The sequence below is a fragment of the Adiantum capillus-veneris genome, chromosome 16, assembly GCF_014529385.1.
Source record: "Adiantum capillus-veneris isolate H3 chromosome 16, ASM1452938v2, whole genome shotgun sequence".
NCBI lineage: Eukaryota > Viridiplantae > Streptophyta > Polypodiopsida > Polypodiales > Pteridaceae > Adiantum > Adiantum capillus-veneris.
Window position 1 is genome coordinate 144,664,634 of NC_140946.1, and position 144,179 is coordinate 144,808,812.

The 144,179-nt window shown below is 44.8% G+C and overlaps 1 protein-coding gene across 2 annotated transcripts; it reads left to right on the forward strand.

The window, feature by feature from the left end:
- Positions 1-9,020: 9,020 nt before the first annotated feature.
- On the forward strand, positions 9,021-111,884 carry PSAT1 (phospholipid sterol acyl transferase 1). Of its 2 annotated transcripts, XM_086485700.1 has the most exons (15): positions 9,027-9,442; positions 16,871-17,006; positions 17,111-17,255; positions 79,668-79,837; positions 79,920-79,996; positions 90,352-90,565; positions 90,693-90,864; positions 91,666-91,765; positions 92,088-92,185; positions 104,084-104,135; positions 110,763-110,834; positions 110,964-111,132; positions 111,260-111,364; positions 111,532-111,616; positions 111,687-111,884. In XM_086485700.1, the coding sequence occupies exons 1-15, from the start codon at positions 9,185-9,187 to the stop codon at positions 111,766-111,768; spliced, it is 1,935 nt and encodes a 644-aa protein (XP_086341826.1). In that variant the 5' UTR covers positions 9,027-9,184; the 3' UTR covers positions 111,769-111,884. The 2 variants fall into 2 exon arrangements, with proteins under 2 accessions (XP_086341827.1, XP_086341826.1); XM_086485701.1 differs by lacking the exons at positions 16,871-17,006; positions 17,111-17,255 and having other exon boundaries at positions 9,021-9,442.
- Positions 111,885-144,179: the final 32,295 nt, after the last annotated feature.

Below are 144,179 nucleotides of genomic sequence, written 5' to 3' on the forward strand. Positions count from 1 at the left end.
TTTCTTTGGTCCTTCCCCTGACAACTAAGGCTGTTCCTTTGCCTTTGTCCATTGTCTTTCTATTGGTTTCTTCAGTAAGCAGACTTCCTTCTACACCTGCTATGTTCAAACCATCTGGAGGTGCAGAATTACTCAAAGCTGTGCGAAAAGTGTCCCAACTTTCCAGCAATGTGATCAACAGGAACATAGCTCTAACAGGTTCATCAAACTTGACACCTTGAGCTGACAACTGACTATAGATTGTGTTGAATTCATTCAGATGATTGGACATAGGTGTCCCTTCTTTCATCTTCAATTCAACAAGCTTCTTAAGCCAGTATACCTGTGAAGCTGCACTCTGCTTCTCATAAAGATCACTCAGCTTTAACCATGCTTGATAAGCCGACATCTCGTCACCTACATTGAAGTAAACGCTTTCTCTCAAAGTCAGCATAATGGTAGAAAGTGCCAATTCATCCATTTCGCTCCATTCATCTTCGTCCATATCTTCTGGTTTTATCCCCTTGAGCTTTATAGGTTTTATCTGCTTCTTTTGTACCAACACGTGCCAAATCTGCTTCTTCCACAATGGGAAATTGGTTCCATCCAACTTCTTGATATTGTAAAGAGCAGTGTCCTGTGATCCAGCCATAGCTACGCTTCACAGTAGTTTACTTTCCTGGGAAAAATTCGGTAGAGTTTCCCCTGTAAACTGACCTCTGAACCAATATCAACCTGTCAAATGAACCAAGAAAGCTTCAGATTCTGCAGAAATTTTGGCAGAGTCTCCTTTGTAAAATGGCTCTGGTGTTCTAAAAACAGACCAAAAAACAGCTCAAAAAACCACTGTCTCTCTAACACTGTAAGCTGTGGGTAAACCTGTCTTGCACCTGTACTATCTCTGACTGTCCTGTCACTGTCCTATAAGCATAGACTGCGACAATGCCTCAACGGCAGTAAAGCAAAGATGCAATCCCAACTGTCTAACTCACAGTCAATACATCCTAGCTGCCTATCTAAGGGTGCTCGAGGGATCGCTCCAAGACCTGTATCACCGAAAGGATCTCAACATTCGAGAATCCTCCAGCTCAATAAAACCTCACTCGACCCTCAACAAAGGCTGCAGTAAATCTGCCAATACATAGACTTCCCACAAAGTCATACATCCACAAATTTCCCACTGTATGCTGTAACCGCTGTGGCGGTTGTTTGCTGCGTGACTCACAGCCAGCAAACCCTCAACAGACATACATCATCTCTGACAATACATCCAATGTGGAAGTACCTGCAATGTCAGGATGAAATCTGGAATATCAAGCAGCAAACACAAGCTACCTGATGAACTAGTGGATGTCGCCTACAGTCTGTGTGTAGATGCGCCCGTGTCGTATGTGACACGCCTCCAAGAACTGTGAGCCGTCCTTCGATGTGTAGACAGCCGCAAATCAACACTCTGGGAGTGTCGATATCCTCAGCACCTGCAATCGTAGGCCGAAAAACCCAAATTTGCAGAGTCGGATCTGCACCCGCTGAGATCACGTAGTCGAAAATGGCCTGCGCAGAACTTTGTCGAAGCCGAACGGTGACCGAGATGACCTCAGAATGAAATTTGGGGCCGTGTCTTTGCTTGTCGAATTTCACTCAATAAACTTCATCAAGGTAAGGTTTTGATTGCTACAAGATTAGTCTTAAGTAGTTCTCAATATGGTTTTATGCGTTTAAGGAGAATAAAAGGTTCACATTGAGGATAATGGCTTATTTTTTGAAAAAAATATGTCCTTTCATGATGTTTTTGGTGATTTTAAAGAAATTCAAAGGAATTTTTTAATGTAGGTAGATTACATAACACATAACTCCTCTTCCTTGAGTTTTGGGGCACCTAATACCCCATATAAGTTATAATACAATCGTGGTCAATTGTGTTGGTTCAACTTGAATCACACTCATTTTGATTTGGAAACTATAGCCTCCTTGGCATTGATAATTTGATAAGAAAACCATATTAACTTTGTGCCCTTATATAAATATCTAATTATATCTTCTAAATTTAACTTTATATTGGGGTTTTCTAAGAGATTGTAAAGGCCATGATGTGAAACCCAATTTTTTCATGTGTGCTATTTTAGTACTTTCTTATTGTGTCGAATATTCTCATAGGTGGAAGATTTTTTATGATTTTGACATGCTCAATGGCTACCTATGATGAATTTAAATATCCAAAGCAATCTAAGAAAATATACATTTAGTGGCAATAATGAGTGTGGCTATGTAAAGTTTGGTGATAGGTAAGTAGAATGGAAAGAATGCGACTTTTTTGTACCTTATTTTATTTCCAAAAAACAAAGTAGTGGGGTTAAGACAAACATGTAATGTGATAAAAAACCCGTTGAAGTTTTTGGGAAAAATTATCTGATGGTCTAGAAAACTTCCTAGTGTTTGTAGTATGCATTTGACCTCAAGAGATTGCTTATTTTAGCAAAATGCAAGGATTCATCAACTTTGGATGCTTCTCATGACCAAGTGGTGAGGGATTTTGATGATTAATCGTCTTTCCATATTGGTATCTTAACTAAACGCTCAAGAAAGGGTTTTTCAAAAGAATATGTTCTTTAGAAGAACTCCAATTTTTTTTAAAAACCGTGAAAGGACGATTTTATGTCCTGTCATGTTTCCAATGTAGTGTTAAGTTTTTGCTTTGTATTATTTCTTGCAATTCTCTCTCCCCTCTCCCTTCTCCCTTGCTATGTACAAGGCTCTTTCATGTGTAGCTTTTCTAATGCAAGAAAGTTTTTTTGTCTTTGGGTGTTGCCCCATACGAAAAAGAGGCTCCCTTTCTTTTATGTTTCCCTACAAAGTTCAACACCATTAGCTTCTATTAGTGTAAAATCTAATGATACTCTCCTTTATCCTTTTATCTTTCTATTTCTTGGATCTCTTTTATCATTTCATCCTTCTGTTGGATTTGGCTCAACTCATAGTTTTGTTGTTAGGCTCTAGCACTATAAGTGTCTAGTGTTTTACGACAAGTGCCACTTTGTCATACATGGTGCCATAATACAATCAAGTAATCTAGGCTAGGGAGCTGGCTACATTGTTGGCACCCCACTTAATTTGTTATTGTGAGCTTACTTCTCTCAATGTGGTAAGCTCTTGCAAAGCCCATGGGAATGGAGATGTAAAATTTACCTTCACACTCATCTTCTTTGTACTCCTACAATAAGCTTGAAGAGACAGTGTCCACATCTCATTTACAATAGACTCTCTGCGCTCGATACGATAATAAATAATTAGAAAAATTTAATAGTCCTTGTGGCTCAAACATGAGCTTGAGCCTCATATAGCACAAGAGGCTCAAACTTGATTTTGAGCCTCTTGTTCTATGTGAGACTCAAACTCAAGTTGTGTGAGCACACTTAGAACCACTAGGGCACTTTTTCCCTCACTAGGAGGTTTTCTCCCCCGTGCATTGTATATATGCCCATCCTCATTCTAGGGCATCTTATCTTTGTACTTGCACACTAAGTAATACTACTTTTTGTTTTGTGCTCTTGAGCTTCTTCTTCTCCAAACTTTCTGTGAACTTGTGCAACCCTAAATCCAACATTTGGTATTAGAGCAGGCTTCTTCACCTTAAGTAAAATGGTTTTGATAAGAAGATGTATATCAATTACAAATTATGAGGAACAAGAATATGCACTTGCAGGCCAAAAATTGTCAAAATGGATGGGACATGCGTGTCCCATCAAAAAGCATGAAAACTGGCAAGTAGCTACTTGATTGCATTCCCCATCACTTGTACATTCCAAAAATGCAATAACATCAAAGTTGCATATCATAAATGCTCTGCATTGGGATTCCATAGCTCCATTCACTTATGAACGCTATGGATTAGGTTTCTTGAAGCCAAAGAAGGACTTAGTTGGAATCTATAGTTGGCACCATCACTACACATTATTATGGGCCTATTTGCACGATCAAAAATCGTTGCCAGCCACAATCTCCAAACCTTCTATACTGGATTCTTCGATTATCAATCTCACATTTTCGGTCCACTGGTAAGTGATCCTGGAGCCAGGCTAATTGCATATCAAGCCATGGAATTACAAAATCCTCTGAGTGACATCATGATTGATACCATTATAGAGAGGGATTACCATAGATAGCGCCAAGGCCTTGAGCACACTAACAGATTGCAAGCATTTGATTGGGGACTGGAGGAGCACAGAAGACCTTCAAACGTCAATATTCCAATGATAGATATCAGCACATGTAAGGGTACAAGAAGACCCCTTACAACCTTAAGCTGGACTTATGGCAGCATCCGAGGATGGCCACTGAAATAAGAGGGGAGGAGTGTTTCAGTAGAGTCAAAATAACACAAAGAAGCAACCAAAGCCAAAGGAAGAAGATGCGGAAGAGAAGGATACACCAATTTTTTGATTACTTATTTCCCACAAATCACCTTGCAAAAGAAGCCATAATTTATCACCCATTGTAATTAATTGATTTAATCGGGGCCATGGGCTTCCATTTTTGTGATATCAAGAGCTTTGTCTACTCTATGAGAAAACCCCAGTGAAAAGTTAGGGTTTTTTAGGAATGTTGTTATTATCTCACTTAAGCTAGTTTTAGAGGAGCTCTTACAAAGAGAAGAAGGTGATGCTTGCGGTGCTTCCTATGCACGTTCTATGTAATCTTTCCGCATTCTAATGTAAGGCAAGGGTTTTATCCTCTCCATTGTCCATTCTATGAATGTTCTTTCATTGATTATGATTAAGAAGTGTGTGTGCGCTTTAGGTAAAGAGTGTGTCTGAAGTGGAATAATATTTAACTAAGGTTGTTTCTATTGAGTTTATGTGATTGAACGGTGTAGTAATAGCTTTCTTGATCAATAGGAAGTGCTAATTTCTACTTGAATTGAGAGGATTGAAGGCCCATAACCTCTTTTCCTGTGTGTGTGTGTGTGTAGTAAGCTTCTTGTTAATGCCATTAATCAATTGCATTGTGTCATTGGGTGGACTAACAACCCTTTACACTTCCCCTTTCTTCCTTTATATCCTTGCTCTTGATATTTTTATTAATCTTTGCCAAAGCCTTGTCTTGCATCTGCTCATAATGTTTCAAGGCACTCATTCTGTTCAACTGCACTTGTTGCAAATGCAAAAGTTTCTCTTTGAATGCATCACTGGAAGGCCCCAATAACGTTTCTAATAGCTTTACTGCTGGCATCTCAACTTCAACAGGCAATAGGGCCTCCTTTCCATACACCAAATGAAATGGAGTAAAGCATGTACTTGTCTTTATTGCTGCGCGATAAGCCCATAATGCACTAGGCAAGTCCAAATCCCAATTCTTTCCTTGGTGCTCTGTCACCTTTGAAAGAATTTGTACCAACTCACCACTGAATCTCTCATTCAAGCCATTACACTGTGGGTAATAAGGAGTGCTAAACTTACGTGTGATCTTCATCTTCTCGCATAAATAATTTAGCAATTCAACTCTAAATCCTGGCCCCTTATCAGAAAGTAACTCCAATGGCACCGCACCCCAAATTTGTAGCATATCTCCTCATATACAAACTTTGCCACATCCTTGGCAGTGATTTGCTTTACTAACTTAGCCTTTGTCCATCTAGAAAGATAATCTACTTCAGTCAAAACATACCTTTTGTCCTTGCTTGTAATGGGTAACGGGCCTACTGCATCAATGCCCCATTTCTCAAACACATTAAAGACCAAAATGGTTTTTTGCAACTCTGGCTTCAACACCCTCTTTCCAAATGATTGGCATCTCTAACAAGACTTGCACCAATGATAAACATCCTTCTACAAACTAGGCCACACATAGCCCTCTTGCAAGATCTTATGCACATTGATTTTTAAGGCAAAATGACCACCACATGCGCCTTCATGATTCTCTTCCAACACTTTGTAAAGCTCCTCCTTCCAAGGCAGACATCTCAATATCAAATCAACCCCCAACATGTATAAAACATCCCCAAGCAGCTTATACTTGTATGCTCTGCGCACAAATTCATAATTTTTAGGTTTCTCGATATCCTTAGGGATGATTCCTGTCAACAAAAACTCCTCCTCCTGTGCCAAAGTTTCTCTAAAGTGATAAAGTGGAAGATCAGCCTTAAGCACAAATATTTCAGCAATCATGTCTTGGGCTACTTCATGTGCTTCCTTATTGATAGCACTCTCAATGTGCTTAATGCTCCATGCCTCTAGCCTCTTTAAAAGACTCTTGATTCTGTCGCACATCTCTCTAGATGAGGAATTCTTGGTCTTCCACACTCCCAAAACCTACTTTACCACCAAGAGAGCATCTCCTCTTATACATAACCTTCTTACACCATACCTTAAGCATATATGTAACCTTGCCTCCACTGTAGCATATTCAGCCTCATTGCTGCTATGAACATCGAATTTGAACCCTTTCTTGAACCCTCCGGATCATGCTTTACCCCCTGAAGCTACACCATGACGTTTTCTGTACGAGCCATCAAAGTACAAGACTTGTGCATTGTTGAGTTACTTCAGATCCTTGGCCACCTTCTTTATCGTCTCTTCCTTGACTAAAAGAGGGATTTCCTTATATGTCAAGAGATCTGCTAATGTTGCTCTAGCGCTTTCTTCAACTAAGAATGAAAACTCAAAATCCTGCAACTCAATCACCCACTTCTTCACTACCTTGGACATGTTTACACCATTAATGAGCTGAGGTAGAAAATCATAACGTGTTAAGAAAACAAATGGTCGTGGCAAGAGGTAATGGTGGAATCGTCGACAAGAAAACACCACATTTACCATTACTAACTCCACTTCTGACAGCTTTCTTTCTGCCACTAACTTGACCCTACTTGCACATTATATGGGCCTCATGTATTGGATCCCTTTTCCTTTTTATAGAAGCGTGGCACCAATGGCATCCTCTCCAACTGATGGATTCACATAGAAACTTTGCTCCCAATCTGGAGCCTACATGGCTTCCAATCCTCCTAAAATCTCCTTCACATTTTGAAATACTGCTTCACAATCTTCGTTCCACACTAAAGGGTCATGTTTAGCCACTTGCTGTAAGGGGTATAAGACCTGTGAAACAAGCAGAATAAACTGGGCCATGTACTTTACTTTATGCACAAATTTGGCCACCTATTTGGCATCCTTAGGGGAAGGGAGCAAAACCATCGCTTTCACCTTATCGGATCTGCCTCAATGCCGTTTTCTAACAACATGTGACCCAACAACTTCACTTTTGGCTGTGCAAAAGAGATTTTTTAAAGGATTGAGATGACCACCACATTCATTATAGCGCTCTAATACCATTGCCAACTTCTCACAATGTTCAACCCGTGTGCTATAGACACAAAAATCGTTAATAAAATCCTTCACAAAACTTCCAATGAATGGTGAAAGCGCCCGATTTGCTCTCTTTTGATAACGAGTTGGACCATTTGACAACTCAAATGGCAACACAATGTACGAAAAACAACCCCATGGTGTGATGAAAGAGGTCTTATTCTGATCCTCAAGAGCAATCTTTATCTGAAAAAAGCCAGAGAATCTATCGTAGACACTGTAACGCTCATGCCCTACCACTGAATCTAAGATTTGATCAATAAAAGGAAGAGGGTATGGGTCCTTCTTTGTGGCTGCATTTAAAGGCTTGAAATCAACACAACTCCTCCACTTCCATTCCTTCTTTGGAGTGACCACTACTGGGCTTACCCATTTTGTTGTCTCCACTGGACATATAAACCCCCTTTCAACAGCTTTTCCACCTCTTCTCGCAAGGCTTCCATCTGCTCTCTACCTATTCTCCTCATTCTTTGCCACACTGGTTTTGCTCCATCCTTCAGCTCAATGCACAACCTTGAAGCCTCTAATCTCCTCATAAGAAGTGATGAAAAGATCCAAATACTTTGACAACATGTGTAAATACTTCTCTCTCTCCATGGTTGAGAGATCTGCACTAATCATGTTTGCCACCAGTTTGTGCTTCTTTGACAACTCAACCTTGGCTTGCATTAGCTCTTCAATCACCTTATATGGGCCCTCAAACTCATCTTCAATTCCCCTCATGAAGGCAATTAGGCTAGTCTGCTCCAGATCCAGCAATAAGAATGCCACATCTGCATCCTCATTGCTGCTAGTGGTGCTCTCACTGTCCAACTCTGATATTGTGGAAGATTCTTCATCACTTGAATCCTCCCCGTCTTCATAATCTTCATCTAGTGGCTTTCTATTATTCATGTCAAATAATCTTTTACCATGTTTCCAATCTTGAACATCATTCACTGCACATAACAATGGTCTTCCCAGGATGATTGGATAAGCCCCCAATCTACCTCGCATCACATGAAAATCTACCACTATTTTGACTGCGTAGGCTTCAATCTCCAAGATTCTCACTTACAAATTGTATACGGAACCCAGATACACCTCCATCTTCTCTACGCATGTTTTTGTGATCACACAGATTTGTGCACCGCCATCCACATACACCTTGCAATGAGGAGATGATCGATCGCAAAATAACAGCAATAATGTAGATGGCTTCAATATAGTCAAGTAATTTCACCTCAGAGACTAAATTTGATGTTGACGAGCTCCTGAAGGGCATGCTAGAGCCACAAAATTTGAGAATGTATGTTAGGACACATACCTTGCCATCAACATAGTGTGAGGCGAGCAAGCAACAAAAACTGATAGCAGGGCTCATGACAAGAGGAGCATCGCAAGCAAAATTACAATTATGGTGCGAATTATGGTAAGGGTCGGAGCATGAGCAAAAGGCGGGTCTAGGGATGCGGCTACAGACAACGGGAGGAAAGCAAGAAATGTCGCTTACTCGGGCTCATGGATGAACATAGCTACGTAAAGGCTCCAAGAAAGCAAAACACAAAACCGAGAAACTTTTGTAGCTGCCCGTCAATTCCACCAAGTGAGAAATCTGAGTGGACTCAACTCAGTGTGCCCTCTACAATCCTTGGCACCTCGTAAGAGTAGGTTACAAGTTGCAAGTGATGTAGCCTACACACAATACCTCTAAATTTCTCATTTGCGCAAAAAGTTTTTCTCGAGCACTGTGAATCTTGCGTCGGTGAAACGTCAAACATGTATTTTGACTTCTGGAGGCATGCACATTTCTCACGTGGGTGATGCGGGCTGGGGATGTTGGCGGTTGACGAATTGCGCTTATGAGCACAGTCGAAGACAAGGACGACGCGATGGGCTGGCTACTGCCACTGCTCTTCCTTTTGCAATTATGGGGCCATGCTCCTGTTGGAGGAGCAGGTGTGGACTCCAAGCAGTGGGGACCTCACAACTCCCGCCTCTCTGGTGTTATTATCCCAGGCTTTGCCAGCACACGGTTGCGTGCCTGGGCTCTTCTGGATTGCCCGTTCTCCCCCCTCGACTTCCGACCTCTCGATCCTGTCTGGCTCGACACAAGGAAGGTATGACCTTGACACGCCTTTCTTCTGTGGAAAAATAATGTCAAATTTGGCAACTAAAAACGTTATAGAGTTTGAAGATGCTACTTTCCATTGGTTTGGAGAGATGTTTTGGTCTGCTGGTTGATAATTTTTTTAAAATAATGGAAGCAGATTTTAGGTGTTACCGATTTTCTCTAGCAGTATGGTGTAGAGTTTTGATTCTAATTTTTTGTACCTTTGATCCTGGCAAAGGGGATGTACAAATCAATCTCTAATCTAGTAGATTGACCGTAGTGGTATTCCGAAGACACAAGCTGAGATGCTTGTGGACATGCAAATGAGGAATAAATTTCACTTAGTGGAAGCTAGTTTGGTAGCAACATATTTTACGTAAGGGGAAGAGAGAGCAATAGACTTTGGACGCTTCTGTTTTCATGAGATTTGGCTTTTAAAATAATTGGATGGTAAAAAATGGGGATGATCTCTAGCCCAAGTTGCGTTGGTATAGTCAGATAGTGATAAATAAGAATGGTTTTGAGTGAACCGACTAGCAAAGAGTGTGATTTTCAGTTTCTCGGGGGCTCAACAGGGTTATGTTAGTGCACGAGAGGATATGACGTGCATGTTGAAGTGTGCAGTGATACAAGGTATGGATAAAAAGGAAGAAACTAACTATACATAAATACTACCATAGCTATAAAAGATGGGTATCCAGAGCCTCAAGGGTGCATATACAAAAGGTGGGTGCGTATCTGAGAGAACAAATACAAGATGATGGATATGTGTGTATTAGAATCCAAAGATGGCTCGCATCGGTCGGTGCATGATCATGTCGATGTTCTTCATGGTGAGAGTTTGTACAGGGCGTCTCCCATGTCTTGCCAATATAGATCTAATCCTCTGCCACAACCTTGTCCAGCGATGGAAACATCCTCTGATCTTGGATCTCCTTGATCTCCCCAGCTCTACTGCTCGATCACTCTATACCTTCGGTAGGGGTATACCTTGTATCCCTCCTCTCTTGCTGCTCTTGTCTTTGCTCAATCTCTGGATGGAAGAACATTATGGTTTGTCTTTGGGTGCGTCTCCTAGTCTATGAGCCTCTCTCTTTCTCAGTAATTGTGCTCGTTGTCACTGAATCTCGAGTAGATAGAGTTCAAGACAGCTCTGATCTGATTGTTTCTATTATTTCTTGAAACCTTTTGAGCAAAGTTATTCCCGAGCGAAACATGGCAAAATCATTTAGTTATTGTGCACTCCAATGTGATAGTCCTTTCATCTTTGTACTTTGGATGAAAAAAGCTAGGTACCTCAGATGTGTATGCTTCTTCAGTGATTGCACCCTCCTCTTTTGTAATCTTATTATCTTTGTGTTTTGGATGAGAAGAGATAGGTGCCTTTTCAAGCAAAGTTATTTTTGAGTGAAGCATGAAAAAATTATTTAGTAATTGCATCCTCCATTCTGACAACCCTTTTATCTTTTGAATTTTGGTACAAGAGCTAGCTGTCTCAGCCACAATGTACAAAAAACCATCAACGATCTCAAGGATTGATTTATTTTCTTAAAGCATCTTTTCTCTATGTGATTGCAAATGAATTTCTTCTTTAATTAGCCACACATTATTGTTATCACCTACCCATAGATTGGACTTGCAAATCTTCCCATGATGTGAGTTTGTTAAATTACAAAACCCTCGTCTTTCCTTTCAGAATGACGAGCAGAAGGACTATATGACGATCTTTTTATCTTGGGAGGAGTTGGGGATCGTCGAGACCGCCGTCTTCTCGGAGTTACATTTTCCGAAGAATTTGGAGATTCACTTCTTTCTCTTTCATGGGATTCTTTCTCTTTTCTCACCGGAGAGTCTTCTTTTGAAAGCCCTTACAAGAGGCTTCCTAAGCTCTCTCTTTTCTTCGAGAGTGTGGAGAATCCCATGAGTGCGAAGTTGTGTGCAAGGCAGGGTTGCCCATAGCTAGTTGCAACCTAGTAACAAGATAGTTCACAAACATGGGGGCATCATTAGTAGCACCTTCATGTGTAAAGTCAAAGTTGTCAATATTCATTCTACTCTCTTTATTATTGTCAGCCATGATAACTAAACTTATATATACGCTACTTTGTTCTTTGGTAACTTCAAAACTTTAGTTGCTACTCATCTTAACTTTTGAAAATTAGCTCTCAAGGAACCATACCCATGGTTTAGAGACTGTTGATTGCAAAGTAGTTCCTGTTGAGCTTGCTAATAGCTCAATAATGGTTTAACCAAAGGCAAGCTCCGAAAGACTTCATTATTAAGTCTATAGTTCCCAACGGTGTACCTCGAACTTAGTTCATTCCAACGAGGATAATAATCCCCGTCTCACTTACCCTCGTGCAATGAATAGGTCAAACCTTTCATGGACAACTTAAGAACCTTCTTCTTAAGCAAGAAAAGAGAAACCAATAGCTCTAATATCAATGTAATAGGTTATGGCTAATAACATTTGTAGCGGAATTAAAGTAACAATAGTGAGCATTTCCTTAAGAGAATTCTTAAAGAGCATAAGGAGAGTATTTGATGAAAGGTAGAAAAATGAACATTATACGTAGTTAGCTTAGCATGAACAATACTTGTTAAAAAAGAAGAAGAAGAAGAAGAAGAGGAAGAGAGTTTAACGTTGTAGGAAACGATCCCAAGAGACCTCAAAGATCTATCCGACGAGAGTTGAACTCAAGAGAGAGAGAGAATTCGAGAAATTGACAACAGTCGAGGACCGGATTTACTTGGAGTCAGTTCCCGCTCCAAAAGGCTTTTGTATTATAGATTCTCCCATGAAGAGAGACTTAGTACAATATACTTTGTGTTCCTTGAGATCTTGTTGATGCCATGAAGATGGTAAACTTCATACACCAATATTATGCCCTTAACTAACTTGCAAAAGCATTAACTTGTCCCCGGCCTCAATCCCAAGACCTCAAACACCTTCAAAGGTGGAGAGTCCTTATTGCCTCTTCAGTCTTGGGCTTGCCTTGAGTGTGTGTGTGTGTTCTCTCTCATGCCCCTACCTTTAGGGATCGCCCCCTCCTTTGTAGGGATCCTTTTTGACTTGCACACCTCAAGCACCTTGGTCATTAAGCACGACAAGCACCTCAAGCACCTTAGTCAGCTCAAGCACGACAAGCACCTTAAGCAGAGACCTAGTTTACCTAAGGTCTAAAGTACCTAAAGATCCTAGGTCTAAGGGCTTTTAGCACTAACCTTTGGAGGTCTTTAATGAAGCTAACCCTAAGGTCTTTTAAGCTCCATTACCTGCTCATTGCTCTTTGGTAGACTCTCTCTCTTTTGGACCCTTAATGAGATGTAGCCTTCTCTCCTTTTGGTCCTGTGCTGAGATAGATCTAAAAGCACATATCTATATTTTAACTCTTGTTCCCATTCATTCTCCCACATTAAATGATCAATTCAATATAAGAAAATCATTTGGAATAGGTAGATATTAGATTTTATGACACATCTCTTTCAGTTCAGTTATTTGGAAGCGTGCAAAGTTTGTTATTTTCCGTTGGCACGTGGTGCCCGTCCTGTTATAGTGGTATCAAAGCTTCAGGAGTGTGCTTTTCTGACAGCATACCAGTCCTTCAAGAGCAGACAAAGCTTCAATTTTATTCATCAAAGAAAGAATCTTCGTGTCCCTGCCATGGACTTATTAGTCACTCCCACCCTTAGTCCATCGCGCATCGGACGCGCTCCGTTCTTCATCTCTTTGTCTTACAGGCATAAGCCATAACGAACCCAAGACCACATGGCGTTTATGGGTTCGCGAGAGTACCTGCAGTTTCTCCTCGACGAGCTTTGTGACATTCTTTCACGACACCCACAATAGAATCTCCCAATGCTGCAAGGGTTCTAACAGTTTCTGAATTACATGTTACCTCCTCTAATGCCTCAGGTGGTACCTCCTCCAGCATTAGAAAGTACGAGAGTTACCAACCGACAACCTTCCTAACCGTATGTTCCGATCGGGGGAGTCTTCAGGAATATGGTGCAGCCATCTGACCCTGATCCAATGCAACCGCCTTTGCCACCGCCGCTGCCCCCACCTCCCCCACCACCACTACCACCATGCTACAAATGGTTGGAGCCTGTATAGATACCCTTATTATCCGTACCCAGGATACACTCTCAACCAATCGAACGTTTTCAAGGATGGCGGCACGATAGTCAAATTTTTCACCTTTTCTGAGGTGAAAGATCGGAAGAAAGCATTGCAGTTCCTACAACAATTGGACACTATCTATGCTTTGGGGCACTATACAAAGGAATGCGAGATTTCTCGAGTAGCAGGATTTCTTAAAGATAATGCTATGCAATGGTGGAGTTTAATCGCGACACAACTGCATGTTCTAAGGACCTGACAAGCTTTCAAGGCAATTTTTGCATTATATGACTTCTCTCTTTGAAGTCGAGATCTTGTCAGAATGGGGCAACTTGAAAATGCTTGCCATAGAGACAATGGACGACTATAACCAAAGGTTTCTCGACGTCTACCTTCAGGTGTCTTCATCCCCTTGGAGGACCGGTGTGAATGATACACCATTGGACTACCGTCACCATTGCAGAATTATCGTCTGTCCAAGCAAGTCTCAACCATGCAAAAGCTTATGGACCATGCCGCGGTCGGCTACAAAGTGATGAAAGGAAAGCTCGATTTTACCATAGAAGCAATTCCGGTCACTAACCAGAACTCTTGGCAACGACGAGTAAATTCTCGGGAGTCACATGAAACCCAACCTCAAAGGCCTCGATTGACACAGCGTCAACAAGAAACCCTTTTACAAGAAGGTCGATGCTTTGAATGTTTTTAACCAGGCATATGTTCACTACATGTCCTCAACGAGCCTCGACGTCTTCCGAGCAACCTTTTGCTCCCACGACAAAAAGATCCCCAGGGCCACCCCCGGCTAAGTGAGCTTGACCTGCTATTGGACTAATACCTAACATTTATGGCATAAATTTGGTGAGTTCAAATGAATTGTGCAGAGCATATGGCAAAGTCAACGGCTTGAAAGCCCTGATCTTCTTTGATCCCGTAGCCACAGAGAACTACATCCATCCAGAATTCTTGAAGCAGATGCACTTTGATTATGATGCAGAGGGTGGAGAACGTAAAGACGAGCTAGCCACTAGGCAAATTTAGAAAATGGTACCGCTCATTGGTGCTCTTCCCAAGGCTTTCATGGAAAAGAGTTTTTACATTATGAAGCTGGGCAATTGCGACATTCTCTTGGGCATGCCTTGGCATGACCAGAATGATGCGACCCTCCAGATCCGGAACCGTACCATTACACTGATGCAGAAGGACAAGTCAGTTATCCTCAAAGTTTGGCTATCCGAGCAAAAACCTGAATGAATTGTCTAGTTGATTTAAATATTTGAACTCTGTTTGAGAAAGTACTGCTTGAAATTTGTTTGAAATGAATGGTATCTATTTTAAACCTGTCTTGGTGCCAATTTGAATTGTTTGACTCTTGTTTTATATTGGTTTCAATGCTTGGTGATTTACTCCCGGGTGGAGTGGTGAAAAATGCTGTTTTGGTATTGTCCGAACCCCGGAACGACACGAACGGAATGTCTAGGGAGCGTTTCGTTGTACGTTGGAAAATCTTCGAAAGACGTAGACGGGATGTTTGGGGAGCGCTTGGCTGTATACTTGAAACCTCCAAGCGACACAGGTTGAGGTTTGGGGAGCGTTTGGTTGTATTAGTCCTCTGAGCTCATGGAGGACAATCCCTCCCAAGCCAGCCTGCTTGCAGTGAAAGCACTACCAAGAGATCTCCGAGCTACTGAGGAGTGTCCTGTTCCCTAAGCCGGTGGTGGAGTGTGGGAAGGGTTAGGAGAGGAGGCTGCGGAGGCAGTGGGAGCGACGGGAGGAGGGGGTGTGGGAGGGGGGAGGTGAGGGCGGAGCTGGGAAGCCGGCAGGCGAGCGGGGTGGAGGGGTTGTCGGCGGCGAGGCTAAGGTGGAGGGTTGCTATTGAGTGTCAAAACGGTTCCGTGTAGGAACCTAATGCTGCGGGCCTGTCGTAGGTCGGCCACCAGGGGGGCGGTGTGGCAAGCTTGTCTGTGGCGGTGACGGCCATGTACTTGTGAGCCATCAGCTGATTGGCCACCCATCTCTAAAGAAGTGCCAGCCTGTACACCCTGGGTTTCTGTCTACTGTGTCTATCCAGTAGACAGAGATTGTGAGCCATGTACTTGTGAGCCATCAGCTGATTGGCCACCCATCTCTAAAGAAGTGCCAGCCTGTACACCCTGGGTCTCTGTCTACTGTGTCTATCTAGCCTTGGGAGGTTGGGCGTGTGGAGCGGATCTCTCCTCTAAGGACAGGCCTTCGCGAGATGGCCATCTGTCTGCATATGAAGCATTGATTTGGAAGACCTGAATACTCCACGCTTTGGCGGAGCCAGCCGCCACTCACCCTAGGCAGGACTACCTTCGGGAGAGTATGGGTGTCCCCAACCAAAACGCTTACAATAGGTATACCTGTTGCCTTGGCAGCGATTAAAGTTGTCGTGTGCGGGGTCTCCAAGACATTCCCAATCTCTGAATAAATCGTGGATATTAGCGGGAGGTACTCTCTCCTCAAGCCACGGAACCAAACCAAAATGGGCAAGTCTGCTTCCTTGACAAGAATATCTGAAGCCGGGTCGAAACCATGACGCCACTATCGAGAATGAGCTCTGACTGTTCAGATGGCCAGCGGGCTCATCGAAATGACCTTGGAAGCCATCTCGGGATTCTCGAACTCAATCTGATAGTAACCACGCCCGACGAGTTGTATGTCGATGATTGTTCCCACCTCTACTGGGTTGGGTGCCGCCGATAATCTTGCACATGACAGAGGTGGCTTGAAGGCGCTCCACCTTTGCTGCTAGGCTCACTTGCTCCATCAGTGATAGAGCAAGTTGGATGGTTGGCTTTGCGGGTTCGGGCGAAGGGGCTTTGTCAAAGTCCCTCTAGGGCGGACCAAGGGACTCTATCTGTGTTTGCTATGTGGGGGGGAGACGTGGTGCCGACGTGCCATTTGCTGCCCCCGCCCACCCCAGCCATCCCGCCCGTGGCCATCTCTACCCGTATTACCACCCCCCCCCCCCCCCCCCCCCCCCCCCCCCCCCCCACAAAAAAAAAAAAAGAAAAAAAACACCCACTGACCGTATCTGCCTTCCCTCTTGCCATTTGGATTTCCTTCAAAGTGAGGGTTCGCAGCAGCGAGTGGTCAGGCCGAGGTGGGCAGGGGCAGTGGGCGGGAGCGAGGGAGGACAGCACGAGGGGGGAAGGCAAGGCAGCACGAGCGAAGGGGGCTGAGCGGAGGGAGTGCGCAGGTTGGGGGGAGAGCAGAAGCAGCGAACAGCGAATCTTTTGAACAAATTATGACAATTCAATGTTTTATCTTTATTCCTCTTTTTTTCAGGTATTATCTGTGCCAAACTGCTGGCTAAAGTGCATGCTTTTAGATCCTTATAATCAAACAGATCACCCTGACTGCAAATCTCGGCCGGACTCTGGTCTTGCTGCTATTACTGAACTGGACCCTGGCTATATCACAGGTCATCATAAACTCGGCATCTGCTTTGCATTAAGAATAAAATAATCTGATGATCCTGATGGAACTTGAGAGATTTTCTTGACACTGATTTTTCTGTCATTCCAGGTCCTTTGTCGTCAGTGTGGAGGGAGTGGGTAGATTGGTGTGTAGAATTTGGAATTGAGGCTGATGCAATTATTGCTGCCCCATATGATTGGAGACTATCTGGGCCAATGCTTGAGGAAAGAGACCTATATTTTTACAGACTAAAGTAAGCATTGAGACAAATGCGACATCATTCTTTGATGGCTTTCATTCATAGGCTTTGAGTAGCATGTGCATGAATCGTTGCATGTGAACTTTGATCAGCTGTTGTTGCTGACTGTCATCGTCATAAAGGTTTCTTCATTTGACCGTATCTAACTAGATTTGCGTTTGTTTGGAGTGGTATTGTAATAGTTTAACTTCCCTTTACTTATCATGCCTTCTGGATCTTGAACCCAGTCTCTCCAAAGGTATAGGAGGGTGTTTCTTAATTAGAGATATTGCAAGTTAGGTTTTTCCTAGTCACTTCCTACCTCAGTGTCATCCTTCTTTTTTGTTTTTGAATCTCCCGTCGGGTGGACACCTCAACTCCGATCTGGCTTGACTCCTGTAGGATCCTCTCCCACATGAGAGCAATTGCATCACGTACAAGGCAATGGTGGAGAAGAGAGATCACAGAGGCAGTTAAAGAAAGGGCAGGTGTCAGATATATCTAGTCACACTTGCCATCTCTCTCTCTCTCTCTCAATGCTAGGACTGCCCATCATCAGACAATATTTTATGATACTTCAGAGGAGATGCTGAGAGAGCTGGATGTTGCAGAGACAGGCCTATCTAGACTATCACAGGATGGGGACCATACGGCGTATGGATGGCACTTGATAGACATGGGGACTGCACATGGATTGGCCATCTTGAATGGCTTACAGAGATTTCCTGATGCGGGAGGTTTCACATGCTTTCCACACGGACACGGAGCCAGCACAGTGGATTATGTCATGGCACAACCAAGCCTCATCTCTAGTATCCAGGATCTCATAGTTGGGTCCAGACCTGTTGGGGTGGCCATCTCTTTCCAGTTCAGTGTAGCACACAGTCCACGGGTAGCAGCCCCTACTTGCTACACCTTCACGCGGGAGACGGATTCTGTATACATAGACGGGATCTACAGGCGCGCGCATGCACTGAGGAGCCAGGGTGACCTCTGGAGGAGCTTACTACTATACTGACACAGACATTACATAATGCAGCAGCAGAGGCATACCAACACACCCAGCCTGAGCATAGACGCTGTTCTGGGAGCATGCCTCTAAACAGCTGGTATGATGAGGAATGCCGCTAGACTGGAGCTAGACTTCAGAGGAAGTGCTTTTGGGGGACATCACTCACAGATTGACTTCTGACGCCTGGTGCGGCGGAAGAAGAGGGCATTTTTGGCTCGACTAGAGTAGGATCTCTACCAGCTATCCTTGAGTCAGGACTTGCGCGAGGCATGGCGGCTCTTTCATGAGCTGTCTCCCCCCCTGCCATTACCTCTACAAAGACTTGGGGGTCATTACGCATCATCTTTGTACACAGTTTCTGGACAGCCGTCCCTTCCTGACCCCCCTGATCCATGCCCCCACACATGTGCTTTTTTCACCGCTGAGATGGTGAAGAAGGCCATTGAAGGATGAGGATTGGGAGAGCATCTGATCATGATGGCCTGGTGGCTGAGCATTTCATGCATGCCAGAGATCTACTAGCTGAGCTTCTAGCAGTCATGTTTAACCGTGCCATGTGTGAGGGCTTGCCTGATACTTGGAGCCTATCTACGATTGTACCTATCTTCAAATCAGGAGACCCTATGGAGCCTGGGAATTATCGCACTATCATGATTGGACACACACTGGCACGGTTGTACGCATCCATTCTTGAGCAACAACAGAGTACATGGGCAGAGAGAGAGGGAGTGCGTGCTATCATGAGGACGTGGCAATTGCTAACCTTAGTTGTTGGTTTCTTTTCAATAATTTTTGTTTTATTTTTGAGACCCTCTTTTTGAAATAGCAAACGGTCGGACATTGTATGGCCAATGTGAACGTTAGTTTCACCCGCAGACGGAAAGTTGGTCGGCACTGGAACTCGTAAAGTAAAAGGATGTCTAGGCTCAGTTCAAGATCATGTAGGTATCCCCGTCGCACTTAACAAGTTGGTGGATACTAGGAAGTGAACTCAATAAAGGCATAAAGTCAAGGTGGGACTACCAACAGAAAGTATCCGACAGTTGGGCCACATTGCACTTTTGGATGCGGTCCCAATGAGGATAGATGGTCAGATGAGCAGTGGGAGCCCAACGGAAGCATCTCCTAAAAATTAGGGAACTTCTATTTTGGGCCGTGAAATGTGTTTGCGTCATTACCTCCGGTATGACAAGGGGAACGTTTTATTACTCTGCTGCAAAGTCAACTGATGCAACAGTCGAGAGATTTTTAAGCAGGAAGCCCAATGCGGGGAAATTGCATGTATGAGTGCCAAGTGGCACTTTTTGGTCAATTTACCAAGTTTGGGAGAACAAAACTCGTAACCTGTGGAGCAGTTTTGGAGGCTGGTAACTGTGATTTTCAGCCATTTCTCTCCATTTTTGAGCTTCCCATGACTTTACTTGGGACCAAGGAGCTCATTTTCAGCATTGGAAGGCATCAGATGCGTGTTTACAGGGCTGTTTTTCTGCGTTTTCAGCGATACGCAGGTTTTGGCAGCCATGGAAATCTTCCCCTTTTTGCATCTATTTTGTTCACAGATGCATTACAGGTCAAGGGTAGCAGAGGGGGCGCTCGGTTTATGTTGGGGGGATGCTTCATGGAGAACCTGTCAACAGGTTAAGAGCTATGGAGTGCTTCCTTTCCCCCTTATGTACAGTGCGGTGCCAGGAGTGATGCCCTGCACGCTACGCACTACTCTCTCTCTCTCTCTCTCTCTCTCTCTCTCTCTCTCTCTCTCTCTCCCCTATGAGTAGTATGTTATGCCCCTCTAGTGGGCTTTTCATTTGACCAATGTACAGTTATGTGGGTTCATGCACGATTGCCGAGGCAAGAGCCTCTTGCACAGGTACTAGATTAGCTAGCAGCTAATCCCCCGCAGTTACAGGTGAATTCGGAGAGGTTTCACGTGAGAAATCTCGTCCGATTCAAAGGGCAAGTAGCCCTACAGGTGTGGGAGCTCAAGGTCTTGCTACAGATGCGACCGACACGCTAAACGGAGCCCAAAACAGGGAATTACAGACTGCTGTGTATTTTTGTAGGTTTAGGGTTTCGGCCCTAAACGGACCCTAATACCCCCAGGAGGTTCGGGGACGCGAGGGGACCGCTGTACAGGTGATCTTGCACATTTTCGGGGCAGAAAACAAAGATTCAGCGTGCTGCAGATTCTCGCCAGGTTTTGCAAAGTGTCCGTATGTGTCGGGAAAGTCATCTATTGCGTGGGGATACTGTCTGTGAAGCGTCCTAGTACAGTTATGCTGCCGAAATCAGGCCATAACAGGTGGTTCTCAGCCTAGATTGTGCGGGGCAGCTCATAGGAGATCACATGTTTTATTTCCTCTGTTAAAGAATAAAGAAATACCGAAAGGGGCGCCAATTTTGGGGCCTACAGGTTGTCTGCGTCTACTCGGAGCATTCTAGCTTCCGAGCCGTATGTGTACTTAAGTGTTAATCCCCGTCGCAGGTTTTGTTTGCAAAGTTCTGTGTGTGTGTGTGTGTGTCTAAAGTAAAGAATTTCGGGTGAAAGCCAACACCTACCGCCCCACGGGCCGGTTTCACGTGCAGCTGGGTAGACAGGGTTCAGGAGAGGTTTTTCTACTCTTGACCATATCGTGACACTTGGGGCCATCATCGAGGAGGGCAGATCCCATGGGAGACGGATCTATTGTAGTTGTAGACTTCCGCAAAGCATTTGACACAATACCTAGAGCTAGATTGATGTGCAGATTACAGGAGATGGAAGTACCCACATAGCTCATTTGGGGGATCATGGTATTGTACAGATCAGTAGTAGGGCATGTACGCACCGCAGAGGGTCTATCTACACCGGTTCACTCCACTATTGGGGTGAAACAAGGCTGCCCGCTCTCTCCTACTCTATTTGGTATGTGTGTGGATGAGGTTTCTGACTACATTGAAAGAGATGGGGATAGAGGTGCACGACGGGCAGGGACATGGATTCCGCTATTGTTATATGCTGATGATATTGTGTTGATCCTCCGACTCTCCGGAGGGGATGCAACGTCACTTGGATGCTTTGCATAGGTTTGCCCATGAAAGTGGTTTGTCTGAGGTCATGGTATTTAATACCACCCCACAGTGGATCAGGAGGTCAGCGCCTGCATTCACATAAGGCCAGGAGATGGTGGAGTATACAGATATCTGCTTACACTTACCTTGGAGTGGTTTTTAGTGGACCAACATTTTCATTGAGGAGAGCAGCAGAGACTAGATTGACCAGAGCCCATTCGGCATTGGGTAGATTGATGTGTTCACAGGTTCAGTTTCAGGAGCCTCGGACGAAGCTCTGGCTCTTTTGACACTTTGGTGGCTTCTGCATTGCTCTATGGAGGTGAGATCTGGGGGCCTTCATTGGATCATCACGGGAGGACAGTTGGCATTGATGGGTGGCGGGACATGGAGAAGCCCTTGGTCTCTATGATCTCGCGGCTCATTAGAGCCAAGGCTTCAGTACCACGTGCCATTATCCGAGCAGAGCTAGTTGCCCCCCTACTAGTGGTTGAGGCGCTCGCCAGATCTGTCTCCTTCATACACCGCATGTGGGAACTTCCCAGAGACAGATATGCCTGCCTTGCACTTGAGTCCTCTCGATAGTTAGACATGCAGGGAGATACAGCATGTTGGCATGGGGAGATGACATTATGGTTCCAGGCGCATGGGTTCAGTATAGACAGATTGCCCCCACTCCAATACTCACTGGATGCACCCTCCCTGACTCTTACACAATCCGAGATCAGCCGGCTCATCCGCCAGGACCTGACTCAGCTAGACACCAGGAGGACATGGATACAGCCAGCACAGGCGCTGGGCACGAAGATGGCTTTCTACAGAGAGCATCTTCTCTAGCTTACGGCGGCCGGTTTTGTGAAGAGGCTCAGATACATGGACACCCACTTGTCTCATGGGATACGGTGTGCTATTGGCCAGATACGCACATCTTCACACCAGCTGCGGATCGAGACTAGGAGATACAGAGGAGTGCCAGCAGAGGCCAGGACATGCCCCCTGTGTGACATGGAGCTTGACACAGAGTTACACTACACATGCCACTGCCCTGTCTACTACGAGATACCAGGCCGCTTCCACTGCTTGTTTAGAGAGGGCTTTGGACCACTCTCCACAGTCATGAGGTACGAGGATCAGAGATGCCTGGGTTTGTTTCTGCTCGAGCTGCGCAGACACAGAGCGAGCCTGATGAGAGGAGAGGCCAGCTAGTCTCAGAGACACATCACAGACTTCTTTAGAGCAGACACTGGACACCCAGAGGAGCTACTACCACAACAGATTTTGTCGCCTCACACCAGAGGCACACTGATCGACCGAGCGACTGAGTTGGGGAGATCCAGATGCCCACGACTGCGGAGGACTACACAGCATCGACGGAGGCTACATCAGAGGATTCGGATCGTTTTGGCCCGACATGCACGACGCCCGGTCATACTGCTGACCATGGAGGAGATTGATGAGATCCGCTAGCGACCAATGCTGGATCTCTTGTGACTTGTGATTTAGCTATCCTGGCTAGCTGCTTAGTTCACGCCTACTAGCTTAGGATTTCATAGTATTTCATTTTGTTACTCTGACTTTGTATCAGATTCACCACATTGTAACGCTCTGGTCTCATAGGTCATTTTGGCCTTTTGAAGACGTTAATATAACATTTCATTTCATTTCTCTCTCTCGCACAACTCACGCACACAAGTCCACCTCCCACCCCTTGCTCGCACCTGCTCTGCAGGTCGCGCAGGCCCACCTCCCGCCCCTGTTCACCCGGGTTCTGTAGGCCGCGTAGGTCCCTCCTCTACCCGCCACTGCTCGCACAAGTTCCCAGCCACTGCCCGGACAGACCAGACAGTAAGCAGAAATCAGAAAATTTGAAAACCCAGTTAGACAATAAACAAATTTCAGGAAATTTGGAAATTTGAAAAATCAGAAAATCAGAAGGTCAGAGGAATGTAGGCTTGATGTGGAGAATACAAATACACATCTATGCATGATGCGGGATATGTATGCATAATGTGGACATAGTGTGGTTCTTTCTTCACCGCAAGAACTCCTACGCCCCCTTTCGGCAATCAGGCACGAAGAATCAGAATGAGAAAACTGACCCTGTAGAGGATGCGATTCAAAAATGCAAAGAAGAAATGAGAGAGACCATTAATGTAACACACCGCCTACGCTACTGTCTGTGTCGGCGGGTGCCCACTTGCGGAAATTGAACTGAAATGAATGTGAGAGAATGTATATTTAGATAAGAAACTGAGAGAGAGAGAAAAAGAGAGAGAGAGAGAGATGGATTGCGGTAACGCAAGTGCGTTACCCAACTGCTGTATTGGAGATCCAATACATGAACTGCTGGAATGCTGAAAACGCAGGTGCGTTTCCTGACTATGATGCGGGTGCGCGGAGTGCGACTGCTGAGTGAGAGTCCTTCGCGAGGAGGAAAACGCACAAGGCTGAATGCTTGAATACTTGATGAATCACGATGAAAAGTGTAGGCTGAGGTTGCCTTATGTATGCCTGCATGGTTTTTGCCTGACCAACATTTGGCAAAAACGACATTTTAATTTTAGCCTAATTTATGAATGTTTATTTAATTATGCTCTAACTTGCTCGTCCGGACTCAGAATCGAGTTCCGAAACTTGCGGCTAACTGCTCCTTCGTAGCTCACTTGGAGACTCTCCAGAGTGGCATACGACAAGTGAAGGATAGTCCTAAAATGCATGTGCGTGCACATAATATGAATGTTTGAGCGTGTCATCGTGCATCGATAGGTGGTGCACGTGACATTCCCTCCTGCTTAAATTGGCGGTAGGCGCATGGCGTCCAAGTAGTCCGCCAACAACTGTGGGTATTCCAAGAAGAATTCTTGCTCTAACCAAACTGCTTCATGCGTTCCTCGATCACGGAATTTGGTGAAGAACTGTCTCTGCCTTCTTCCGGATCCATGCTTCCATTGATGAAGCAAAATTTGCTCCGGCTCGATGACCCCTGCTTCGTCTAAAACTTCTGGTTGCTGTTCCTCAGTCACATCTTCCAGGGGTGGACCAACATATGGCTTCGACCACGACACATGAAAGACATTATGCATTGTCCATGATGGGGGAAGCCGTAAGTGAAATGAAACTGCATTTATTTCTTTGATGATAGGAAAGGGTCCAAGCTGCGGTAAGATAATTTTGGGCATCTTCTGCCCACCTGCTTCAATCTCTGCTTCATGATCCGAAAATATACCCAATCCCCTACTTTGTAATGCACTTCCCTGCGAGATTTGTTGGCTTGCCGAGTGTAGGCCTCCTGTGCTTTTGCAATCCTGTCCTTGATTGACTCCACAATCTCTGAATAAGATTCAACCACACGGTTGGCCTCAATGGATGGAGAAATGATCCTGGTCAAAAGAGAAGAGAACCTTTTCCTGAGCGCTGCTTCATATGGAGTTCGTCCAATACTTGATGAATAAGTATCATTCAAGATTGCCTGTACCAATGGCAAATGATGTTCCCATCGATTCTGCTGATCATGACAGTAGGCCTTGAGTACATCAAAAGCTAACTGGCTGTAGATCTCTGTCTGTCCATCGGTCTGCGGGTGAAATGCACTTGAAAATTGCAACCGAGTACCAAAGTTGTCAAACAATGACTTCCAAAACTGTGAAGTAAACTTGGCGTCTCGATCAGATGTGATGGTCTTGGGCAATCTAGCAATAGGATACCAAAACCGAATGAAGAGACGAGCGATCTCTTCTACTGAAGATGTAGTATGCTTGCACGGGATCAGCATGACAAACTTGCTGAACCGATCCACAATGGTGAAGCACATAGTGTTCCTGCTAGGATGTGAGGCTGGAAGGGGTCCAACACAGTCCATCGAGATGTCCTGAAAAGGACCATTTGGAATAGGCAAGGGTTGAAGGAGTCATACTGGTTCTGATGCGAATCCTTCACCTTCTGACAAACCTGGCACTTTTGGACATAGTCGTATACATCCTTCCTCAACTTAGGCCAAAAGAATGACCTCTCAAGCTTCTCCAAGGTACTGTTGATACCACGATGACCACCAACAAGTGAGTCATGAGCATCATGAAGAAGTGCTGCTCTCTGTCGTGCTGTGATGCAAAGTCCACCCTTGTATAAGAGCCAACTGTCCTGAATGGTGTAATGACTAGGCTCACCTGCCATGGCCAAATTGTAGGGAGTGCTAAACTCAACAAAGTCGGGATACTCCCCCTTCATGCAATCCAAATCCAGGCCCTGAATCTCCAGTATTGTGGCTGGTTGAATGGCCTGTACTAAGGTGGACTTTCTGCTAAGAGCATCGGCAACTGGGTTGTGCTTTCCAGGCAAATACTCGATCATGCCACCGTACTGCTGGAAGATCTGGCTCCATCTGGCTTGGCGATCACTCCAATCGACGCTAGGCATGGTCTGAAGCCATTTAAGGGCTTGATGATCTGTTTTGATTGTGAACTCTCTACCATAGAGAAAGTGTTTCCAATGCTTGAGAGCTGAAATGATTGCAAATAGCTCTTTATCATAAACTGAATAGTTGCGTTGTGCACTATCCAATTTCTTGCTGTAGAAGGCTATGGGTCGTGAATCCTGCTGTAGTACTGCACCTATGGCTATGTTACTAGCATCGGTGATGACCTCAAAAGGTTCTTCCCACGAAGCAATCTTCAAAACTGGGGCTTCGGATGCCAGCTTTTGAAGCGCATAGAAAGCCTCGAGAGACTATCCCTCTACTGTCACTCTCTGGCGCTTTGTCTTGCATCTCTTGAGTAGATGTGTAAGTGGTGCTGCAATTTCTGAAAAATTTCTCATGTGCCTGCTGTAGGCCTGACAAAGACCCACGAAAGAGCGAATCTGCTGTGCTGTTTGGGGAATTTCCCAAGATAAAATGGTGGTGATCTTTTCGGGATCCAATCTGATGCCATCATTGCTGATGATGAAACCGAGGTAGGAAACCTCTTGTACCCCAAAGGTACTCTTCTTGGAGTTGACGTAGAATTGATTGTCCTCAAGAATGTGGAGAACTTTCTCTACATCCAACAAATGCTGCTCATATGTTGCTGAAAAGATCAAGATATCATCTAAGAAGATGAAGACACACTTCCCAATAAGTAGTGCAAATGCACGGGACATGTTTTTGTTGAATGATCCTGGAGCTCCTGTGAGGCCAAAGGGAATCACCACAAACTCGTAGTGACCACGCTCTGTTCTGAAAGCTGTTTTTGGAATGTCAGCTTCAAAAATCCGAATCTGGTGGTAGCCACTCTTCAAGTCGAATCGCTCCAAAATGTACTCGATGCGAGGCATTGGGAACTTGTTCTTGATCTGTAGTCAACACATAAACGAGCTGACTTATCCTTCTTCATGACAAAGAGGACGGGGGCTGCAAATGGTGAGGATGATGGGTGAATAAATCCAGCCCGTAAGAGGTCTGCAATCTGTGTCTCCAACTCCCCTTCTAATGATTTTGACAGTCGATAGGGAAATTGGCTGGGTGGTTCTGCGCCAGGAATGAGCTCAATCCGATGGTCCTCTGCTCGAGAGGGTGGAAGCTTTGGAGGGAGGCCATCTCTCAGTATGATATGCTGAAATCGGGAGATGAGTGCCTGCATCCTAGGTTCCAAGCTTGGTTGAGCTGGGGTGGTGTCTAATCCATGTATGGAGCTTACCTGGCTTGGGGCATGAGAAACGGAATGTGTTGGAGGGACCCGAACATACAATAATGCACATTCAGCGCCCTTCCGAATGGCTCGCTTTGCCTACAAATGCGAGATAATTGGGATGCCTGGTATACTCCTGTCACAAGTGATAGTGACTCGGGAAGGTACACCTTCAGTGATGAAGAATGTGCCTGACTTACTATCAATGAGTGGGACATGATTAGTCATCCAAGGATTCCTAATGAGCATGTCGCAACCTGTGAGAGGTGAGACAAGGAAGTCTCGCTCAAATGATGCTTGCTGAACTGAGAACTGTACTTTGGTTGCTATCTGAGTGATTCGTGTGCCGATGCCCGGTGTGAATGCATCAACATCCAAATCAAAAGGCTGCATGGTGCACTGCAACTTGGCAGCTAGCTGTGGAGAGATAAGATCCTTCTCACTACTTGTGTCAAAGAGAATGGTGAAACTGTGGCCCTTGGAGCCATATGCGCGCAATAACCCTAGGTGTGTGGGGACGCCCTCCTGTTTATCGTCGAGCACAACCTGGGGTTGTCGAAGACTAGGTACGAGATGTGCCACTGATGGCGTGCTCGAGGATGCTGGGGTTTTTGAAGTTGGGGATGTTGCAACTGCGGAAGTAGAGGCTTGCTGTCTTTCCTTCCATTTTGCACAGTCTTGCTTTTGATGCCCTTTGACATGGCACCCAAAGCATCTCTGCTCAGCAATATAGGCCTTCTGCTCCTCCGGTGAGAGGTAGCCACCGATAACACCGGCCTTTGCCTTTTCGTCCGGAGTCATCTTAGGCTTGTTGGGAGTGTTTGGCTTAGCGGTTTTGTTGGCTTGACTTTTCCCATTTGTTTGCTGCGAGGAAGTAGTGCTGGTTGGTTGTTTTGGCTTACCATTGTTAAGCTCCAACTCCTTGTTCTGTGCTAATGCCAATGCTTCCTCATAGGTCGCTGGCTTGAGGTTTCTGACACCGTACTTGATTGAGGCATCTAACCCTCGACTGAAGGCTCGTAGCTTTTCCTTTTCTGTGGATCCAATCTGCTGAGCCAAGGTGAGAAGCTTGTTGGAATAGCTCAAAACGAGCATGTCTTTCAGCTTGAGTTCGGCAAACTCGTCTTCCAATGCGGTAAGGTACTCTGGAGGGAGAAACCGTTGCTTGAAGTCGGAGACAAAGATGTCCCATTGTAACTTCCTTGTATGCATCAAGGGGTCTGTATGCTTGTCGGCCCAATGCTGCCACCATGTGACTGCCTCACCTGTAAGATGTGGGGCTGCCAGATGAACCTTATCCTGTGGGTCCTTAATTTTGGCCAAGGGAAAGTGGGTCAAAAACTGATGGATGAACTGATTGACTGCTCCATGGTTGATCTTACCATCGTACTTGGTAAAGTTGGGTGAGTTTCGAACCAATGGTTGTGCTGCGGTAATGCTATTGGGAATATGGGGAGCTTTAATGGTTGCCACCAATTCCGAGAGTTCCTGCTTTCGAAGGCGCCGCTCTTGGAGACGTGCCTTCTCAAACTGCTCCAGCAATTGCTGCAAAGGGTTCGTCTCGTCCATCGTACGATACGAACTCTTGTCATCTTCCTCTGCCTCGAAGAGGGTCTCATCCACGACCGCCTCTTCAAACCCCTCTACTATGGGAGACAACCTGGTATGGTGCGGGGGTGTCCGTGGTGCTTTGCTTCCCGAACCCTGTGCTGGAATGCTTTCTTGCAGGGCTGTAACTTGCTGCTGTGTCATGACCTGTGTGTTGGATAACAACTCCATTTGGGCAGCCAAGTCGGTGCTTTTCTCCTGGAGCATTCCCAAGTCTGTCTGCATGATACTCAATTGGTCTTGTATCCGAACCTAAATAGTACCAATCTGCTGCTGTAAGATGTCAAACTGGGATGACATGTGTGCTTCTGATGCTGCATTGGCCGCCTGGATGGCGGTCATGATCTCCTCAATGGTGGCCATTCCAAGAGGATGGTTGAAACTGCTACAGATTTTTTTTTTCTATGGTTCAATTTGCTCGGCTTGCTGAGTCTAAGAATGTAAAGCGGTGAAGACGGGAGCATGCCCGATGCGCGATGATTGAAAGGGTGGGAGTGGCTTGTAACTGTAGGAAACAGTTGTGAGTCCGCGGTAGAGTAGGCCGGGTAACCCACAAAAATCCAAAAGCGCAAATTTGAAATCCACCGAAATCCAAAAACGCAAGTTTGCAGACGCGGCCCATCAACCTGCGAAGCTCTGATACCAATGTAACACACCGCCTACGCTACTGTCTGTGTCGGCGGGTGCCCACTTGCGGAAACTGAACTGAAATGAATGTGAGAGAATGTATAGGTAGATAAGAAACTGAGAGAGAGAAAAAGAGAGAGAGAGATGGACTGCGGTAACGCAATTGCGTTACCCAATTGCTGTATTAGAGATCCAATACACAAACTGCTGGAATGCTGAAAACTCAGGTGCGTTTCTTGACTATGATGCGGGTGCGCGGAGCGCGACTGCTGAGTGAGAGTCGTTCGCGAGGAGGAAAACGCACAAGGCTGAATGCTTGAATGCTTGATGAATCATGATGAAAAGTGTAGGCTGAGGTTGCCTTATGTATGCCTGCATGGTTTTTGCCCGACCAACATTTGGCAAAAACGACATTTTAATTTTAGCCTAATTTATGAATGTTCATTTAATTATGCTCTAACTTGCTCGTTCGGACTCAGAATCGAGTTCCGAAACTTGCGGCTAACTGGTCCTTCTTCGTAGCTCACTTGGAGACTCTCCAGAGTGGCATACGACAAGTGAAGGATAGTCCTAAAATGCATGTGCGTTCACATAATATGAATGTTTGAGCGTGTCATCGTGCATCGATTGGTGGTGCACGTGACAATTAACAAGATCATCCTCCCACTAGCCCCCCTGCTTCACATCTCCTCCCCTCCTACTCCGCAACTAACCCAAGGGACAGGACCTTCCTCGGCTGCTAGGAGATCTCTTGGCAGCGCTTTTGCCACGAGTAGCTTGGCAAGAGAGGGATTGCCTTTCTTGCGAACCCCCCTTCTAGTGCAGACGTCTCTCTTTGCAGGAGTTCCTCGTGGATTGACGAGCTTTGACATTCGTCGTTGGTGGGACTTCTTTGCCTATCACTTCACACGTTTTCTCGGCGACCCTTCACCAGACTTTGAGGTAGCTTGTTTCAGAGTTCATGTACTGTTCCTTGTAGCTAGAGGGATAGAGGCCCTGGACTCAGCGATTGGCTTCTCTTGTCCCCTATGTGGTAGGGACGAGTCTGAGTGGACTCTGAACTCAATGATGGAGTGGTTGCAGACACAGGCCCTCGAGTTCTGTCACCACATGGGAGACTTGGGGGTTACAGACGCGGTACGGACTCTGTGGCCGTTGACCAAGTTCTCAGTGACAGCTCCAGACGCGGCAGGATGTAGACACATTGTGGTACACTTCTTTGCTGACACGCAGAGCCCGCCATGCTATGTACACATACGTGAGGACTCCTGGACAGAGGAGGTTGCCTTGCGCACTTCTCACTCTTCTTGGGCTTGGGCTAGATACTCTTTGTAGTCACGTCTATCTCGGGGACGCTGGGATGCGAATTATTTCCCATTCAAGCTAGCCTCGAAGATAGCACGGTTAGCTGCTGCTGCAGCATCAGTTCTCTCTTGTTCTCCATGAGGATCGGCTCATGGAACATGCATGGATTAGGTGGGCCCCAGTTTCAGCGCCAGAGGGGTCGATTACGTCAGGTGCTTCAACGTTGACTTGTGGGCGGAGAGATTAATCTTCTTATGCTACAGGAGCATAATCTGTGTGAGAGCCGCATTAGACGATGTGTTCAGCTTTTGCGCGGGTGATATGAGGCATTTTGGTCAGCTGCATTTGGACTTGGTGGTATCCAGGGAGGGGTATGTATGACTATTGCGGATTCTTGGTAGCAGGCCATTGTGGACAGAGGTATTATTGTGCCTAGCAGGGCTCAGTGGATTACTCTGCACGTTCAGGGTTGCCTCTTGGGCTTCCTGAACATCTATGCGCTTAATGTGGCAAGTGCATGTGCAGAGTTTTGGTCTCACATTGTAGAGTCTCTGATGCAAGCAGAGCAATGGTGCATTGGGGGTGACTTCAACATACTGGAGGATCCCTCTGACAGGATTGAAGGTAGCCATGCTACTGTACGCGGGGCTGAGCTGGCATCTTGGGAGAGGCCATGTATGACTTTGAGGGTTTTAGATGTTTGGTAGCACTCTGGCTTTGTGAGGCTCCCAGACAGCCTGGCCTTCTCTCGTTCGGATTGCAGAGTGGGAGGAGTGAATCTATCTCGGACAGATCGCTGCTACGCTAGTGACCACAACTGTGACTTGGGTGGGTCAGTTTGCATTTTGGCTGGGACATCTTTTCGGACCATGCACCAATGATCCTTACTGTGACAGATAGGCAGAGGAGGGGGAGCACGATGCTATGCATCCCCGAGAGGATCTTGCTGGACTCTGAGCTCAGAGAGTGAATGGCTCTTTGGACAGAGAGCTTGGACACGTAGGACTCTCCTGTTGACAGAGTGGCCTCTGGACTTGCTCAGCTTAGTCGGTTCTTTCTTCAGGAGTCTACAGCCCGCCTGGCTGCAGCGAGGGAGGAGGAGTAGCATCTCCGAGGGAGTGTTGCTTCCTTGCAGAGGATGCAAGAGCAGCACCCAGACAGTCCCTGGTTGAAGGAGCAGTTGCAGCAGGCTCGCCAGGAGCTTGCCAGCATAGAGGAGAGGCGTCATGAGTTTGTTTTCCATTGACAGGCATCTCAGTGGACCCAGGTGGGCGACAAAGTGACGGGGGCGTTCTTTGAGACAGTGGGACCTTGGCATGCGCACGCCAGTGTCAGCCAGTTGAGGAGGCTTGACGGGTCAATTGCTTCAGAGCCAAAGGACACGCTTGCAATTGCTATTGACTTTTACCGTGACCTGTTGTCAGCAGAGCCTCAGTCAGAGCATCAGGATGCATGCAGAGAGTAGGTTTGGGCACACATGCCTTGTCTTGTGATTGAGGAGATGCGCCAGAGGCTTGAGCTGCCTCTTTAGCTAGAGGAGCTCCATGCGCCCTTAGAGCACTTCCCCATGGTAGCTGTCCCGGTGAGGATGATTTGATTGCCAGTGTTTTCTTAGAGTACTGGGGCTTGCTTGGCTCAAACCTCTGCAGCGCTTTTCAGCACAGGAGAGATGCATGATAGCATGAGTGAGGGCTTGATCTACCTCATTCCCAAGGAGAGTGGCTCCTTGTATGAGATTCCCTGACAGGTTTTGTCAAGTAGCACAGTATCCTTGACAACATCTTCACTTTTTGGGAGGCATCTGCCCTCGCGCGCCTTCGTGTTGAGGATCGGGTGATACTTCTTCTTGATTTTGAGAAGGCATATGATAGAGTTGACTGGGACCTTTTGGAGGGCACTTTACGTAGGATGGGCTTCTCAGATGCTTGGATCAGAGGTGTATCAGCTCTCTACAGGCGTGCACACAGTCAGGTGCTTTTTTGGTAGGAGGTAGAGGAGACCGTTTTATGTTCACATGTTCGGTCAGACAACGCTGCCCTCTTGCCCCCTTCCTCTTTCTGTTCTATGCTGAGGCGATGAGCAGATTCTTGGTTTCACAGCAGGTTGGTCTACGTGGCTTAGCGCTCCCTATTCGGGGCGATGAGCTACTGGATGCTGAGTTTGCAGACGACTCAGCTTTGTACTTGGAGGGCCAAGAGGCCAACTTGCATAGGTGTGAGCAGGCTCTTGAGACGTTTTGTTGTGCATCAGGCGCACGGATCAACTGGAGGAAGACAATAGCTTTCTCGGTTGGTAGTGCTCCTACGCTTGATTGGCTGCCAAGTGAGGGTTTTAGATGGATCCCCCCAGGGACTGCAATTCGATACTTGGGCTGTTAGGTTGGCCTGGACTTGTCTCTTGAGCAACTGATTGCTCCCCTCCTCCTGTCCATTAGAGGAAGTTGTTACATTGGAGCTCGATACGACTTTCTTTGGCAGGCAGAGTTGTAGTGGCCCACCAGGTGTTTTTGGCTACTATGTGGTACATTACATCTTAGAGCTCGAGTACCTCAGGTAGGAGGCCCTTGGAGACCTTCCCTTAGATGGATCTTCACAGAGATGCGCAGAGTTGGTCTGAGCAAGAGGCTGGAGGATCGTTTTGTTGTGAGCTTGCTTCGCTCTTGGGAGCAGCTGCGGAGAGGCCTAGAGAAGCACTAACCCACCTGCACGGAGGAGCGCTTGAGATAGCCCCTTGTTTGGAACCCCTTGGTCAACACTCAGAGAGGCCACTTGGTTGGTAGTAGGCCTCATGTTTCTTGGGGTCCCATGGCAGAGGGTCCAACACGCACTCTAGGTGACTAGCTTCAGTGCTCAGGTTTGCTAGAGGAGTTACAGAGCATCCAATTGCAGGGCATGAAAGGGCTGCAGAGCATGTGTCAGGACATCACAGAGGCAATACCAGCTGAGTGGCTCACACCTCTAAAGTCAGCAACTCCCACATGGATGGGGACCTTCACGCGATTGGAGGTCTGCATTGCAGTTCGTGCTTGCTTAGAGACTGTTCCCTCCATGTTCTTCGAGATACAAGGCGAGGGTCGACTTCACAGAGTTTCAGTAGAGGCTCCACAGGTTGCAGAGTGCTGTTTTCACTGTTCAGAGGATCCAAGTAGTGGGCATCTGCGGGAGGACTTGTGTCATCGATCCTGACCCAACAGCTCTTGAGACAGGCCGTTGGACGCTGTGGGCTTGGGAGAGCTTCCCACTTGCACGAGTGCAGTGGGATCGTGGAGAGTGGTTTTGGAGAGACCCTTTTTCCTTAGCCGACCATCGAGGGGTCCCTTTCTTTCAGTACACAGCTCGACTGGACATCACATACTGGCAACATGGAGAGAGGCTCGTCTTGTTGCAGCACCTCATTGGCAAGAGGAGGGTCTCACAGCTGAGTTCTTGTCAGCCTTTTGGGCAAGGCTGTGGGACGCCAGACAGCCGCGGCGAGTCACTCTGTCCAGTGGCTAGTTGCACACAGAGCTACAACAATGGGGAGTTGGCTAGTACACGGTGGCCTTCCGGCAGCATGCGCAGCTCGTGACCGTCCTTTGGAGAGTCGGCGTCACTATCTGTGGGACTGTCCTATGGCACAACAGGTTTGGCTTCGGGTCCTTCGACTGATGCCAGCTCTTTCCACGGCACGACAATACACTTGGGGAGCACCTGCTTGGTCCACTCTCACGGGCCGTGCACTACAGTTTGAGCTATCCTCCTCTAGCAGGATGATAGTGATATAGGGGAGACGACCTACACTCCAGCCTGCTATGGAGCTTACCCCACAGGAGTGGTGCAGTGAGAGAGGTGTGTTGGGAGCTCGTTTGTGGTCTAAGGTTCTGGTTCATTTGGTGGGCCCGCTGCTTCCGCATCTTCGAGGCTCGCCTTGTGCCACCAGCGAAGACTGCTCGAGATTTTTGGCTGGAGTTGATCCATACTCTTAGGGGAAAGTTCGAGAGACTTCAGGGCATCTCCGACCGCATGCGGGAGCGTAGAGAGGAGTTCCTTAGACTCTGACGCCCAAGGCCTTTCTTCATCATGGTCCGGGGCGAGCCAAGATGGCTCTACCGCCCACTTGTGTGGCTTTTCCCTCCTCCCATCTCTTGATTTAGGCTTCATTGTACATATGCTGTTTTTTCATTGGGAGAGTCTCCCCCCATGGTCGATGTAGCCCTCTCTAGCAAAGGTGGTTGTAGCCCTATGGGCAGTTTTATTAACTAATAGAAGGATCTCTTTCTTGGAAAAATAACGAGCAAGTGCGGGCCATTAAAGAGGGGGAAGAGCAACACAAAGAAATGATGACTTCTTGGGTGGATGTTATTACAAAGACTCAACCAAAAGCGGACGAGGCCGAATAATGGATCGAGGTTGCCAAGAAAGGAAAAGGCAAGGAAACAACGTCCACACCCGCCATTATTAGCCTCACACTAGTAGAGGAGCAAAGAAGACGTGTGTGCGCCTTACATATGAGAATTTGTGGCCTTGAAGACAAGGATAATGTGGACGAAGAGGTAAAAGAACTCATGACTACAATGGGGGTCAATGAGCCGATGCACATGAGAGCTTGGAGAGTGGGCAATAAGAAATACGGAAGCAATGGGGAAGACTCGAAAGAAAGGGCGCTCACTCTTCGTTTTCGCTCCATGGAAGCGAAGGACTTTTTGAAGAAGAGACCAACTCTTAAGAAGACGGGTATTTTTCTCGGAGATGACCTTACCCTCTCGTAGATTGCTCATATGCAGGATGTATTGCCGGAGATTAGAGTAGCAAGGAAAAAAGGTAAGATTGCCTTTTACCGAGATGGAAGAGTGGTGATTTTGGAGCGACGCTCCACATGACAGTGCGAGACCTATGGGACCTTACTCAAAGCTGCTACTTGGAATTGCAATGGATCTCTGCGCCTTGATGTCGGTACTTTTGAGGATAGTTTTAGTGGCAGAGACATAATTTTCTACTGTGAGACACGTCAGGCCCTTGGGCAGTCTATGCCTCACGTCAGTGGATACAGATGGGAAACAGCCTGCAGACAAGAGACACAACTAGAGCACAGAGGACGGGGCTCAGAGGAGTGACAATTGATAGGACATGGGGACTGTACATGGGCTGGCCATCTTGAATGGATTACAGAGATTTCCCGTTGCGGGAGGTTTTACATGCTTTCCACACAGACATGGAGCTAGCATAGTGGATTTATGTCATGGCACAACCGAGCTTCATCTCTAGTATCCAGGATCTCATAGTTGGATCCTGACCTCTGTTGGTGTGACATTAGATCATGCCCTTCTGTTTCCAGTTTAGTGTAGCACACATGCCACGGGTAGTAGCCCCTACTCGCTACACCTTCACGCAGGAGAGGGACTCGGTTTACATAGACGGATCTACAGATGCCTATGCAATGAGGAGCTAGGGCGACCTCTGGAGGAGCTTACTACTATACTGACACAGACATATAGTAACAGAGGCATACCCACACACCCAACCTGGGTAGAGATGGCGCTCTTGGAGCATGCCCGAGAACAGCTGGTATGATGAGGAATGGCGAGACTAGAGCCAGACTTTAGAGGGAGGTGCTTTTGGGGGACATCTCTCATAGACAGTCATGGATTGACTTTTGACGCCTGGTGCGGTGGAAGAAGAAGGCAATTTTGGCTCGACTAGAGCAGGATCTATACGAGCTATTCTTGAGTCAGGACTTAGGTGAGGCATGGCGACTCTTTCGTGAGCACTTTGCCCCTTGCCATTACTTCTACAGAGGCTTGGGCCAGTTTGCATGTCACAAAGTGATGACGTGGCTACCGACAGCAGAAACCCTAATTTTCAGAAACCCTAATCGCTGAAAACCCTAACCCTAACTGCTGGCTGAAACCCTAAATTGGCTGGAAACCCTAATCTGGCGGCTGATATGCAACGTGGCAGCAGTGTACGGATTTGCGGAGGTGAAAAGCAGCAGCATGGGTGACGCAATTCCTTGCTTTTTTCCTCTACACCTTGGCGAGAGAGAGAGAGAGAGAGAGAGAGAGAGAGAGAGAGAGAGAGAGAGAGAGAGAGAGAGAGATGAAATGAAATGTTATATTAACGTCTTCAAAAGGCCATAATGACCTATGAGACCCGAAAGTTACAAAGTGGTGGATCTGATACAAAGTCAGAGTAACAAAATAACCTAACAACAATACAAAACAAAGATATATACTATGGGGTCCTAAGTTGATCGATGTGAACCAAGCATATGGGGTCCTAAGTTGATCGATGTGAACCAAGCAAAAAATGGGCGGCTTGTTGGGATAGCTGATTCACAAGAGATCTAGCATCGGTCGTTGGCGAATCTCATCAATTTCCTCCATGGTTAGTAGTTTGACCGGGTGTCGTGCATGCCTGGCCAGTGTGCTCCGAATTTTCTGTCGTAGCCTCCGTCGATGCTGTGTAGTTCTTCACAGTCGCGGGCGCCTGGATTTCCCCAGTTCAATCGCTCGGTCAATCAATGTGCCTCTGGTATGAGACGAGGGGTAGCTCTGCTGTGGGAGTGGCTTTTGCGGCTGTCCCATGTCTGCTCTGAAGAAGTCTGTGATCCGTCTTTGAGACTGGCTAGCCTCGCCATTCATCAGGCTATCTTTGTGTCTGCGCAGCTCGAGCAAGAACAAACCCAGACATCTCTGATCTTCGTATCCCATGACTCTTGAGAGTGGTCCAAAACCTTCTCTGAACAAGCAATGGAAGCGGCCTCGTATCTCGTAGTAGACGGGGCAGCGACATGTATAGTGTAGCTCTGTCTCAGGTTCCATGTTACACAAGGGGCATGTCCTGTCCTCTGCCGGTACTCCGCTGTATCTCCCCGTCTCAATCCGCAACTGGTGAGAAGATGTGCGTAACTGGCCAATAGCACATCGTATCCCATGAGACAAGTGGGTATCCATGTATCTGGGTCTCGCCACAAAACCATCTTCCGTAAGCTGGAGAAGGTGGTCTTTGTAAAAAGCCATCTTCGTGCCCAATTCCTGTGCTGGTTGTATCCATGTCCTTCTGGTGTCTAGCTGGGTTAGGTCTTGGCGTATGAGCTTGGTGATCTCTGACTGTGTAAGGGTGAGAGATGGTGCATCCAATGAGTAATGGAATGGTGGCAGCCGGTCTATGCTGAACCCATGTGCCTGAAACCATGATGTCATCTCCCCATACCAGCATGTTGTATCTCCTTGTATGGCTAACTGTCGAGAGGCTTCAAGTGCTATGCGAGCATATCTGTCTCTAGGAAGTGCCCATGTGCGGTCTATGAAGGAGACTGATCTGGTGAGCGCCTCCACCACAAGTGGGGGGGCCGCTAGCTCTGCTCGGATAGTGGCCCGTGGTACTGATGCCTTGGCTCTAATGAGCCGCGAGATCATAGAGACGAGAGGTTTCTCCATGTTCCCCCATCCGTCTGAGCGACCCGTCCTCCCGTGGTGATCCAGTGAAGGTCCCCATATCTCGGTTCCATAGAGCAATGCTGAAGCCACCAAGGTGTCAAAGAGCCAGAGCTTCGTCCGGGGCTCCTGAAACTGAACTTGCGAACACATCCTGTCCAATCTACCCAATGCTGCGTGGGCTCTAGTAAGTCTGGTTTCTACTGCTCTTCTGAGTGAGAATGTAGGTCCGCTGAAAACCACTCCAAGGTAAGTGTAAGCGTCTGTGTACTCCACAGTCTCCTGGCCGTATGTGAGTGTAGGTGCTGACCTCCTGATCCACTGTGGGGTGGTATTAAACACCATAACCTTGGTTTTACCCAGGTTGACAGACAAACCACTTTCGTGGGCAAACGTATGCAGAGCATCCAATTGACGTTGCATTCCCTCTGGGGATTCGGAGATCAACACTATGTCATCAGCATATAACAAAAGTGGAATCCATGTCCCTGCCAACTGAGCACCTTTATCCCCATCGCTGTCAATGTAGTCTGAAATCTCATCCACATACATACCGAAAAGAGTGGGAGAGAGCGGGCAGCCCTGCTTCACCCCAATAGTGGAGTGAACCGGTGTATAAAGTCCCTCCGGGGTGCGTACATGCCCTACTACTGATCTGTACAATGCCATGATCTCCCAAATGAGTTCTGTGGGTACTCCCATTTCCTGTAATCTGCGCATCAGTCTAGCTCTGGGTACCGTGTCGAAAGCTTTGCGGAAGTCCACAAAGCTACAATAGATCCGTCTCCCATGAGATCTGCCTTCCTCGATGATGGCCCTGAGTGTTAGGATATGGTCAAGAGTAGAGAAGCCTCTCCTGAATCCTGCCTGCCCAGTTGCACGTATTCCTTCCCTCTCTGCCCATCTACTCAGCGGTTGCTCAAGAATGGATGCATACAACCGTGCCAGTGTGTGCCCAATCATAACAGTGCGATAATTCCCAGGCTCCATGGGGTCTCCTGATTTGAAGATAGGTACGATTGCAGATAGGCTTCAAGTGTCCGGTAGGCCCTCACACATGGCACGGTTAAACATAACTGCTAGAAGCTCTGCTAGTAGGTCTTTGGCATGCATGAAATGCTCAGCTACTAGGCCCTCATGACCATATGCTCTCCCAGTCTTCATCCTGTCAATGGCTTTCTTCACCATCTCAGCAGTGAAAAAGACACATGTATGTGGGCATGGGTCGGGGGGGTTGGGGAGGGGCGGCTGTCCAGGTACTGTGTACAAAGATGATGCGTACTGACCCCAGTTCTCTGTGGAGGAAATAGCGGGGGGGGGGGGACTGCTCATGAAAAAGCCGCCACGCCTCACGCGAGTCTTGACTCAAGAATAGCTGATATAGATCTTGCTCGAGTCTAGCCAAAAAAGCCCTCTTCTTCCGCCGTACCAGGCGTCGGAAGTCCATCTGTGACTGTGTGAGTGATGTCCCCCAACAACACCTCCCTCTGAAGTCTGGCTCTAGTCTGGCGGCACTCCTCATCGTACCAGCTGTTCTGAGGCATGCTCCCAAATCGGCGGCTCTGCTCAGGCTGGGTGTGTGGGTATGCTTCAGCTGCTGCCTCATGTAATGTCTGTGTCAGTATAGTAGTTAGCTCCTCCAGAGGTCGCCCCGGGTCCTCAGTGCATAGGCGTCTGTAGATTCCGTCCATGTATACAGAGTCCGTCTCCCTTGTGAATGTGTAGCGAGTAGGGACTGCTACTCGTGGCCTGTGTGCTGCACTGAAATGGAAGGAGATGGTCATTGACACCAGAGCATGATCCATCGCCACCCCGACCGGTCTGGGCCCAACTGTGAGATCCTCGATACCAGAGATGAGATTCGGTTGTGCCATGACATAGTCCACCGTGCTGGCTCCATGTCTGTGTGGGAAGCATGTAAAGCCTCTCGCAGCAGGAAATCTCCGTAGGCTGTTCAAGATGGCCAATCCATGTGCAGTGCCCATGTCTACCAGGTGTCGCCCATACTCAGTATATTCCATATCGTGTGATAGTCTGGAAAGGTCCGTCTCTGCCACATCTATCTCTCTTAGCATCTCCTCTGAAGTATCATAAAACACTGCCCGGTGATGGGCAGTCCTAGCATTGAAGTCCCCGAGGATGATAATGTCACCGTCCCTAGAGAACTCCCATATGTCATCATCCAAAATAGAGAAAGGGGATTGCCCTTTGGGTGGTGCATACACTGATGTACTCGGGGGAAAGTAACAAATAGCTAGATAGAGGTATCTGCCTGTCTCTGCTTTCAGTCTCACCCACATGTACCTAGCCTGCTCGTCCCTGCGGGCTATATGTATCAGTGGCTGCAGGTCCTCTCTAAATAATAGTGCCACTCCTCTTGAGCCCCGCCCTCTGTGCTCTGAGCGTGTCTCCTGTTTGTAGGCTGTCTCCCACCTATATCCACTGATGTGAGGCATGGATTGCCTAGGGGCCTGGTGTGTCTCAGAGTAGAAGATGATGTCTCTTCCAGTAAAAGCTATCCTCAAAAGCACCCACATCAAGACGCATAGATCCATTGCAGTTCCAGGTAGCTACTTTGAGTGTGGTCCCATAAGTCTTGCACCGTCATGTGGAGCGTAGCTCAAGTATTACCACTTTTCCGTCTCGGTAAAAAGCGATCTTGCCTTTTCCCCTTGCCGCTCTAATCTCCGGCATTACTTCCTGCATATGAGCGATCTGCGAGAGGGTGAGATCGTCCCCAAGAAAGATGCCAGTCTCTTTAAGAGTTGGTCTTTTCTTCAAGAATGACTTCTTTGCTTCCATGGAGGGAAAACGGAGGATGAGTGCTCTTTCTTTTGAGGTTTCTCCACTGCCTCCATTTTTCTTTATGTTGCCCACTCTCCATGCCCTTGTGTGTGTCGGCTCATGAATCCCCATCAAGGCTGCGAGTTCTTTTATTTCTTCGTCCACATTGCCTTTGTCTTTAAGACCGCAAATTCTCACATGTAAAGCGCGCACCCTTCTCCTCTGCTCCTCCTCTAGTGTCTGGTTAATGATGTTGTTGGGTGTGGACGTGGGCGTTATCTCCTTGTCTTTTCCTTTCTTGGCCACCTTGATCCATTTCTTGGCTTCGTCTGCCTTCTGTTGGGTTTTGGTAAGAACATCCACCCAAGAAGAAGTCATTTCTTTGTGCTGTTCTTCTCCCTCTTTGATGGCCCGTACTTGTTCCTTGATCGTGTTGATTTCTTCAATTACTGAGGGTTGCAGTTCGCCCTCTTCCAGTGTGTTTCTTGATCGGGCTTCGGCGAGTTCTTTCTTGAGTGACGTGATCTCTTCCTCTTGGGTCGTCACTCGGTCTTCTAGCGTGCTTATCTTGCTCTCTTGGATTAGCACACGTCCTTCGAGAATGCTTATTGTGCCCCAGAGATTGCGGTTCATCTTGGAGATGGTCTCCGTCATTTCCTCTTTGCATTTTCGAATGGCATCCTCTAGGGGGTCGGCTTTTTCGTTCGTCTTCCTCATGTTTGATTGCCGTCCGCAAGGGGTTTAGATGCGCGTGTGCACCCACTCTAGCAGCGGGCGCGGCACTTGATGTACGTGTGCACCCACACTGGCGGCGATCGCAACGAGTGGCGGAGCGCGAGGCGGTGTGGCCCGGTGCCCTCAATATGTTCAGCTGTGTGTGTGTGTGTGTGTGCGCCTCGAAAACAAAAGTGAAGGAGAGAGGGGGGGGGGGAGGGGGGTAGAAATGAAATGAAATGTTATACTAAAGTCCTCAAAAGGCCATAATGACCTATGGGGCCCGAAAGTTAAAAAGTGGTGGAGGCGGGGTTTTAAAAAAAAAAAAAAAAAAAAAAAAAAAAAAGCATAGAGGATGGACGTCCTACGCGTGGAAGAAAAAAGCGGGGGAGGGGGGGGGGGGGGGGAAGACATGCTACGCGTAGAGGTTGGGGGGCTAGGGCAGCGCGCGAGTAGGGCAGGGCGGCGGGGGTAGAGGACGACGGGCGCGCGGGGCAGAGGCGGGGGTGCAGAGCGGCGGGCGCGAGGACAGAGGCGGGGGGCAGGGCGCAAGTCAGGCAGTAGCACAGCGCGGTAGCGAGCAGCGCGCGCGAGCAGGGAGCAGCACAGAGAGAGGCTCAGCAGCACGCGGGGCTGCAGGCGGGCACAGCGGCGCGCGGGCAGGGGCAGGTGCGGGGGGCAGCGAGTAGGGCGAGGGGGCAGCGCGCGGGCAGGGGGGAGAGAGAGAGAGAGAGAGAGAGAGAGAGAGAGAGAGAGAGAGAGAGAGAGAGAGAGAGAGAGAGATCTGCTTTATTTTTGAAAGCCCTATAGAGGGTTTGAGAGAGAGAGAATTTTTGCTTTTGTTCTGAAGCTTTTGGGGCTCTGCTTTTGGGCATCCCTTGTAACCTTTAAATTAGTGGTTTAGGGCTCACTTCTGAGAGCATCTGGATGCAGAGTCTGAGAGTGAAACCCTAACCGCTCTTTGTACTTTGACATTGATTAATACATAAAGAAATACCGAAAGGGGCGCCAGTCTTTGGGGCCAATATCTCTAGGCACGGAACTCCGCCGGGCCAGTGCAAATCTATTGTGATCTGTGAATTGTTTTGAAGTGGTTATTTGGTGCTGTCGTGATTGATTCTTGACTTGGAGTGTCCAAGTTTGTTACATTTTTATCAGAGCACGGCCAATTTCTCTTCTACGAGAAATCCGATCCCCAAATTTTTTCCGCGGCACCTATGGCTTCACGCAAGGATTAGTCGACTCCCTCTAGATCTGGAGATGCGGGCAGGGATCACAACGAAGATTCCGGCAGAGAGTATGGCCCGCCTCGGCCTACTCTGGCGGAGCAAAGAGAGATGAAGCGTCGTCAATTGATTGGCGATGCAAGAAAGATTATGCTCAGTTTTGCGAAGGATCCGAAATTGGCAAAATATATGAGCGAGACTTCTTTTCAGGAAGTGCATGCGCAGTGGCAGAAAACCACTACACCACCCCTAAAACCTGCTCTCAAGAAACCTTCTAATCACAAATAGTATACAGAGAAGAAACTAGAAGAGGTGGTTGATGCACGTATTGCTCAACTTTTTGACGCGCAAAAGAAAGCCAAAAAGCACAGCAAAAAGCAGAAGAAAAGCACCGACTTCCCGGGATATTTGGGTCGTCAGTCGACATTTGACAAGGCAAAGAAATAGAAGAAGCGTGTTCGATTTGAAGGAGTACCCAATTCTTCTTCTTCTTCTTCTTCTGATAGTTCTTCTAGCTCTTTAGATTCGAGCAAAGAAGACAAAAAAGGTAAAAAGCAAAGCAAGAAACAACGCTTCGGAAAGGGCAAGAAAAAGGCGAAGAAGGCTAAATCTCGCCCAGAGACTGACAGTTCTATTGAGGACTCGTCTACAGACAGCTCAGATTTCGATGATGGAAACTTTTATGCGGACAAGAAGAATTTTTATAAAGGCAACCGGTATGACTTTCTAGAAGATAAAAGCAAGAAAGTTCGAGAGTTTAAGGAAGGTGGACACTCGATCAAATTTGATACTTTTTCAGGATACTCAGATGCTTCGAAGGCTTTGTCTTTTATACAACAGTTTGACATTGCTTTCGCGGGAGGACGCTACTCAGAGTACTCCAAGATTTGGAGAGCTGCCTCTTACTCTAAGGGGAATCCTCTCACTGGGTGGTCTACGCTTTTGTTAGACAAGATTGCGCCAGTTAAATGGCTGAAATTTAAGAAGCTCTTTATTTCTTCTTGGTTGACGCAAGAGTATGAACGAGATATACGAGCTGCTTAGAACCATCTTCGGATGACCAAGAAAGATACAATCAATGCTTACTGTGAGAGATTCTGGAGCTCTTTTCTACCCGCCTCTTCATTCAAGAAGATCTCATTCAGAGGACAGATTGAGCGGTTTACCTTGGGTCTACCTACAGAGATCCGAGATCACTGCTTGGAATAGAAGTCAGCTTCTATTCAGGAGTTAATGAGTCATGCGAAGCGGGGCTTTGCCATTCACTCTGGCAGGCTGACCTACCCCACAGATGAGGCCATGACACAACGAGCCGAACAGACTTCTGGGAATGAAAGTAGAAAGAAAAAGAGCAACCCAGAGAAAAAGGATGCACGACCCAAGCTTACTCCTTAGGAGCGAGCTCGATTCATCAAGGAGGGGAAGTGCTTTGGATGTGGGGAACATGGACATATCTCTGCGAAGTGCCCTAAAAAGGCACAGAAAGAACAGAATGATAAGGACGACGACAGGCCTGAGAGTTCGAGAGCAGCTGAGGAATGTGGATGAAAAGGCAAGATGAAAAGAGGACTGGTTCCAGATTGTGTGGGTACTGATCTCCACACCATGGACGAAAGTACAGAACTTTGCCTTTGGAGGGTTGTGATGTTCTCTTAGGGATTCCCTGATACCACAAGAACAACGCCGTGGTCGATTATCGGGTGAGAAAAGCGACTTTGACTACACAAAAGGGCAGAACAATTGTACTTGATATTAAACTGAAGGGCGAGTCTGTCCCTATTGTCTTGGCTTCGGCCATTTCAAAAATAATGAAATTCAGTTTGTTTGTTTACTCGATCTTTATGAAAGAATTGAGCGAAAAGGATAGGACAAATATGTCTAAACTTGATAAAGAATGCCAAGATTTTCTCCACTCTCACGTCGATTGCTTCTTAAAGGGCCTACCAGGCGAGTTACCACCTGCTCGTCTTGAAGATCATACCATTGATCTGATACCTGGAAGCACACCACCGACCGGGCCACCTTACCGTGTCAACCAAGCACAGAATGAAGAGATTATGAACCAAGTGAAAGACCTCTTGGAAAAGGGTCTTGTCTAGCCTAGTACTTCACCGTATTGCTCTCCAGTGTTGTTGGTTTTGAAGAAAGACGGATCTTGAAGGGCGTGCATCGATTATAGAGCTCTCAACAAAATCACCATCAAGAACAGATTTCCGATTCCTAGGATCGACGATATACTCGACAGGTTACAGGGATCCTCGGGCTTTAGCAGGATTGACTTGAAGAGTGGATATCATCATATCCAAATCGCGCCGGGAGACGTCTACAAGACAGCCTTTTGGACTACTTTTGGGTTATTTGAGTTTTTGGTGATGCCTTTTGGCTTGACCAATGCTCCCGCGACATTTAACCGGATGATGGACAGGATTTTTCGAGAGTACAGGCTATTTGTTGGCACTTTCTTTGATGACATCATTGTTTTCTCCAAGAATGAGGCAGAACACAGAGATCATCTGCTTTAGGTCTTTCAAGCATTACGAGATCACAAGTTAGGGATCAATGCAAAGAAAAGTGAATTTTTCCTACCAGAGATACACTTTTTGGGACACATTGTCTCAGCAGTAGGAGTGCAAATGGATCCGGCCAAGATAGAGACCATACGTGATTGGCCCAATTTGAAGAATGTCCATGAAGTTAGAAGCTTCTTGGGATTGTGTTCGTACTATAGGTGGTTCATACGAAAGTTTGCAGAGGTTGCTTCCCCTTTGCATATCTTGACACAGAAAGGAGTCCCTTTCTCGTGGGGATCCACAAAGGTGACTGCCTTTCAGACATTGAAAGAGAAATTGACTACGGGACCAATTTTGACTTTGCCAGACTGGCAGAAGTCATTCGAAGTATATTGTGATGCTTGTGGCCGTAGTCTGGGTGCGGTCTTGATGCATGTCATTGCTTACGAGAGCCGATTGTTCTCTAGGCCGGAGATGACAACACAAATTTATGAGAAAGAGCTTTTGGTGGTTATCCATGCTCTTACTCAGTGGCGGCATTACCTACTCGGAGCGGATTTTACTGTCTTTACAGACCATCAGAGTTTGCGCTACTTCTTGTCACAGAAGCAGCTTTCGGAAAAGCAGATGCGGTGGGCGAACATCTTGTCATAGTTTCACTTCCAGATTGTCCATGTGCAGCGACAGAAGAATGTGGTGGCAAATGCTTTGTCTTGGAAGCCGTTTGTTCTGGCTATTTCCGCGATACATCATAGAAGCTTCGAGGATATGGTCGATCAGTATGCCACAGATACAGATTTTGCGGATATTTTCACACGGATACGGGATGGGGAGACAGTAGTAGGATACTCCATTCGTGAAGGCTACTTGATGAGAAAAAACATGTGCGTTACACAGCCGTTGAGGGAAAAGATTATGACTGAATGCCACTGTCCACCTACCTCCATGAAGGGGGTAGAGAGATACTTCTTTTGGCCGAGACTCAAAAAGGATGTGGAAGAGTTTGTGCGCAATTGCTTAGTATGCCAGAAGGTCAAGTTTGACAGGCATAAGGCACAGGGATTGTTACAGCCTTTTCCCATACCCACCCGCCCCTGGGAAAGTATTGCAATGGATTTCATTTTTGATCTCCCGAGAACACAGAGTGGTCAGGATGGTATCTGGACTGTTATTGACAGATTTAGCAAACAGGCTCATTTCATTCCAGTGAAGAAAACAGTCAAGCCGGATCACTTAGTGAGACTGTTTGTGGCCCACATCTTAAGATTACATGGCATGCCTGAGACGATTGTCTCCGACAGAGACCCCAGATTTACGAGTTTGTTTTGGAAGGCAATTTGGGAGAACATTGGCACGCGGTTGCAGTTCTCGTCATTGTTCCACCCGTAGACTGATGGGCAATTTGAGATTGCAAATTCAGTGGTTCTAGATTTATTGAAGTCTTATATCTTGGATCAGAAGACTCAATGGGAAAAGTACTTACCTTTGGTGGAATTTGCCTACAATAACACGATACACTCTTCGACGGGGAAGGCGCCATTTGAGATTGTTTAAGGTGCTGCGAAGGTTCCACCCTTCCTAAGCACGAAAGATAAGATCTTTGAAGCGAATGAATATACGCGAGATTTGGATACGGCTTTTGCCAAGGTTCGCGAGACTTTGCAGAAGTCTCAAGAAGATAGAAAAAGGCAGCGGATCGCCATCGTTGCGACTTGAAATTGAAGGAGGATGATTGGGCGCTCTTACGTTTTGAGAAGGCACGCCTAAGAAAGAAAAAGGGAAAGGAGAGGCTTTTTCCAAAGCTTAGTATGCGATACTACGGACCTTTCCAGATCACTGAAAAGGTAAATGATGTCTCCTTCCGATTGAAACTGCCAGATACTTGGAGGATTCACAATGCATTCCATGTGAGTCTCTTGAAATCTTTTAAGGGTGATGTGCCTGATGATGGGGAGCCTGATGAGCAACCCGAAGTGGAAGAAAACGAGGAGATCCTTGTTCCTGAACAGATTTTGGCACATAAGGATACGAAGACTAAAGGTAAAGTCCGAAGGCGGTTCTTGGTTAAGTTCAAGAACTATCCTGCATTGGATGCAAAGTGGATGGAGGAGGAGGACCTAGCAGATACTCCTCAGAATGTGAAACTTTACCTCGATGCTTTTGGTTTAGCATAGTCTACTTCAAACAGAACCCAGAATTCAGCTTGGCCGGAGATCTGGTGCAATGGGATGCACAAGAGGGGAGTTACTCCGCTCCTTTGTCAACAGATGCCTTGATTTAGATACTAGAGTCACTGATGTCTCTTTGAGCTTCAGGGATACTGAAAGCTGACAGTATTCTGCTGAATGACGTCAATGAAATGGAATTCCTGATTATGATACTAATTTGTTCTTGACTTCTTTTAAGTGGAGGAATTGATAGACGAAATGACTGCAGCATTTTGGTATGATTGATCTCGAAGAGACATGGTTGCAATAGGGGTTAGTCAATCGGACATCGATGAGGTCCCGATTGGACCTAGATGCGATTGCTAGCTACATTGCCGATAAATCATGGTCTAAGATCCGAATGAATGTTGAATGTCATGTGATGTCCTGTGATGTCTAGTGATGTCTTGTGATATCGTGTGATGTGACTGTCGATTTGGTACATGTGCTAGATGTGTGTTCCTAGTACGTAGGTACTAACAGTCAGTGTCTGCTAAGATGGTTTATGGCATTTGTCGGTTTTGCAGGCGTAATCGTGGTCGATTACAATGCTTTCAAGAGGGGGGTATGTCACAAAGTGATGATGTGGCTACCGACAGCAGAAACCCTTAATTCCTGCCAACCCTAATTTCTGCCAGAAACCCTAATTTTCAGAAACCCTAATTGCTGGAAACCCTAACCCTAACTTCTGGCTGAAACCCTAAATTGGCTGGAAACCCTAATCTGGCGGCTGATATGCCACGTGGCAACAATGTACGGATTTCCGGGATTTGCGGCGCAGTTTGCGGAGGTGAAAAGCAGCAGCATGGGCGACGCAATTCCTTGCTTTTTCCTCTATGCCTTGGCGAGAGAGAGAGAGAGAGAGAGAGAGAGAGAGAGAGAGAGAGAGAGAGAGAGAGAGAGAGAGAGAGAGATCAATTGCTTTATTTTTGAAAGCCCTATAGAGGGTTTGAGAGAGAGAGAATTTTTGCTTTTGTTCTCAAGCTTTTGGGGCTCTGCTTTTGGGCATCCCTTGTAACCTTTAAATTAGTGGTTTAGGGCTTACTTCTGGGATATGGACGCAGAGTCTGAGAGTGAAACCCTAACAGCTCTTTGTTCTTTGACATTGATTAAATACCGAAAGGGGCACTAGTCTTTGGGGCCAATATCTCTAGGCACGGAACTCCGCCGGGCCAATGCAAATCTATTGTGATCTGTGAATTGTTTTGAAGTGGTTATTTGGTGCTGTCGTGATTGATTCTTGACTTGGAGTGTCCAAGTCTGTTACAATGCATCATCTTTGTAGTATGTACACACTTCCTGGACAACCACCCCTTCCCGACCCCCCGGGGGCCCACAAACATGTGCTTTTTTCACATGTGCTGAGATGAAGAAGGCCATTTATAGGATGAGGATTGGGAGAGCATATGACATGATGGCCTAGTGGCTGAGCACTTTATACATGCCATGGATCTGCTCACAGAGCTTATAGCAGTGATGTTCAACCGTGCCATGTGTGAGGGCGTGCCCAATACTTGGAGCTTGTCTACTATTGTACCTATCTTCAAGTTAGGAGACCCTATGGAGCTTGGGATCTATCGCACTATCATGATTGGACACACATTGACCCGGTTGTACGCATCCATTCTTGAGCAGTAGCTGAGTAGATGGGCAGAAAAGGAGGGTATACGCGCAGCCGACGGGCAGGAGGGTTCAGGAGAGATTTTTCTACTCTTGACGAGATTCTGACACTCAAAGTTATTATTTGAGGAGGGCACATCACATGGGAGACGGATCTATTGTAGCTTTGTGGACTTCCGCAAAGCATTGACATAGTACGTAGAGCTAGATTGATGCGTAGACTATAGGAGATGGGAGTACCCACAAAGCTGATTTGGGGGATCATGGCATTATATAGGTTGATGGTGGGGCATGTATGCACTTCAGAAGGGCTATCTACATCAGTTCACTCCATTATTGGGGTGAAGCAGGGCTGCCCGCTCTCTCCTACTCTATTTGGTATGTACGTGGATGAGGTTTCCGACTATATTGAGAGAGATGGTGATAAGAGGGGCACAGTTGGCAGGGACATGGATTTCACTATTGTTATATGCTGATGATATTGTGTTGATCTCCGACTCTCCGGAGGGGAGGCAATGTCACTTGGATGCTTTGCATAGGTTTGCCCATGAAAGTGATTTGTCTATCAACCTTGGTAAAACCAAGGTTATGGTGTTTAATACCACCCCACAGTGGATCAGGAGATCAGCACCCGCATTTACATATGGCCATGAGATAGTGGAGTATACAGATGCTTACACTTACCTTGGGGTGGTGTTTAGCGGACCAACATTTTCACCGAGGAGAGCAGCAGAGACTAGATTGAGCCTATGCAACATTGGGTGGATTGGAGAGGATGTGCTTACAGGTTACAGTTTCAGGAGCCTCGGTCGAAGCTTTGGCTCTTCTGACACTTTGGTGGCTTCTGCGTTGCTCTATGGAGCTCTGATATGGAGGCCTTCATTGGATCATCATGGGAGGTCGGGTTACACTGATGGATGGGGAGACATGGAGAAGCCTCTGATCTCTATGATCTCGCGGCGTATTAGAGCCAAGGCTTCAGTACCACACGACATTATCCGAGCAGAGCTAGCTGCCTCCCCATTAGTGGCTGAGGTGCTCACCATATCAGTCTCCTTTATACACCGCGTGTGGGACCTTCCCAGAGACAGATATGCCCGCCTAGCACTTGAGTCCTATCGACAGTTAGTTATGCAGGGAGATACAGCGTGCTGGTATGGGGAGACGACATCATGGTTTCAGGCACATGGGCTGAACATGGACAGATTGCCCCCCTTCCATTACTCACTTGATGCACCCTCTCTGACTTTTACACAGTCCGAGATCACCAGGCTCATCTGCCAGGACCTGACTCAGCTAAACACTAGGAGGACTTGGATTCAGCCGGCACAATTTTTGGGCGCGAAGATGGCTTTCTACAGAGAGCATCTTCTCCAGCTTACGGAGGATGGCTTTGTGATGAGATCCAGATACATGGACACCCACTTGTCTCATGGGATACGATGTGCTATCAGCCAGATATACACATCTTTACACCAGCTTCGGGTCGAGATTGGAAGATACAGCTGAGTGCCAGAAAAGGCGAGGACATGCCCCGTATGCCACATGGAGCCTAAGACAGAGTTGCACTACACATGCCACTGCCTAGTCTACTATGAGATACGAGGCCGCTTCCACTGCCTATTCAGAGAGGGATTTGGACCACGCTCTAGAGTCATGGTGTACGAGGACCAGAGATGCCTGGGATTGTTTTTGCTCGAGTTGCGTAGACACAGAAAGAGCCTCATGAGAGGAGAGGCTAGCCAGTCCCAGAGATGGATCACAGACTTCTTCAGAGCATACACTGGACAGTCGGAGGAGCTACTACCACGGCAGAGCCCACATTCTCCTAACACCAGAGGCACGCTGACCGACCGAGCAAGCGAGCAAGGGAGATCTAGATGCCTGCGATTGCGGAGGATTACACTGCATCGACGGAGGCTATGTTTAGAGGATTCGGATCACTTTGGCCTGACATGCACGACGCCCTGTCAGACTACTGACCATGGAGGAGATTGATGAGATCCCCGCCAACGATCGATGCTGGATCTCCTGTGATTTAGCCCTATCTGAGGATACACCCACATTGTGTTGTCTTGATAGGATTCTATAGTATTAACCCCCCTCCTCCCCCATTTTTCCAGCACCCTTTTTATTTTTGTTACTGAGACCTTGTCACGTGACACATCCAACCCTATGTGTCCGTGGACAAGCTACAACATGACCAGGGTTCAGTTCAGTCCAGTCGGTCTAGAATAGGAAGTGATTTGGCACTTTTGTGAGTCTGTTCGCAGACCGTGCATGTCTAGTCACTTAGATTAGATGCATATCCTCCCGTTGCACACAACATGATCATCAGCATTACCATCAGAATCCAACCGAATCCATCAGGAGAATTTTCCAGTGCAGTAAACCTATTTTTCCTATTTTTGACATTTTTCACTTATTATTTTAAGTGACTTTTGTTGGGAACTGAGTAGGGCAATTGGATAAGATAATATATAAGCAAACCAAAGCTAGCACTACTTGGCAGAAGAAGAAGGAGAGCATCAGGCACTCAAGTGCAATAGGCCTCTGGAGACCCTTCTCAGTAAGACGATCCCCCACACCAACCTGGCGTTTTTGGAGCCCAGAAGGCCTTCAGCATTGCAATCAGCGTTTTCAGCCTTGGAGAACCTCAGCCCTTCTGCGTTTTCCCAGCCTTGCCTTGGCGTTTTTGCACAGCCATTTCAGCCAGCACCATGGTGATTACAGCAGCCAGCCATTAGCGTTTTTAAACCACAGCATTCAGCGTTTTTGAAGCAGCTATAACCAGCGTTTTTGGGCTGCCATATTCAGCGCTATGCATCAGCAGATTTCAGCACTCTTAGCGTTTTTGGACAGCAGAGGAAGCAGCATTTTCACCGAACACGTTAGCAAGCCAAATAGTAGTAGATCAGCCCGACAACTTTGACCCCTTGCAGATTCATCAAGCACTCAGTTTTCAGCCTTAGCATCGTCCTCATCGTCCACTCCATCGACATCGACCTAGCAAGCATTGTAGACTCATTGCATCAGCCATTGTACCAGATTGTGCAATCAAGAGTAGACCACTCTCGCCATCGAGAGTGGGGCCCTTGGAGGAGGGTTTTACAACGTCTCTGTTGTCGTATTCTCTTCTCTCTCTATCTCTCAGTCTCATGCACCTTCACGCATAGTGTCCATTCACTTTGTTTGTGTCCATTGCACTCTCTCATTAAAGAACGGAAGGCTCTCCCTTCCATAAGTAAAAGGAACCTTGAGCACAGTTCGGAGCACTCATCTTGAGCAAAGTTCATCATTCATTCCGCTGCACCTTACATTGGTATCAAAGCTTTGGCAGTGTTCTATATCACTCAAGGAAAGAACCACAAGAACCACATAAATTTTTTTGCCTGTTGAGGTCGCACGAACCCAAGTTCGCTTGGGCGTGTCGATTGCTAATCGTGTTTTTGAAGAGTGACAGGAATCCCAAGAAAGAAGGGCTTGTCCAGCCTCCCATTGTGCCTCTTTTCACTCATTGAGAGCGGACCGTGCACTTAGCGGCCGTCCAATCGACGTGAGGTGAGAAAAAGCAACCTTGGTGTGAGCGCAAGGCCGCCAAGGGGTGCGCCCACAGAAAAGAGCAGAACTCGGGTGAAGAGAAGATTCTTCTCAAACACAGATTGCAAGCGAAAGAACCTAAAGAACCTCAAGAACCTCAAGAACTTCAAGAACCCAAGACCCCCAAGAACCCAAGAACCCAAGACCCACAAGAACCCAAGTTCCTCGTGAACTTAAGAACCAAAGATCACAGTGTATGGTCATCACCCGCAGCGGAATGGATACTTCGCATGGAGGTGATGGGCATGAAAGTAGTGAAGAAGAATTTCATCACCATGGAGGTTTTCCTGACCCTTCCCCTACGCCATCTACGCCAGGGATTGTACCAAATCGTATGGAGGCTTTGGTCAAGTCGATAATGGACATGATGACACAACAACAAGAAGCGAATCGCGTTGCGCTGGCACAACAAGAAGCGACTCGCATTACTTTGGAACGCGAGCGCGATGTACGAAAAGAAAGAAAAGCACAAAGAAAGGAGGAAGCCGAAGCAAGACGAGCTGCCTTGGAGGCCGATCGTGAGGTTCAGAGGACCTCCGCACGCAAGAATTGGTTCGACAGGTTCTTGCCTCGAAGTCCGAGCCAACCAAAGATGTTGGTAGTTCATCAAGTGGCGCAAGCCGAGATTTGGACTCCAACAACCCAGTCACAGAGAAGATCCAATTCAGTAAGTATGATGGTAAGATGGATGCCACGGTTATTCATTCTTGGTTGCATCAATTTAATGCTTATTTTGCGACAACTAAGAAGACAGGAAATAGCAAAGTTTTGACGGCAACCATGTACCTTGCTGGTGATGCCATAAATTGTTACCACGCATGGCAAGAGGCACAGTTGGCCGCGCACCTAGAGGAAGCCGACGAATTCACGCCTCTTTCCTTCAATTGGGCCGATTTCCAAGACAAGCTCAAGGCGCGGTTTATGCCACCTCAGTACCTGTAGCGCGAATAATGTGTCGTGCTCTCTACAGTATGGGCGCCCCTCAGTGCTGTTGGGGCATAAAGCCCAATGTGGTTGCCCAGGTAAGTGTGCGGGCCGCCAGGTATGTACACATATTCTTTTGTAAAAACCTAATAAGAACTCACTATGCTCTACACATTACAACAGAGCGAGTTCACCATATCGTCGTGCTCTTCTTCTCGCACTCTCTCTCGCGTCGCACTTCCGCTCGTACTCCTTCAACTGGTATCGGAGCTCAGATCGAGGCTCGGGGCAGCACTGCAGGAGGCTAGAGTCACCAGCTCAGATTGGAGTGAAATTCGACCGGCAAAGACACGGCCCCAAATCCTGTGGGACAGCCCAAAGGTCTTGGTGTTCTCAGAATTTCATTCTGAGGTCATCTCAGCCACCGTTCGGCTTCGACAAAGTTTTGCGTAGGCCATTTTTGACTATGTGGTCTCAGCGGATGCAGATCCGACTCTGCAAATTTGGGGTTTTCGGCCTACGATTGTAGATGCTGAGGATATCGACACTCCCAGAGTGTTGATTTGTGGCTGTCTACACATTGAAGGACGGCTCACAGTTCTTCGAAGCGTCACATACGACACGGGCGCATCTACACACAGACTGTAGGCGACATCCACTAGTTCATCAGGTAGCTTGTGTTTGCTGCTTGATATTCCAGATTTCATCCTGACATTGCAGGTACTTCCACATGGGATGTATTGTCAGAAATGATGTATGTCTGTTCAGGGTTTGCTGGCTGTGAGTCACGCAACAAACAACCGCTGCAGCGGTTACAGCATATAGTGGGAAATTTGTGGATGTATGACTTTGTGGGAAGTCTATGTACTGTCAGATTTACTGCAGCCTTTGTTGAGAGTCGAGTGAGGTTTTATTGAGCTGGGGGATTCTTGAATGTTGAGATCCTTTCGGTGATACACGTCTTGGAGCGATCCCTCGAGCACCCTTAGATAGGCAGCTAGGATGTATTGACTGTGAGTTAGACAGTTGGGATTGCATCTTTGCTTTACTGCCGTTGAGGCATTGTCGAAGTCTATGCTTATAGGACAGTGACAGGACAGTGAGAGACAGTACAAGTTCAAGACAAGTTTACCCACAGCTTACAGTGTTAGAGAGATAGTGGTTTTTTGAGCTGTTTTTGGTCTGTTCTTGAGTACACCAAAGCCATTTTACAAAGGAGACTTTGCCAAAATTTCTGCAGAATCTGAAGCTTTCATGGTTCATTTGACCAGTTGCTATTGGTTCAGAGGTCAGTTTACAGGGGAAACTCTGCTGATTTTTTTCAGGAAAGTAAACTACTGTGAAGCGTAGCTATGGCTGGATCACAGGACACTGCTCTTTACAATATCAAGAAGCTGGATGGAACCAATTTCCCATTGTGGAAGAAGCAGATTTGGCACGTGTTGGTACAAAAGAAGCAGATAAAACCTATAAAGCTCAAGGGGATAAAACCAGAAGATATGGACGAAGATGAATGGAGCGAAATGGATGAATTGGCACTTTCTACCATTATGCTGACTTTGGCAGAAAGCGTTTACTTCAATGTAGCAGACGAGATGTCGGCTTATCAAGCATGGTTAAAGCTGAGTGATCTTTATGAGAAGCAGAGTGCAGCTTCACAGGTATACTGGCTTAAGAAGCTTGTTGACTTTAAGATGAAAGAAGAGACACCTATGTCCAATCATCTGAATGAATTCAACACAATCTATAGTCAGTTGTCAGCTCAAGGTGTCAAGTTTGATGAACCTGCTAGAGCTATGTTCCTGTTGATCACATTGCCGGAAAGTTGGGACACTTTTCGCACAGCTTTGAGTAATTCTGTACCTCCAGATGGTTTGAACATAGCAGGTGTAGAAGGAAGTCTGCTTACCGAAGAAACCAATAGAAAGACAATGGACAAAGGCAAAGGAACAGCCTTGGTTGTCAGGGGAAGGACCAAAGAAAAGTACAAAGGTGGAAAAAGGAATCAGTCTCCTAGCAAGTCCCGCAGTGCTAAAGGCAAGAGTGACATAGAATGCTACCATTGTGGCAAGAAGGGTCACATGAAAAGAGACTGCAGAGAATGGAAAGCAGAAAAAGGCAAAGACAAAGCTGAAGACCATGGTGATAAGAACAAGTCCTCAGTGAAGATTCAAGAAATAAATGTGACAAACACTGTTGCAAAGGATGACAGTCTAGTGTCAGGAGACATCTACTTTTTGAAGAATAGAATGGACTCAGCTCTTCTTACAGCATCTGATGGAAATGCACTGAGTGACTGGATTATAGACTCAGGGGCATCACTTCATGTGTCTCCAAACAAGGAGTGGTTTACCTCTTATGTGACCACTAAAGATCATGTTCGTCTAGGCAATGGGCAGACATGTGAGATCTTAGGTGTTGGAGATGTTCAATTGAAGTTTCAGAATGGCTCTTCTTTCACGCTGAAGAATGTGAGACATGTTCCCGCAATTACAAAGAGCTTGATCAACACAGGTTTACTTGATGATGCTGGCTACGTCACCACTTTTGGACAGAACATGTGGAAGATATCCAAGGGTTCTATGACAGTAGCACATGGAGTAAAGTCTGGAGGACTTTACATGATTTATGTATCAAATGTCTCTAAAAATGTAATCAATGTAACCGAGCAGCCGAACGTTTCTTTGTGGCATAGCCGGTTAGGACATATGTCCAAGAAGGGAATGGAAATCTTGTCTCGTTCTGGTTATTTGCCTGGCTTTTCATTTAATGATTTTGAATTCTGTGAACATTGTCTGTATAGTAAGCAAACACAGCAGCCACATAAGCATAGAAGCAGTAGAAGAGATACACAATTGGCACTTGTTCATAGTGATTTGTGTGGACCTATGCCTAACCTATCTCTAGGGGGAGCTTCTTACTTTATGCCATTTATAGATGATTACTCGAGGAAAGTATGGGTTTACTTTCTCAAGCACAAGGATGAAGCGTTTAGTGTTTTCAAAACGTTTGTGACACTGGTGGAGAATCAGAGTGGCAAGAAGCTTAAATGCTTACGCACTGACAATGGTGGAGAGTATGTTTCAAAGGCCTTTCAGGACTTTTGTGAGTCGGAATGTATAAAACGTGAACTTACTGCTCCTTACAATCCTCCTCAAAATGGTGTTGCTGAGAGGATGAATAGGACCATACAAGAGAAGGTCAGAAGTATGTTGTCTAATGCATAGCTGCCAAATGGGTTTTGGGCTGAAGCTGTATCAACAGCTGTTCATCTTATAAATAGATCTCCTAGCAAGGTTTTGCAGAAGGATTCAGTGCCAGAGATGGTATGGTCAGGCAAAATGCCCTCATACAAGCATCTCAGAGTCTTTGGCTGTGAGGCATATACTCACGTTCCAAAGGAATTTAGGAACAAACTTGAGCCAAAGAGTAGAAAGTGCATCTTTCTAGGCTATGGTAATTCTGGTGAGATGGGGTACAGAATTTGGGATCCCGAATCCAGAAAGGTTATCCGCAGCAATGATGTTCAGTTTAATGAATCCAAATATCATTCTAAACCAGAGAGGGTCGAGGAGATTAGAAGAGTTGTCCATCCAAGAAGATGGACCTGCACGTGCAAGACAAAATGTCAGGGCTCAAGAGGAGCAAGGACACGATAGAGTGGAACCACAGGTTGTGGCTGAGCCTGAGCCACCTATTGTGCGTAGATCTGGACGTATCACGCGACCTCTTGATAGGTTTGTTCCATCTATGAACTATGTCATGTTGACTGATTGCAATGAGCCTTCATGTTACAAGGAAGCAGTGCAAATGAAGGACTCCGGGAATTGGCAATTGGCCATGCAGTCAGAGATGACAGCTCTGCATAAAAACCAGACATGGAAGCGAGGTAAATTACCACAGGGGAAAAAGGCTCTACCTTGTAAATGGGTTTACAGGTATAAGATCACCGCTCATGATAGTCAGCCGAAGTACAAAGCAAGGCTTGTTGCCAAGGGCTTTAAGCAAGAACAAGGCATTGACTTTGATGAAGTCTTCTCTCCGGTGGTGAAGATGACTACATTGAGATGCTTTCTTGCATTGGTTGCCATATTAGATTTGGTGTTGCACCAAATGGATGTCAAGACAGCGTTCTTGCATGGTGATTTAGATGTGGAAATTTACATGCAACAGCCATAAGGGTTTGTTGAGAAAGGCAAGGAAGATTGGGTATGCCAGTTGTTAAAGAGTCTTTATGGCTTAAAACGATCACCGAGGGCATGGTACCATAAATTCCACAAGTTTATGCTTTCTCAAGGCTACAAACGTAGTGAGTTCGATCACTGTCTATATACAAAGAAGGCTAAGGATGGTAGTTGGCTGATCCTTATTTTGTATGTGGATGACATGTTGATTGCTGGCAAGCACTTGGAAGAAATTTCAGCTTTGAAGTCAAAGATGGAAAAATCGTTTGGCATGAAAGACATGGGTGAGGCAAGTCATATACTTGGTATGCGCATTGAAAGAGACAGATCAAAGAAGTTGATTTGGTTGTCTCAAACAGAGTATATTGACAAGGTTTTGCAACGTTTCAATATGGAGAAGGGAAAGGCATTGAGTGTTCCATTGCCACCATATGTGAAACTTAGAAAACAAGATTGTCCTGTGTCTGAGGAAGAACAGGCTGAAATGGATAAGATTCCATATGCGTCTGCAGTGGGTAGTTTGATGTATGCAATGATTGCTACTCGCCCAGACATTGCATTTGCAGTGGGAGTAGTAAGTCGGTACATGTCAAACCCAGGCAAGAAACATTGGGAGGCAGTGAAAGGAATATTGAGATACCTGAAAGCTACAAAGAGTATGCGTATATGCTATCGGAGTCGGGAGCTAAGTGTAAAGGGTTTTACAGACTCGGATTATGCAGGTGACTTAGGCAACCGAAGGTCTACGTGAGGGTATGTCTTTACATTGGCTGGTGGAGCAGTATCATGGCGTTCTAGATTACAAGATTGTGTTACTTAGTCTACTACAGAGGCTGAATATGTTGCAGCATCAAAGGCATGCAAAGAATCAATTTGGCTTAATCGACTAGTAACAGATTTGGGAATCAAAGAAGAGATGCCTGTGTTATATTGTGATAGTCAAAGTGCTATACAATTGGCTTGCAATCCAGTTTATCACTCAAAGACAAAGCATGTAGATGTGAAGTATCATTTCATTAGGGAAATGCTCGAGGATAAGCAACTTCAGCTTGTCAAAGTTCACACCACAGAAAATCCTGCTGATCTACTTACAAAAGGACTTCCCTCAGAGAACTTTGCGCATTTTCGCAAGCAGTTAGGTGTAGGATGGTACATCACTTCTCTACATCTCTTGTATATTAGCTTGTATAGTAGCTTCTCTCACACTTAAAGTACCACATTGGACTTTAAGTGGGAGGTTGTTGGGGCATAAAGCCCAATGTGGTTGCACAGGTAAGTGGGCGGGCCGCCAGGTATGTACACATATTCTTTTGTAAAAACCTAATAAGAACTCACTATGCTCTACACATTACAACAGAGCGAGTTCACCATATCGTCGTGCTCTTCTTCTCGCACTCTCTCTCGCGTCGCACTTCCGCTCGTACTCCTTCAAGTGCAATGTGTGTGACAATCTCACTCAACAGATGGAAACTCACTCAAACAGAATGAAACACAGAAACAATGGATAACAACAGAACAACAGAGACACAACAGTGGACCAGAACATGTGGACTCGACTATCTCAAAGAACCATGTACAGACTCTAGCGTGGCAGCATTGTCAGCTCCAGCCCAGGACTCACAGTTACAAATGGGGGTGTCGAGGCTCAGATGTGCAGGGATGGTGAAGCAGTGCTCTGTGCAAGAGTCGCTGCTCTCGACGACGATGCTGGACCAAAGGTGAAGCCCATGATGATAATGACCCAACGGCTCATAAATGTCAGCCACCTAAGCCAATCTCCAAAGTGAGTGGTGGTGGTGACCTGGCCACGATGTCCACTAGACCACCGTCCGTATCCTGCCACGTGTCACTGCCCAGCCCAACCCAGCCCACAGAGTCCGTCCAGAGTCCGACTAGTGTGAACCAGGCCAAACCAACCGTACTCACTGAGTGTCCTGTGAAAGTGACACTGCAGCTTGCTACAGGTTGCCCACCACAAGACCGCTCACCGTCTCGGTGAGAGGAAATATTGAAAAACTAGGAGATACTGAAAAAATGTGAAATAAAACCAATCGGTACTGCATGTACATCTTTCTTGAAGTAGGTGCTTGGCCCACCCATGCAATAAATGATTGCAACTGGCAAGAGAATTCAACTTTGGAGGAGGAGGTTTCTTTGCTCGATGACAACACAGGATTGCGGATTCTTATGCAGAGATGATGACAAAGAATTTAAAGAAGTTCCTAGTAGAGTGTGAAGAGCTGCAGCAAACTCTTGGCACTTCTCAAGCTGAAAACCAATGAAGTGTAGTCGCTCTAAAAGAAGCATGTGAGAGGCTCTTGAAGAAGTTGCAGAGGCCAGTCTTAGTTGTTGAGGAAGAGCATGAAGGGTTCACGAAGCAGATTGAAATGCAGACTTCTTGACACGAAGCAGAATGAAACGCAGACTCCTTGACGAGAATTTTTGGGTTGCAAAGGGAGCTTGAGGCTACTGAAGATGATCCGGTTTCTTGTTTCTGATACCTACTCTGTGGGTTTTGAAGATGGAAGAATTAAGTTCAGCGCCTCAGGAGATTCAATTAAATGCAAAACTTCTGGCTGATCCATCTCCAGTAACATGTCGGTAACTTTTCCTGCGTGATTCTGTTCTAAATGATCTACAAGTGGATACAGCTTCTCGCCCAACATCAATCTCTGTTGTTGAGGAGGAGCTGATGCTAAGGCTGATGCCAAAGCTGCAATCGGCATAAAGCTTGTATCAGATGTGCTCGAAGGCATTCCAGCCATTTCGTAGCTATTGGCTCCTTGAAGAGATACTTCCTAGCCATTCCTAGACGTTTGAGAGTAGCGTAGTGGCCGGTTCCGCCACGAGAAATCATCTGCTGAGGTAGAAGCGGTTGCTGCTGAGGCTGGGTTTATTAGATAGGGCAGGGGTGGGCAGGGGCGAGGGGGAAGGGGCGAGGGGCTAGGGACTAGGGACTAGGGACTAGAGGCTAGGGGCGAGGGGCTAGGGGCTAGGGGCTAGGGACTAGGGGCTAGGGGCTAGGGGCTAGGGACTAGGGACGGGGGGCTAGGGACTAGGGACGAGGGACTAGAGGCTAGGGGCGAGGGACTAGGGACTAGGGACTAGGGGCTAGGGACTAGGGGCGAGGGGCTAGGGACTAGGGGCTAGGGGCGAGGGGGAAGGGGAGGGTTAGGGCGAGGCGCGAGGGGAGGGGAAAGGGGGAAGGTTAGGGTGAGGGCGAGGGTAGGGACGAGGGGGAGGGGGAGAGGGGGAGGGTAGGGCGAGGGGAGGGGGAGGGATTAGCTCGAGGGTGAGGGTAGGGGCGAGGGTGAGGGGGAGATGGGAAGGGTAGGGTGCAAATAAGGAGCACGCAGCTATCATGAGCAAGAGAGATATCATGATCTTGGAATTTGTCTTGCAGGACGGGTTCGGTGAAGGGAGTTTGCTAGACACAGAGGAGAGCTTTGTTCTGGTATGAGAAGCAGACACCAAAGGGGTTGATGTTTGAAGGGGGGTGAACTGCTGTAGAAGAGATTTCTTACTGCTTTTATGCTTCTTCATAGGCTCAGGTGGCACATTAGATTGAGTTGCTGTGCAATCATTTGAAGAGGGTGTTCCTTCAGGCAAAGAGTGAATAGAGACTCCATAACAAGGCATAGATTTGGTATCCTCCAACCACTCCAGCAGATCTTCGTCTGAGCCTTCAGGTGTAGTAGGCTGTTCTTGTTCAGGGTTGGTTTCCATTGACAAAGAAACTTGCTGCACAGCTGGATCCATACCTCCTTCCAACAGGATGGGTTGCATCGGGGAGCCAGAAGTTTGTATCCACATTGCGTCGTTTCCCCAATCATGAAGTGCTTTAGTGTGTCGCAGCCATGGTCTTCCAATGAGCAAAGGAAATCCGCCCTCAACCTGGGGAAGACGAACCACCACAAAATCCAAGTTAAAGTAAAGTTTTGTACCTGCAGAAGCACATTGTCCACGATGCCCATTGGGTATACCGCTCGTTGATCGGCCAATGTAACTGTGAAGGGGGCTGGGCGAGTAGGTTGTAGACCTAGAGCTAACATAGTGAACTCGGGCATCAGGTTGATTCCAGATCCACCATCAACGATGACGCCAGATAGTTGGTGCCCAAGAATAGATACAGTGAGACGAGGACTTTTATAATCGGTGAGGGGAGCAGTTGGATAGGAAATCAAATAAGACTCTGAGGACTGTACAGGGAGGTGCCCGCCACTAGGCCCAGCCCCTGGGTACAGAGAGTGAATGACTGACAGGGTGTCACTTCTAAGTGTTACGTCCAGCCTTAGCATGTCGCATAGTGACACTTGCTGAAAAGTATTTTTCAAGATGGCTTCTGTTGTGGGCTTGTCGCCTTCGAACTGGGCTCCCTTTGGGACCTTAATCTGTTCCAAGTTAGCCACTGCTTCCAAGAAGGCTCCATCAATGTCAGATAACAGGGAAGTTGGTTTGCTTTGAACAATTTTGAAGGACTCGTCCTTTGGGTCAGGTAGACCAGATTGAGGAACTGAGAACGAGCGAGGTGGACCTGTGGGCAGACTGAGACCAAGAGCTGCTCTTTGTGCCCGAGTAAGGACACCAGCAGCCTCCTCCACTTGCAGTGGCTTAACCACATGAGTAGCAGGTGATGGTTGAAGCACGGTGTTCACAGTAATCAAGTTTATCTTTGGGAAGGTGAAATCTTGCTGGTTCTGAGTCGAGCCTGTAGACGTGGACGCCCTTTGCGTGGGACAATCCTTACTGTAGTGATCCTTCGAATCAGGGCAATGACGACAAGGAGGGGACCCCTCAGGTAAAGGACATTTGCTCTGATAATGCCCATATTCTCCGCATCTGTAGCAGAGTATGGGCCGATTGGAAGGACGAAACGCGGGACGAGGTGGTTGCTGCATGGAGTTGGAGGCTGAAGTGTAGAAGCTATGAGGGGTTGAGGTGGCATTAGCATTATAAAAACTTTGAGTCGGGAAAGTACTTGACATACCTTGGACAGCAGGGGTATTGAGCAAAGGTGGCATGTAGTTGGGATGGCCGTAGTGGGAAACCATGTTGGATGCTGGTGCTAATCCCTGTTGGAGTGTAGGACCAAGACTTTGCTGTTTTTTGTGCAATCCCTTTATATAGTAGCAATCCTTATCTTCATGACCCGATTTTTCGCAGAAGTGGCAATAAGAGCGAAGGGGACAGTCCTGTGGAGGGTGTCCTGAAGAGCGGCATGAACTACACCATACCATAGCCTTAGTCTCTTGCTGAGACCTGAGCTCTTCTAACTCTCTTTTAAGTTGATCATAAGCCTCTTGATGTGGAGGCTTCTCCTGTCTGAGAGAGAAGGATCTCTCTTCTTGCAGGGCCCGCTGTAACTTTAGGGCTTCCAGTTCCCTTCTTAAAGAAGTCAAGGGGTCTGATGGACTGTCCATGAGTACAGGGGCAGTATCTAACTGAAGAGAGTCAGTGAATTGCATTCTTGCTCCCTCTATTCTAGTAGCAGTAGCAACAAAGTCTTCCAAACTGGCTTCAGGACGGAGGCTTTCTCTGAGCTTTTGTTGAGATGTCTTAGGCAGAGCCTTCTCCACCCACTTCTTCACCATGAATTTCCCTGGTTGCTGAGGCAGCTTGGCGACCAGGGACTTTGTTCTGGTCATGAGCTCTGCAAATGTCTCCTTGGGCTGGAGCAACAGGTTGGCCAACTCATCTAGAATCTTCTCTTGATAATCCCCTGGTCGGAAAGCTTCACAGAACTGTTGTCTTAACATGGTCCAAGTAGTAAAGTGGTTTTCAGCAAACTGACTGTACCATTTATCTGCAAGACCATCCAAGGTGGACGGAAAGAGCACCAGGTATGCATCTTCTCTATTGAGGCCACGACCTCGGCAAAGAGAGACAAACCTCCGAGCATGGTCGTCTGCATCCTCTGTGGAGAGACCCTTTAAAGGTAGGGAACTTGATGTTCACCTTTGCCAGAACACTTGTGAGCTCCTCCATGGCCTCCTGCTCCTGAGTCTGTTGCTCACTAGCTTGCTGTAACAAGATGGGGGAGAGCCTTAGCGGAGAAGGTGACCTGGAGGATGTAGAACCGGTTGAAGGAATGGAGGTAGCCGTATGAGTAGGTATGGGTGATGGGGTTAATATGCTTCTACTGGGCACCAAGGGTTGACGCCGTCTGTGGTAGTACTTCAGAGGACTCAATAGTGCACTTTGACGCTCCAATGACCTCCTTGTATGTGTCATGCTGTAACCGCCAACCCCGCATTCAAGGAATCCACATTCCATGTCTCTTCTTTGGCATGACATAGTCGTAGAAAGAGCACAAGAAAGATTGAGCATCAAGCATAGGCATTTCCATTGTGAATTGCCACAGTTGATCGATTTAGATCAAAAAGACAAGATTCGATCTCATTGTTTGCGTGTGTGTGGTGAACGGTTTGGCACTCCGTCTATTTGTTCATCTACATCGCATGCACAGTCTTTGAAGAAGACTACAATTTTTCCAGTCACTTTACATGGAATGGGTATGTTCATGTTTTTGTGTTGGAAGTGGTTTCATGAATTTTCAGCTTTGGAGATTCTTGAAGAAGGTTGACCTACGTCCATAGACAAAGTTGAAGCATTGAAGGAGCTACAGAAGCCTTTGTGTCGCTTTCGGCGCGGCCCAAAGAAGAAGGCATTGCAGACCTTTATGAAGTTCAAGTATCGCACGACCCACACATTAGAGCGGGCCGGCGAAGAGTCCTTATCAGGATTCCGGATGTTATTGGCGATCTCCCTCGACGCCAGATGCATATCCTCCGGTTGCACACAGCATGATCATCGGCATTACCATCAGAATCCAACCGAATTTATCAAGAGCATTTTCCAGTGCATTTTCAGGAGCATTTTCCCTATTTTTGACATTTTTCATGAAAGGGCGGTGGTAATGCGTGTGCTAGTCTTCACCCAACCGTGCTATCTTATAGCCTCCCCCTAGCGTACACTGTCCGGCCGTGCCGGTGGCCTTGCCCATAGGACCCATGTCCTTACATTACCCTCCCCCTTGGAGAATCGTTTTCGTCCTCGAAAACGAACGTAGGAAAACGTTTTTAAGTGCGGAGACATTCTCCCATGTAGAACCTTCTTCAGGTCTATCCAGCCATTTTACCAACACCTATCGTCTGACATGATGTCTGGTGTGAAGCTCATCAGAATCCAAAATCTTTTCGGGCTCATGAGGAATGCTTGGCGGTTCGATAAGGTCAACTGACACACCTATGTCAATGACATTATCATTCTGTCCTAGCTGTTTTCGTAAACGGCTAACATGAAAAACAGGATGAACTCGTGAGTGCTCTGGGAGAGCTAACTTATAGGCCACTTGACCTATACGTTTGAGAATGGGAAACGGTCCACAATAGCGTGGTGAAAGTTTAGCAACTTTTCCCGTCTTCAGACTTTTTGAATGCTCCGGAACTTTGAGGAAAACCTTGTCTCCTTCTTCGAAAGTAGCAAGACGACGATGCTCATCTGCGTACTTCCTATATCGATCTTGAGCTTGCTTAACATTTTGTCGAGCAACTCGAAGCATGTCAAAATGTTCTTGGAGAAAATCCTTCACTTGCTGTATCTTCTCCTTAGCCAACCCCACCGTAACGGGTTATCTAGGTTGAAATCCATATAAAAGCATAAATGGACTAAACCCTGTAGTCACATGCTTTGAACTATTATAAACAAATTTCAATATAGGTAAGTAGTCTTCCCAATTGGTTTGCTTCTTGCTAGTGTACGCTCGTAGCATATCCTTTAGCACTTTCGGTTTGACCATCCGTTTGTGGATGATCAGCCGTACTTAGATTAAGTTTAGTTTCCAACTTTTGGATATCGAACTTTCGATCTTTGTCTCTAACGATACTAGCTGGAAGACCGTAGAGTTTATATATATGCTCTATAAATAGCCGTGCTAATTTTGGTGTCTTAACCGTAGTCTTAGTGAGAATGAATCGACCCATCTTTGTGAGACGGTTTACAATTACCCAAATGGCATCATGGCCACGATTTGTAGTAGGTAGTCCTGCTACAAAATCCATAGAGATACTCTCCCACTTACCTTATGGAATCTCTAAAGGATGTAAAAGGCCACCCACCTTGAGGCGCTTTGTCTTATTAACTTGGCACTGTTGGTAGTTTAGTACGTACTCTTGAACATCATGATGTAAGCCCGGCCAATAAAATTGCCGTCGAAGTAAGGCATACGTCTTACGAATACGTGGATGACTAGCACTTGGACTATCGTGACGCTCAAATAAGATTTGGCGCCTAGTGTCTGAGTCCTTTGGCACACATACTCTACCCTTGTGGAGTAAGTAGCCATCATCAATGGAAAAATTCTTCCATCGCTTAAGCTCTTCTTGAGTAGGGGTGGAGCTCTGTGTGTTGGAGTTTTTATCTGCACGTGCAGAGACATGTTGATCTGGCTGTTCAGAGACATGTGAGTGTGAGGGATCCCTTTTTAAAACTGCACTCCATACTTTAGCATATGATTGATCTTGTATACACTTGCCACGTAATGACTCCAAAAATCCACTCTTTAGTTCCGTGAAAGCAAGTGAATTAATCTGAGGCATCTGACTTAGTGCATCCGCTACTACATTATATCGCCCCTTGCGATATCGTAGCTTACAATCATAATCTTGAAGGATTTTTGTCCATCTAGCTTTACGGCCCTTCAAGTCTGTTTGAGTAGTAAACCATTTGATACTCTCATGGTCAAAAACTACTTCAAACTCGGCACCATATAAATAGTGTCGTCACTTTCGTAAAGCGTGAATTGTGGCTTAGAGCTCTCTCTCATAAACAGAATAATTCTGTTGAGCTCTATCTAACTTTTTACTTTCAAAGGCTATAGGCCTTCCCTCCTGGAGAAGCACCACACCAATTGCTTTATCACTAGCATCCTTAAGTGGGTCAATGATTGGTAGGATGGGAGCAGTGGCTATAGCTACCTTGAGCCGTTCGAAACTGCGTTTTTGGGCTTCTTCCCAAGAAAAGGTTTTACCTTTTGCTTTAAGTTGATCCGTCATAGGAACAACGATTTTGGCATAGTCACGGATATACTGTCGATAAAATCCAGCCATGCCTAAAAATATTTGAAGCTCCTTAACCGTGTTGGGATGTGGCCATCAAAGAATGGCAGCGACCTTGTCAGTGTCCATCTTGATGCCAGCATAAGAGATCACATGACCGAGGTAATGTATCTCTGTTTTAAAGAAATTGCACTTGCTTTGCTTAGCATACAGTGCGTGAGCTCGTAGCTGTTCAAACACTAATCGTAAGTGTTCTATGTGTTCATCTTCAGTCTTACTGTAAATGAGAATGTCATCAAGGAAAACCACAACATATTTTCCAAGATAGGGACGTAAGACACTATCCATGAGTGTCATAAATGTAGCTGGAGCATTGGTTAGGCCAAAAGGCATAACAAAAATTCAAAATGCCCGAACCGTGTTCTAAAGGCAGTTTTGGAGATATCTTGCAGTAGGATACGCACCTGGTGGTATCTCGAACGAAGATCTATCTTTGTATAGTATCTTGCCTCGTGGAGTTGATCAAACAACTCATCCACTCGAGGCAAAGGATACTTGTTCTTGATGGTTATCGCATTTAATCCGCGATAATCTACGCACATGCGCATAGTACCATCTTTCTTTTTTACTAATAGAATTGGTGATGCCCAAGGCGAAGTGCTAGGTCTAATGAAACCACGAGCGAGGTAGTCAGCCAACTGACTCTCAACCTCCTTATCTTCTTTAGCATTTATGCGATAAGGTGGTTTACTCACCGGTTTAGTGCCTGGCAAGACATCTATGCCATGCTATACATCATGTGTAGGGGGTAAACCTGGTGGTAAATCACTTGAGAACACAATATATTCCGTGAGTAAGTGAGTTAGCTTTTGCCGTGCAAAAGGAGAAATTAAACTAGAGTTATGCTGGGATGGAGAATCTTGTAATTCTTGTAATGTTTGTTTTACAACAGTGCTCTTTAGAATTAAAATTGGGAGCGCTTTGCTCGTTAGATTTGTTAACACTTTGTTTATCAGTAGAATTCATTGCACTTTGCATACCATTCGAATTTATTGCACTTTGCATACCATTACTAGAATTCACTGCACTTTGCTCTTGAGAATTCTGAAGACTTGGAGACCAGCAGTAACACAAAAAGACTTCATCTATTAAATCTGCTTTCTGCAAAATAGAAATCTCGGCTATACATATAAGAGGTGCAGATGGTATATTTTTCTCACCAAGCAAAAACACATGTTTACCATTGGCTATAAAGGATAAGGAGTTGTGTTCATAACTAGTGTGCCATGTGTTTTCTAAACCATGCAACCACTCCCGTCCTAAAACTACATCAGCACGGTCCATGTTCATAACTTGGAAGTCAAGGGTCATCGTATGATCTTGAACAATAAGCTCAATCCCTTGAACTACCGTGTCCCATACTTTATCATTCCCAAACATCTGTTCCACCACATACTTGTGAGAGCCGGAAGACTTTGTAAGCTTCAATTTCTTGACTAGCTTATAGTTCAAAAAGTTATGAGTTGCACCATCATCCACTAAAATACGAACACGTTATCCGTTAATAGTGCCATGCATGCGAATCAAATCATTGGGGCCAAAGGTGGGCTACCACATTGAAGCAGGCACACAATAATTGTGCTTTTCTTCCATATGAAGAACCTCTACAGCACAATATTTAGGAGATGAATCTAATGTGAGACGTTGCACTGTGTGCATGGCCTTTTCTTTGACTTGCAAAAGAGGACAATCTTTCTTGTTATGTTGGTCCGAAAGACATTTAAAACACAAATTGTGTTTCTTCGCACGCTCAAAATCGGCAGTGCTGAGAGACCCACGTGGAGTATCTCGTGATTGCTTAGGGTTCTTAGTCTCTTGTGGGCATGGAGAGGTAGATTGTCTCTTATTCCTCTTGGAACGTGTGGGAGATCTACCTCGCCATTGGCTCTTAGCCATATTGCTCTTAGCAAAATTATTCTTAGTGTAGGGAACATTTCCTTTCCTCTCTTGGTCATCATCATATCTTTGTGCATGACTGATGGCTTCTTTCAAAGTTTTTGGATGTTGGGTCTTGACATAAAGACGATAGTCTTTGTCAAGACCCCTATTAAAACCCCGTATCTTTTGAAATTTATCTAGACCTTCTAGTTTTAATATGATTTCCCGATACTTTGAAAGGTACTGTGTGAGAGAGAGGCCAGACATGCGGCATGCATCCCATGCTAACCAATTCTTATCTTCTTCATTGGAGTCCAAAAACTCTTTGGAGAAAGAAGCTTGAAACGTAGCCCAAGACGGAGAACGGGCATCTATTGGAAATGTCATCCACTGTCACAAAAATACGGAAGCGTAAACTGACTTTTAATTGTACTTCAAATACTCAAGAGTTTTAGAGAGAGAGAAAGCTTGACACTTCATTGGGGACCAGAAGATGGGCTGGTCCCCCCTCCATAAAGAGATTATCTTTATTACTAAGGGAGAATCTTTACATGCACAGGAACGGGGCAATTGCCCGTCCTCTATTCTTTCTTTTCTGCTTCTGACTGAGAGAGTGCGAAAGCTACTCTCAGAATACTAAGAGGATTTTCCCTCTGCTATGAGATTTTGGGAAGCTCTCGAAAACGAGTCTATCTTCCACCAAAACTCAACGGAACCTCTCGAAAATGAGAGTCTACCTTCCGCTAACTGTCCCCCTTTTTGCATAATCATTCCTGCAACAAAAACAAGGGAGAAACACGCAAAACGCACACACACATGGTTGCTGTAATTTTCTGCACATAACCTGAAAATGTTACTTGAGCACCTTCCAAAGCCGGAATAGAGACCTTTTTCGCGATGGAATCGTACCAAACTTTGTGCATGCGTAGTGTAGGTAGAGACGAACTAGATTCTATGTGTATTTTGCTGAAATTCACCCTAAAAGAGATGATTAGGGGCTGAAAACATAGAATTTACAGCCACCACACTCTACGAAGAGAGTGCCCGCTGCAACTTCTCGCGATGAAACTTTAACGAAAGCTGGCTATGGCTATGAGAACCCTTGTTCTAGACAATGGGAGCACGAGGCCACCACATATGTCGCAAGGGGCTGCTCTCAAGCTTCCATGGAGGGTTCCAATGCGTAGAGCATACTCACAATAGGGGGGGTAGGAGCACTGCCAACACTGAGAAATGGGGGAGGGGGTGCTCCTAAATAGCCATCAGGGAGAGGGGGCGCTAGGAAGAGAGAGAGGGTGAGAGTGGGAGTGAGAGAGGTAGTTTTGCATTGGAAGTGTGCCACTTGGCACACTTACTCAATAACTTTAAAAACCCTTCAACTTTCACTTTTAAAAGTCCCTAGGCTATTAATGAAATGTGCAAATTAACTCAACTGCACACACAGATGCTACTAATGAAATTGGTAGCTGCTCCCCAGCGCAATGCCGTACCGACACTGCTCTGGCATTACCTGTTCGCACTTGTCCGGCCATTTGGTCCACAGCGCAAATTATTTAAGATAATTTAATTGACTTATCCTAAGTCCATAAAAATAATTCAGGCCTTAGGCTTACTGTTGTTCTAAGGACCCCATCTCATTCATGTGCTTGCACTAGCGCGCGTATTTTTCTGAGCCTGAAATCTGAGGCTACTATCTACCCCTTCATTGAAGACCCGATTTCCAAATCACTACGGCTTTAGGGTATTTTCTGCTAGAGTGTCCCTGAGGTGCACTGGCCCAAACTTGGGCGCACCTGAGGCCCCAGAAGTGCTAGATCTATTCTGATGTGTACACAACTAATTAGATAATTCTTTTTCTCCTAAATACATTAATTATTTACAAAGTCTGACATAGTTACATCCACCACTTATAGGCCTTGCCTTTAAGAGAGAGATTTGTTTCTACAGCCGTCTTTATATCCAGGGTGTGTCTCAATCTATGAATATCACTCCATTTGTGTAAGAACGTATTGACCGCATCCTTGTTGCGATCACGCTCTTCCCTGTGAAACTCAGGAATGGTGATATTCTTAAGTAATGCATTGCTACCTTCTGCATCTTCTGAAGCACTTGTCTCTTGGACTCCTTGAGTCGTGCGAGCTTGGTTCCCTTGAACCGTGCCACTTGTGGCTTCTTGAGTCGTCTGTGAATTCATAAATTTCACAAGTAACTCCGTAAGATTGGTAACATTTGCATTGAGTGCAGAGGTTGGGTTCAAGTATGCTTTGACGATTGTCCAAAGTCTTGAAAGCAGCCATATCTACAAGGCCATGATCTCCCAGATCATCGTCATCATGCATATTAGTGTCAGCCGCACCCGTGTGGCCCTGATTTTGATCTACTTGCTCAAAATCAAACGTGTGTGTAGGTGGGATGTTCTCAGTGGCCATGGTAAACACATACTAATGCAAAGAGAGAAAAAAAAACGTCAATTTGTACCTTGTGAAATTGAAGTTTGTGTTTTGTATGCTCCGCGATTTGCATTGCATGCGAACCTCACCTTGCGGGAATTGTAGCGTTTCACGTGTCATTCGTCGTAAGAACACCTTTGTTGATTCTTCACAAAAACTCGTCGTTTTTGTGAAGGCTTTTGTTCACTTTGAAGCTACCTCCTTGAGGAAATTCTTTTTTTGGAGGAAAACTTTCCTTCCTCAAGTGAAAGGAAGGGTGAAACTACTTCCTTGAAGTTTGAAGCTTTCCCTTTCCTTCTAGTTTTCCTTTCAACACAAGTATGCTATCTTTCCTTGTTATACACAACAAGGGTCAATAGCTTGATGGTAAAGTGTTGGCCTCTTACCCTCATGGGGTGGGTTCAATTCTCCTTCATGCAAGGGTTAAGTGGGCCTTCCTACACGCGCAGCCAATAGTGCCAACGGAAGCCTTCGGAGCCTCGGTGCTGTAGAGTTGCCGGTCGAGTTTGCCTTGGTCTCCCGCCTTAGTCGTGCGCTATGGAGGGCGTAGATGGGGCGGCCGCAGTCGACTGTTGTTGTCTGTCCACGCACTGTGCACAGGAAAGCGTGCCTGTCTTCTTTTGTTGCACAGAAACCCAACCATGCTATCTTATAGCCTCCCCCTAGCGTACACACTGTCCGGCCGTGCCGGTGGCCTTGCCCATAGGACCCATGTCCTTACATTTCACTTATTATTTTAAGTGACTTTTGTTGGGAACTGAGTAGGGCAAATTGGGTAAGATAATATATAAGCAAAACAAAGCTAGCACTATCTGGCAGAAGAAGAAGGAGAGCATCAGGCACTCAAGTGCAACAGGCCTCTGGAGACCCTTCTCAGCAAGACGATCGATCCCCCACACCAACCTAGCGTTTTTGGAGCCGAGAAGGCCAGCGTTTTTCAGCATTGCCATCAGCGTTTTCAGCCTTGACAACCTCAGCCCTTCTGCGTTTTCCCAGCCTTGCCTTGGCGTTTTTGCACAGCCATTTCAGCCAGCACCATGGTGCCATTAGCGTTTTTAAACCACAGCATTCAGCGTTTTTGAAGCAGCTATAACCAGTGTTTTTGGGCTGCCATATTCAGCGCTTTGCATCAGCAGATTTCAGCACTCTTAGCGTTTTTGGACAGCAGAGCAAGCAACATTGCAGCGAACAGGTTAGCAAGCCAAACAGTAGCAGATCAGCCCGACAACTTCGACCTCTTACAGATTCATCAAGCACTCAGTTTTCAGCCTTAGCATCGTCCTCGTCGTCCACTCCGTCGACATCGACCTAGCAAGCATTGTAGACTCATTGCATCAGCCATTGTACCAGATTGTGCAATCAAGAGTAGACCACTCTCGCCATCGAGAGTGGGGCCCTTGGAGGAGGGTTTTACGAATTCTCTGGTGTCGTATTCTCTTCTCTCTCTGTCTCTCAGTCTCATGCACCTTCACGCATAGTGTCCATTCACTTTGTTTGTGTCCATTGCACTCTCTCATTAAAGGACGGAAGGCTCTCCCTTCCATAAGTAAAAGGAACCTTGAGCACAGTTTGGAGCACTCATCTTGAGCAAAGTTCATCATTCATTCCGCTGCACCTTACAGACCTTGTATCAGATTCACCACATTGTAACTTTCTGATCTCATAGGTCACTTTGGCCTTTTAAAGATGTTAATATAACATTTTATTTCATTTCATTTCTCTCTCTCTCTCTCTCTCTCTCTATATATATACACACACACACACACACACACACACACACACACACACACACACACACACACACACACACACACTTTTTTTTATAAAAATCTTGTTTGATTGAATTTACATGTGGGAAACCTCAAAGCGAGGAAAACCCACAGAAAGAAAGGGATACAAAAGACACACACACACACACACACACACACTTTTTTTTTTTTGTACATCAATTTGATTTATCTATCCGTGGGAAACCTCAAAGAGAGGAAAACCCACCAAAAAGATGTACAAGGAAAGGAACACTACAGTGTTCGGCTGTACAAAATAACTAAAAGCATTCATAAGAAAGCTGATGTAGCTCTGCCGTGATATCACCAACTTCCAAGGCGAACCGCAAAGACTCCCGAAGGGAACTCTTGAAGAAAGGTAGGGGATTTGTATGAATGCGATGGAACACGTAGCCATTACGCTGTCGCCACCAGAGGCTCCAGTACGCCCAAAACCTGACCCACATGAAGAAGGCTGCAAAGCACTGTAACGCCGGCGAGAAGATATCAAAAACCCAAAACCGCTTATGGAATACCGTCGTGGGAAAATGTAGCCGCATACACGCAGACACCCGACGAAGGAAGTCTGGAGTGACACAGCAATCCCACAAGAGGTGACAAATATCCTCCTCGGCAGATGAGCAACGAACGCATGATGAAGGGCGGATACGGCGCATCCTAAGAAAGGTACCCACTGGGAGCACACCAAGTAAACACTGCCAAAGAAACAAACGCTCCTTCACTGGCAAATGGCTTTCCCATATTGTAGATATAATCCTTCGCCACCAAATATCTGATTTATGCATGTGCCAAATAGCGTTGCAATGATCAACAATCCATGGACGAGGCAGAAGAAGAGCATATGCCCGGTCGACAGAAATATCTTGAAATGGCATTTCCCCAAGCTTCCAGCCAGACATACGATCACCATCAGCCAAAGGTGAAACGGGCAAGAAACCTATCAACATTTGCTGTAATTCTCTCCAAAACTGGCGATAGTGCATGCCCAATCCAAAGCGGCGAGCAGCAAATGGAAACTCGAAAGTGAAACCAGCTGTATCCACCACATCCTCAACCACTCGAATGCCACGCCAGGAGAGGAAATACGCGTGGCGAGGCGAGTGGTCGACCAAAGTAAGAGAAAAAGCCCGGCTCCAATGAAGGCTCTCCGTACGAAGTGAGTTTCCTTCCCTCCGAGCATTCCACGATAGATGAATCGTAACCTGTTTCCATGCAGAAAGCAAGGTGGAAGAAAGCGGGCATCCAGGAATATGACCATCCATCTTACCAAATACTGCCTCCCACATGGATGATTGCCAGTGACCAAATGATGATGTAACCACATGCTGACTCAAGTGTGCAAACATAAGAGTCCAAGGCTGAGATTGTTGCGCAAGTGTAGGCAAAAGCATAGCCTTCCTAGCAAGGACATGCCTACGTAGGTCCAAAATATTCAAACCACCAAAGCGCTTTGGTGAACAAAGTGTTGCCATTGACATCAGGCGCAAACCTTTTTTGTGAGCACGCGTTCGCCACAAATGAGACAAAATGGCCGACATGAGAGAGTCAAGACAATGACGGGGCCAATGCAACAATGGAAAAAACAAATGAACATATGTCATGAGGATACTCTGAACAATTCGCAGTCGAACATGTAGCGGCCAAGTAGAAAGCTTCCAATAATGCAATTTAACATTCAAGCGTTCATAACCCAATCCACTTTTTGCGTGTGAGTAACATTCCATCCAATTGGATAACCCAAATGCCTAGTGATTACATTTGGAAGAACAATCTCTCCTGGCCACAACAGAGCATGCCAATCACAAGAACGAAGCGGCAGAAGCTTTGATTTACGGAAATTGACTTTAAGACCAGCCGCAATCGCAAACTTTTTTAAAGCGTTCATAATCTCTTGAACATCGTTTTGCTGATTGTGGGGCATAAACAACGAGTCATCTGCATAAGCCTGCCCAATAAAAGTATGACCCGATGGTAGCTGCAAACCATGAAGACGCTGCGCAGAGGTCAAGTAATCAAGGTACATCAACAAAGGATGAGAGGCAATTGCATACATCAAAGCACTAATAGGACAACCTTACCTAACCGAACAACCAAGCGGCCACGATTCTGACAATTCCCCGTCCAGGATTCCCAAAGACGTACTACAATCATACAAGAAATAAACCACATTGGCCAACTTAGGACCAAATCCTAGACATCTCATTGTGGCAGCAATGAAGTCCCAGTGCACAGTGTCAAAGGCCTTTTCAATATCAACTTGCATGACCAGCACATCTTGTTGCGTATACTTAGCATACTCCATGCCAATCATAATATTGGCCAAATTGTCCATGATTTGATGACGAGGAATGAAACCATACTGAGCTTGATGAAGTCCTGTAAACAAATAGTCCTTGATGCGGTGGACCAACATGGTGTATATCACCGGCATCAAAGTTATGGGCCGCCAATGAGAGAACTGCTCGCAAAGCGCTTGCTTGGGCAATAACTTAAGTAAGCCCTCTTTCCATGGAATTGGTAGATCTTGTTTTTCCCATGCCACATTTATCATGAAAATCAAGGATTGTTTAAGAGCATCCCAAAATGAGAGGAAAAATTCCACAGTATGTCCGTCCCAACCAGGAGATCTCCACTGGCCCAATGCAAGCAAGGCACCATGCAATTCAGAGATAGAGAAAGGATTCTCAAGGCATTGTGCCTCCTGCGAAGACAGGATCGGACGAACATAAGAAAGCAACAATTCATGCACTCGACAAGCTGTCGAAGAAGGCTGAGATGGAGCAGCAAACACCTTACGATAATGTGAAACCATAACTCAGCAAGTTCCCGCTTCGAAGAAGTCCAAGTACCCGAGGGAAGTATAACCCGTTTAATCGACTGTGAGACTCTTGAATGATACAGATGCTTAAAAAAATTCTTAGAAGCACAACCTTTGTCCATAAAAGCCTGTTGACGTGCACTCGTTTGCCAGTTAGCAAGCTTCCTCTTATCATTTTGCTGAATACACACTTTAGCTTCACATAACTCCGTCATTTCAGAGTCAGACAGGGGGCGGAAATCAGCCAACTGTTGTAATCGTTGACTAGCCTGTTTCGCATCAACTACATTCTCCTGATTACACTGCATATGCTGCATACCATAGTCAGAAATCACACTTTGTACTCTCATGACAAAACGATACCAGGCAGCATCCAAATCAATATGCATTTGAGCCAACAACGGAGGAATAATATTGGCAATCATGTGACGAAAAGCTTCATGAGTAAGATAGACATTATTAACATGCAACAAACGTTTCCTGTGAAGAGGCCGATCACAAAGAGACTGTCCAAAATACGACGACAGCAAAAGAGGATAATGATCCGATAGCTGCAGAGCATAATCTATCCTCATGTCACATACAAATTGTTCATACTGTTGCCCATTAAGCAAATACCAATGATCCAATCGTGCTCTATAAGAGGAATGAGCAGCATGCTGAAAGGTAAAACCGGAGGCATTAGGATGCAAAGAACGCCATATATCAATCATTTGAGCAGAGGCAACAAGAAGATCCCATTTGTGTTTCTCCGCAAGCAACATATGCGAATTTCCTGTGGTGCTGTCAAGCAAATCAGGGGTATTATTGAAATCTCCACACAGAAATGCATTCGAGGTCCATGGGTGAGACGAGATTTCTTGCCATAAAGCAGCTCTTTGCCCAGAGGCCGTATATGCATAGGTATTTCCAAATTCATGAACTCGACCATTCAACAAACACTGTACAACCATCCACCAACCATGCGGATCATTGTATAGCAGAACAGGCTGAAGCTCATGTCGAACCAGTGTCAATAAACCCGAGAAATCTTGCGAGCCAGCATACGCAATCCAATATCCGGCAAAATAGGAACATTGACAAGCAAACTCGTGCTGATTATGCTCTTGCAATACAACTATGTCTACCCTACATGTATGTACATAGTGCCACGTCAGCCGCCATTTGTCAAGGTTGCATAACCCATGCACATTGTATGAGATGCATTTAATATGACTTTGCATTGGAAACATATGTACAAAAAGCAACAAGTATCATAATCAAGTGGAGGTGCCCATAGACACGTCTCCATCCACTACATCCGTACGAGGACCCATCCTCTGAGTCAGGGCAGGAAACGTGTCCACAGTGTTCACATGCGATGTGGAAGCCTCACCAAGGAGTACATCTTTGTAAGAGTGCATCGCTTTGTCCCATGCATCAATCAGCGTGCGATTGTCATTATGGAAGTTGCTTAAACGATTCATTCTTGTTAGCATTAACAGAAGGAACGTAAGTACGAGAAGAAATTGGCGTGCGAATCTTCAGAGCTTTTTTTGGCACCACTCATGTATTGACATCAACAGGTCCAACATTTTTGCTTTTAGCAGCAGTCCCATTCCCAAGATCAGTGAATTGCTGTACCTTGCCTTTCCCTTTGTCCACATTCGAAGCCACTTTAGCAGTAGAGACTCCACTTTGCTTGACTTCACTTGTCGGTTTTCCAATCGGGATAGAGGTGGACAAAGGAACAGTAGAGGGAGGGGGTTGCAAGACCGGCTCTAGACATTCGGATTGCATATGACCAAATTTGCCGCATCGAAAACATGAATTCGCAAACTTTCCCCATTTAAGTTTAAAGGGGCGCTTGCCTACCCATGGATCACCTGTGTCAACCATAATACCATCAGGGGTAATCTTGTCCGTGTCCCAAAGAATGCAAAACCTGTTGGTATTCGCATCCAATTTTGGAGGACAGATAACCTTTCCAAGCTGCGCAGCCAACAGCGGCAGGAAATGTCTCCACGTGCGGGGGAAATCAACAATTTCCACCCACACCGGGCATTTGTGACGAATAAGACTCTGGTAGTCTTTAGTGAGTGCCCACGGTAGAACATGTGTCATCTGCGTATTAAAAAAGAGGGGAGACATCTCAAGAAAAAGATTGCGAGCTTCCATATCTGCGAGCAAAACTTCATAAAATCCACGCGCCCCAAAGTAAACACCGCGGACAGCTTGTCGCTCAAGGAGAAAATCGACCCATTGACCGACATCTTGCGCAGTAGGCATTTTTCCCTAGAAAAATAGAATAACTGCATTCATTGCGTACTGCGCAACTGGGTCCATGAGGTCCTGTACCGGAATGCGCACCTCAAGAGCAGGCGCCTGACCATTCCATGCCTGTCGAGCCTCCTCAAAGTCCTCATACAAGCATGCCTTGATCTCAGAAGCTGCCTCCGATGTGGGCTCCATCGCTTTCCGACGCTTAAAGACGCACAGTGAGTCAAACATAAATTAAAAAAAACCCCTTCTTCAAACAAAACCGACTGGCGAGAAAATTCTGCAATCTAATGTGGAGAAAACTTTGCAAATAACAAACGAACCAAAGCTCTGTACATACTTCACAGAAAGGAGCATCCAAAACCCACAACAATATACATCAGCTGAACTCTGCCCAGAGAATTGGAGCTTGACTCAGTACCTAACCTGTGTATGCTCTGCCCTGCGAGTCCTGCACAGCGAGACCAAACAGCACAGTGCTGGCCACAGCTTGACTTGCAAAACCTGCCGCACTGCCACTGACACACGTGCTGTGCAAAACTGCACTCCTCAGCAGCGTCGAGCAGGTGGGCGCGCTGGGTAAACAGTCCGCACAGGAACAGTCACGCAGGGGCAGAACAGCGCGTGCCCCAACACACACACAGACCCTTGCTGGCGAAACTGCAGATGGTTGCTGCTGCGCGCAGCGCGCAGGGAACTACTCGACTCTTCACACACACACACACACACACACACACATGTCACACACACACACACACACACACACACACACACACACACATGCCCCACTTAAGTGGATTTTTCTTCCAGAATGTGCAATGAAATTTTTTGTCCAGCGGTCGCCAAGTTAGCTCGGTGAAGACCCTGATCTGGCTTTGCAGTTGTGATGATGAATGCTTGCTTAAATCTGCACTATGGTCTAGTAAAAATCGTTGCAAATACAAAAAGCCTTCCTACAGTTAATCTCTTCATTTCTTTTAAGCCTTATCATAGATCCAGTCAATCTTATGTTAACAAGAATGCAATGCAATTTTTACCCTAGACCTGTTTTCAATATTAATTTTCTGCATTTGTAGTCAAGGATTAGTTTACATTCCAGTCAATCTTATGTTAACAAGAATGCAATGGAATTTTTACCCTAGACCTGTTTCCAGTATTAATTTTCTGCATTTGTAGTCAAGGGGTAGTTTACATACTTAATTTCCAAGTTTGCAACCTTCAAATTGCAAGTCCCAGCGAGCGACCGCTATACAAAATGCTTGTTACTGCAGAGTGCGTTAACCAAGACTTTACTCAGTCACGCACCATTAATGGAAAGACTCATGAGGTTTGCAAAAGAACATATTTACCATGAAATTGCATGCATACTAAGGTACTTATGGACCCTCTTGTAATTGACATACATTTCTCTGATTACACAAGCACTTGATATTGCAAATTCTTGAGTCAGGCTTTTACATAGTGAAAGTAATCATTACCAAAGATTCCTTTGTGCTGCCCTATCATCAATATTATACTATTTTTTGTAGCAAGTTCGTTTCTTTGAAGTGGCTGTACAGGAAAGAGGGTGTGTGTGCATGTAAAGTCCATTGTGATTAATGGGTTTAATATGTAGATTGGATTAGAGATTCAGCTTATAGCATTTTTTAATTTCAGTAATTTTCTCATGCTGGCAGGTTAACATTTGAGATAGCACTAAAACGTCGAGGAGGCCCTTGTCTTGTTTTTGCACACTCCCTAGGCAATAATGTATTTCGTTATTTTCTGGAGTGGTTGAAGCTGGAGATTGCTCCACGATTGTATCAGAAGTGGTTGGATGATCATATAGATACCTATTTTGCTGTTGGTCTGTTCCTTCTGAATGTGCTTCTAGTATCCTTTTCTTTTATACAGCCTAATGAAATGATTTAGGGCTATTTGATATCCAGGTGCACCGTTTTTGGGAGCTGTGGAGTCTGTTAAGGCTACATTGTCTGGGCTCACATTTGGCCTGCCTATTTCTGAGGTAGTATGCATGGGTTTCTAGCAATCAACCTAAATTTATTCTAAATTCATGGTTTTCTAAAAAAGACTGTGTCTTGCAATATTTAACAATGAACATTGGGTAGCTGCTTGCAATAATTGAAATTCGTGAGTATGGAAACTTATTTTAAATGTTATTCGAGGACATCTGAACTGTCAAGTTGTTTGTAGGACCATTAAATAGTTGGGATTTTGGTGCGCAGTGCATGTCAGTGCCGTCCTTTTATATAACCCAAATATTCTGACAATTTCTTTGTTATGCGGCATGTGGCGGCTCCACCATTTTTATAGTGAAGAAAGTAGTTGTAGGAGGGAGTGGCTCTACGGGCTGGCTATCCTCGTGCATGGTAGAGTCTCTCTGCATAGTGAAGAAAGTAGTTGTAGGAGGGAGTGGCTCTAGGGGCTGTAGTGTCAGTGGCTATCCTCGTGCATGGTAGAGTCTCTCTGCATAATCATCCTTCTCTGGGGATCCTCAATGGGAATGGGCGGGCGAGTCTCTCTAAGTTTGCACCCCGCTTTGGCTGCAGTGCCAATGAAGGAATAGACTTTGATGACCCTCAGCATTTCGGTACAAGTCCGACTTGGACTCTCCAATGTGCCCATGTGTGGCCGCCCTTGAGTAGACAAATTTGAGCTGAATTCTCCCATGCGTCCATGTGTGGCCGTCCTTGAGAAGACAAGTCCGATTTGAAATCGGCCACCGGTCATTGAATTCGGCCAATGGCCATTGACTTCCGGCCTCCGGCCACCGGCCATTGACTACCGGCTATCGGCCGTTTTTCGACCACCTTTCTGGCCGTCGTCCAGCCATAATTTCCCAGCTCGAGACTGGCGTGGAAATTTGGGTTTTCCAACGAGTGATTTTCTTCATGCACGATGGCTTCTCCTCATAACGGGGCCCTGACAAATGTGTGTTTTCAATACTGAAATTACACGGGGTAAATCAAGCTCCATACTTAACAATCTCCCACTTGGAGACTGATCTCCAAACCAAACGTGTGACTGCTTTCCATCCTGGCTTCTTATCCTTGAATGCCGATTGAAGATGATCAAAAGCTCAACTTCTCGCTGTTGACCACCTTTGTAAACATGTCTGCAGGATTTTCGTTTGTATGCACCTTACCTAGCTTTAGCTGTTTCTCTTTCAAAGGAGTGCGTATGAAGTGATATCTCACCTCAATGTGCTTTGTCCTTGAATGAAAGGCTGAATTCTTCGCAAGATGGATAGCACTTTGGCTATCACTGTACAAGACACAATTGTCTTGTTTGTATCCAAGCTCTTCTAAGAATGTGTGAAGCCACATAATTTCTTTGCTTGTCTCTGTCATTGTCACATACTCTACTTCCGTGGTAAAAAGTGAGACCACTTTCTGTAGCTTTGAAGCCCTGCTTACTGTTGTGCCTCCAACCGTGAAGACATAGCCAGTAGTGCTCCTTCGAGTATCTTTGTCACTTGCCATATTTGCATCAGCATATCCTTGCAGAAAAATATCAGTTCCTCCAAAATACAAAGCATTTGTTGTTGTCCCTTTCAAATACGTGAGTATCCACTTTATAGCTTGCCAGTGTTCTTTACCTGGATTGTCCATGAACCTACTTACAACTCTCAATGCATGTGTAATGTTTGGCTTTGTCCAGACCATAGCATACATTAGAAAAGTGGTAAACCTACCACTGAAGCATATGGAACTTTAGACATATAGGCTATCTCCTCTTGTGTCTTTGGACACATATCCTTGGTTAGTTTAAAGTGATTAGCCAAAGGTGTAGAAACTGATTTTGCATCTTGCATTGCAAACCTTTCTAGTACCTTCTTGATGTAGTCCTCTTGAATCGCTTTATTGTTTTCTTCATCCTGTCCCTTGATATCTTCATACGAAGTATCTTCTTTGCAGCACCTAAATCTTTCATTGAAAAAGATTTAGACAACTCCTCTTTTAGGTTTTTGATGTCCTGCATGTTAGCACTTGCAATCAGCATGTCATCAACATACAACATTAGGATGATGAACTTCCCATCTCCCAAATTCTTTGTGTAGGCGCAATGATCTGAGTTGCATCTTGTGAATCCATGATCCAACATCCATCGATCGAACTTTAAGTACCACTGTCTTGATGCTTGCTTTAGACCATACTCAAGGGTTCCTTTTACTTACGGAAGGGAGAGCTTTCCGTTCCTTTAGTGAGAGAGTGCAAATGGACACAAACAAAGTGATGAACACTCTGAGAGATAGAGAGAGAAGAATACGACACCAGAATGTTGTCAAACCCTCCTCCGAAGGCCCCACTCTCTATGGCGAGAGCGATTTACTATTGATTGCACAAATCTCTACAATGCTTGGACTTGTCGATGATGTTGACGACGACGAGACGGGTTGAAATCTGAAAATGCTAAGGGCTGAAATCTGCAAATCTTTATTTGCTGAATTCTGACTCTATGTCGGTGACGATGTCGATGGCGACGATGCGACGACGACACGCTGAAATCTGTGTTTTCCGGGCTGAAACTGCAAACTACGCTAGATCTGATGTGCGGCGAGGATCTACTGCGGGATGGTGAAATTTGCGAGGTTTGGGGTTCTACTGCGGTGTCTTGATGCTGAAAACTGAAAACGCTGGTGCTACTGCTGATTTTGTCGCGATGGAATTGCAAAACGCCGAGGCTGAGCTGCAAACCAAAAACGCTAGGGCTGAAAACTGTCCTTGCTGAAAAAATCTGCTAATGCTAGGGTTGATCTGCTGTGTCTTGTTGTCGCCGAGGCTGATCTGCCATGCAAAAACGCCAAGGCTGGTCTGTGGATGAAAAACGCTAGGTCCTTGCTGTGATGCAAAAACGCTAGGCCTGCTGGGGATCCTACTGAGAAGGTGCTTGTTGAATCGAAGTTCTTGTTGCCTCTTCTGCCCAAAAGTGCTAGCGCTAGGTTTCTATATATATTTGCTTAGCAAAATTGCCCTACCTAGTTCCCAACAAAAGTCACTTAAAAATAATAAGTAAAAATTGGCTAAAATAGGGAAAATAGGTCTATGCACTGTGAAAATGCTCCTGATGGTTTCTGACTGAAATCTGATGGTCATGCTGTGTGCAACGTGAGGATATGCATCTACTCTAAGTGTCTGGACATGCACGGTCTGCGAACAGACTCACAAAAGTGCCAGATCACTTCCTAATCTAGTCTGACTGAACTGAACCGAACCAATGTCATAAAGTAGCTTGTCTACGTACACACAGGGTTAGATGTGCACGTGACATCCCCTCCTTTTCAAAGTGAGGTACTGGTACCGAACTATATGGCGTCGAGGGGAGATCATCAACAGCGTCTGGAATCCTAGAAAGGACTCTTCGCCGGCCCACTCTGATGCGTGGGTCATGCGATACTTGAACTTCATAAAGGTCTGCAACGCTTGCTTCTTTGGGCCGCACCGAAAACGACAGTCATTTGTGGCTCCTTCAATGCTTTAACTTCGTCAATAGTCATGCATCTACCTTCTTCAAGAATCTCCGTGGATGAAAATTCCTGAAACCACTTCCAACACAAAAACATGAACATACCCATTCCATGTAAAGTGATTGGAAAAATACTATTCTTCTTTAAAGCCTGTGCATGCAATGCAGATGAACAAAGTCACGGAGTGCCAAACCATTCATCAAACACACGCAAACAATGGGGTCGAATCTTAACTTTCTGATCTAAATCAATCAACTGTGGCAAATCACAATGGAAATGCCTATGCGTGATGCTCAATCCTTCTTGTGCTCTTTCGGATACTGTGTCATGCCAAGGAAGAGACAGAGAATGTGAATTCCTTGAATGCAAACATTTCATCTTTCCATGAGTAATCCGCATACATCCGTGCTCATTCATGAGTGAATCGTGCTCATCGTACAATATGTCATGCCTATGAAACGGGATCACATAAGGACGGTGACTAAAATACAGGAAAGCATCACGAATGAAACACTCGAACAATGCATGCTGACTAATCATTCGAACACATAATACTTCCTGTGGGGGTTCTTTGGACCTCGACTCAAGAGCCAAGATCAGTTTTTCGTGATCAATCGAATCTTCCTGTGGGGGATCTTTGGACCTCGACTCGAGAGCCAAGATCGGTTCTTCGTGATTGATCGAATCTGCAATGAGGTTAGCTTCACTAGACAAAGTATCAACTAAACCATCATTCTTGTGAACAATCACATCATTATCCTGCAAATCATCATGCTCGTGAATAATCATATCTTGATCATGCAAATCATCATGCAAATCATCAGCATGACCATCAGATTTCGGTCAAAAACCATCAGGAGTATTTTCACAGTGCATAGTTCCTTTTACTTACGGAAGGGAGAGCCTTCCGTTCCTTTAGTGAGAGAGTGCAATGGACACAAACAAAGTGATGAACACTGTGAATGAAGGTGCATGAGACTGAGAGATAGAGAGAGAAGAATACGACACCAAAATGTTGTCAAAGCCTCCTCCGAAGGCCCCACTCTCTATGGTGAGAGCGGTCGACTATTGATTGCACAAATCTCTACAATGCTTGGACTTGCGGACGATGTCGACGACGATGAGGACGACGACGAGACGGGCTGAAATCTGAAAACGCTAAGGGCTGAAATCTGCAAATCTTTATCTGCTGAATTTTGACTCTATGTCGGTGACGATGTCGATGGCGACGATGCGACGACGACACGCTGAAAACGCAGATGCTGAAATGTGCGATTTCCGGGCTGAAACTGCAAACTACGCTAGATCTGATGTGCGGCGAGGATCTACTGCGGGATGGTGAAATTTGCGAGGTTTGGGGTTCTACTGCGGTGTCTTGATGCTGAAAACTGAAAACGCTGGTGCTACTGCTGATTTTGTTGCGATGGAATTGCAAAACGCCGAGGCTGAGCTGCAAACCAAAAACGCTAGGGCTGAAAACTGTCCTTGCTGAAAAAATCTGCTAACACTAGGGTTGATCTGCTGTGTCTTGTTGTCGCCGAGGCTGATCTGCCATGCAAAAACGCCAAGGTTGGTCTGTGGATGAAAAACGCTAGGTCCTTGTTGTGATGCAAAACCGCTAGGCCTGCTGGGGTCCCTGCTGAGAAGGTGCCTGTTGAATCGAAGTTCTTGCTGCCTCTTCTGCCCAAAAGTGCTAGTGCTAGGTTTCTATATATATTTGCTTAGCAAAATTGCCCTACCTAGTTCCCAACAAAAGTCACTTAAAAATAATAAGTAAAAATTGGCTAAAATAGGGAAAATAGGTCTATGCACTGTGAAAATACTCCTGATGGTTTTTGACCGAAATCTGATGGTCATGCTGTGTGCAACCAAAGGATATGCATCTACTCTAAGTGTCTGGACATGCACGGTCTGCGAACAGACTCACAAAAGTGCCAGATCACTTCCTAATCTAGGCTGATTGAACTGAACCCATGTCATAAAGTAGCTTGTCCATGTACACATAGAGTTAGATGTGCACGTGACACGAAATGTTGAAGGCCACCGTTGACGCCAAGCTTAACCGGATTGTTTACAATGCCTTTCGGTCAAGGACAATCCATTCTTCATCTGCCATCATTGCGGGCTTCTTTGCAAGAGCACCTAGTGGCAAATAGAGGTCCTTTTGGTAGAGATAGTCTTCAATCTGCATCCTCTAGTGTTGGTAGTTCTTGTGTGAGGTGCAGCGGAATGATTGTTTGCTCTTTGCTCAAGATGAGTGCTCTGAACTGTGCTCAAGGTTCCTTTTAGTTCTTATGGAAGGGAGAGCCTTCCGTTCTTAATGGAAAGTGCTATGATCACAAACAAAGTGAATGGACACTGTGCATGCAAGTGTATGAGACTGAGAGATAGAGAGAGAAGAGAGATACGACACCAGAGACGTTGTAAAACCCTCCTCCGAAGGCCCCACTCTCGTCGGCGAGAGTGGTCTACTTATGATTGCACAGAGTGATACAATGCGGATGCAATGGACTGATGCAACTTGGGACTATGCCGATGACGAAGACGACTTAGGGCTGAAATCTTTAGTCTTCTATCTGCTGAAAATCTGCTAATCTTTGTGCTGTTTTGGGTGGCTGAAAAATGACTATTTTGGCTGCGTTTCGGAGGGCTGAAAATGGGGGTCTTCTGCATGCATCTAGGGCTGAACCTGCTATCGTCTTCAAAGATGAAAACGCTGTTGCATCTGCCGCGATAAGGGCTGACAAGCAAAAACGCTGGTGCTGCTGTAGCGTTGGTGAAAACGCTACGGTTGTAGGTGTGTCGGCGATGGGAAACTGCAAACGCCAGGCTATGGAGGTGCTGAGGATATGCAAAACGCTGGCCTGTGGATTGATGGCGATCACTGCAAAGGAAACGCCATGGGCTAGAGAGGCTGTGGCGACACCAAATTGGAAACGCTAGGGCTAGGTGTTGATGGCGATCAAGCAAGGCTGGGAACGCCAAGTGAGGGGAGGTACTGCGGGGTTCTTGCTGAGAAGGTGCCTGTTGAGCGGGAAGCTCCTGTTGCCTCTTCTGCCAGAAAGTGCTAACTTGGGTTTCCTTATATATTAACTTAGCAAAATTGCCCTACCTACTTTTGTTGGAAAGTCACTTTAAAAATAATAAGTGAAAACTACCAAAAATAGGGAAAATAGGCTAAATGCACTGAAAATTCCCCTGATGGAATCTGATGGATTTTGAAGGGAATACTGATGATCATGCTGTGTGCAACCGGAGGATATGCATCTATTACAAGTGACTGGGCATGCACGGTTTACGAATAGGCTCACAAAAGTGCCAGATCACTTCTAATCTAGACTTGACTGGACTGACTGCACTCTGATCATGTTGTAGCTTGTCCACGGACACATAGGGTTGGATGTGTCACGTGACATCTTGCCGTTGAACTTCTCGATCTTGAGCTTCCCTTCCTCCGCCATTACTCAATCCAAGGAATCCTTTCCTTGAGATGCTTTAGCTACGAGCAAACTTTGCTCTGATACTGATTGTTAGGGAATACGACGTAGCTAAATAGATATTTGAGAAGTTTACTTGATGGAGAGAGATAATTTTTCACACGAGAGATTATAGAGAGAGAGAGAGAGAGAGAGAGAGAGAGAGAGAGAGAGAGAGAGAGAGAGAGAGAGAGAGAGAGAGAGAGAGAGAGAGAGAGAGAGAGAAATGAAATGAAATGATATATTAACGTCTTCAAAAGGCCAAAATGACCTATGAGACCATCAGATACAAAGTGGTGAATCTAATACAATGTCTGAAGTACAAGTACAAAAAGTACTGAAAGTAAAAATGAAAACTGAAAATGAAGTGTGAAATGTGAAATGTGAAAATGTAGAATAGGCCCTCAATGACAATCTGGGTGTCGTACTAGAATGCCTCTGATCTTCTGCTGGAGTCTCCGTCGATGTAGTGTGCTCCTGTGTCTCGGTCGTGGTCGTGTCGATCTCCGGAGCTCAATGGCCCTGTCAATGAGGGTGCCTCTGGTATGAATGCGGGTACAACCCTGTGCCGGTGGTTGGTCTCTTGGCTCCCTCGATCCAAAGAAGTCTGCGATCTGTCTTTGCGACTATCGTACTCCATGTCTCCCCAATAGACTGTCTCTATGTCGGTGTAGCTCAAGTAGATATAAGCCAAGGCATCTCTGGTCCTGATACCTCATGACTCTATCTAGGGGTCCAAAACCCTCCCTGAATAAGCAATGGAAGCGCCCTCGTATCTCATAATACACAGTGCAATGGCATATGTAGTGTAGCTCTGTCTCTGGCTCTCTATCGCATAGTTGACATATCCTAGACTCTGGTGGTATCCCTCTGAATCTACCCGTCTCAATCTCCAGCTGGTGTGAGGATGTGCGAATCTGACCAATAGCACATCGCAGATCATGAGATAAATGAGTGTCCATGTAGCTCGGACGAGTCACAAACCCATCCCCTGAAAGTTGGAGAAGGTGCTCTTTGTAGAAAGCCATCTTCGTGCCCAACTCCTGTATCGGCTCTACCCATGTCCTCCTGGTGTCCAACTGTATAAGATCCTGTCGAATGAGTCTAGTGATCTCCGTCCATGTGACTGGCAGGGATAGTGCATCCAGGGAATACTGAAAGGGAGGCAATCTATCCATGCTGAGACCATCATCTGAAACCATGAGGTCATCTGTGCATACCAACATGATGCATCTCCCTGCATCGCTAACTGTCTAGAGGACTCAAGAGCCAGTCTAGTATATCTGCCTCTATGTGTATCCCATAGACTGTGCATAAAGGACACTGATCTGGTAAGAGCCTCAATCTCTATAGGAGGGGCGGCTACCTCCGCTCGAATAATCGCATGTGGTACAGAGGCCTTGGCTCTAATCATTCGGGATATCATAAATACCAACGGTCTCTCCATGTTCCTCCAACTGTCATGATTCACAGATGGTCCCCAAACTTGGACCCCATAAAGCATAGCTAAAGCAACCAAAGTATCAAAGAGCCATAGTTTTATTCGTGGTTCTTGAAACTGAACCTGCGAACACATCCTCTCTAGCCCTCCTAATGCCGCATAGGCTCTGGATAGTCTAGTCTCTGCTGCTCTCCTCAGGGTAAACCTCGGTCTTGTGAATACCACCCCCAGATATGTATATTCATCTGTGTACTCCACAGTGTCCTGGTTATATATGAGTGTAGGTGCCGATCTCTTGACCCACTGTGGTGTGGTGTTAAACACCATAACCTTGGTTTTACCAAGGTTCACAGACAGTCCACTATCCTCTGCAAAGTTGTGCAATGCATCCAAATGTCTTTGCATGGCCTCTGGTGACTCTGACATTAACACAATATCATCAGCATATAATAATAAAGGGATCCATGTCCCTACCAGCTGAGCGCCTCTGTCACCCTCTCTGTCAATGTAGTTAGAGACCTCATCTACATACATACCAAAAAGTCTAGGGGACAAAGGACACCCCCGTTTCACTCCAATAGTGGAATGAACAATGTCAGAAATCCCCTCAAGAGTGCGTACCTGGCCAGTCACTGAGCCGTATAAAGCCATGGTCCCCCATATGATCTCTGTGGGTACTCCATAGAGAGAGAGAGAGAGAGAGAGAGAGAGAGAGAGAGAGAGAGAGAGCACACGATATATGTGGTTCACCCAATGTGGGCTACGTCCACGAGAAAGCAGCCACTCAATGGCTTTAGTACTTCAAAACAAGAAATAAATTACAAAGGGATTATACCCTTTTGGAGCTCCCGTCTTGCTTTACTCTCACCACCTCACGCCCACCTTGTTGCATCAACTTCACAATGCACCACAATGCTTCACCTCTTCAATTCGTTTTGTGTGTAGAAAAGGCCTCCTTTTATAGGCCAAAAAAGGGCTGCTCTCTCTCATGAGAGACAGCCGTGTGTAGCCGCCCTTGTGTAGACAACAAGTCGGACTTGGACTCTCCAATGCGCCCATGTGTGGCCTCCCTTGAGTAGACAAATCCGAGCCGATTTCTCCCATGTGCCCATGTGTGGCCGTCCTTGAGAAGACGAGTCCGATTTGAAATCGGCCATCTGCCATTGAATTCCGGCCAACCGGCCGGCCGTTTTCCGACCACCTTTCCGACCGCCGTCCGGCCATAATATTCCGGCTCGAGACTGGCCGTGGAAATTTTGGTTTTCCAGCGAGTGATTTTCTTCACGCACGATGGCTTCTCCTCATAACGGGGGCCTTACAAATGTGCATATTTAATACTGAAAATTACACGGGGTAAATCAGGTGCCATACTTAATAGTTGAGGAATAAATGCAGGGAGCAAAGAGGCCTTTCGAGCAAGGATGTGGAAGTTAATACAAGAACATTAAGGCCACCGTGTATCCTTGGTGAACACACTAAAGTTATTTAAGGAAATGCAAACCTTTGCAATCAGATTGAGTTCGCCATAAACATTCTCAAATTGAGTTCGCCATAGATGTTCTATGGCCTTGGACATAAAGTGCTCAATACGTTATGCATTCCAAGCCAATAACGGAACGCATGCGCTCACACACCTGAGCATACACTTCTCCAAAGGTCTTATCGTGGGTTTTTTATCATGTTTTTGAAACAACACTCTAACCTATCCATGAAAGACGTATTCTGATCCACAAGTAGAAAAGAATTCATACAGTATCTCCTGGCCACAACTCTATAGATGAGAATCTCCTCGTCTTCTAATACAACATAAACATGTATATTGATGGAAACAGGAACCTCTCAACTTTGTATTCCTATAACAATACAAATGGCAGAATGCTCACATCTAATGTCTCTCAGTGGAGTTCTAGTAGCAATGAGGATGAGGTGCTCTATCTGTGCGTCAATGTTTAAATTAAGCCAATTGTTGAATGCAGGGTACTGCACGACTTATGTGCAATTCTTTCAGCTCCTCCATTTGGATGCTGCCCTTTTCGAGTCATTGTGATACTAGACGCGATTCTTCATTGATTTCATGTGTTCAATCAGGGGAGGGTTCGTCAACTGTTTCCTGTGATAATGATGAGTTTGCAGCAAAGTCATCTGGATGGCCTGTGGACATTGTTAGGGTGGACGTTCCCGAGGATCCAGGTTGGTGAAAAAGTTGAAATGTTAATTTGTTTTGTGGAAAAACGGTTTCCTTTGGGTTTGAATGGTTAACTGTCAATTTTCCAAAGAAGACTACTATGTGACATTTACATTTTCTATGATTGCAAAGGGTCTGGTTTCTCTCCAAGCACAATGCTACTGTCAGAACCCCTGGTAAATGTGGATTGCTCTCCGAGAACACAATGGTCCTTTTCAGCCCGTGAGATAGCTGATGGAACATTTTTTAGTGCTATTGCAACTCATGACAAAGACAGCGAGCATGCTCACCACCAGCTAAAAAAGTATGTCTTCAGGAAATTATAATTCACCGTTTTTGACGAAGCATTCTGAGAGTTGAAAGGCGCAAATAGGTTATATTTCAAAATAAGTTTGACTTTTCGTGGCCATGGTGATGCCTATGAGGTGGCTCTTGCCCGATGGTATGCGGCCCTTGCCCGACCATTTTACATGGCTTATATTTGGAAGGGATCAGCACCTCCCCCTGTGGGCCCTTTGGTGTGTCGAAAAAAAATAAAAAGCTAATGACTTTTCTATCGAAGGCTGCTATGTGATGCATTTTTTAGCAAGTTATACTCCGCAATTCTGCTGGTTTGAGGCTCCAATCTATTTTTCTCCACATGCAATCCTAGCAAGGTCTTTTTACTGCTTAATCCGAAGTGCGTTTTCCCTAATAATCATGTGGCTTTCTATTATGGGCCAGGATCCAATATACAGTAGTTTAAGTTTCTTGCTATCAATTTATAGCATAATGTTTTGTCATGCGGATGACTACCATGAGTCTATAACTTGCACTTTCCTCAATAGACGAATCTGGGATTTTCCTCGATTCATCTAGTCCTAAACTGTATATGCTCCAGAATCACTATCTCCACCATCTTAATTGTCTTGGTATTTCTATCATTGCTTCATCTTTTGTCTATTTTATGTTCCTGTATAGCTCTGAAGAAGAACACATAGCAGAAAAAAGAATTTTAATGTATGAAGTTCTCATGATAGGACCATTTCATAAACCAAAGCTGCAAGTCTTGGTAGGAAGATTACATCTTATTGCTAATCAAGTAGGTCTTTTTGTTCACATCCAGGTATTTCAAAGATGATCCAGTCTTGAACCCTCTAACACCATGGCATCGGCCTCCATTGAAGAATGTGTTTTGCATTTATGGAATCGATCTGAAAACAGAGGTTGGGCATTCGTTGAGTTATTTGATAGAGAAAGGAGGAACTGCATCTGATGGTGATTCCTTTCTGCTAATTCATATAAATGGATGTCATTTTTTCATGTTTTGTAGCTCAAGAAATCTCATCTTCCCCAAAACTTTGTTAATCTTACTTTTAGTTGGGTTCTTTCTTTGAAGCTCATCTTATTATTTACCTGTTCTATCATCGTAGTTGGATTTGTCTGTCTCCTTATTCTGGCATAGTATGCTTTAAAAATATGTTTCTTTTTTCTATGCTTTGGATGCATTTAGTTTTCCAAACGTTCAAATCTGTATAGCTGATGCAGGTTGGCTATCACTATGCTCTCAGTAATAAGCCTTATCCAGACAATTGGATCCTTACAGATGTTATATATGAGACCGAAGGCGGAGCCCTCCAATCGAGGTAAGTTTTTTAGGGGTGCGCTAAAATTTCTTGAGAGAGTGAAAAATAAGTTTATTCTTGGTGGCGGGAGTGTGTTATGCTACTTTTTAGCATTGTCTTGTGCTGTCCTCGATACATCAAATTTGAGTACAATGATTGGGATTTTGATTAGTCTCCTCCTTTTTTTACTGGATTCAGCATGTAGCTTTTTCTGTAGCTTTCCCTTTGTGTCTTTGTATACAGTCTTTTTAGCTTTTGTTTCTTTTGCGTATTTTTGTTGTTTGTATTCTTGCTAGCCAACACGTTTTGAAGACCTCACCCAATTAAGATTAGATGTCTGAACTGCCGAAGTTACAAAGCTTAGATTTTGATTTCCTTGAAACTCCAAAGGAGCCTTTTTCTTTTCTACTTCGGCAGTGCGTTGCATAGGCTAAGTCACTTCATGCTGGTTCTGCATACTATGGTGGTTCAAGAAAACCCTAGAGATGGTAGAAGCAAGAGCATCTGTCATCACTTCATAATAGCAGGGAGTTTCTTGAAGTTTATCTGGAAAGTTCCCATTGATAGGCATCTAAAAGTGCCTGTAGCAGGCTACAGTGTCACTTTCACAGGACACAGTTACAGTTAGTACAGTTGGTCTGGTCTGTTCACACTGGACGGACACTTGGGCAATGACACGTGGCAGGGATACGGATGGTGGCCTAGTGGACATGTGGCCAGGTCACACTTAGCTGGCTGACATTTATGGGCCGTTGGTGGCTCTTTATGATTGTATCTATGAGTAGTAGCCGTTGGGTCATTATCATCATCTTATCTTGTACGTAGTCGGAGAGAGAGAGTGTTACACAGAGCACTGCTTCACCATCCTTGCACATCTGAGCCTCGACACCCCATTTGTACCTGTGAGTCCTGGGCTGGAGCTGAGTGTGCTGCCACGCCAGAGTCTGTACATGGTTCTTTGAGCTAGTCGAGTCCACATGTTCTGGTCCATTGTTGTGTCTCTGTTGTTATCCATTGTTTTTGTGTTTCATTCTGTTTGAGAGAGTTTCCATTCGTTTGAGTGAGATTGTCACGCACCTTGCACTGAGGGGCACCCACATTGTAGAGAGCACGACACATTATCCGTGCTACAGGTGCTCTTATTTTGGCGATCACGGTGGGACCTCAACTGAAGTCTCACTCTGTTGAGTAGCTGGTTTCTTCGCTTCGCCTGTGCAGCCTGATCTAGTTTCACCCATTGACAGCTCAACCTAGCTGGTCTAGTCTCTTGACAGCTTAACCTAGCTGGTCTAGTCTTTCGCCTTGTTGGTCTAGTCCTCTCTCGCCCTGGTCCACCCAGTGCTAGTCCTGGTCTGGTTCTTCTCGTCCCTGGTCTAGTCCTTCCTCGTCCTGGTCCACGCCAGGTGGTCTAGTCACTCGCCCTGGTCTAGTAGAGTCTAGACCAATGTTCAGCCAAGTGAAGGTTGTCTTGCCCAAGTGAAGGTCTTCTTGCCCAAAGCTTGGTGGGGTTGGCGGTTACTGCATGACACATACAAGGAGGTCTTTGGAGCGTCAAAGTGCACTACTGAGTCCTCTGAAGTACTACCACAGACGGCGTCAACCCCTGGTGCCTAGTAGAAGCATATTAACCCCATCACCCATACCTACTCATACTGCTACCTCCATTTCTTCGACCGGCTCTACATCCTCCAGGTCACCTTCTCCGGTAAGGCTCTCCCCCATTTTGTTACAGCAAGCTAGTGAGCAACAGACTCAGGAGCAAGAAGCCATGGAGGAACTCACAAGTGTTCTGGCAAAGGTGAACATCAAGTTCCCTACCTTTAAAGGTCTCTCCGCAGAAGATGTAGACGACCATGCTCGGAGGTTTGTCTCTCTTTGCAGAGGTCGTGGCCTCAACAGAGAAGACGCATACCTGGTGCTCTTCCCTTCCACCTTGGATGGTCTTGCAGATAAATGGTACAGTCAGTTTGCTGAAAACCACTTTACTACTTGGACCATGTTAAGACAGCAGTTCTGTGAAGCTTTCCGACCAGGCGATTATCAAGAGAAGATTCTAGATGAGTTGGCCAACCTGTTGCTCCAGCCCAAGGAGACATTTGCAGAGCTCATGACCAGAATAAAGTCCCTGGTCGCCAAGCTGCCTCAGCAGCCAGGGGAATTCATGGTGAAGAAGTGGGTAGAGAAGGCTCTGCCTAAGACTTCTCAACAAAAGCTGAGAGAAAGTCTCCGTCCTGAAGCCAGTCTGGAGGATTTTGTTGCTACTGCTACAAGAATAGAGGGAGCAAGAAGGCAATTCACTGACTCTCTTCAGTTAGATACTGCCCCTGTACTCATGGACAGTCCATCAGACCCCTTCTTTAAGAAGGGAACTGGAAGCCCTAAAGTTACAGCGGGCCCTTCACGAAGAGAGATCCTTCTCTCTCAGATAGGAGAAGCCTCCACATCAAGAGGCTTATGATCAACTTAAAAGAGAGTTAGAAGAGCTCAGGTCTCAGCAGGAGACTAAGGCTATGGTATGGTGTAGTTCATGCCGCTCTCCAGGACACCCTCCACAGGACTGTCCCCTTCGCTCTTATTGCCACTTCTGCGAAAAATCGGGTCATGAAGATAAGGATTGCTACTATATAAAGGGATTGCACAAAATACAGCAAAGTCTTGGTCCTACTCTCCAACAGGGATTAGCACCAGCATCAAACATGGTTTCCCACTACAGCCATCCCAACTACATGCCACCTTTGCTCAATACCCCTGCTGTCCAAGGTATGTCAAGTACTTTCCCGACTCAAAGTTTTTATAATGCTAATGCCACCTCAACCCCTCAGAGCTTCTACACTTCAGCCTCCAGCTCCATGCAGCAACCACCTCGTCCCCCGTTTCGTCCTTCCAATCGGCCCATACTTTGCTACAGATGCGGAGAATATGGGCATTATCAGAGCAAGTGTCCTTTACCTGAGGGGTCCCCTCCTTGTCATCATTGCCCCGATTCGAAGGTTCACTACAGTAAGGATTGTCCCACGCAAAGGGCATCCACGTCTTCAAGCTCGACTCAGAACCAACAAGAAATCACCTTCCCAAAGATAAACTTGATTACTGTGAACACAGTGCCTCAACCATCACCTGCTACTCATGTGGTTAAGCCACTGCAAGTGGAGGAGCCTGCTGTTGTCCTTACTCGGGCACAAAGAGCAGCTCTTGGTCTTAGTCTGCCCACAGGTCCACCTCGCTAGTCCCCACTTCCTCAAGCTGGTCTATTTGACCCAAAGGACGAGTCCTTCAAAATTGCTCAGAGCAAACCAACTTCCCTGTTATTTGACGTTGATGGAGCCTTCTTGGAAGCAGTGGCTGACTTGGAATAGCTTAAGGTCCCAAAGGGAGCCCAGTTCGAAGGCGCCAAGCCTACAGCAGAAGCCATCTTGAAAAATACTTTTCAGCAGGTGTCACTATACGACATGCTAAGGCTTGACACAACACTTAGAAGTGACACCTTGTCAGTCATTCAGTCTCTGTACCCGGGGGCTGGGCCTAGTGGCGGGCACCTCCCTGCCCTCAGAGTCTTATTTGATTTCCTATCCATCTGCTCCCCTCACCGATTATAAAAGTCCTCGCCTCACTGTATCTATTCTTGGGCACCAGCTATCTGGCGTCATCGTTGATGGAGGATGTGGAATCAATTTGATGGCCGAATTCACCTATGATGGCCTTAGGTCTAAAGCCTACCCGACCTGCTCCTTTCACTGTTACATTGGCAGATCAGAGAACAGTCTACCCAGTGGGCATAGTCGACAAGGTGCCTCTGAAGGTACAAGATTTCACTTTTAACTTGGATTTTGTGGTAGTTAATCTTCCCCAGGTAGAGGGAGGTTATCCCTTGCTGATTGGTAGGCCATGGTTGCGACATACGAAAGCACTTCACGACTGGGGAACCGACGCCATGTGGATACATACTCCTGGCTCTCCAATGCAACAAATTCGTCTCGAAGGAGGTATGGATCCGGTCGTTCAGCATAGCTCTTTGTCAGTAGAATCCAACCCTGATTTGGAGCAGCCGGTCCCTCTTGATGGGTCCGATGAAGACTTACTGCAGTGGTTAGAAGCCACCTCTTCGATGCCATGCTATGTAGTCTCTCTTCAACCTTTGGCAACAGATTCACCCTCTCCCCTTGATCCTACATCTGAAGCTACACCTGAAGCCAGTAATCCCAGTCAACCAAGTGAGCCAGAACCAAGTGGACCGGTCTCTGGTGCCCATCTTTCAGAGGGTCCCTTGATGGAAACCGTCAGCCTGGGTGAGTCTATAACCCACCATAGAAGGGGAAAAAAGTCTCCCTTGCAAGAGTTGGCCAACACCCCAGATCCTTCCTTAGCCTCTACTCCATCTGACTCTCCACCCATGCCGGCGCACTTTGAGGTATCTGAGGATTTACCATTTGCAGAGCTTCCATCAGGATGGTTGCAAGAAGAGTATGCTGATTTCAACATTGATCAAACGCCAGCTCATAATGTCCAAAAGCTAACAGAGGTGGCACGGTCTTCTCCCCCTGACGCAGCCTCGCCCATTGCGCCGCCTGACCCAGTCAGAGAGGTCAACCTAGGCGGCCCTGACAACCATCAGCCCATCTTATTAGCCACTTGGTTATGGGATCACCCCGCTCTTCTCGACCTGGTAATCTCTTTTGTGCGCTCTTTCAAGGATGTGTTTGCCTGGTCTTACCACGATTTGGAAGGAATCCCAGCAGAGCTAGGAGTCCACACAATTCCTCTGGTTGAGGGGGCTAAGCCGGTCAGAGGACGGGCATACAAACTGAATCCCAAGTATGCAGAAGCAGTCAAAATCGAGTTAGAAAAAATGCAAGAAGCAGGTATTATTGTACCAGTAGAGCACTCAGAATGGTTGTCCCCTATGGTTATTGCCCCAAAGAAGCAGTCCAACAAAATTCGAGTTTGCGTTGACTACCGGGCTCTGAATAAGGTCACAATCCCGGATGGATTTCCGACACCTTTCACTGAGAGAGTCCTCGAAGATGTCGCTGGCCATGTACTGTATAGTTTTATGGACGGGTTCAGCGGCTACAATCAGTTAGGAATACATCCTGACGACCAAATCAAAACAACTTTTGTGACTCCTTGGGGTATTTTCATCTACACTAGAATGTCTTTTGGGCTTAAAAATGCACCCCCTTCTTTCAATCGCATAGTATATCTCATCTTTTGTCCTCTGCTTACTGATCACCTTCGCATTTTCATGGACGACTTTTCCACCTTCTCGGGTGCTCAATGTTCGACCCCAGTAGAAAATCTAAAGGAGCATCTTGCTCAGCTCTCTGCAGTCTTCCTCAGGTGCAGAGAGACACGTTTGAAGCTCAATCCGAACAAGTGTCATTTTTTGGTCACAGAGGGCACACTGTTGGGCCATGTGGTGTCTGCTCAAGGTTTAGCACCTGACCCAGAGAAGATAGTGTCCATCTTGAAGTTACCTCCTCCCATAAATCCCAAAGGTGTTCAAAGCTTTGTGGGCCACACCGGCTATCATCGTAGGTTTATACGTATGTATGCACAGGTGGCTCAACCATTGACCCGGCTCACTAGTGCTGCTGTTCCCTTCCAGTGGTCAACACCTGAGGCCGAAGCATTTGCATACCTCAAAAAAGGCCTCACTGAAGCGCCTATTCTAGTTGCCCCGGATTGGGCCCTACCTTTTCATGTGCATACAGATGCGAGTCTGCTGGCTGTGGGTGCTGTGCTGACTCAGCCTAGCAAAGAGTTCAACTTGGATCACCCTGTACATTATGCAAGTCGCCTGCTCACCAAAGCAGAGCGCAACTATAGCACCACAGAGAGGGAAGGTTTGGCTATAGTGTATGCTCTACAAAAATTTTGTCACTATTTGCTAGGGGTCCACTTCACAATTATTACTGATCACCATGCCTTGCGCTATCTGCTTAATAAGCGACAGGTTGCAGGTCGAGTATGGCGATGGCTCCTCCTATTCCAAGAGTTTGACTTTGAAGTGGTACTCCGTCCTGGTAAGCATCATGTAATGGCTGACCACCTCTCTCGCATTCACACAGGTGAAGAAGCTACCGGGATTGCGGATGACTTTCCGGATAGCAGTCTTTTTAAAATCGATACAACATCGGAATGGTACGGCGAGGTCCTACATTTTCTATCTATTGGGCTGTACCCAGAGAAGGCATCTCCACTGCAGAAGAGGAGATTGCTGTTGAAGTCCAGGCCTTTCACTCTGATTGGGGGCCAGCTCTACAAATCGGGACCAGATGGTGTTCTGAAGCGTTGTGTCTCGCCTCATGAGGTGGAGCATATTCTAGAGGATGCCCACAATGGTCCCACTGGTGGCCATTACCCTGGTCACATCACTGCCCAGAAGATTCTACAGAGTGGTCTATGGTGGCCCTACGTTTTTAAGGATGCAATAGCATATTCTAAGGTTTGTGATGTGTGCCAGCGCTGTGGGCCGAAGCCAAGTAAGCAATCCAACCGTCCTCTGCAGGTTTCAGTGGCGTGGCTACCTTTTGAGAGATGGGGCTTGGACTTTGTGGGTCCAATATATCCCCCGGCTCAACCAGGTAATCGCAAATATCTGCTAGTGGCTACAGACTATGCAACAAAGTGGGCAGAGGTATTGGCGACAATAGATTGCACTGGCAATATAGTATCCAAATTTTTATATGAAAATATTTTATGCAGATTTGGATGTCCCTTAGAGATCACCAGTGATAGGGGCAGTCATTTTGTCAATGGCATGATCTCAAATTTGCTGGCCAATTACAAAATTTTTCATCGCAAGTCGTGCTCTTATTACCCTAGAGCCAATGGGCAGGCAGAGAGCACCAACAAGGTTCTGATCGCCCTACTGCGAAAAGCATGTCATCTCCATCCAGCATCGTGGGCTCAGGCTGTGCACGGCACTCTTTGGGCATACCGCACATCTCTCAAAGCAACAACGAATCAAACGCCTTTTCAACTTGCTTTCGGTTTGGAAGCCATAGCTCCATTTGAGTTCAACTCCGGATCCCCTAGGGTGGGCAGTCTGCGTGCAAGTTGGGGCATGGAATCTGCTTCTATATCCTGTCTCACCTTATTGGATGAAAGCCGCTGTTTGGCTTCACATGCTCTGCAAGCGGAGCAACTTCGTCGCAAAGCGTGGCATGATCGCCACCTTAGAAAGCCGAAAATAACGCAAGGCACACTGGTGCTACTCTATCAGGCAAAATATTTGAAAAAAGCAAAGAAGCTGGTTTCAGCTTGGCAAGGGCCCTTCGTGGTGGAAGAGATTTTACCAGAGGGAGCAGTTCAGTTAGTCACTCTAGAAGGCGTTCCCTTGCCACTGGTAAACGGATCAAGGATTAAATGCTATCACTCGTCCTAATTATATACACATCTACTGATGATAGATATCCCAACACCATATGATTATTCCCTCCTCTCAGTTCGGTATTTCTCCTTGGCTTACCATTTTCCGCTCTTCTCAAATCTTCCTCATGACAGCTCTTATCTTTCAAAACTCCCCTTGTTTCAATGCATGCATCAGTACTGTTGTTCTGTCTTTGTCTCTGCTCCCCTCTGTAATTTCCGAGGTTCAAGTCTCATCGAATAGATCTTTTGATTATTGGATATGGTTCGCGATTAAATCAGCTCAACTGCATCTCTCTTTTCCGTCTCTAATTTTTTAAATGCACTCTCACCATCGCATCTCTATCCTTGCCGTTCCGGAGCAATATCTTTTAAAATACTCCTCAAACTGTTTCAATCCCTAGTTCTTCATTCTTTCAATTGGTTATCTGTTCCCTATCGTTCACACATGCAAGTTCAGTTTCTGCAGGGTGAGAATTTCAACTCACCTTTCATAGCATATATCTGGTAGATAGCTATTTCTGGTTAGTGAGACTCCGACTCTATTTTTTTCGCGCTGTCCCTTGCTTAATGAGCCCCCTATTAACCCTTGTTCCCTCTTCTTGCTGGTGTTCCTTGCTTAATTAGCTCCATCCCCAAAGTCTCTTCCATACTGTAGAAGTCGCCCCTAATTCCTAGTTTCCCTCACATTTACCCACTCTCAACCCTTCCCCTCGTTGCCCCTATTGACCCCTGCCTAGAACTCGCCCCCTTCCCTTGCAGCTCTCGCCCCTACCCTCTCCCAGCACCCCCTCTCGCCCCTACCCTATAATCTCCCCCCTACCCTCCCATCCCCTCCCCTCTCGCCCCTACCCTCCCCCTGCAACCCCTCTCTCCCCTATCCTATATAATCTCGCCCCTACCCTCCCCTCTCGCCCCTACCCTGCCCCTGCAACCCCTCTCGCCCCTATCCTATATAACTCGCCCCTACCCTCCCCCTCTCGCCCCTACCCTCTCCCAGCACCCCTCTCGCCCCTACCCTCCCCTCTCGCCCCTACCCTCTCACAGCAACCCCTCTCGCCCCTATCCTATATAACAAGCCCCTAACCTCTCCCTCTCGCCCCTACCCTCTCCCAGCACCCCCTCTCCCCTACCCTCACCCTCTCGCCCCTACCCTCTCCCAGCACCCCTCTCGCCCCTACCTCTCTCAACAACCCTCTCGCCCTACCCTCTAAAAATTTCACTTTCGCCCCTACCCTCTACCCCTGCCCTATGTTTGTTCGAATTTACCCCTACCCTCAATTACTCGCCCCAGCCTAAATCGTTTTGCAGAAAATTCAAAGCATCTGACTGAGTGCTTTTTCATCGCCCCAGCCTAAATCGTTTTGCAGAAATTCCAACTTGGCTACTCAGTGCTTTTCCATCACTTGGCTACTCAGCGGCTCTGATTGTCATCCGACCTCACCATGGCAGGAGGTAGCAAGCAGGAGAAACAGCCAGAGGGAAGTAGCAAGAAAAAGGTAGAGTTGAAGAGGAGGAAACCTTTGGTTACAGAATCAGAAAGCGAAGCAGAGGAAGTATCTGCAAGCAGCAGTAGCCATGACATAGATGACTTTACCTCCAGTGACCCAAGTGATGAGAGCTACAAAGCAGACTCCGCAGCATCTGATGATTCATATGTAAATTCCGAGTCAGGTGCTTCCAGTGATCAGGAGGAACATTCAAAAGCGGCTCAGAAAAAAGAAAAACATCAAATCATCACTCATGAAATCAAGAGGCCTGCTTCTTCAAAAAATCGCACAGCATTCTCATTACATTTTCATATGCAACAACCTCGACCATCTCTCAATGAGGTGCTTTCGACTGCTCAGCTACGGACTCTGGGCCTCACAGCATTGGCTGATGCAAATTTACCTAATACGGTTCCAGCAGAATTGATACATCAACTGTTGAAAAACTTTCCAAAGGTCTGGGGCCACAAGCTAACAGCTACAAGGCTTGGCCATGCCATGGGTATGAGCAACTTTCCAGCTGTGAAGTCTACTACTCGCACTTTCTCTTTGTTGTCCAAGGATGCGACAATTCAAGCATGTCAAGAGCTATTGAGCTCGGATCACCCAAATTATGAACGAAACACACGGCTTCTCGCAATCTTCAGGTATTACTTTCTGGCTCGGGATGCAAAAGAAGACAAGGTAAAAACAGATATTCTCACTACATTTTCCCACTGCGACGGGCTATACTGTTTAATCCACACTATCCCATGTGGATTCCACCAAATTCTCTTCAGCTCTTTGCAGTCTAGGGCTAAAAGATTTCGGGCCCAAGTGCAGTCTGTGCAGTTCAGTTTTAGATGTTTTGCGGCACCTCTCTTGGCATGGATCATAAACATACCTATTAACATAAATGAAGTGGATGAGGAACAGGGAACCTCGAAAGGGAAAAGGAAAACCGTGAGCATGCAAGTTGACCCCACAGTCCCCAAGAAAAAGAAGATCAAGGCGAAAGTGGTGAAGGATACAATGAAGTCTCTACTCTCCTTGCCAATTTCTGAGAGCCAGGAGACTAGGGTACATCTTCAACGTCATACGTCTACTTCTACACCTGGTTCTGCTGTGCCGGCACCAATGTCTACTGCCGCTCCTCAGGACAGGATGGTCACTTCACCCATACAGGATCCTCTTCCTTCTTCTCCCATCTTCACTCATACACCGGTCAACATATCACTCGCTCCACCTACAACAACAATCTCCGAGGCACCTACTACACCAAGTGTCCCTACTTCTAGCTCGTCGGATGTGCCACCAACTGTACCTACTTCTAGCTCGCCGGCAGTGCCACATGTGCGCCCTCCAGCATCACATCCATCTGAGGGATCTTCAGGTAGGACCAACTCCACTTCTGTGTTTCAGCTTTCAGAGAAGTTACTTCAGGACTCCAGAGCTGCTATTGCCACCATCGAGCTAGGCGTGGAGCAGCTAGCTGTAACCCACCAGCATCACTCCGCCACATACGCAGCTATGGAGGGATCTCTGCGAGTGGCCGAGAGTGCCATCGCAGATCGAGATGCAACGATTTTTGCACTACAGCAGGCATTGAAGATAAAGTCGAGGATTATTGATGACCTAAAAGCACAGGTGCAGGGATTTCAAGAAATGCTTATGTATGATAACAGGCCTACCCAGGCTCCTGTGGGATATGGATGGACTGGACTAGGGATACAGGTTCAGAATCCAGCAGGCTTTGCAGCGCCAGCAGGTCACTCTCAGCCCTCTCAGCAGTTCATGGGACACTACCCAGCAGGTCCCTCTCAGCCCTCTCCGCAGGTCATGGGACACTACCCACAGCCCCAGTTCCAGTACTTCACTCAGCAGGGGTCTCAGGTCCAGATGCCACACATGCAGAGCCAGAGTGTTCTTTGCTGTGACGGTGTTGCTGGTGCACACCGCCATGGTTGCGTTACTAGGCGTCTGGAGTTCACTTCAGGGCAGGTGCTTCCATCCGCTGTGCAGCAGATGGCTGCTACAACCACAGGAAACCAGGTTATGCAGAGCACAGTACAGCAACCGCATAGTTACACAATCGATTTGATGGCTCCTCCCGATCCGGATACTTCTGGAGCAGCAGTGGCGACGACACTTTCCCTTGGGTGACAGGACTGTGCTCTTACCCCACCTTTCATTGTACATATAGTTACTTTTTGCAGTTTCATTCAGTTTTGGCTCACCGAGACGGTGACCAGTCTTGTGGCGGGCAACCTGTAGTAGGCTACAGTGTCACTTTCACAGGACACAGTTACAGTTAGTACAGTTGGTCTGGTCTGTTCACACTGGACGGACACTTGGGCAATGACACGTGGCAGGGATACGGATGGTGGCCTAGTGGACATGTGGCCAGGTCACACTTAGCTGGCTGACATTTATGGGCTGTTGGTGGCTCTTTATGATTGTATCTATGAGTAGTAGCCGTTGGGTCATTATCATCATCTTATCTTGTACGTAGTCGGAGAGAGAGAGTGTTACACAGAGCACTGCTTCACCATCCCTGCACATCTGAGCCTCGACACCCCATTTGTACCTGTGAGTCCTGGGCTGGAGCTGAGTGTGCTGCCACGCCAGAGTCTGTACATGGTTCTTTGAGCTAGTCGAGTCCACATGTTCTGGTCCATTGTTGTGTCTCTGTTGTTATCCATTGTTTCTGTGTTTCATTCTGTTTGAGAGAGTTTCCATTCGTTTGAGTGAGATTGTCACGCACATTGCACTGAGGGGCACCCACATTGTAGAGAGCACAGCACATTATCCATGCTACAGTGCCCCATTTCAGCCATGGGTGTCTATTGAAGGCTCTAACTTATGTGGACCTTATTACTCGGGTGTGCCTCAAGCACCTCTGCAATGTATCAGCAAAGTGAAATCGACTGTTGTGTGGTTAGAACTAGAGAGGTATTTTTCAACTAGTGTGTTACAATCTAAGATCTTCAGGTATTTACTCTGAAAGACTGAAGTATTAAGGTTTCTATGTGAGAATCATGATATTGTTTCTGTTCATTAATTTGCCAATGATCATCAGGTCTGGGGCATCAGTTGAAGGAAATTCAAGAAACAGCAGTGGAGATGCAACGGTACTCTTTTGTACCTCATGTTCCTTTATTTTTCTTGTAGATTGTCGATGGCAGGCTGCAGAAGAGAGCATACATTTGTACTGTTTGCTAGTTTTGAGATGAAAGACACTGTTTAGTAGACCAAAAAGTTGTTTGGAGATTTTAAAATTATGTTGATTGCCCATGAACTTTTGTAATGGAATTATCAAACCCATGAGTAGAGACTTGAACATTTCTCTATGCATCGCCCAAGGGGCAGTCACCATACATGACTTGAGATGAGGGCATATGGGAGTTCTCTAGGGATGGGGATGTCATCCTCCTAGAGGACTTCAATGCCAAGACGGGACACTCTCAAACAGCCTTCTATGTTACCTTAGAGGAGATGTTAAGAGAGCTGAATGTCAATGATCTAGGATTGGCCAGGTGCTCATAGGACGTGGTGCATAATGAGTATGCAAGATATTTGATAGACATGGGGACTGCACATGGACTGGCCATCGTGAATGGCCTACAAAGATTTCCAGCAACAAATGGGTTCACTTGTTTTGCTCACAGACATGGGGCTAGCACAATGGACTATGTTATGGCTCAACAGAGTTTTATACCATCTATTCAGGATTTTACAATCAGCCCTACGCCTGTTGGGGTAGCAGCAGATCAGGCCCTCCTCACATTTACAGTTTCTTTCTAGTTTAGTATAGCTCCGTTGGCCTAGGCACCTATGCATACTCGATACACTTTTGCATCGAAGACTGACTCTGTCTACATGGCCACAGAGGAGCCGGGATGCCCATTACAAGAGCTTACCTAGATATTGACAGAGACTCTACATGATGAAGCAGTGTAAGCATACCCACACACCCAACCGGGGCACAAACAACGTTCCAGGAGTATCCCCCTGAATAGTTGGTATGATGAGGAGTGTAGTAGAGAAACAAGAGCCACACTCTAGGGAGAGGTGCTTCTGGGAGCCATTTCTCATACAGTCACAGATAGCCGTCCAACGTCTAGTGCGACAGAAGGAGAGGACTTACCTTGCTCGGTTAGAGGAGTTGTTGTACAAGCTATTCCTGTGTTAGGTGCAGCGGAATGATTGTTTGCGCTTTGCTCAAGATGAGTGCTCCGAACTGTGCTCAAGGTTCCTTTTGTTCTTATGAAAGGGAGAGCCTTCCGTTCTTAATGAGAGAATGCTATGATCACAAACAAAGTGAATGGACACTGTGCGTGAAAGTGTATGAGACTGAGAGATAGAGAGAGAAGAGAAATACGACACCAGAGACGTTGTAAAACCCTCCTCCGAAGGCCCCACTCTCGTCGGCGAGAGTGGTCTACTTATGATTGCACAAAGTGGTACAATGCGTATGCAATGGACTGATGCAACTTGGGACTATGCCGATGACGACGACGGTGATAACGACGACGACTTTAGGGTTGAAATCTGTGATCTTCTATCTGCTGAATTTCGGGACTGTTTCGGTGGCTGAAAATGACTGTTTTGGCTGCGTTTTTATGGGCTGAAAATGGAGGTCTTCTGCAACCAACTAGGGTTGAATCTGCTACCGTCTTCAAAGCTGAAAACGCTGCTGCATCTGCTACGGTAAGGCTGAAAACCAAAAACGCTGGCAGATCTGGGAGTTGCTAGCAAAAACGCTAGGCAATCAGGAACTGCTGCTGGAATCCAAAAACGCTATGCAAGCTAGAACTGTTGCTGGAATCCAAAAACGCTATGCAATCTGGTGATGATGGCGATGATGCAAACTGGAAAACGCTGGGGTATCTGTGGCGAGGATGGAGACCAAAAACGCCAAGGGTGCTGATGGGGGTTCCTGTTGAGAAGGTGCCTGTTGAGCGGGAAGCTCCTGTTGCCTCTTCTGCCCTTTAGTGCTAACTTGGGTTTGCTTATATATTAACTTAGCAAAATTGCCCTACCTACTTTTGTTGGGAAGTCACTTAAAAATAATAAGTTAAAAATAGGAAAAATAGGCTAAATGCACTGGAAAATTCCCCTAACTGATTCTAATGGATTCTGATGGGAATTCCGATGATCATGCTGTGTGCAACGAGAGGATATGCATCTATACCATGTGACTGGGCATGCACGGTCTACGAATAGACTCACAAAAGTGCCATATCACTTTTAATCTAGACTGACTGGACTGACCGAACCCTGATCATGCTGTAGCTTGTCCACGAACACATAGGGTTGGATGTGTCACGTGACATCCTGAGCCAGATGCAGGCGAGACATGGAGATTTTTTCATGAGCATCCCCCCCCCCCAAAAAAAAAAGAAAAGAAACGGGCTATCACATCCATTGAGATTTGGGGCGCATATGCAGCATCTCTTCACACAGTTCCAGGGCAGCAGTCTCTACCTGACCATTCGGAGCCTTGCCCACAAACATGCACTTTCTTTACCGTTGAGATGGTAAAGACATCCATTGATAGGATGAGAACTAGGAGAGCTTATGATCACGATGGATTGATGGCGGAGCACTTTATTCATGCTAAAGACATGCATGCTGGGCTTCTTGGAGTAATGTTCAACCAAGCCATGTAAGAGGGTTTTCTAGATACTTGGAGCGTGTCTACCATTGTGCCTATCTTCAAGGCAGGAGACCCCATGATCTACCTTACTATCATGATTGGGCTAGGTCCATTCTTGAGTAGCAGCTGAGTTGATGGGCAGAGAGAGCAGGCGTTCGGGTATCTGGCCAGGCAAGTTTCAAGAGGGTTTTTTCTACTTTTGATCATATATTGACACTCAAGAGTTGTTATTGAGGAAAAGCAGATCAAATGGTAGGAGGATTTACTGTACCTTTGTGGATTTCACAAAGTATTTGATATGGTTCCCAAAGCTTGACTGATGCAAAGATTGCATGAGATGAGAGTACCCACAGAGCTTATCTAGGGAGTCATGGCTTTATACAGGACAATCGTGGGGCAGGTTTGTACTCCCGAGGGGTTATCTGCTGAGCATATTTGCTCCACTGTTGGAGTGAAACAGGGATGCCCACTCTCCCCTACATTGTTTGGTTTGTATGTGGATGAGGTTTTAGATTACATTAAGAGGGGAGGCGACTCAGGAGCATAGCTAGCAGGGACATGTATTTTATTACTACTATATGCGGATGATATGCGTTGATCTTAGATTTTCCCGAGGGGATGCAACGACTCTTGGATGCATTGCACACATTTGTTAGTGATAGGGGCTTGTTGGTGAACTTTTGCAAGACCAAAGTTATGGTGTTCAACACCACAACACAGTGGGCTAGGCGATCTGTACCGACCTTCACATATGGTCAGCAGATGGTTGAGTATACAGACGCATACACTTACCCGGGAGTGATCTTGAATGGTCTAGTGTTCTCCTTGAGGAGAGCAACAAAGACCAGATGGACGAGAGCAAATGCAACTTTTGGGAGAGTGGAGAGGATGTGTTCGCAGATTCAATTTCAAGAACCTCGAACAAAGCTTTGGCTATTTGACACATTGGTTACTTCAATTATACTGTAAGGGGTGCCGATATGGGGATCATCAATAGACCATCATAGCCAAGCTGCCAGTACTGACGGATGGAGATGTATATAGAGGCCTCTGGTCTATATGATTTCCCGGATGATTAGGGCCAAGGCCTTTGTACCACATGAGATTATTCGTGCAGAGCTTGCTGCTCCCGTGCATAGAGAGGCTTTGGACCATTGGCTAGAGTCATGAGATAATCAGGATCAAATGACAAAGATTCCTCGGGTTGTTTTTGCTAGAGTTGCGTAGACACAGGGAGAGTCTCCTCAAGAGATCAGATAGTGGGAGACATTCACAGAGGGAAATCACTGTTTTTTTTAGAGCAGAGACTTAGCAGTTAGATGAGAAAGCTCCACAAAAGACTTCAAAGTCCACCTATACCAAAGGTATATTGACTGACAAAGCCATTGAGCTTGGGAGTGCTAGATGCCCATGTCTACGGGGGCCACCACGACATCGATGGAGGCTCCATCAAAGGATCAGGACTATTCTAACACGGCATGGGAGACGTCCAATACAACTATTCACCAGCGCAGACATTGACGATATTCTTCAATGACCGATGGAGTACATCCTCGAACAACGCTCGATGCCGGACATCCTCGGACATTGATGCTCATTTTAGCTTTTAGCTTTTATTTTACTTCATTTCATTTCATTTTATTTTGTATCCAGACATTGTATTAGATCCACCGGGATTGTATTGGTTTGGTCTTATAGGTCATTTTGGACTTTTGAAGACATTTAATATAACATTTTATTTCGTTTCATTTCCCTCTATGTGCGCTTATTACGGACGAGGCCCACAAGGTATCGATTGCAAAACAACCCTCTTAGGCTTTGCTTTATCCAATCTCTCACATCTCTATAATCAGCCATCTGGCCTCTAGGACGTAAGGGCAACCTGCTTGTTGAACTCTAATGGAGCAAGAGTTCCTTCCATGGCTCATCCCCTAGATTCCATGCACAATGAGATTCCTCAACGAGTCTTCACTCCGAAATTTGGATTAACAATCAAGAATCTCAGAGTCATGAAAGAAACTCAGTATGCAGATCTTTGTATTGATGTATGCTCGTGAGTTATGTGTGTGTATGGTGTGATGTTGCAATGCATTTATCATGGCATGTTCGACAACAGCGGGAAGGGAATTCGCTTCGTTGGAGAGTGTTCATTGGAGTTGGGCATTCTCCCTTGCTTTGGTTGACCGTTCGCCTTGGCGCGCATACTCTCTCTCGTGTCGTGGCCTTCGCGTAGTTGGTGGTGTGGTTGATAAGGCGGGCTACACTTTCGAGTTTCCCCTTGCCCCGTTTTGGAATAGACATGCATTACCGCCAGCTCTGATGAGAGCTTCAACACATGCAGGCTGACTTTTTACTCATTCCGCCTTTGGCTAATGGAATAGACATGCATTACCGCCAGCTCTGATGAGAGCTTCAACACATGCAGGCTGACTTTTTATTCATTCCGCCTTTGGCTAATGGCATCACAATGGTCAGCAAGCCAAGGCCGCTATGGTCCATGCACAAATCTGATACCTGGTGGAGAAAGCCTCTCTGCCATTTGGAAGAGCTACGTCCCTTTGAAGGAGCAGTTATTTCTCTGGCAATGCTTGCTTGGAGTTCTCTCAGTGGGCACATTTCTCAGTGCACGTCATATCCTCTCTTCTCGTTATGTCCGCTGTTCGACATCGGAAGAGACTGTTAGTCACCTGCTATGGGATTGCTGCATTACTGGAGTTTTTCTTCGCCGCATATCAGTTTGTATGCGGCTCCGTTTTCTCTCCATGGTCTTCCACAGGCGGTTCTGGGCTGTTGGCATTCTCGCACCTGCCTTGCAGCGATTTGCGGTCTTCTTCATGTGGGTCAAATTTTGGGCCTATTGGACTGTGTGGCGCCAATGTAATGGCTACATGTTCCACCGCTCTGATGCAGATCCTGGAAGTTGGTGATATCACCCTTGATATACATCAGCTTTCCCATGAATGCTTTTACCCCTCTTTCACAGCTGAATGCTTTCCTATGAATGCTTTTAGCCCTCTTTCACAGCTGAACACTTTTGTGTTCTTCCTTTGTATACGATCCTTTTTGTGGGTTTTCCTCGCCTTGAGGTTTCCCACTTGTAAATTAATCCCAAAGATTTACAGAAAAAAGTTGTGTATGGTGTGGATGTGTGAGAGCATATATTAGTACCTAGTTCTACACCCACTATCAGGCACTGATGACGTTGGGAATGTTGTAGTATTTAGGCAATACTATGCATGATGGAGCTGATGGTTATATTGTCTTGTGGATGACTACCATGAGTCTATACCTTGCACTTCCTTTTGAAGGTGAGTCTGGGCTTAGCCTGGATTCATCTCGGTATATATGAATCCGGAATTTCACTTGGAAGGTGGGGAGATTGATGATTGGCAAGCCTTGGCGTGTGTGGATTGACATCCTATATGGCCCAAAGAAAAGCTTGGTTACGCTCGCACCAGCTGCTCTCGCAAACCCACCCCCCGTTCGTGCATCCCTTGAGAAGTGCTAGAGGGTTTAGTTTGAGCCATCGGACGAGGCTAGTCTAGCTTTGGTACAGAATTCCTTGCTGTCATTTAAGTGAGATTTCAGGTGTATTTTCATCCACACTAGTCAGAGATTGGCAGTGGCCGAGGTGTTGTGTTGGGTGAGAGTGGTGCACCGTTCTATAATGTATACACGCCCACTCAGATTGATTCTTCGCCTTGCTCTCCTGAAGAATCCTCCTCGATTTGATTCTGCTGTGCCTTCTTCTTTGGCAGAGATACCACATGCATCTCCTGGACACATTAGGGTACCTGGGGATTCTACTATGCCTTCATGAAGTTTTGATAGTGATAAACAAGATGATGGGTGGTGCACATTGACGAATCTTTGTGTTTGTGATAATCTATGAAGGGAATTGTGTGAGGGGATTCGGCCTTGTTAATAGATGTGAGCTGGTGGTGATCTATCATAACCAGCTAAAGTTTCTTGCCTCTTGTTAGTGGGATCCTTTTTTTTTGTAAATATGCAGTGCGTTTTCCAGCATACAATCTTGAATGTGAAGTACAACTTAGAAGCATTTCCTCAGCGTATTGATTTTATATTCGAGTTTATGAAGGTACCCTATCATTCACTGTCTTGGTGCAAAACCTGGCTAGGATCTACTGTGAATGTCACCAGAACTCCACAGGTGCGTTCAAAAGCTTGTTTTGAAAGAAACATATTCCTTTGCAGGCTAACACATAATCATGCACTGTTGCTGAGTGTACTCGTAGTAAGAGATGAAAAGATAGTTCTTAATGTATGGTTGTTGCTGCAGCGTGCATATACAGCTTCGGAAGTGCAAGTGATTCGTGATGTTAAGCATGAAAAAGGAGGCGATATTGTTCCGGACATGACGCGTGATAGCAACATGAGATACATGACTTTTTATGAAGATGGTGATAGCATACCTGGCAAGCGTACAGCTGTTTGGGAGATTGACAAAGGTTTGACATAGCTGTTCTTTTCAGTCTGAAAGTAAGAGAATTCAATGTTGGGACTGCTCCTGCTGATTATTTTTCTCATCCTCCCCTGCTCTTTCCCTTTTTGGTTTTTATTTTTTATGTGGCACAGTTGACCATAGAAACATTGTGCGACTTCCAGTTTTACTCCGAGAGCTGTGGTTGGAGACATCACACGGTTTTCATCCGGAAGCCAAACGCCGCTTTGTTTCTAAAGGTAATTTTTTATTGTCATTGTTTGCTTTAGCAGGTAATTGACTTCAGGTAGAAAAGAAGTGTGCCAAAACACACACTTCCTCACCCTATGTCAGAAAAGCATACGATAAGAGAATCGTTGAAGGAACAACCTCACCAATATATAGTTATGTTTTTTTCATTTTTCAGTCAAGCGAGAACCAATAAGGGATGAGGATTGCCTTTGGGACTACTCGAAGGCAAGATGTGGCATGCCAGATCAATGTGAATACAGGTTAGATTTTTGATGTATATGAGAGTGCATTACATTACATTAGCCATCTCACACAATTGGAACTTTGCAGGTATGTGTTTGGTGATGTGCATCTAGGGCAAAGTTGCCGTCTGCGAGCTTCTTTGGATAATCCATTCCAACATTACCTGTAAACAGCTGCATGTAACACCACCATTTTTTTCCCAGCAACAAAAGCTGGTGGCGTCTGCTCTAATTCTTTTTGTAAAAAGACAATAATGATTAATCTAACTGCTTTTTGCATTCTTTCCCTCTTAGGTGATCCAATCTTTATGGAAAAGAGTAGAGGAGGTTTGTCAGAGTAGCTTCATTATGTTAGAGATTTTAAGTTTCCCCTTTTGCTCAAAATTTTTCAGGGTGAATATTATTTTTGTAGCTTTGTTAACGAAATAGGAGTATCTTGACTAGAGTAGCTTTGTTAACGAAATAGGAGTATCTTGACTAGAGCTGCACATGTATGAACTTCTCTACAGAAAGAAAAACCTTTTAGGTGTTTGTGTGAAGAAAAGTGCACATTTTTCAATCCTATGTGAGTGTTTTCTCATGACATGGGTACTTATTGACGGAACATATCTCCCATGCCGAATTTACTTTCCTGCCGGAGTTTACGGATTCTACCCAAATTTATGTAAATGCATCGGATGGCCCTCATGCTTCAACCTGTGATCCCCTCCCAGTTTGCCCACTCCAATAGTGAGGATGGATGCTGTGGACCAGCAACTTAAGGGACAGAAGTGTAGAACTATCGAGTTCCATACACTCCCAAATGGAGAAACCCATCTTTGTGTGTGTCATCAAGAAAATTTCACTCATGAAAGAGTGTTTACAAATATTACACAAGATTTGAGCATGGCCTTTGGAAATAAGCCAATCTTTTTGAATACACCCACCCTAGCCTAGAATGAAGCCTGTACGGAAAGCCTATATAAGAGTATTGTATAAGAGCTCAAGAAGTCTAAGGTCGCGTAGGACAAGTCATAGTCATAGCCTAAATAAGTGATCCATTTTGACTTCTATGTGGTAACTCTTATGGATTATGCACAAGCACATAATTAGTGCTGTAATAACGATGTAACCATGCGCACTATTAGTGGGTTGAGATGGTTCGTGAGAATGTTGGGAGTTGAGTAAAATTTACATGCCATGGAGAGCATTGAAATAGAAGAGGGGAGAACATTAGAAGAGAGATTTTTTTTGAGAGAGAGAGAGAGAGGAGGAGAAGAAGAGGATTTTTAACGTTGTAGGAAACTATCCCAAGAGACCTTAAAGATCTATCCGTCGAGGAGGGTTGAACTCAAGACATGTTATTCAAGAGAGAGAATTGCCTCTGCCATGCAACATGCTCTTGTTCTTTCTAATTGTGGAAAATTTTTCTTCTGTTCTCTCTCTTCTTCAATATGCATCACAATTAAGATCGTCGCTATTTTCATTGGTACTTGCAAGATGTCTCGTTGTAAACTTACGTGGACACTAAATGTACAAATTGATTACAATGGTGAATATTTGTGAGCGATCTATGAGAGGCCATGAACTTCTTTTAATGCAAGAGAATGAGGGATTATTGTCCATCCAATGCTCTCCGTATATATATATACTACCAACAAGGCCAAGTATTTGTGTGCATCTTGGGTATCTATTGAAAGTACCTACACATCTTTTGCTTATTGAGCTTTCATTGCCAATCTCTTTCAAAGTAGCAAAATTCTCCAACCATGCAGCTATCATTAGTTTTACCAACTGTGCTTCTTCCATCGTTTACCACCTCCAAGATGTGGCAATTGAAGCAAGCCAATCATATTATGCCAAGTGGCACTTTCCACAATGCTCCATTGTTCAAATGAGTCTTGGACAATCAACGTAAAAAGTTCTTCAATTCAATATCACTAATAGATGTTCATATACTAAGTAAACATGGGTCATATCTTGCTCAAGCATTGTAGTAAATAATAAACATGTGTTGGGCTAAAATTATGTTTATTATCATTAATTTGTTTATTGGGGTAATTAGCTTGAACCCCGAGGAAAAAAAACAAATCTTGATAATTTTGATTCAATCAAAGAGGTGTCAACTTGACTACTACCAAATTTGAGCCTTGACTAAGAGGTATTTATGTCTTGAAGTTATCAATTTGATTGCTAGAAATGAAGCTTGTACGTGTTAGACAAAACTAACTTCTAAACAATATATGAAAGAGCAAATTGTCATTATGACTCCCAAATCTGGAGATTATGTGAAAGTCTAGGACCATGATAGGTAGCCTAATCATGTGTAAAAATTTCTAGAGTAGAGATAATCGGTTAGCATGATATGGAGTAAGTAATTACGGAAAATATGCTAAATTTTATTAGCATGAGTAAGGCTATAATCGAATAATAATTCCCTTGGACATGCACCCCTTTTCATACATTAGATTAGAATACAATGTGTGTGCGAGCATTTTCATAGGTTTAACAAGAGTTGTATATAATTTAGTTAGAACAACCGTTGATCTCCGATGAAGCTAGTGAAAACTACTAGAAGCCCCTTAATAGGTTCCTTTTTTTGTTCCAACATGCCACATGCGCTTCTTTTAGCATTCCTCCCTTGAAATGTTACACATAATATATCAACCTCCCTCCAAAAAATGTGACAAATTATGACACATTCTTACCTCAAGGAAGGGTCTTTGCAATGGTGTTGTACTCAAGAATTTTGATAGAATTAAAAAAGTGTATAAACGTGGTAACTTTGTGCCATGATGAACATATCTACAAACATGTCTTTACAAAGGAACTTCACACATGAAGTCCCAATGTTTCCCAATAAAGAAAGATTGCTTCAAGTTATGGGCTCTTTTACATGTAATAATTGTTTCATAAGAATCTACCTTGATAGGATTGAAGCTGACTTGGCCTTCTTGAATGCAGTTTATCACCTTTTGAATCTCTTTCTCAAATTTCTCTAGCCCAGATTTCAAAATGAAAATAGTTCCCCTCCTCGATCTCTCCATCTCTCCCTTCATCTTACAAAGAATCATAATATAGAGCACTGTCCTTTAAGATGGTGCATCTTTTTCTACATACTTTAATTTAGCCTTAAAAAAACTACTTGTCCTACAAGAAAACATCATGATTTTTTTTTTCTCAAAGTAGGTTTCTTGTAGGCTGCCTCATAAATAGAAACGCTCCTTTGGCACCAAATAATCCAGAAGAACTCAGATCGAGCTTTATTCTAGAAGGTAGACAAGAAGCCAACACTCTGAGCTTGCAAAAGTTTCTGCCAAGAGGGTAAACAGCCTAGGACTTTGGCCAAAGGAGCTTGTATTGGCCTGTTGAAGGACCCTTGGTGAATAAATGAGCAATATCCTTGGGGGCTAATATGTCTTGAGGAAAAAATCCTTGTTCACTCCCCATCTTATCCACCTTTACTCCACACAACTTTATGGAGGATAAGCTAGAGAAGAGTAGACAAGTCTACATGTCTCGATCGAGGAAATTCTTGCATCAGGTGTCATCATCAGCCATGGCTGAAAAAATGTTTTTTTTACATGCTATCTAGTAAGGATAAAGTGGGAAAAACTACCCACTTCGGGCATACATGATACAACATTTCCTTGTTGCAAAGGAATCTGGAACACTGTGTAGGGTTATGATATAAGACTGGGTTCTCTGGATGATGGTGCAAGTTCTAGCAATTTTGTTACTAGAGTTGTTTGCCTATGTTGAGCATGCACATTGTGATGGTAAGGATGTGTAGTTTCATGCATTAATTGTGCTTTTTGTTAATCATTCCATTACTCCACACGTTCACTCAGTACGAACAGTAAAACATGAATGGGATAGGCTAGCTTCTTTGTATGCAGGTACAAATTTGGAAAAATTTGATTACCTTTATAAGGAGATAGAGTCCAAGGTTATGCACGAGAAGGATGATATGGATATATTTTTCACGGGCATCAAATATCTCAATGATAAGTTAATTGCCATTGGTGAGATGATCCTGGCAGTACTCTTATGCAGACAATTTTGACACATTGCCATATTCTAATCAAACTCTTGCCTCCACCTTTAGAATTGTGATATAGGGTAAAGATTATGGGAGTTGATGGTCTTGTCTCTGTATTTCTACAAGAGGCCTAATCTAGAAAAATAGAGCTAGTAGTGTGTTGTTGGACAAGCATTTGTTGCTACACAGCAAAAGAAGAATGCCAATGTTGCAACTTCCAATGCTTCTACATGTAGCAGACACACTCCCATAGGTGCTAATTTTTTGAATAGTAATAGGTCTGAGAAGTCAGATAATAAAGGAGAAAAGAAACTAAAATGTAATTAATGTAAGGCAAAGGGCCATGTCATCAAGTAATACCTCAAGCGCTCAAGGCTAAATAGGATAAAAAGAAAGAAGCAAATGCAGCCATTGTAGATACTTCTTCTAAATCAAATTCAATAAATGTTGTGCAGGATTTAGAATGAGATTTTTATGTGCAATGTCCTTATGACCCATCTATTCATGATCCATGTATTGTGAAATATGTGGATCATGTAAGTACTTTGACAATGGTGCAACTAAGCACATTACATCTCATTGTGATTTGTTAACTTCTCTTGAAACTACCCTAACATGAATATTTTTGCGTGTACAAACCATGCCCCTTATCCAGGTTAGGGAATTGGGAAGATTATATGTCTTGTTGTAAGTGGTATCTCTTTCATAGTTTTGGAGGCTTCGTACGTACTTGGGATTAGGAACAATCTTTTGTGTGTGTCTACACCTGCAAAACTTGGCCTTATAGTCAACTTTGTGATGACATATGTTCTGTGCACGTTCTTAGTTTTGGTGATACAATTGTGGCATTCGGTACTTTGTTTCATGGGCTATATAAGCTCAATGTGTACAAGAAATGTGTGGAGGATTTAGCATACACACGGTTTTTGATTCACATGTATATTAATGTCGTATTTTGAAAATGCAGCGTTCTAAGTTTCCAAAATGGTTTAATGCACACTACTTGTACATTGCAGCTTGTGCATAGTGATGTTTGTGGTCCAATGTACTCTCTTTTTTAGAATCGTTTTGTGACTTTCATCGATGATTACTCTAGACATACATGGGAATACTGTTACATGTACAAACAATGCCTCTTATCCAAGTTAGGGAATTGAGAAGTTATACGTACTATTGTAAGTGGTAGCTCTTTCATAATTTTGGAGTACTTGTATGTACATGGGATTAGGAACAATCTGTGTCTACACTTGCAAAACTTGGCCTTGTAGTCAAGTTTGTGGATGACAGTTATACCATGCATGATGTTTGTGGTCCAATGTACACTCATTTCATTAGAGAATTTGGGAGGTTAGTTTGGAGGACCTTATTGAGGAGAGAGGAAAGGAGGCGCATCCAATGAACAACAAGCCAACATAACGTAGAAATAGGAAGATATAAATCAAAAAATGCAAAGGAAAGTGAAGAACATGAGGTAAAACCTCGTTTTTACGAGGTTGAAGGTATCTATATGTGGGCCCAGGGTCTGTATGTAGTTATGGTACTAAAAGACAGATACGATACTATATCATTCTCCCACCACCAAAAGCTCTTGCTCCATAACCAAGCGTTCAAAACTGAATTTCCCTCCATTGGAGGCAAGTTCATGCTTTCGTCTACCACACAGAAAGAGCCGTGGTTTCTTCTTCTTCTTCTTCTTTCCATCCTAATAGCTCTAGGGGTTGTTGTGCTCTTTCCCCAGAAAGCCTCGCCATTAGTATCCCAAGGAGGTCAAGTAGCACCATAAGCTCTATCACTATCTCAAACTCCATCAATATAGATAGTCAATGGAAACAACAGACAATATACAAAGGTTCTTGGGTTCTTATGCAACCAAGGAGGAGGAAAAGATCCTCAATAGGCAATCTATTTCATTCAGCATGGAAAGCACGAGTGCTAGATTTCAAAGTGGAGGTGGGCAAGTAAACTATTAAGGAAGTTTTGGTACAACGTGTCTATAGTCACTCCCATGTGATTGTTAATGGCGGAGATGTCTCATTGGCTTATCATCCTTGATGCAAATGTGAGAGTGTTCATAACCTTCCATCTCTACTCTTACTTTTAGACCTTGATGTTCTCTTAATTTGTTTTTTCTTTTGAAGAGGTCAAACAATATTAACAGTGTAAGATCTATTTCTCATAAGTTCTTCATCAGTTTCAATAGTTAGACTATGTGTCTTACATTTTGTTGTTGCAATTGGAGATGTCTATCCTTCATCATACGAGGAATGGGAGACAATGGAGTGTATTATAGGTCTCATCTCTGTAACCGACACTGACATTGGTGTTTTACAGTATTATGGAAGATCTAGAAAGAGTCTTGTAGATGAGGGAATTTTCTTCTATGAGCATTTCTACCAACTCAACCAAAATAATCAAAAAGGTAATCTGGTTAACTCCCTATCCCTACCAATTAGAGCTGTATTGACTGGCCAGTCCCAGACATCACGGTGTGTGAGGCTCTCAAAAGCAAGTTGTTTAGGGATGTACAGAGGTCATTACAAAATTCAGTACCCTCTAAATTGGTAAAGATTGCTAATTTATGTCCTATAAGTTTATTTGTAGAACTATTTCACACCTGCCACATACATGTTGCAAAGACAACGCTGATATGTAAATCTCTAGATGCTTGCTTCTGTGACAAGCTGCTTGATAGAGGGTGGTATAATAAAGAGGTGGACGACATACATTGTGAAGTTGCACTCGACACTTTGGTGGCCAAGTACATCATCAGCACACAGTCCCTTCTCATCTCCTTCTGGTACCAACGCTCTCAGATTGTTGCAGGCTACTCTAAGTTTATTCCTATTGATCAAGAGTCTACATTCCTGGAGAACAATGGTGTCATTGATGTGGAGGTATTCAATAAAGAGCTCAACCTTGTCACAGTTGTTACAATAAGAGAGCAATGAAACCTTCTGCAACTTTGGCAAGACATCGTATGGCGGAGAACAAGCCCTCGCAGTTCTATTTCTTAATAGGTGGGTGCAAAGTAATGCAATGACGGGAAAAAGGGATTTTCTGTAGAGAACTTACTGGCCAAGTCCAAATCGTGCCAATGTAACTTGACTGAATCTATATTCATGACTTCAATACCAACATTTCTTGCAATTTGGTTATGAGATGATTTCCACAATTTGGTTATATCTTTATTTCAATTATAAGATGAGGTCTGTCTCACTACCTACGTCCCTTTATTAGTTGGTAGTGTGATAACTGTATATTTTGAACAACATATGCAGAGTTATGTAAAACCTCTCTCTCTCTCTCTCTCTCTCACACACACACACACACACACACACCTCTCTCTCTCTCTCTCTCTCACACACACACACACACACACACACACACACACACACACACACACACACACACACACACACACACACCTCTCTCTCTCTCTCTCTCTCTCACACACACACACACACACACACACACACACACACACACACACACACACACACACACACACACACACACACACACACACACACATTTCCATGGCACCACATTGAGAAGCACAAAGAATCATGCTAATCTAGAGAGCTAGCATTTTGGAGAGTATGTGTAAGTACAAATTCTTAAATAGTCAATGGGCTGAAATACAAATTCTCCATATAAGGGATCAAAATGTCCTCTAGATAAAAGTCATGCTCATGACCTTCAAATGAGGGAGGGGAGAGTGTGGTGCTCGGTGGATTTAAAAAGCCCTTATGGGATGTGTCATCTATCAACAAAGTGTTCATATCATCATGTGGGACATGGATTTGGGAAAAAGGTTTATAGAATAGCAATACATTTGGTTTGACAGGGTTGTAGTGGCCTTCAATGTAAACACACTCCTTCTGCAAATACAAAAAATCAAATTGTGAACGTTTGATTCCAGCTACGTTGCAAATCATATTTACAAGGGGATTGAGGTTTCTCTGTAGCATAGAGGACCATATGGCAACCCGGAACCTTGTTAGTAGAAACTGTATAAATTCCTTGGCTCTTGGACGCACAATACATCTGCAATTGCAAATCTTGAAGTGGTGCAGGTTGATAACTTCTGCGTGGGGATTATACGGCTCCCGAAACATCAACAATCCGTTGACGTCCAAAATAATTAGTCTCTGCAAACATTTTGTAAAACAAATAAGTAGTTAGACAATAGGTTTTTATATTATTTAATATAGGTAATTATCGGAACAATTATAGGGTTGTCTAGCAAGGGTCCACACTGGGTTTGCCTACCATCAAGGTTGTCTTGTCCAGTGTTCAAATCCTGGACTGTCTTTTCTTCTTCTTCTGCTATTCGAGACTCTTGCGTCTCCAATGTCGAGGGATGCATTGCACATGAATCTGTTTCTAATGTGCTATGATTTGTTTGTGTTTCAGGCATAAAAGAGACTTGATTTTCTTTCCCAACAGGTGGAGGTGTGGCAGAGGTATGCTTTGCTTGAGGGTTAGAGTGTTCTTTTTGAGCCCCTCCCTCTGCAAAAACTTCATTCTCCTGAAATCCTCCAAGTGCAAAGGGAGTTTCAACATCTAATTCTTTCTCAGCCCCTCGCTCTATGTGATCTTGCTCCTGTGTGAGCTTCCCCTCTCCTTCTATAACATTTTTCATCTCGGACGTCCCTCCCTCCTCTTGCTCCTATCCTCTCTCAGATGCCCTTATGGAATCTGTTTGCTACAGGTCATCATTAACTCTACCACGTGGTCATCCAACAGGATTTGTTCGGCATCCATGCTCACAGTATGTGATATTGCAAGAAGATGTAGGATGATGGTGGCATGGTATTGGTGCAAATATTCTATGGTGTACTTTTCCAATGCACTCTGCAAAAGACAAAACAAAAACAAAAAGGAACTGAGACACAACTTGGTCCAAACTCTCACAATGTTATAGTAATGCTATGCAAAATGCATACCTTTGACATGAATGGCTTTAATGCAAAGAATCTTTGCAGTATAAACTCAGCATGGAGGAGGCATCTCCATCCACACGAGTTGCCATCAGTCTGTAAAGGCACTGTGACTTCCTTGATTTTTGCCCTGTATAGCTCTAGATTCCCGCATAGCCTTCCATATGCATGCAACAGTCTCTTTATGCATCTGCAAGCAAGAGGAGTTGGTATGTCTCCATTGACTATCAAATATAAAACCAATTTATAATTATCAATACTCACAATCTCAATCTTTGGATGCGTTGCTCGAATTGAGTTTAGTGTCCAGACAACTATCTTGTCAAGTTCAATGCACACAAGGCTTCAGTGGCGGTTGCTCTCGTATGGAAAAATTATGGTTGTTACTTGCAACATTGGACAATGAGCAAGCCACTTCTTGAATGTGCCGATATGGGTGTTTTTCATTCTGAGTAAGGGAGAAATCTAGGAATTCAATATATATTTATGCATGGCATTGTGGAGGTACCCGGCTCTTTATCAAACTACAAGACAATTTGATGTTTTTAGTCTCTAGCCTCAAGGGTAAATAAAAATATGATAGAGCTAGTGAAAGCATCTTACTTCATGAAGATATAATCTAGGAATTCAATATATATTTATGCATGGCATTGTGGAGGTACCTGGCTCTTTATCAAACTACAAGACAATTTGATGTTTTTAGTCTCTAGCCTCAAGGGTAAATAAAAATATGATAGAGCTAGTGAAAGCATCTTACTTCATGAAGATATATACAATTGAATCTGTGATTCGAGCCTCTGGATCCCGCAATATATTGATATCTGTGGAATCTAGTGAAAGTCTTCTTATACTATCTTCTAGTTGTATATCTACTATTAAACCTTACTGACATCGATTTCGTGTGTTATAATATGGTAGCTGTTAACCTCTTCTTCTATAGCATGTGCTGCCTTTCCCTTCTCTTTCAATTTATTTAACTCTTTTGCAGGCCAGTTTTCCCGTTCAGCCCTGGCTCTGGTATTCACTTCATGGGTGACTTCTACAATCTTCACTGCCTCTGGCTTTGATGGAGGAATAAGCAAAATTTCTTTCATTTTATTATCTATAAATTTGTTGGGCTGGAGCAGCTTGTCATATCTCCACCTTACCCTTTTCAGAGTTTCACTATCTTTGTCCATAATTGTTACCTTGTGTGCATGTGCTACAACAATTGTTATGTCATTGATATATTCCAACAAAAAATCCTCTGCTACCTCTTGTAGTGCTAGCAGTGCAACAGGTTTCCACCTCATTGTACCAAAACATGCTTCCTCACATATTGACCTGACCAGTCTTTGGAATGGAAGCTTTCGTACTAGAAGCTCGATACATTTCTGAGCCTTCCTGATTTACTTAAATAGTCCAATGTGTCTTTGTAGCCTATTCATCCTTGGAGCTTTCAAGATTTTCATGGGCTTCCCTAGTCTCTTCTTTTTACTAGTAGATCTTCCTCTTGCTTTAGTAGCCATACCTGGTCCTTTCCCTGCCTTCCTCACAGTTGCCTTTGTTCTTGCCATTTACATGTAAGCAAATGTCTCTCTCTCTCTCTCTCTCTCTCTCTCTCTCTCTCTCTCTCTCTCTCTCTCTCTCTCTCAAGCCCAAAAGGTGAAAAAAAAACTTTTATCTTCATGCTCCATTTCAAAATTATTTTCTCACTTCCTTTCTCTCTCTAGCTCAAAGACTGGATAATTTTCTCCACAAAAGTCTACATCCAAGGTATTCCCCTAAAAACAAGTCCCTTGAACCCCATAGTAAGTGACTGGGTCATTTATTTTTAAAACCAAGATACAGTTTTAAACCTATCTCGGGATAATTTTCCCCGCATAGTAAAAATAAAATTTTTATCTGTATAAAATCTCTCTCTCTCTAACAATCTCCCTCTTACTCTCCCTCTCTCTCTCTCTCTCTCTCTCTCTCTCTCTCTCTCTCTCTCTCTCTCAGGCCCAAAAGGTGGAAAAAAAAACTTTTATCTGCATGCTCCATTTCAAAATTATTTTCTCACTTCCTTTATCTCTCTAGCTCAAAGATTGGATAAGTTTCTCCACAAAAGTCTACATACAAGGTATTCCCCTAAAAACAAGTCCCTTGAACCCCATAGTAATTGACCGGGTCATTTATTTTTAAAACCAAGATAGAGTTTTAAACCTATCTCGGGATAATTTTCCCTGCATAAATAGTAAAAATAAGTTTTTTATCTGTATAAAATCTCTCTCTCTAACAATCTCCCTCTTACTCTCTCTAAGAACGCACACTAAGAATCTCTCTCTCTCTCTCTCTCTTTGTGTGTGTGTGTGTGTGTGTGTGTGTGTGTGTGTAATAGTCTCTCCCTATCTCCCTCTCACTCTCTCTAAGATTGCACACTCTAACAATCTCTCTCTCTCTCTCTCTCTCTCTCTCTCTCTCTCTCTCCACCGCACTAGAGGCATTATGGCACGCAAGAGTGATTTAGAGTTTCATAGAGTCAAATTTGTGTGCCGTTGTGCACACGTAGGGGCAAACAACATTAAAATTCATTTCTATCACACCTAGGGAAAAAATGTCAATGTGGCGTGCGTAAGACGTTTAGCTAAACGTAGAGTCATGTCCGCACGCCATTGTGGAAACCCGGCAAAAATTTGAAAGGTTGTTATTTTGGGAAGTTTATCAGTCCCAATAACATACCATTTCAAGTTAAGGATTCACACATACACCCATAGCACTACTCTCTCTCTCTCTCTCTCATACTTGTAGGTATAGGTGGTTAGCAATACCCTATGCCTTGTCACCTTCTGCGCTACTTTTTGAGTTGTTGACCTTCACTGCCTCTCTGTCTCTCGTGATGGATGTTTACACTACTCCGTCTCTCTTTCTCTCTCTCTCTCTCTTTCACGCTCTCTCGCAATGAAGTTTGTAGGCTGCAGGTTGTATCTTCTTCTACTTACCGTCTCTCCAAAAGATGCGAGAAGCGCGTATAGCAGGGAAATGGGCAGTTTATCGAGGAGGTAAATCCTTGGGGAGGTCACTTAATGAAAATGTAACCTATCACGTGAGTTCAACAGAAGGGTATTTAAAGTTCTTGAAACTTACAGAAATATATATACAGAAGGGAATTATTTTTTCAAATTTGAAAAAAACTTACAGATTTTAAAACAAAAGAGTACATTATGTTCCTAACAAAATTTACAGATAAGGGGTTTTACAAACATGTCTTGAACGCACGTGATATGGTAGATTTACACATAGTGAAACCCCCGAGGGTAAAGCCATCATCCAAGAGTTCCGAACTCCCAAACCGGCTCCCTCCTCCTCACCTACCTCATCTTAGGTTTTGTTCATCCCACTTTATCTTTTTTTTTTCACCCCTCGATGCACCCTCAGTCCTTAACTGATATGTATCAGACGGAATCCTTTGTAATGTTTTGTTTCTGGTCCCATAGGTCATATATGACCTCCGTGGATGATAACTCAATCAATCAATCTCTCTCTCTCTCTCTCTCTCTCTCTCTCTCTCTCTCTCTCTCTCTCTCTCTCTCTCTATTTCCCTCTCTCTTTCTCTTTCTCTCGATCTCGCTCTTGCTATCTCTATTTCTCTTTCTCTTTCTCTCTCTCTCTCTCTCTCTCTCTCTCTCTCTAAAAACGCAGCCGTTTTTTGACCTAGTAGACAACAGTCCACTCTTTTGATCATAACTTCTTCATCCGAACTCCGATTTGGGTGATCTATAGCCTCAATCGAAGAGCACGAAGTCCTCTAGGCATTGATGTAAAGACAGAAATTTTCAGAGTTATGGAAGGCGTTTCTGTAGCAGCATTTTCAAAGTGAACAGGTTCAACAAAATTGATTCTCATCTCCTATTTTACATACAATGTCTTCCGGCACTCGCAAGGGTTCTTCTTCTTCAACAAGGTCCACAACCATTGTGGAAAATGATCCAAAATCTCCTAAGTGTGGAGATAGCAACACAACCACCCAACCAACGACATTGGAAACCATGATCATGGCGTACTTGGTATCATTGCAAGAGACCGTAAACAAACAAGGCGAAGACTTACGAGCACTTGCAATGGAGAATGGCACACTAAGGGTACTTGTGGTTGAGAATGAGAATCTCAAGAGGACACTTGAGATGCAAACAACGCGTTTGATGCAACTTGAAGAGGAAGTGAAGAAATGTAAACGCTCTCTTGTGGACTTGAATGCTTTGAAGGAGCGGATGAGCAAAGTAGAGCATGACCATGTATTGAAAGAGGAGAAATTTGACACTATGAGCAGGGATGTATGCGACATGAAAAATGTATGCACAAACAAGTCTTGGGCTGATGTATGTGGTAGCAATGTGGTTTCTAATTCCTCACTCATGCAAGCTATGGTTCAAACAAAGAATGTTGAGAATGTGGATGTGGAGGAGTTGAAGGAACGGGAGCGATGTTCCAAGAACATTGTTATTCGTGGAATTCCCGAAGAGAAGTTAGAGACACCTCCTTCTCTTACCATTGTTATTGAAGATTTCTTCAAAACCCACTTTGGCATGTCCGGAGTTATGGTCTATGGAGCACATAGAGTGGGGAAGCAAGGAGCTCCTTGCTCGGGAGAACGGCCAATTGTATGCACCATGCCGGATGAGACCAAGCAAAAGATTATCCTTGATAATAGTTGGATCTATTTGAGGGATACAAAATGTTTTGTATGTGAAGATCGCACTATTAAGCAACAAAATATGCGTCGCAAGGCATATGAGGAAAATAATAATAAAAACAAGGAGATCTCTCACGAAGAAAATGTTCCCAAGGAGGAGGCAAGTCTCTCAAGCAAATAGGGATGCGTGACCTATGAGACCGAGTTACAATTGAAAATATGCTTTTGGAATTGTAATGGATACCCATGGAATGCGGGGGTTGGCATTGATGAACTAACAAGCAAAGCCGATGTTGTACTTCTTGTTGAAACTTGGGAGCATGATACACAAAGGATTAACGGCTTGGAGGATTACAATGTACATTCATTGATGTGGTCAAAGAATCTCAAGCAACGAAGAGGACAAGGAGGGTTAGCATGTATGGTTAAGAAAGGATTGGAAGATTTTGTATCAATTGTGAAAGATGACAAGTACAAACGTTATGTATGGCTGAAAATTATGACACCAAAAAGAGCACCCATTTTTGTAGCCGGTTGCTACATTCCTCATCATGATTCTCCCTTTTATGCTTGCATGGATAGAGATCAACCATTTTTTGATTTGGAAGAGGACATTGCTTATTTCAAAGGTGAAGGTGATGTTATTGTATTTGGGGATATGAATGCTCGCACAAAAACATTGCAACATGATACTCAACAATTTGATATGCCATACATTTCAAGGGAGTTGGAGGAAGTTCACTTGTATGATTGTATTTCAATGGATGAGAAAGAGTCGGATCACTATGGAAAGTTACTTTTACACATGTGTAATAGCACGGGTATGCTCATTGCCAATGGTGTATCTTTGTGGAGTGGAACCAATGGATTTACATGTAGGAGACATAATGGGGATAGTGTGATTGACTATATGCTACTCTCTGAAGCCATCATGTATCGCATAAAGAGTTTTATGTTTGGTCAATGGACCCCGGAATCTGACCATCGCACCTTATGTATTGACCTTTCATGTGGAGAAGCAACTAAGTACGATAATCTCAGCCAAAGGAAAGAGAAGTTATCACTATGTATGGATTTCAAACGGGCACCAATGTACATTGAAATGGTTGAGCAAAAATTATGGATGACAAAGCTTCAATGTGATGCACCATTGGAAACTAAATGGGAATCTTTCAAGAAAGCTATTTGTTCTTGTGCGGAAGAATGCTTTGCCATAAAGCATCTCCATGGTATCAACAAAGATAGATCACGCAAAAGGTGGTTTGATAAAGAATGTCAAGATGCTCGAAAGTCCTTGATAAAGCTTGATGCAACTATGGACAAAGACAACTATCAAAGTCATTTGCATACATACAAGGCATTGATTCAAAAGAAGAGAAGAAGATGGGAAGTAAAGCAACAAGAATTTCAAGTCCAAGAAAAGGCACATGCATGTGGAAGATTTTGGAGAAACTTGAGAGGCAAGCGGGTTGAGAATTTTGGTAACTTGAGTCTAGTGGATATGTACACACATTGTAGGCAATTATATGAGCAAGCAAATACTGAAAAAATGCCATTTTATGGTTCACTCCCATGTATGCCGTCTTTTTTTACTATTGAGGATGTATGTGGTGGGCTTGAAAAGTTGGCCACTCGCAAAGCGGGAGATCTTCAAGGTATCAAGCCGGAGATGATCAAATGGACAGGAGATTTTACCCATGAGTGGATGTGTGATATGTTCAACCTTGCACTTCAACATGGTATGCCTTATGATTGGAGTACTAATTGGGTTAAGCCTTTGCATAAAGGAGGGGATGTAAAGAATGTAAGCAACTACCGGACTATAATGATTGGGTCTCTTATGGCAAAGTTGTTTGGGTGCATAATGGAGATGAAATTGAGTGATTGGGTTGAAGAGAATGACAAGTGTACAAAGGGACAAGCGGGTTTTCGTCGATGCCATAACACCATTGATCATCTTGTCACTCTTCGTGTTCTCATGGAGGAAAGTCGGTTGAAAGGCAAGCGATTGTATTGTTGTTTTGTGGACTTTAAGAAAGCCTTTGATATGATTCCACGTAACAATTTTTGGAGAAGGATGGAAGAACTCCAAGTGCCAAGTGAGTTTATGCTTGCGGTTTCTCGAATCTATGAGAAGGTGATTTGTCAATTGCGCATGGGAAGAGAAATTTCAGAAATTTTTGTAAGCAATATTGGGGTTAAACAAGGATGTCCATTGTCACCAACTCTCTTTGGTCTATGCATCGATCAATTGGAACAAATGGTACTTGACTTTATGCAAGAAGAAGGCATTGAAGAGGTCACTATTTGCAATGCGGTAATCATGCTTTTGTTGTATGCGGATGATGTAGTGCTTTTAGCACACACTTTAGAAGATGCACAAAATCTTATGGTTGTCCTTGAGAACTTTTGCTTGCATAGTGGGCTTATCGTAAATGAATCCAAAACAAAGGTCCACCAATAGATGGTTTGCAAGGTACATCGTTATCATTGGTTAACCTTTTCTCATCCCGCTGGATTTTCACATTGCCCCCATGGAGACCCATCTCTAAAAAAACTAGTTCAAGCACTGCTACCGCAACCTTCTGCTCTTTTGAGCTCTTGATTTTCCAAGCAAACCCAATGTACAGATATACCAGCTTCTTCACAATTCTCCAAAGAGCATGCATTGTAAAAATATGGACATTTACAAGTGGAATGCCTAGAACTGGGTGGAAATTAGGATCCTCATTGTGGCGAGTAGATGCCTTTCTCCACCATTTTGGGTCCATCGTCCTTACAGGCTCCATACAATACAAGCATGGAGCCTTTACCGTAGCACCCATTCCACAATTATACATACACTACAATGTTTTAAGATCACCTGCAAGATGCCATTGGACCTGAAAGTCTCCCCTCCCATTGACAACCAACATCTTTCCATGATTCATTTGTTTGTCAATGATATCAGGGATAGGAGTTTGATGGAACACCCAATATAAAATGTTGCTCTTCTTTCTTTACCTTCAAGACTAAATCAGCATGAGACGTTAAAGTAAATCTATATTTAATCTCAAGAGGGCTCACCAAAGATGTACAGAAAGTGGAAATGGAATACTTGAAAAGCACCAAGCCACCATACATTGGTTTCTGATTGAACACTAACGTATGAAGGATCATCACTGGGGAATTTTGAAAGAGCCCTATTCATCAATGTTATTGTGACTCATTCTAGCTTCTTCTCTTTAAGGATCTCACACTCATCTAGCTTCAAAACAAAATGCAAAACTCCACCTCTCTCTTCAAATGTTATATTGTAGAACTCAACCATTCTAGTTTGTAAAAAAGTGAGGTCCATGAAGATATTGTTGTACTCATCGTAGGTTACACTTGTTCCTTGAGATCTATAAATACCATCAATATGAAAAGGACATCCAATGAAATCTGTCTGTGCATGGTTGAGTTGAAGTCTCTCTTTCCAAACACTTTCTATTGTTGGTAGAAGTTTAGACTTGATTCCATTCTTCACAAAAATGGAGGAGATAGACTGCTGAATAGCTGAGTAGCCTCTCTTACTCACACCAAGTGAGTCAAGTGTGCCCTGTATTTCACTTGCGGGCACTGCACTCTTTGTAATAAAATGGTCAACATCCCGTTGCAAAACCTTATACTTTTTGTCATGCATTGTATCCTTTGCAAGACCACTTGTTATCAAAGGCTTCAACTGCTTTCCTACATTCACCTTTGGATCTATATTTTCTTTGTCTGGATATATAGCATATCTATATAGAAAATATAACATACATAATAAAAAACAATGTATAGTTGAAATAAACTAAAAGATAAGACCATATTAGGTAAAGTGAGAAAATCCCAATTTCCAGGTTGGACAACTTTCAATATATCATGTACAAAATATGTCAAAAATTTGAGTTTTCTTAAGGTCTCATTCCACTTTATGCACATACAATACACAATGAAAACAACTAAAATACCATGGTTTGAATCAATTGGATTATTAGGAGACAAGTATATTGCATCCATTATCGTTGTCTATGCTCTACTGTCCTACCTACAACTTATCTCAACATGGAGAGCTTGGTTTCTAGGTCCACCACTTGTCCAAGTTAATGTAAAAGTGACTCAAGGTTCACAACCTGTGGAAGCAAGGATCCATTGAGGAATACAATCCACTTGGCTATTTTTCCTTAATTTATTGCATGTGACATTCAAGCAAGGTCCACTTCTAATCTATAAATTCTTAATTTGAGGCATGTGGCATACATAAAATATGTAGCATATGCTCTATTGCCTCATAGGAAGGTTGGTTTCAAGGTGCACTTATCCAGGCTAGCCTATCTTGGAGAAATGATGGAGCTTGCTTCTCTCCTTGTTTCAATGGAGACTAGCTTGGACAAGTGGTGGACCTTTACTTCTCTCTATGTTTCAATAGAGTTAGCTTGGACAAGTGGTGACCTTGGAAAAAAACCCCCATGTAAAACATATCATGGGTATTCCAAGTGATTAGAAAGATTACCATTTAAGATATAACCTTATAGGTTGGACAACTGGAGCTGGCTTGGAGAAATGGTAGACCTTTGATTCTCTCCATGTTTCAATGGAGCCTATCTTGGAGAAATGGTGGAGCTTGCTTCTGCCCATGTTTCAATGGAGCCTAGCTTGGACAATTGGTGGACCTTTGATTCTCTCTATGTTTCAATAGAGTTAGCTTAGACATGTGGTGGATCTTCAAACTAAACCAACTACTATCAATGTTTCCTAGCTTGGACAAGTGGTGGAGTGTTTCTCCTCTCCATGTTTCAATGGAGCTTAGCTTGGACAAGTGTTGGACCTTAAAACCAAAATCCCATGTACAACATAGCATGGATTTTCTAGATTTCAATGGAGTCTAGCTTTAACAAATGGTGGAGCTTGCCTTCATCCATGTTTCAATGAGACTAGCTTGGACAAGTGGTGGACCTTGTAACAAACCCCCCCATGTACAACATATCATTGGTTTTCTAAGTGATGGGAAGGAATACCATTCAAGATATAAACTTATAGCTTGGATAAGTAGTTGACTTTAAAACCAAATTCATCATAATACAATGAAATACAACTCAGCCAATTCCTAAATCTTGAGACCAAACCTCCCATGCTATTAGAGATAATATATTGGATAAGTGGTGGACCTTCTATTATTTTCCCATGCCTAGTTTAGACAACCGGTACACTTTGCAGCTATAAAGGTTGGACGAGTGGTGGAGCCTTGTTTCTATCCATGTTTTAATGGATCCTAGTTTGGACAAGTGGTGGACCTTGGAAAAAAGCTTTCATGTACAACATATATGAGGTTTTCCATGTTTTAATGGAACCTATCTTGGACAAATGGTGAAGCTTGTTTCTCTCCATGTTGATTTGGAACTACCTTAGACAAGTGGTAGAGCTTTGCTTTTCTACTCTTCATAATACAATGAAGTATAGGTTGGTTGAATCTTAAGGACAAACCTCCCATTTTACTAGAGATGATAGGTTGGACAAGTGGATCAACCTTCTATCATTTCCCCATGACTATATTGGACAATTAGTAGACCTAACATCTCTCTATGTTGTCTAGAGATGAGCTTGGACAAGTGATGGACCCTGCTTCATTTGGATGCCATCTTGAGAGATAATGTGACCTAAATAGTGAATCTCTTGCAAGAAAAATTTATTTTTCTTTTGGTTAACATAAAGTTTATTCTCTCTTAGAACTTGAAATATTACCTGGAGGTGTTGCTTGTGTTCGTCTAATGAATTAGAGTAGATGATAATATCATCAAAGAACACTCCAGTGAAGGTTCAGTGAGGCCTGAATAGCTTCTCTATCAAGCGGTTGAATGTGGCTGGTGCATTGGTCAAGCCAAAAGGCATGACAACGTATTCGTAAAGACCAAATGTAGTATGAAATGTGGTCTTTACAATGTCTTGATCAACTATCCTTATTTGATGATAGCCACTTTTTAGGCCAATCCTACTAAAGTAGGTGGACCCTTGTAGCTTATCAAATAGGTCTTCTACCCGTGGAACGGGAAACCTATTTTTGATAGTGATCCTATTTAGTGCTCTATAGTCGACATACATATGATATGTGCCGTACTTCTTTTGCACTAGTAACACAAGTGAGAAAAATGAAGATGAGCTAGGCCTAACCATGCCCTTATCAACTAACTCATGCACTTGCCGCATAATCTCCTCTTATTGAGCTTGAGAAACTCTATAAGGAGGTTTGTGAGGAGGTGAACATCATGGAAGAAGTTCAATTGCATGGTCATCATTACCTCGTTTAGGAGGTAGCTCACAAGGGATGTCGTCAATAAAGACATCTTGAAACCCCTTGAGAAAATTGGATAACTCTAATTCCTTTTGGTTGTGTATATTTTCTTTTGCTAAAACATTAGGTTCATTTTGAGAATCTTTAACAAAAATCATGTACACGGAAATAGAGCTCTTTATTGACTTGTTGAAAGCTTGTGTATGTACAATGGGTTTAGTGTTACCCATTTCCTTAGCATCTATATACATATCCTTTTCCCTGAACTTAAAGGAGATTCTCCTTTTAGGGAATTTAACATTGGCAGCCATGCAATCAAACCATGGTGCCCCTAGGATTACATCCTCATGCTTGAAAGGAGAGATAAAGAAGTCCTCTTTGTCCACATAGCTTTGAACATGGAGCCTCAATTTCCCGATTAAGGGAGTGATTGAATATTCTTGCCCCTTGAAAGCACCGTCTACGGGTAGGACATCTCCCATCTCATAGGCTTGTATGCCTAGCTTGGTGGCCAACTCTATAGATAAAAAATTGTGAGTAGAACCAGGGTCAAAGAGAATAAAAGCATCATGTTCTCTTACCTTTCCCCAAGCATGGCATAGAGGAGATACTTTGTGGTGAGTTTCCTCCTCTTGGATTTCGACCAAGATAGCTCTAGGAGGCTCATGGCGGGTGTTCTTTTGGGGACAAGCGCGGTACGCATGCCCTTGTTCGCCGCACTTGAAACACCGGTTATCTTTGCGATAATGCTCAAGCTCTTCAGGAGAGAGTTTATTTTTGCCTTTTTAAACTCCCTTCTCTTTAGCTTTGTTGGAATTGGCCTTAGGAGACTTTTGGACATTGCCCTTCCCCTTAGGCTCATTGGAACCCTTGTTTTCAGGTGTCAGGGGATATGTGTTCGCTACGTGAGCCGGGCAGGCGCCGGGCCTCTTGCTGTGGGAGGTGTGAAAGAGAGAGAACAAGAGACAATGATAGCTCTGCCAATCACCGCAACCTTCAATTAATCAATTTCAGCTCTGAGTACATTCTATTGGCAATAGCCAAGTCGGGCTGTTAACAGCACCGACACTTAGGTTCACTGAAATCAAGGAGTTTAGGCTCTCGTTACAATTACCCGGGCTGTTAACGGCTCCGCGATGCATAAAAAAGAATTAACTAATCTAAGTTGCCGGTGACAAACAAAATCCTATTGTGCCGGTTCCATCGTTTGATTTGTCTTCTATCACTATCTTTGAATTCTTTCTTGCCTTTTCTTTAGCTCAAGACTGAGGGAATCTCTTGCCCAAGCTCAGAAGAGAAAGAGAGAGAGATTTCCCTCCTTGACCTCGACTCGAGTTTCATGCCGTTGATTGCTCTAGACTTCCGGTTTTCCCTTCATGCTCGGCTTGCTCCGAGCTCTCAAAGCTTGCCCTGCTTGTTATGCCGAATCTTGGTTTCGAGCTTGCCTTTCTTCTCCTACGACTGCTTGCGAGCCTTGGTTGCTCTCTCCTTTGGCCCTCGTTGCCTTCCAAAGCTTCAAGAAGTAGCTCGAGAGAGAGACTCGTTCCTTGGTTAGCAAGGCCGAGAGCGAAAGAGGAAGAGAGAGCTTTCCTTTGTCTTGTCGAGGACGAGAGAGGAAGAGAGAGATTTGATTCCTTCCTCTTGTCGAGCTCCCTTCCAAAACCCTTCTTGCCCTCGTTGGCTTCCAATCTCCTCTTGGTTTTCCCCCGTTTTGCTTGCTCGTTACATTCCCTTGCCACCTCCCTCGTTATCGCTCCCCTTCTTTTCTTCGCTTGGCCTTGTCTCATGCAAAAAATCCCTATTATTAGCGTGCCCCAATAGCGCCGCCTCTACTGACGTGTCACAGGAACGACCGCTATGACGTGGCAAGCTCAGATTGCGGGCAGCATGAAAATCGGCGGGACTGGCACTGAAAGTTTTCGCCATGGGCTGCGGGGTAATTTTTGCTTCACGGCTGTGCTCGTCTGAGCCTTCTGCTGGCGGGCGCGAGCTTCCCTTTGCCCCCCTCGTTGCGTGCGCTGCTCTCCCCGCCATTGACTTCATCTTCCCCTTTTGTTTACACACCAAAGCCCTTTTATTTTCCAAGTGGGCTTAGTGGGCGGCCATTGAATATATTGGACGGGCAGCCCTAGTGGGCACCACATTGCATACAAGCCGGCCAAAGCACTGCCAAGCTCAAAATCTTGTATACATTCCGGCCAACTCAGTGCTGCTAAGCACAAAATTTTCTCTCAGCAGCTCTCAGCTACTAACAATATCATCGTGAATTTACTTACCCGTAACAAGGTCTTGAGAATAGTGCCACATGTCCCCAAGATGGAAATATAAGTGATTGCATTTGGTGAAAGACATTTCCTTTGCACTCGGTTGTTTATTACTTGTATCAGCTTCTCAGATAATGCCAAAATTATCCAGCTCAACATAGTGCCGGTAGCTGACACCGACCTCAATCCATATTATCTCATGAACTCGGACTCGGTTTGGTGAGCCGTTACTTCCTTTAGACTTCTCAAACTGCATAGAATGCATACAAACCCTACTGAGGTAGCCAAAATTCTTAGATGGCACTCCGACCGAGCGGACCGGACTGGCACGGAATCAGCCCCCGGTGAATCTTTAACTGCCCATATCTTGGCAACCGTAACTCCGATTGCTGATCTGAAAAGACCGACGTGCTCCACAAAGTGAGCACTTCAGGCCCGTGCATTCATTTCATTTCAGTCACTTCAGTTGTAGTTGCCCAATTTGGTACGGATCTGCATTAACTCAAACTTCAAAGTGCCATAACTTCTTCACCGTAGCTCCAATCGACGAGCCGTAAAGACAAGCCGGTAGAGCACTTCAAGCACTACAGTTCTAGATCATAAACTCACATATGTGCTCACTTCAAGAATCCTCCTTTTTGGCATCATTAAGGCATCAATTGGCCCTTTAAAGCCGCATCTGGCATACATTAATCATTAGACTTGGCCTGTTAACAAGCCCTGATCACTGACCATTAATCAAGTAGGCTTTCAATAAGCTTGATTTGCATCCTCTTGGAATATTTCTTAGCATGGAAGCGGAGCTGCACGACATCCACCCCCTCTGAACCTGCACAGCCTCCGGTCTGTGCCAACTACACTTCAATCTACATCTGCTTTAGGTACCTTAAGCTCTTTGCCATCATCAGACTCACTTAACTGGTAAACGTATGAAAAATGAAATAAGGCTTATACCTTATCATCAATGTTCTAGCTTAATCATTAGGTAGCTATCCATCAAAAATCTCTGAACTGTATCTACCGTATCTTCAAAGCATTTAATAATGGATAACTTGTTTAGTGAACCCCACCAGACTCAAGTGCTCCAGTTAATGATGCACATGGCTTGACCATTAAGGTATCTCTTAAGGAACCCTGTCAAGCTCAAGTATGCCTTACTCTGTCTGCACATGGAATGGCCGTCAAGTCCTTTACCTCAAGTTCTGTTAGCAGAACCAACTCAAAAGATGTGAAGATACTTCGTCAAGTGTCCAAAGAAGTCAGTTGGAAGCCAATCATATAATCTTATTGAATGCATAACCAAACACTCTTCTGACTTAGCATAGATCTAGAAAACAAAACCTTAAATCATGCAGCCTGCAACATCAGGCATCTGGTATCCTCTGCATCTACAACTTGCACTTTAGTAACCCCCAGGATCAAATGGGATAATAAGGAATTGCCCACACACTGGAGCAACATAACATCCACATGAGCATACATTTCCTGTATCAATCATCATCAAGCATTTCTGGTGCATATATGCTACCCCTGGTTCAAATAGCTTGCAATTACTATGTATACTGATCAGTATCCATCCCCTTCACCTTTACTGAAGACAACCTTATTTTGTTCAGTAATCTCCTTTATGTCCCGATCTAGAATCCTTGAGCTTTCGTAAATAAATTCCTTTGCAAAATACTCCCACCATGTGGGATATTCTTTTGCCAGTCCTTGAACCTGCTTTTTAAAATCCGAGTTTACAACCTCCTCAAAAGTTGCAATCATCCGATCTTCTGGAACATTTTGGCTCTTCATCTCAGCTTCGTAACATGCAATAAAACCTTCTCGATCATATCCCTGAAAATTATAATACTGCTCCCGAACAACATCAAGTGCTAGCTCTACAGCATCATCAATCTGCTTCTTTATCTACATGGATTTAGCTTCCTGTAGATACCCCTGTACCCATTCCATCATTTTTGGCAAATCTGCAACTACTAGATTTTTATCAAATCCATTGGCACTGAAATATTCAATAAACTGCTTTAACTGTTATGGCATCTCCATCTTTATCTCCCACCCCGGCTCGTTTCACGTCGGGTTCACCAAAGATGTCGAGGGATATGTGTTTGCTACGTGAGCTGGGCAGGCGTCGGGCCTCTGGCTGTGGGAGGTGTGAAAGAGAGAGAACAAGAGACAATGAGAGCTCTCCCAATCACCGCAACCTTCAATTAATCAATTTAAGCTCTGAGTACATTCTACTGGCAATAGCCAAGTCGGGCTGTTAACAACACCGACACTTAGGTTCACTGAAATCAAGGAGTTTAGGCTCTCGTTACAATTACCCGGGCTGTTAACGGCTCCGCGATGCATCAAAAAGAATTAACTAATCTAAGTTTCCAGTGACAAACAAAATCCTATTGTGCCGGTTCCATTCGTTTGATTTGTCTTCTATCACTATCTTTGAATTCTTTCTTGCCTTTTTTTAAGCTCAAGACCGAGGGATTCTCTTGCCCAAGCTCAAAAGAGAAAGAGAAAGAGAGATTTCCCTCCTTGACCTTGACTCAAGTTTCATGCGGTTGATTGCTCTAGACTTTCGGCTTTCCCTTCATGCTCGGCTTGCTCCGAGCTCTCAACGCTTGCCCTGCTTGTTATGCCGAATCTTGGTTTCGAGCTTGCCTTTCTTCTCATACGACTGCTTGCGAGCCTTGGTTGCTCTCTCCTTTGGCCCTCATTGCCTTCCGAAGCTTCGAGAACTAGCTCGAGAGACAGACTCGTTCCTTGGTTAGCAAGGCCGAGAGTGAAAGAGGAAGAGAGAGATTTCCTTTGTCTTGTCGAGGACGAGAGAGGAAGAGAGAGATTTGATTCCTTCCTCTTGTCGAGCTCCCTTCCAAAACCCTTCTTGCCCTCGTTGGCTTCCTATCTCCTCTTGGTTTTCCCCCATTTTGCTTGCTCGTTAAATCCCCTTGCCACCTCCCTCGTTATGGCTCCCCTTCTTTTCTTCACTTGGCCTTGTCTCATGCACAAAATCCCTATTATTAGCATGCCCTAATAGCGCCGCCGCTACTGACGTGTCACAGGAACGGCCGCTATGACGTGGCAAGCTCAGATTGCGGGCATCATGAAAATCGGCAGGACTGGCACCGAAAGTTTTCGCCATGGGCTGCGGGGTAAGTTTTGCTTTACGGTCGTGCTCGTTTGAGCCTTCTGCTGGCGGGTGCGAGCTTCCCTTTGCCCCCCTCGTTGCCTGCGCTGCTCTCCCCGCCATTGACTTCATCTTCCCCTTTTGTTTACACACCAACGCCCTTTTATTTTCCAAGTGGGCTTAGTGGGCGGCCATTGAATATATTGGACGGGCGGCCCTAGTGGGCACCACATTGCATACATGCCGGCCAAACCACTGCCAAGCTCAACATGTTGTATACATTCCGGCCAACTCAGTGCTGCTAAGCACAAAGTTTTCTCTCAGCAGCTCTCAGCTAACAATATCATCGTGAATTTACTTACCCGTCACAAGGTCCTGAGAATAGTGCCACATGTCCCCAAGATGGAAATATAGGTGATTGCATTTGGTGAAAGATATTTCCTTTGCACTCGGTTGTTTATTACTTGTATCAGCTTCTTAGATAATGCCAAAATTATCCAGCTCAACATAGTGCCGACATCTGACACCGGCCTCAATCCATATTATCTCATGAACCCAGACTCGGTTTGGCGAGCCGTTACTTCCTTTAGACTTCTCAAACTGCATAGAACGCATACAAACCCTACTGAGGTAGCCAAAATTCTCAGATGGCACTCCGACCGAGCGGACCGGACTGGCACAGAATCGACCCCCGGTGAATCTTTAACTGCCCATATTTTGGCAACTGTAACTCCAATTGTGCTGATCTGAAAAGACCGACGTGCTCCACAAAGTGAGCACTTCAGGCCCGTGCATTCATTTCATTTCAGTCACTTTAGTTGCAGTTGCCCAATCTGGTACGGATCTGCATTAACTCAAACTTCAAAGTGCCATAACTTCTTCACCGTAGCTCCAATCGACGAGCCGTAAAGACAGGCCGGTAGAGCACTTCAAGCACTACAGTTCTAGATCATAAACGATAGAGCACTTCAAGCACTACAATTCTAGATCATAAACTCACATATGTGCTCACTTCAAGCATCCTCCTTTTTGGCATCATTAAGGAATCAATTGGCCCTTTAAAGCCGCATCTGGCATACATTAATCATTAGACTTGGCCTGTTAACAAGCCCTGATCACTGACCATTAATCAAGTAGGCTTTTAATAATCTTGATCTGCATCCTCTTGGAATATTTCTTAGCATGGAAGCGGAGTTGCATGACACCGGAGGCTTAGAACTCCTCTTAGCCCCTGTTTGGAAAATGATTCGAGAGGCCACCATAGTGTGGTGTATTACTGTTGATATGGTGCGTGGCCTTTGGGAGTTGACATATACTTCCATTTCTTCGGTTAAGCCCGCACAAAATTGCTACTTTTGCTCTCCAAAATCGGACTTTTTGAAGACAGTGGCTTTGAGTTGTAGGTCCCAAAACTTGTCTCCATATTTGTGGATGGATTCATAGGGAGAGAGATTCAAGCTTCGCCATTCGGTGAGTACTTTGTCTTTGGCATCGATGGCCAAAAAGTGCTTCATAATGGAAGCTCTTAAAGCTTTCCATGTCTGTGGAGCTTCACTGTTGGCCTGTAGGCTACCACCATTGTCTAGCAGACTTTTGAAAGTGCATAGCTACATGGCGTAGCTTAGAGGACTCCGTGAAGCCCTCTTCTCCGAACGCCGCTTCAAATTGTTGGATAAAAGCCAAGACTTTGTCCGTAGCACCAAAGCTGCCATCGTAGGTAAGGAAAGAGATGCTCTTTCCTCCCTCCTTGAACTTCTTGATCTTGGACGACCTCTTCCACGCGGCATAGGATTTCCTATATCCTCTTCTTTTTGATGGTTCAAAGGTTGCACCATCACTTTCTTCAGAAGGTGAAGAATTTGAGGAAGATGGAGAAGAGGGCGACCTCTTTCTTGCCTTTTTCTTGCCATTGATCTTCGTTGTCTTCAGCATCACTTTCATAAGAGGAAGAGGATGAAGAAGATGGAGAAGAGGGTGTCCTCTTTCTCGCCTTTTTCTTCTCTTGCTTTTTGTCATCCCTCTTTGAATTATGGTGTGGTGAAGTGTGCGATGGTCTTCTCCATTTTGGAGGTGATGGAGAGAGTTTAGCCCACCGTCTTCGTGAAGCCATCTCCGCCAAGGTGGCGGGAGACTCACTTCTTTCTCGTTCCTTCAGTGGAGGATCTTGAGTTCTCCTTTGGGAAGGAGATGCATCATCAAGAAGTAAATTCTTGAGCCCTTTGTATGGATTCTCTTCTTCTTCCCGAATCAGAGAGCGGCTTCTTTTGGAAGTCTCACAAGGAGGCTTCCTAGGTGTTCTCTCGTCATGGTGGGGAGCTTGGAGAATCCCATGAGCACAGATCTTCCGTTGCACTTCACTTTGGAGAGATGGATTTCCGATGGCTTGTTGAAGCCTAGAAACAAGATAGTTAACAAGCATCGAGGCATCATTAGTAGCTTGCTCATTAGCAAAATCAAAGTTATCATCATTAATTTCACTCTCTTTACTATTTTCAGCCATTCTAACAGCTTTTAGGTGTAAAATTTTTAGGTATAATTTGGCACTCCAAGCCCTAGTTGCTACTCCTCTTTACCCCTGTAGAAAAAGCACTCAAGCTACTGTACCCGTGGCTTGAATACCATTAATTGCAAGGAATAGAAGAGAGGGTACGGTTCAACACTAGAACAACACCGGCTCCTGTCAAGCTTCTAATAGCTCAATAATGGTTAAGCCATAGGCAAGCCCCGTAGGACTCCACTATTAAGACCATAGCTCTCAAAGGTGATGCCCTGTTAACTACACGAAGGCAGGCGCATTGCAAGGCTGAAAACTCCCTATTCTACTTACTCACATGCAATTAATAATACCAACCATTTATAGCTAGCTTGAGGACCTCCCTTCTTGAGCAAGAAAAGAGAAACCTTGTGTGCTGATACTAATGTAACATTTAATGGCCTAGTAACTTGTGTGTAGCGGAAAATAGCATGAACATAGTGAGCATTTTATCAAAATAGTTTCCTAATGAGAATAACAAGAGTGCTTGGGTGGAGAGAGCAACAAAAAGCATAACACCTAGTTAGATAGCATGAACAATACTTCAAAAGAGAGAGAAATTAAGCAATTGACAACAATTGAGGACCGGATTTGCATGGAGCCGGTCCCCCCTCCAAAAGGCTTTGTATTATGGTTTCTCCCATCAAGAGAGACATTTTACAATACAATTCTTTGTGTTCCTTCAATACTAGCTAGTGTAATGAATATGGAAACTTCATGCACTAAGAAAAACTCTTCTCAAACACAACATCAATTACCTCATGGTCTTAGACCCAAGACCTCACACACCTTCAAAGATGGTGAGAGCTAGCGGGGTATGAGAGTAGATTGAGAGGAAGAAGGAGTATTCTTACGAGAAAGATGTACATCTCCTCACATAATCACTCATATTAGCATTGCTTAGCTTAGCAATTAGCATGGTAGAGGAGATGAGCATGCATTGAAGCTTGGCTCTTGGTTGGATTTGCATCACAAATCCAAGAGTTGTTGGTGTAGGCCTCCCGTCTCACAAGCTTGGAGTAGGTGATAAGCTTTCCATTAAAGCTTGAGAAGAGACAGAGAGTCTTCTTTGCTTCACACATGAGATTGTGTGAGTGTGTGTGTGATAATGCCTTGCAAAAATCAGCCCCCTCTCTCTCTTGGTCGACCCCCCTTGCTAATTACTTATGTTAGCATCCTATTGGACCTTCCCAGGCTTAGCCAATGACAATTAAGTAGCATAAGTGATAGCCTTTTGACATGTGTCCCCCTTTCCCCTTTTGTGAGAGCTTTAGGTAATTATTTAATCCAACTAAACTCTCATTGGACCCCTTTGCCTCCTGGACAATAGGAAGTCAGGCAAGCCATTGAGCCGTTGAATACTCATTGGTCCCCTTGGGAGACTGTCCAATAGTCTTCTAGAGCGCTTAATTCCCATTAGTTCTTTTATTAAGTGTTTTTAAATTAATTAAACTAGATTTACTCTAGCATAATTCTCATTGGTCCACCTCCAAGGCCATCCAATAGGATTTGAGTACACCTTGTGGGCATCTGGGCTAGGGAGCTGACATGTGTCCCTCTTTCCCCTTGTGTACAAAGGGAGCTTGTGTGTGTGTGTGTGTGTGTGTGTGTGTGTGAGTTTCTGTCTCATCCCCTACTTCTTGGGCTCGCCCCCTCCTATGTAGGGCTTGACAAAGACTTTTGGGACACACACAAAGCATCTAATTCCCCTAATGTTTGACCTTTGGACACAACCTTTTGAATTTTGGAACCTTAGTATTTTGGAAGTCTTAATGGGTTGAACCTAAGGGTCTTTTAAGCCCATTGTTGCACATTTCTCTTTTGCAGATGCCCCCCCCTTTGGATCCCTATTGTGGCCGGTCTGCTAGCTTAACCAATATTCTAGCTTTTTCTCCCCTGGCACTTCCCCATATTAAATGATCAGTTTAACATGAGAAAATCATTTAGGAGAATTAGATATTGATTATTATGACATTACACATCTAATTTTAGCAAATAATTAGCAGTATACATTGAACCACATTAATCAATCAAGAATTGCTATGAGCAAGTGAGTACACTTACATCGTAATAACACTCCAAGCTATTCCTTTGCTCCACACAAAGACGCATCATTGCACACACAAGTGTGTGCACCATCAAATCAGCTCCAAAATTGACCATTGTAGGCCAAAAATCAAACACTTAAATCATCAAATTAGGCATAAATTAGCACAATTAACTTGATTAGAGTGATGATCCCACCTCTAAAAAGGGTATTTAACATACATTACACTTCAATGTTAGCGGTTAGGTTAGCAAAGTTAGTCAAAAATTAGTAAAGATTAGCATGAAATTAGTACAATTAGCATGAAAATGAGGCAAAATTAGTTAGGGTTAGTATGAAATTAGTGAAATTGAGGGTTTGGGGTATTCATAACTCAACAATTAGCTGCAATTTCTTGCATAACATCATCAAATCAAACCAAAATTGAGTTACACACACTCAAAAACCAATGAAATTAGTAGTGAAATTGCTCTATTCTAAACATCTTATACTCATTAGCTTAGGTTATTGATCCCCGACACTGGTCCAAATGTTGGGGGCAATTGTAGCATAGCCTAATCAACCCGAGACCACCAAAATTATCAATCTTACGATCGGCAACCCGGGTAGGACATGGAAGCACGAGCATCGGATGAATAGAATGAGAGGATTCAAGAGTCTGCTTATCCAATGCAATAGAGATTAGTCATTAATCACGGGTGCTATCATTTAACAAGCGACCAAAAGCATGCGAGGGACAAAAAACAAGTGGCAAGTAGTAGTGAAAAAGTTCAATGATGTAGAGTGGCGCATTGAAAACCAAAGCAACAAGAAGGTTATTATGACCCATTAGTATTGAGATGTTGCAAGAAGATGATGTGAAGATTGACTTGGTGAATGCATGATATGTCATACTTTTATTTTTTTACTACTTAAAATGGTATTTCTTTAAGGCTAACCCATCTATGAGCAAGACAAGTCAAGGGGTTGTTATCTTCTCTTCTTCTTAGAAATGTTGGAAAGACTCTATCTCCCTCTCTCTCACTTCATGTAAGTCTCGCTTTCTAAATGAAAGCCCAATCCAAAATAATATACACGTCAATGCTTGATAATAAAAAAAAATAATATTCTCATATTTTTCATTTGTGTAATCAATAGACACTACTCAAAATAATCTTTGAGCACAGTTTGTATACCAACCTCCATCAGAAGCTGTTTAACACATTCTTATGAGTGTTTTTCTTAAAGACACAACACTACTAAATTGGAGTGTCCCCCATCCACATGTAGCTAACTATATGGGGAATTCCAAGAGGAATCTCATAATGGTATTTTACAACAAAATATGGGAACATTTCTTCATAATGATTTCTAGACATTAATCATAAGCATGACTATTTTAAAATAGATCCTAGCATTGCCATTAGGGGGGGGTCGCTTGCAAAAAATTGAGGTATACGATAGTTTTAGCCAGCTAAAATTGAAACCCCACTAAAGTTTGAGCTTCTCTTGAAAAAACCTAGCAAAATTCAAAGTTTTAGTACAAATATCAACAAAATCTTTAAATTTTAATCAAAATATTGGGGTGGTTTTAAGTCTTCCTTTTTTTCTTTGGTTAATGATTTTTTGTTGTGAACATTAGGGGGGTGGGGTTGCATGCATTGTAAACTGCATCCTACCAACTATAGGTAGCTAGATATACATAGCGTGATGAAGCTTATGATATGTTCACAATCCATCCTCACATTGTGGGATTCATCTAATGGCAAGTGCTTTCAATTAAGAAACATAAAAAATTACATGTGTTGAGAGGGAAATTGTGCCATGTGGCATTCACATGTTTTCCACGCTATAATTCTGTTGCAAGGAAGTGATCAAGGTTCCATCCCCTGCTTCTCACTCTCTTTCATTCATACTAGATGATGCCACCTTCCTCCCTATTGCTCTCGCGCCTTTGGCACGTGCTTATACTTTTGCTTCCATACCCTTGCAATGAACTATTGGAAATCATTTCTTATTTACCTGGCATAGTTTGCACACCAATTTCCATAGATAGAGCCAACATAGCAAAGCATGGAACAAAATATTGCACAAAAGGCAATCAAGGTCCCATAAAGTCTCAAATAATGGTATCGTAGGTTATATTCGCTTCCCTTGGCAATGGAGAAAAGTACCAGTAGTTAGAGATGTAAAGGAGATAAGGCAAAGGACTCAAAGAATGAAAGAGGGGGATAGACCCTAGAGAGAGGGCCAATAACCCTATAAGGGTTCAATTTGGTAGCTTAAAGAACTGATGATGTTCTCCTTGAAGGATATTTTGTATGGGTGTCTCCTTTGTGATTATGCTTGTATGCCACCTTCCTTTTATTAAGTCTATGCAAACACATGTTAATGTGTTTTCATTTACTTTCCATGCTATGCATATGTGGAGCTATAGGTATGCCTAAGGCTAATGTACCTGTTGGCGTGCCTCGAGCATGAGCTTTTTCTCCTAGAACATTGACCTTATATTTCTTTTTTGTTTGCCCACAATTCAATTGTATTGAAGAACAAGTCAAGAAAACAATGTGATCTCTCTCTCTCTCTCTCTCTCTCTCTCTCTCTATATATATATATATATATATATATATATATATGGTAGTGGGCTTGGTCAATATTCTTAATCATAGAGTAGAAATTTAAGTTAGCACACTAAGACAAGAGTCTAGTCAGAATCATTCACTA

Coding starts and splice junctions, on each gene's coding strand:
- PSAT1 (XM_086485700.1), top strand. CDS start 9,185: ATGAGCACAGTCGAAGACAAGGACGACGCGATGGGCTGGCTACTGCCA. Junction 90,566..90,692: donor GGACGTTCCCGAGGATCCAG/GTTGGTGAAAAA, acceptor ATGATTGCAAAG/GGTCTGGTTTCTCTCCAAGC. Junction 110,835..110,963: donor ATGTCACCAGAACTCCACAG/GTGCGTTCAAAA, acceptor TTGTTGCTGCAG/CGTGCATATACAGCTTCGGA.